A 143,891-nucleotide genomic window follows, 5' to 3' on the forward strand; every position below is an offset into this window, starting at 1 on the left:
GTCCTAAAGCATGAGAATCACGAGAGCTCTTAGGGGTGATAAAGTACCACTGAGGTATGGAAACCTCCATGTACTGTTGGAGATCCCAGCTCTGGCCATTGCCTTCTGTGGCACAGACACCTTCCAAGGAGGAATTTATCACTGTTTATTCCCAAGGCACAGCGAGGGTGAGGTTTCCAGCGATGTTTTTATTGCTCAGCTAACAGTGTTAACCTCTTCAGTGAGGATGTGCACCCATCTAGCAGTTGTCATTGACTGAAATTAGCTTTGCTCTTCAGGATTTGTCAAGTTGCAATTGTACTAAATGCTTTACTGGCTGCAAAGTGACAGTCCTGACACAGCTAATGCCATGACCCTTTGGCCTCAAAGCAGTTTGAGCAGACCCCTCGGTCCCTTCCTCTCATCAGGATTTGCATCTCCCGAGATGTATGTCACTACCTTTTTTTTTTTTTTTTAGCAGAATACTTCTTTTTCACATGTTCTGAGAATTTCAGGCTGTGCATGGATCACGTTTTCAAAATCTCTTTCATATTTACAGGGATCAGAAGCCCTTTTTTATATCTACACTTGTTTACTTCACCCAGCACCAGAATTGGGAGTGGGGAACACAGGACAGGGTATTTCACGTCTCACTATAAAATCAGGTGAAACAGGGCACAAATAATTTGCAGGGCTGCAGCAAGGACAGGGACAGAAGTCTTCTCATGCTGTTCTGTAGAGGAGAAAGAGCCCAATGAGGGCTGGACTGAGGGCTGAAAGGGCAAGAGGCCAGTAGGTCCAGAAAATATTCAGTAGAACCAGATCTCCTGGTCCTTCCTGTACAGGAACCTTGTGCCATCACACAGGATGGTGCTCAGCGCTTGGAGAAGCTGCCAGAAAAAAATCCCACTAATTTTAGTTCAGAAGGTGTTGAATCCTATTCCTAAATCCATGGCAATGAAAACTGCTGGAAGATCCCAGCCCAGATGCCCAGAAAAGAGGTGCTGTTTTCTCCTGTGATGGCAGCCCTTCTCCAAGTGGCACCTCTGGGATGTGACACTGCTGAAGCTCACCTGGCTGATGAGCATTTGTGATCAATTAAACCCCCACTGCCCTCCTGTTTTCCCTACAAATGTCCCATTAGGATCCAAGCAACAGCCACAGTCAGGAATGCAAAGACAATTATGCACTGGAATTTAAACAAACCATTAATTACCAAGATGCTCTGGCAGATGATGGCTCCAACAATGCTTATTACAAGAACCTCCATCAAGTTATCTGCTCTTTCATGTGTGGCAGAGGTAACGATCTCCACTGAGATGGGAAAAATAATTAAAACCATACAACAAGATGTTTTATTAATGACACGCACATCTCCATTGCTCTGAGAAAATTGGGCAATCTGTTCCTACACCACAGCTCTCCTTCAAGGGTTTGTATTTAACATGACTTTAATAATGGCTGGTTAGAGTGCTATCTAGCTCCCTTGGGTTGGCTTAAAGGAGGAGAGGACAAGGGGAGGATTTATTTATGAACGGCACCCACTGAAGAGCAGATCTATGGCACAAAGTGGAATAGAAAAAAGCCTTGCAAAGAGGGTCCCTGCTTAACTCACTGGCTTTTAAAGAAGGGGTTCAGCAATGCAGTAACAAAACACAAAGTGCTTGAAAAAAACATCTTTAGGAAATGTACTTCTTAAAACAAAAAGAACCCACCTTGGTTTCCCTCTACAAATCTAGATCTGATCTCAGCTGATCTGGTATCAAAGGCTTGCACTGGGAGCAGGAGCAGATCCATCAGGGGGTTTGCAAGGTTTGGTGAACCTGAGTTCAGTGATGGGCCCGCAGAGCACAGCCCTGGGACATGAAACTCCCTTCCACTGCCCTTCATAGAAAGCACGAGGTTAACGTGTCTGAAAATTGAAGCCCTCTCTTGATGTCTGACCAAACCCCCAACAGGACAAGCTTTTCCAGCCTGCCCTGTCAGCTCACCCCAGTCTGCCTGAGGACTGCACACAGGAGCATCCGCTCCTCCTGCCCTCGGGCTGGCACCACCGGCCGGCAGAGCCACCAAGGACATGACTCACCACGGTGCCGAGCACCTTCCCTCTTCCCACTGAGCTCTAATTTACTTAATCACCACAGATTAAAGCGTGTCTAATTAAGGACAGGCGTTAGATGTGATGGGGAGCCGGCTCTTTTCCTGTTCACACACTATGGGGCTGGGCAAGCCCAGTGTCCCTCACCTGGTTTCAGGCTTTCAAACGGAAATGTTTTGTTCCTTTCCCAATGGAAGTTCAAAGTGGACATTTCACCTAAAAGCAGAGGGTGTAGAAGAACCTATAAAAAATAATTTAGATCCCAAAAATATTTCAGAGGAAACTTTTTTCTCTGTCACAGGTATTTACGTGCATGGGCTGGGTTCTAGCAGGGATGTAGAAGCTTGGACTGGGCTGAGAAAAGAATAAAATATTGCTATGAGGGGTACAGAAGGGAGCTCACTGGCCACAGGCTCACTGCCCAGTATAACCACAGCTCTGCATGGAGACAAGAAAGGACCAGGACCTTCTCTACAGCAGCTGCTTTGCTCTGCTAACCTGATCTTTAGTGCAGGCACAGCCTCAAGGGTTGCGGCACTGAAATCAGTCCTGCCTCTTCCACATACTGCTGGGTAGCCTTGAGTGAGTCACTCAGCCTCACTCAGATGCACACTGCATGGCTAGGGAGGCATGGATACTCCTTTTTACTCCATGGATACTCCATCATTTGGTGGCATCCATTGGCTATGAGGTGTGGAGACATTTCTGACATTGGAATAAATAATAATAGCAGTATCTGGCTTTTCTAAGATACTTAGCACAAGCAGATCTTGAAGTGCCTTCTAAAAGGTGTACAATTTCATTATTCTTGGTTGGTAAATGGGGCCTTAGCCCTGGCAGGAGTGTCTAGAAGCTGCCACAGAGCCTTTCATTCATGTTGTCTTTGAAATTCAGTCAGCAGCTGAGTTGCCTCACAGGATCACCCACCAGTGGTTCCTGACTCTCATTCATCAGGGCACAGTCAAAGACATCTCCCTGACCTCCAACAGAGCCATGTGCCTGCTTAGGTTACAAACAGGCTTCAGAAGGCATCTGCTGGGCTGCTTCACTGCAGAAGCTCAAGTTTCGCTTCCCAAAATGACGAAACACTTGTTTGACACTTGTTTGGTTGGATGGAGCCATGAAGTTACTCAACCCTGCCAAGGTTTTGCTGTGAGAAAAGACCAAATAGTTGAAGACTAGGGCTTTTCTTTGATATTTAAATAATTCCAACAGAAGAAGCACTTGCCTAATGCTGAGATGAACCGGGGGGTGCCCAGGAGTGTGAAGCACAGTGAGCACCACAGCTGCCCACACGACACTGTCATCGTGTGGCCAACGCCGCGTTGAAGACCTGCAGAGGGTCTCCCGTTGTAATAGGTCACAACATGAGGTGCCAAGGGCTTCCCACGTGTCTTGCAGCTCCCTCCCAGTGCAGGTGGGGTCTGTAGAAGGCAGAACAACCAGCATTGTCATCTTTCTTGTTAGAGAAGAGATGGCTGCAAGGTCAGTCTGGGAGAGAGGGTGCTGCGAGCGCCGTCTGTGCTGCCAACACAGTGATGCCGAGGGAGAGAGGAGCAGTCTGTCAGCCAGGGAGAACATGAGTCCAAGGCCAAAAGAATGGGTATCTGCCCAAGAAAAGCAGGAACTCTCTCCCCCTGCACGCTCACAGCCCCCAACAGCTGGGGATGTGGACGATGCAGACACCTGGTGCCAGCAGTGCCCTGATCTGTGCACAGGGAACCACACACAGGGGTCACCATGGGTGCAGTGGGGACATTTGGGGTCACCACGGGTGCAGTGGGGACATTCAGACTTCCCCAAAGCCCATCATCCCATCTGTGCCATGGAGAAGCCCTGGATCTGTGGGTGCCTCACTGGGATGTCAGGTGCTGCTGAACCCGCATCCTTTCAGAGCAGGGAAGGGAACAGCAGGGAGCACACATCTGCATGTGACCTGAGTGACATGAGGCTGCAGGCACAAATTACACACTTTACAAGTGACATCTGCTGTCACGGGGGGAGGTTAGAAGGAGGCTGTTTAAAATTCAACTAAACTCTGCCCAGAAACAGGGCAGTACATTGTCTCCTTTTCTTTTTCACCCTCCGGGGTAACGCTGTGATGTTTCTAGCAAGGAAGTCCCTCTCTTTCTAACAGATTTCACAGTGGGTTTTGCCCAGAGGGTGGGATTCACATATTCCATGGGAATGTCTGGCTGCTTCACAAGCTGCAGGCCAGAATCTCTGTCAGTAAGTACCACAGGAGTTGATTTACGCCATCAGAGGTCTGGTTTAGACCAGGAAGAGCTACAAAACGCAGGAGATGCTCAGTAGCATCCTACAGCCCCACTGTGCAGATGGAGAAACTGAGGCACAGCAACTCCATGTTCTACCAGCAGAACTTACAGCAGAATCAAGACCTCTGCAGTGCAATCCTGCCCTTTGAGAACGTCCTTTTCTTTTCTCTAGACATGGAGAAAAAGAACTGAACATTGTTTCTGAACTCACAGCTCCAATCCATCTTCCAGATAACTCACGACATGAAAGTAAAATGAATTGTTGCTCTCCTTCTCTCCATGTTCTCAGCAAATCCTAACAGCATTACTGTGACTACATGCATTGGATATTCTCTCTCCAGTTTTCTGGTCTCTCTGACTCTCTTTGGACGCACACACCTTGATATGCTGTTAAACTCTCCCACCCACGAGCTGCTTGCACGTAGCTTTGCTCTGATTTGTCATAGATGGCTGTACCATTATGATGCTATTAAGTCAGTTATCTCATAACACAGAATTACTTAATAATTTGCTCCATTTGTCCTCATTGATGGAAACAATGTGCTCAACCATATCTTATCTCAGTTCTCAAGGATTTTAAGCAATCTGTCAAAGCCTTGAGCAGCTCCAGCTCTTCATTTTATCAGTGGGAAGATCAGAATATGTGACTCAGAGCAGTGCTGAAGGATCCTTCAATGTGCAGAAGAGAAGCAGGACATAAACTGAGCCGGGCAAATTCAGATGAGACAATTACCAGTAACAGGGAATATCTATCAAAGGAATTGATGTACTGTCTACATCCTGAAGACACAATTCTTCTGATTAATGCCTGTATCCACAGGGAAAAGCCAACACTGACTCTTGTCTTGCTGTGCACATTTAGACCCAGGAGAGATCTAGTCTATGTGCCCAGGAGAACCAAGGGTTAACTCTTATCTTTCTAGAGGAGACTTCTAAGACTGGGCAGATGAATTGTGTCCTTGGAGTGCACATTTCCTACCACCTATGGTAAAAGGAGTTGGCAGTGGCCACGTTAGATATAACTATATTGTAAATGTCTAGTCAGGAGAGATGAACTCCAATTTTGGTGCTCAGCTCTGTTTCCAAACTGAGTGCCCAGTGCTCTTTGGATGTGTTGGGTATCTGCACACATATCTGCTGGCTGACGTGATGAAAGACCTATGGGGACTTCATCTCTCAGGAATTTGATGTCATCCAGACTTGGGCCTCCTTTGAGTCCTTTGTCATGTCTGCCACTGCAGATGCCAGAGGTATCCATGGTATGTGCTGTCTGGGACAGGCTGGAGCATTTCACCAATTAAAAGATGCCAGTTCTCAGAGAGCTCCTAATGCAGCCAACAGCGCTGTTCTTCTGGCCAAAGGAATCACTCCCTGGGGTCATGGGCAGGATCAACAGGCACCCATTGCTCATTGGACACCATCCTGCAGAGGCTGTGATTCAGCTGTGTCTCCATCTCTGAACTCTACCCTTCATATCATGCAGGGAGCTCAGCTCTGCTGACAACACATTGCTACCTCACACCCCCGGAGGGTCTTGAGGGTATCTTGCCCAGCTTTCAGCAGCTGCTCCAAGAGCTGCTCCAGAGCCTGTAGGCCTGCATCATTTCCTGCCAGATTTGTGTGGATGCCACAGATTCTCACAGCATCCCAAAAAAACCCCCATACACCTCCATTTAGACAAGTGAACAGTGCCCTGTATGTTTTCCAGGAACACACGCATTACTCAAGAACGCATTGCTGGATACATTGCACAAATACAGGGGTGAGTTTTTGTGGTGTGTGTACACAAATGCTCGGGCTCAAAGACTTTGTTTCTGGCCATAAAATTTCTAAATGATCCCTACCTATCGGCCAGGATGTTTGCTTTGCTCAGTTCATTACTGTAGGCAAGACACTTTTCCTGCACTTTATCACAGGATCTCGAAGGGTAAACGATTTCTATGAATACCAATGTTTATTCTATCAACGGGAACACTCAGTGCAGTTAAAATACAGTCAAACAAGATGCACTAGGACAGAAAACCACAAGCTGTGTTTCATGCGTGGCCATAAACAAGCTCAGCTTATCAGAAAAACAGGTCCAAATGTGTCAGGAGCCAGAGAAAGCTCTTGATTACCCAGCATCAAGCCCGTGGCCAATGTGACTGTTGGCCTCTTTTCACAGGAGCAAGTTATAATCCATGTTGGCATGTGTGAAATAAGGAATTGGCGGCACTCATTAAGAAAGAAAAGAAACGGAAAACCATGAAAAGGAAAGTAGCTTTACCAGTATTTCCAGTGGTGAATCATTGGCATTCAGGGCTGTGGCCTGGTTAGGGCGAGAAGGCTTCTCATTTGGGTGCCCAACACTGACAAATCCTGCTAGGGAAAAATGCTACCCCTCTTCCCCTGGAAGCAGAGAGGCAGGAGGGTTAGAGCTCTGCTGCTGCTGCAAGGGATTCCTTTTCTCCACTCTCCCCAGGAAAGCCATCCCCCTTCTCAAGCTCCCCACTCCACCCTGCCCAGATCTCAGCACTCTGCTCCCAGCCCCATGGGCTGTCTTCAGCCCTGTCCACAAAGGCTGCTCTTAAAATGTTCAACCCCTCCTTTCTCAGCAGAGAGGGAAAATAGCAGTTCCTTGAAAACAAGTGGCAATATTCTCAGAGACAGCAGGGAAAGATCAAGAAGGCTTTAATGTTTTCACCATCTTCCTGAGTCTGAGCTCTTACTGGTGTAGACTGGAAGCAAACTTGGTCCCTGTCACCAACAGTGCTTTCCCTATAAAAATAAGAGTTTCCAACGGAACAAGTTTTCCCTAATTGTTCCTGGCAGGCGTTTCACCGTCAGCTTCTCTGTGGGCAAACCTGCTACTGGTCCCTCCACTAAAACCACAGCAAACGAGGTCTGGAGAACAAAACTCGAGATGACAGGGAGAGCTTAAATAAAAAGGAAGGAAGAACAAAACCTACAGCAGGCACATAATCAAGTGAACCAAAGGGCTTGTCCAAGCTACCAACAGCTGGGTGACAAATCTGCCCGTCTGGGATGCAAGAGCAGAGAAAGTGGCTCAGCAAACCACGCAGGGCCTGAAAGTCAGCAACCTACAATGAGTCACTGGGGCCAGGATGTGAATTTTGGGTGTCTGGGAGTGAAGAGGACAACCCAGTGCTGCCTGGAGCACTGAGTTCTCCAGGGAGATGCCTGTCTCCCAGCTGGTCCAGCACTAGAGGGTAACAGTGAGTCAGGCAGTTGGGCCAGTTGTTGGGCTAGGTCGTGTTGATGGTAATGGAAGGGTTGGAAGTGGTGATTCCAGGGAGGTCAGAGCAGGCAGGAGCAAATGAAGGGTGTTGCACTCCCCTCTCTGCACTTGCTATAGGGCACTTGTGGGGCTGGGCTGCCCCAAGGACAGAGCAGTGGGGGTGCTGGAGGGGGTCTCTGTGCACTGGTGGGAGAAGAAATGAGGTGACATCAGAAACGGGCTGCTGAGCATTGAGAGAGCGCAGGGCTGTGGGGGGGAAGCCCAGGAAAGGGGATAAGGAGCCTGGTGGAAGGTGCTTTCTGCCCTTGCAGGATGATTTTGAGCCAAGGGCCAACTCACTGCTCTGCTTCTGCACTCAGAGCAGGATATGCACCTGCTGAACCCCTCTCAAAGCCCTGGTTGCTCATCTTTAGCAGCTAACGTGCTTTTGAACACATAACACAACCAAAGCCCAGCGTAAGGTGTAAATTTACACAGCTTGCTGATGCTTCAGTTCAGGACCTCATCTTCTGGACATGGACAAGCAGAGCCCTGGCAGCCACCTGAGCTGCCTTTGATGGCAGGAGCCAGACCTGTGCCTGTGTCTGTTGGCATTGAGCTTGGGACCTCATGTGTATGCAGAGCATCGAGCAGAGCAGCTCTTCTTAAACAGTGCCTGTATTCCCAGAGGGGCTGTGCCCAGTCACACATCACTTGGTAAAGTTGTAGTGAATTATTTTTCCTTTAAAGCTTCAATATTTTTTGAATCTTTAATCAAAACTGTAAAGCCTAAGAGCAGGTTCTCTAGCAATTGAAGTTAGGTGTCTAGTGGTTAGATAGGACCAGCAGTCAGGACTCCTGGGTCCCATTTTCAAACTTCCCACTGACTCTTTGAGTGACCTTGAAGAAGTCAATTAATTTCTGTGTCATTTTCCAGACAGGTAAAAATGAGGAAATAATTCTTCCCCAGTTCACTGGGGGATTTTGAGTGTTAATTGTTTGCAGGGCACTTTTCTCTCCCCAGATGAGAAGTAAAGGAAAGGCTGCAGGAAGGCTGAAGCTTGGCATGGCAGGACATGAACACTTCAGGATCATGCTGATGTGCTCAGAGGGCACATCTGCCCTTGCTGCAAGGAGGGGGAATCGCTTGACCCTACATCCCTGCACATATGGATAGAAACCTTCCAGCACTGCACCTGGGGTCCAGCTCTCCCCACCGGCTGCCCCAAGGCTGCCCTGCCCCAGCCTCTCAGCAGCTCTGGAGGCTGATGTCTCCTTGCAGTGCTGTTATGGAGGCAGAGGCAGTGAGAAGGAACCAGCTGTCTCCATCCAGAGCCTCTCACACGTGTCCATCTCTCATCCCCCCAGGCTCCCAGCCTTGGCACGTTTGCTGATCCTCACCAATAACATGCTGATACCTCACCAACGGGGATGCATCACCAGCTGGCAGGCTCTCAGCAACCAACCACAGCTATGAATTCCCATCTGGGCTATCAGCTGCTTTGTAGAGCCTACCAAAAAAATCCTTTGGGGACTTGGCTTTGTTCTAAAATGGAATATTTTCACATCTAGAATGAGGTGATCCTTTTTCTGGGGTGCTCTGTTGAGGCCAGAGGAGCTGTGTCAGGCCACACCAGGCTGCCCTGGGGTGGGAATGACTCCTGCAGGGAAGGATCTCTGAGTTTATGAATGCGGAAATTTATTTTTGCCTTGAAGGGAGGCTTGTCACTGCCCTGTCTGCAGAGCTGATCGCTGCACAGGTTTCCCCAGGCAGGAGAGAGGATGAGGAGCTGCCACCCGGGAACCCCATCCAAATTAACCTACTTACCAGGCTGCTCTGCTGGCTGCTCCAGGAGAAGGCTGTTTGTTTGCTTTAGGCCATTTCTGTGCAAGCAGTAACCAGAGATGAGCAAAATTCGGAAAATTTCCGCTCCCATGGGAAATTTCAGCCTTTCAGAGGTGGTTTGCATCTCAAATCAGGCCAGTTCAGCAAAATGAAATTCTGGTTCAACTCACTTGGAGCAGTCAGATTCTCCCTGGTGAAAAAGTGCAATCTGGAGAAAGAAGGGAGCGGAGAAATGGGGGAGATTTTCTTTTACTTACAGGAAGCTTCCCTTTATGAAAAATTGTATTTTTTCACTTGTTCCAGTCCCAAACTGCTCCAGAACTAATGCCAGGAATTCCCTCATCTATTTATACTGTTTTGCTGTCTGGGTCTTATTGTACCTGGCATTTCCTGTGACATATGACTGTGTTGCAAATAATACCAGGAACATTTACCTTGTGGAAGTATCGTGGAGGGGAGGCATCCAAGGGCCCTTTGTCAGCCTGCTGTCAAAAACCTGCAGGGATCATCCCAGGCCCCCCAGCGCTGCCAGCAAGGGTCCAAAGCCCTGTGGATTTTAGAGCAGCTGCAACAGTGTGGGCTTGTTTTGGGAGGGGATAAATGCTTTTTCTGGTGAAAGAAAGCAGCAACACTGTGAATTTCTGTCAGTTTTGCCAAGTGAATTCATTTAGAGTTAAAAAACATAAGTTGCATGAGATGGATTTCACTATGAAATGTGTCTTTGTTCAGAGATTTCCTTTCTCTCTGTTTTTCTTCTTAACATGAAAAATCCTTAAAGAGTGAACTGAAATGTTTTCTCTGGGATAGAGTGAAACTTTTTTATTAGATCAGGAACAATATAGACGTGTGTAATTATCTTTCAGCATCTCCAGCAAACCAAAACATCTCTTACTCACCTCATTGTAATTGAAAGCGTCGTGGGACACCCTGTTAAAACTGAAGCTGCTTGCAATTGGCTTGAATCCAAACAAATAACTCTTAACTGAAACTCTTGTTTTTACAAAAGGAGCCATGAAAACATTACCATGATGAAGATCTGTCAGAGCTTACTTTGGGGGACAACTGCCAAGTGGTGGTTCTGTATCTAATCTCATCAGCATTGCTGTAGTTACAAGCAAAATCAGGTCCATGGATTGCTGTTTTCTTGGTATTAAGTTAATGTCAGTGAGACAGACCAGATCTGGGATGGAGTTTGGCTGATTGCATGTAAATGTCTAAATTTGAGTTCCCTTCACAGTCACAGAAATCTAGTTATGACAGCCCGTGGTGTCTAGGGAACAGCTCACTAAAGTAGGTGTCTAAAACAGTTTGGCTAAACCCCACCTTGAACAAACTTATGTCAGTGCTGCAAAATCAGCCCAGTTCTGATGGAGACAGAGGGTGTAGATGTGCAGGAAGGAAGACAGGTGCCTAAATACAGGTATTTCAAGTCCTTTGGGATGCCCTGGTGTATCTCACCTGGCTTCTGGTTACCTCTAGAAGGACATGGGTCTCACACAGGTCCCATCTCCTACCTGCCAGCCTCATGTCCCTGCTGACATGGGACATCCAAAGCAGCACTTGGTCACTGATTCATTCCCCTGAAGTTGCATGAGGTGAAAATCATTCTCAGAGTCCCCAGGTCAGCAGGACCTGGAAATACACCATTTGGGAGCACTCCTGATGGGCCCATATTTCCAAAGATGGATCATGGAGCAGCAGCCTGCAGTGTGACAGCCCTGCCCAGAATTCCAGGAGGTTGCCCAGCTGAGCAAGTCAGTCTCTTGTTACCTTACGTAAGGCACACGGCGAGAGGAGGAATTGCTGTGGAGACTGCATGGGGCTTTCTTGGAAAGCGCCTCCATTAACTTCCAACCTTTTGTCACCTCCTGCAGAATCGCTTCCATGATTTTCCTGCTGACAAGTCACACCTCTTGCTTTGTGGGGGGCAGGGCCATGCCAAACTGCCCCCAGTCCTTGCAGAGGCAGAGCTTGCTTGCATCACACTAGGAAGCAGGAGATTTACACCAGTGGGATTGCACAATCATTCCAGATAAGGGGAATGTAACATGTCAGCAGTGTCCATGTCTTTATCTCTGTAGGAAAGACATACAGGAACACTCAGATCTCTGTGGCATTGACAGAAAAAATATCCTTTCCCTGCATTTCATCTGAACATGAGCAGTGAAGAGTGAGCAGCACTGTTTGACCAACAGCCCCAATGCTGCTTATCTGCTGCTAAACCAGAGCTGGCACTGCTTTAAATCATGCATTTCCCCTTCCCTGTCATTTATAATCAATGGAGATAGTTTATGTTTATGCAGCTTCTTTCATCCTAAGGATCCCACAGTGTGTTATGAGGCATGATCCAGATGCTGCCCTTCTGTTCTCTAAGTACATTCACTCATGAAGACATCACAGAATCATGAATAGGTTTGGGTTGGAAGGGATCTTAAAGACGATTTCATTCCAATCCCCTGCCATGGGCAGGGACGCCTTCCACTATCCCAGGTTGCTCAGAGCCCCATCCAACCTGGCCTTGGACAATTCCAGGGATGGGGCAGCCACAGCTTCTCTGGGCACCCTGTGCCAGGGCGTCCCCACCCTCACAGGGATGAATTTCTTCCTAATACCTCATCTAAACTTGACCTCTGCCAGTTTAGGCTTTTTCCCTCTTGTCCTAACACTTACATGTCCTTCTCAAAGTCCCTCTTACAGGGTACCTTTAGGGACTGTGGAAATCCATCTGGGCTTTCTGCCCTGGTGGCTTCTTTGTTCATGGATGTACTGGTCAGTGGTGGTGTCCCAAGCAATGATGGAAAGAAGCACAACCATGCCATTTACATTCCTCTGTTAAAAATGCATCCTAGAAGATGGTTGGAAAGACAGATATGCCCCAGGGCAAGAAACCTGTGAAAGCATGACTTCTGCAAAGGGCCATACGTACAGACCTTTTAGGGACTAAGTTCACATCATATCTTCAAGAGAGGGCAAATCCATCTCCAAAGGTGACTTGTAGAAGGGCAAGTAGACGGAACAGAGGTTTGATTCTAAAATCCTGAGATCCAGTGAAAATTAGACTGTGAATCTGAAGCTCCCTAACCAAATGTGAATACCTCAGCTGTAGATGTCTGTCTCAGAGCTTATTTGCTAGACCCCACTTGAGTCCAGGAAGACAACTGGGGGTTTTTAGGGCATAACCCAATAGGGCATGTGTTGCAAATATCTACTTTAGGATGAGGTACATTGTTGGACTGTAAAGGGAGTCCAGGATGACTATTCAGAAGGAAATGTCCACGTTGCAGATGTCTGAAGTTAGGAGAGATGAATCTTACCTTGCAGCAGCACCTGTGAGCCCAAAACTAAACAAGGGATCTAACCAGACAACAGGAGTCCTTCTTTCATCTGGGCCGACACCTTTGTGTTCTCTGTCCCACACCTTTCAGAGAAATGGAGAAGAGGTGGCAAACAGCACTGGGCTCTTTGTGCCTTTGGATCCAGGTGAAAAGGCAGTGAAACAGGCCTTGCCAGAAAATCCTCTAAAAGTAGCCAAAAGCTTGCTTAGTTTAATTACCAAGGACAGAAGGTGGTATAGAAATCAGCAAGGGCAGAACCAGGGCTTCACACCTAGAAATAACAACCTTGATATTTAGTCCACTGAAATAAACAGAGTGGGCTGGAGATGGGATGAGAAACAATAATCTTTAAAACACAACCCATTTTAATGTTTCTTTGGAGATCATAATGAGAACTGTGGAATTACAGGATGAGATGAAAGTTTCCTATTTAGCAAATTAAAGAGAGGTTTTGAGGCTTTCCAACAGCTTCACTCAGCTTCAAAATAGAGTGGACCAAAACTAAGCATCACCCAGACTAACCACAGTTCTGCTCAGAAGAACAGATCCAAGAATATTCTCTCTGAGCACCTGAGTCACAGTTGATGGGAGTCTTTCCACTGACTTCCCTGGGTTTTGGACACATACAGAGTTTTTTCCCCTTAGACAGGAGATCTTAGACCCCTGCCTAAAGCTGCTAATAGAGGCAGTGTTTGCCTGTCTGCATTCCAGAGCTAATGCACATTCCAGCCCGTGCAGAGGACTTTGCCTCCCCTCCGATGCACAAGGTCACCTCACCTTTGATCCTCTTCGTTGGTGTCAGGCTATCTGAGGAGGGCTGTGGAATGACTCAGCAGCTCACCGCCCGCTCTGCTTCTCCCTTTAACCAGATTTTTTGCTTCAGTGGAGCTGTTCCCAGCCTGGCTGAAGCTCACATGCCAGATCTTGAAGCGAGCGAGAGCGCAATTATCCAGCAGGTGTAAAGCCAGCTAACGCCAGCACAGCACGGCTCGGGCGTGCGTCAGGCACGATGAGGTGGCAAAACATCGCTGGCGTTGCCACGGGGATAACAACATAGGAGCAGAGCATCAGGTAACAACAAACTGTCACATGCCAGCAGGGCATCCACCTTCACCTGCTCCACCTCAGCAGGAGGAAGGGACAGTGAGTTGGGAACACTGGGGACGTTTGGGAGAAGTTTGATGAGTCCTATTTGTGCTGCTAAACCCCAGCAGTGACTGGTGCTCCTGAGCTCACAAGACATGTTGCAGAAACTTAAGATGGTCAAAAGCCACAAGATAAGTGACCAATGGAATGACAAATTGAGGGTAAGGCTTAAGAAGCAGCACATAGACCAGGTTTGTCAACTGCTTCCTAGGTGCCCAGTGCCCTTTGTGGGAAGGGGTCTGGCCATCTGTTCTAGAATCACAGAATGGTTTGGGTTGGAAGGGACCTTAAAGATCATCTCATCACACCTGTGAGAAATGAGACAACTCTTAAAAAGATTAATTTATTGAAAACAGAAAAATTGAAAAATTACAGAAATCAAAAAAATATAAAAATTTGGGATCCTATGGCTCAGTAGATGGTATGCCCCAGGAGCGCAGGGATATGAGATCTTCTGGCTGAGACAGCACTAGACCTCAGGTAGAGAAAAAAAACTTGCAGTGCTGGGTTGACTTTAAAAAATTACTAAAAGCCCCTTAAAAGGGGTAAGGCTTTTAATGCCCAGCACTGACGTCTCCCACAGAAAATCTGGAGAGAGCAAGAGGGGAAGAGAGAAGAGAGCCCACCTCTTTGCTTCGTTCCTTTTATAGTTTTTGCTCCGCCCCCCCCCCCCCAGTCCGCCCACAGCCCGCCCACAGCCCGCCCCTTCGGTCCAAGGCGATTGGTGCTTTCCCTTTGATGGATCATCTCTGTCCACCAATGGCTCATCGTTGTCAAGGGGGGGGTGGTATCAGTTAGAGATAAGGGAATACAATACCTTCATTAAAATTCAGGTATTCAGGTTGCCATGGAACTTGCCTGCAGAGTAATGGCTCTGTAGCTAAAAATAGCTGCTGGCTATTAAGACTGGGTGGGGGGTTTGGCCTTGGAATCAAAATGCAAGTGAAACACCTACAAAAAGTATTAAAATACATCCAACACACCTCAAAACACTTGTAAAAGTATACAGTAAACACAGGAAAGGTAACTCTTATGGTGTACCAGTGGTTTGTAGCTTGAAAAGGGGCAAGTTTGTGATTTTTAACTGGGAAAATTTTAACTGGGAAGGGTGCAACTCTATTAATAAACTTTAAACAAATGGAAACACTGATAATGGAACTGGATTTTTGTACCTGGGCTGATGGGTTAATTGTAACATTCAATTTAAAAATAATTAACTCAAAATTAATTACTTAAAGCACTTAATATGCAAAGACCAAGCACAAATAGGGATTTCATGTATGACAACACCCCCCCTGCCATGGGCAGGGACAACTTCCATTAGTCCAGATTGCTCATAGCCCCATCCAACCTGGCCTTGGACACTTCCTGGGATGGGGAATTCCCTTCTCTGTGCCAGTACCTCACCACCCTCACAGGGAAGAATTTCTTCCTAACATCTTATTTAAATCTCTCCCGGTTTAGTTTAAAACAGGCATGGGTCAACACACAACTTGACAGCCCTAGGTGGTCCATGAGAGAGACTTTAGTAGGAATCTTGCCTGGAATGCTGCCTAGTTTTGCTTCACTGCATTTCACTGGCACTTCCACAATCACAACCACTCACAAAGTCCCACTGGTCACTGCCCCACATCCCACCACATCACACAGCCCAATTCAAAGCCCTTTAGGACCTGGCTCTGATGACACCACAAGTGCCCCCAACACACCTGCTGCTGAAATTCTCCCTGAATCTCAGCCAACATTTATGTACAGTAATTAGTACTGTTTGGAACCCTTGAGAAAAGCATGGATAAATACTAAGAAACTACTTAATGCCCCAAAGCCTAAAACATCTTGGCTTTAGCTAGTTTATGCTGTATCATAGTATCCAACTTGCGGTGCAGGGCACAAAAATAGCTTCCAATGATATTATCACTTTGTTCTAATGGGCTAAATTCAGCCCTGAGGGGCTGTAGAAATTAATGGGGTTTGGCCCAACATGAAGTTAATAAGGATGGTCTATTTCAAGCCCATAAGGTACCACATTCTGCCACTACAGATTGACTGGGAATAACTCACCTCTTCAGAGACACTGCATTCACTTGCAGCCCTGGATGTGTTTGCTCTAAATAGAGGCAGCAAAAACAGACATCAAAAACAAAAACATTTCTTTCAGACTCCAAATGCCTCTGGCTCTGATTTTGATCTTGCAGGCAGTAGAAGCTCAAGTGAGTGGAAAGGTTTATTTCTCATTTGTGTCAGTAAAAATGAAATGGGCCCACTATGTTTAACACTGCTTTGGGATGCAGAATGTTTAAGACAGTATCTAACAACTTAGAAATTGTTAATCTTCGTTCAACAAGGCTAACCTGTACTTCTTCCAATCTCTTCCTATGGATGATCTCTTTGCATCTTTTGATTTCTGTAGCCACTTACTTTCTAACTTCCCTGTCCATACAGCCAGATTCACCTTGCCTTCTCAGGAACTTCAGAATCAAACTCATGCAGCATCAGATTTCCAGTTCTGCAAGACCCTATCCTCATCTCTACAAAGCTTGCTCATTTAGCTGGACCAATATGTGTTCACCTGTCAGAAGGGGTGCATACGCATGTTTTCTTGGAGTCTGCACTGCTGCTCCCTCCTTCTGCATCTCAGCCTTAACCCCCAGCTTGAACTTGACCTTTAAGCCTTTGCAGCTGTTTGTTTGTTTTGAAACAGGGTACAACCACAGAGGCCCAAAATATACCCTCAATTCCTGCATCCCGACTCTCCATCGTGCCTTGTACTTTCCACAAACACTCTAAAAAAAGCAGAATGCTCCAGAAAGTACTAAACTTCAGCTTAAGTGGTGTCAGATCTTCCAAACAGTCTTGTAATTTTTAACGTGGATGAAATCTCCCATCTTCCCTGTCCCTTTTACAACTTACCCTGGCTGTACTAAGCTGAAGAGGAAACTAAGGAAGGATCTCCCCTGAATGTCTGTTTTGGCTTCCTCTTGGAGTGGACTAAATTTGACATTTATGGGACATTTTATGGTTTAGAAGCCAGTTACCACAGTCCAGCTGTGTCCATACTATCAAAGGGTGACTCCATCCAAACTGCCTATGGGGAAAGATCCCTCGTCCATGTCAACTTCAAAGCACCAACTGGAGACTGTTTGGGACAGCTCTAGGTAGCCTGGGCCAAAAATTGTGCCGGGGATAATTCTAACCATAGAAGGCAAATTCTAGGGGCTCCAAACTGTTTCACTGTTGTAGATGTATACTTTAAAACCTTCCCATCAGTATAAAAAAAACCAAACCAAACTGTATCTTTTTTTTTTTCCTGGATTACTTACTTTATCTTATGAGGTGTTCTCCTTTCCCCAGAAAGAAAGAGAAGTGTTTCCTGCTGAGGAAAGCTGTGCTGAAGAGGAGCACATCCACCTCTTTCTGTTGGGATAAGCTCCTGATTTCATTCCTATGGCTCATAAACTTAACTCCCCAAACTTGTTGACTTTCAGCAAGGCGGACGAGGGTGGGACTTGGGACTGTGAGTATGGGCTTACATAGACTATAGCTCTGGAGATGAGGACTTTCCAAGGAGGAGAAAGAACTCAGTGCCCAGCTCCCTCCCAACCCAAAGGCTCTGCCTGGTTCTTCCCTGATACAGACAGCACCTCCCAACACCCCTCCACGTTCCAGCAAAGATGAATGGGGTGATAACCAATTTATTATGTTTGGTCTTTTACCACAACCAAACACAGTCCATTAATTACTTGGATCACAGAAAATAAAGAGCTGATTTGAGATTCTCATCTACTTAGTCATTTGTTAACTTCTGATAAAACTGAGCTTTGTCTTCTTATCTCTCTTTGCCAAACAGAGAGGCCAAGGCCAGCAAGTGAACCTCATCTTTCACACTACCCTCCTGATTCAATCAGTCACATATTGTAGTTGATCATTACATTTTCTCGATACTTGCCCTCTATTCTAGGATGTAAAAAATGTTGGGTGCACTAACCAGGGAAGGAGGAGGAAATACAAAGCTCCACTGACATCACATCTTTTTTATCAATTTATTTGGTGTAAAACTGGCGGTAATTTCACAATTTATTTGGTCCCTAATCAGATGGAATAGCTTGTCTCTCTGGAATGAAAACAGTCTTTACCCTCAATATACATCCATTATGCCTCATTCCCCAGGGACCATTCTAATACAAAAGTTTCTCAAAGAACAAACTTCACCATGTTGTCTTTCACCGTTATGATTTCTGAATCCTCAAAGCTAGTCTTTCTTCAGGGAGTTCTGACACCACTTACTCCATCTCACAATTCATGTTTAAGGCCTAGCCCTTACTCATGGATGCTCTGTGTTTCTTGGGAACTCCCTCTCAAATACAAACATCATCAGGTCCATTTTTCTGGCTAATGCATCTGCTCACATCTGTCAGGCCTCTCATTTGGATGATACTGGGACTTTCTTGGGAGCCAGATGACATCTCTAGCCTACACTCTTTAAAGTCATAATTTTTAATTTGTCACTATATCTAAGGGAAAATGAAAACTTGGAAAATTTTGAAAATTGACTTTAGGAACTTCATCATCAGTTCTGAAAATCTCAACTCTGGGCTGATGTCCCTGTGCTGGAAAGACCTGAGTTCATTTGGTAGCAGTGATAAAATTTTGCTCTCATTTCGAACAGCATAATTTTGCAGCAGATTTAATTATTCCCTGCAAACATTTCCTCTGGCAAAGGGTAAATTTACATGTATGTAACAGATCATGACCTTTCTTCCCCCTACCCCAAAGCTTTGGCACCACGTGTGTTTATGGCATTGTGCACACAGCAAGCAATCACCCTGCAAGACAGGAAGGCAACTCCAGAGAGTGAGTTGTTGCCAACAGCAAAGAACTGGTTGGTTAAAAGGGTGGTTAATGTTCTGAAATACTGAGTGGCTAACAACACGTCAAGTGGCTGTTGAGAGAATGCTCATATTTACTCAGAGGTCAATTATTCACTCATAAATTTATTGGTTTAATTTCCTTATAGTCTATTTCCTCTATTACATATTCATAATCATCTTCTCATAAGTTCTCCTCCTACAGCTACTAATTATTCTCTATGTTCGCCACACACCCTTTTGTGCCATATAGATGGGGAATATTAATTTCTGTATAGCAGATATTTTTTTTTTTAATTAAAGCAATGTTCTTTAGAAATAAATGCAACAACCATCAATTAAATTCAACAAATAAGGAAAAGTAATTATACAAAAATGCCAATCAAGATGCTGAGATGAAATTCAAATGACATCAATCACACTTCTGCTGTTCCAAAATGCTGATTTAATCAATGTGAAGTCCACAGGGCTTCAGTAAGGGAACCATTCTCACACATTACTTTTTATTTCTCTGGAAGACGCAGTTACCAGCTCTGTACCTGGGGTAATCTACTCTGGGAAAAGGAGTGCAAAAAGTCTGCTCCATGCTCTGGGTGTCTGAGAAATCAACACAGATCACATCTCAGACTCTGCACGGTATCTTCACTCCTCCCTGTGAACAAGAGCACGTACAAATAACTGAAGTATTTGAAATATTTCACCAAAAATAAGGGCTCACAATCTTTGGGGACTCAGGACTATTTACTTCTATGGGAGACAATCAAGTGTCACTCCTTTTTCAATGAGGATCTTCCAAGATGCACAAGCCTTTTAAGGTCTGCAAGGGAGTGTTTCTGCATAAACACTCCCCTGTTAAGTTTAACCAAAGTAGTCAAGAGGGAAGAACATGGTCACTAAGAAACTAGAACTAGATTAAGAAAAGTAGTCTGGTGGGTCTTAAAAAATTCAAGGGAACAAGGTAAAAAATTTGCAAGTCTGTAACTGGTTATCGTCAAATACTTATTTAATACAGCTACATGTAACATAGACTGAGCAGTTACACATGGTCATTCATACTGTAGTTACACTGAACAACAACAAAACCATAATGTGCTTCTTGCCAGTTGTGTTTGGCCCCAAGCTAGAAAAACTTCTGCAGTAGAGCAGCCTCTTGGTCCAGAGGCTGGATTGTGTCCTGGAGCTATCTCATGGATCTGTTTTCCAGAATCGCGGCCAGACGCACACAACTCCCACTAAAGTAATTGATTGCTCTGTGAGCTTAAGACTTCAATATCCCGGGATCTGTAGATTACAGCCCAACGTGCTGCATCGTAATATATGGCAAATTGCACTGAAGTCCGTTGGCACTGGCTAAGTAAAGACCAAAGAGATGGATATCAGAGTCCAGGAAGAGGCACGAGGGATATGTTAGAAGCCAGTAGCCAGCTGTGCAGAGTTTAACGTGTCTACGATATTTCTGTGAGAGCTGCAAGCAGAAAATCCCATCCCATTATCTCCAGAGAGGGAAGAGGGATCGTGAAGAGAGAAGGGTGAATTATTAAAGGATAGGCCAAGTATGACTGAGAGCTTATTAAAAAGGGAGGAGGATGGGTAAGCAGAGAAACAGCTTGCTAGGCTGGTTCTATTAAAATCTAAGGCCGGATCCTCTGTGTAAATTAGCATAGCTCCATTGACTCGGGTCGACTGGTTGACTTCTCCGGCTTTATGGCAGTTTACCAGCTGACATTTTAGCCCATTAACTTGAAGCATTGCATGTTTTCCTGGGAGCTTGGTCTTTGTTCTGTCCCCCACTCTTTTTTTTTTCTGCCAGAACTGACAAAATCCTTCAGCTGAAACATCTGAGGAACGACATCTCATCAAAGATGGACGTTTCCATGGAAATATCTGTTTCGGATGAAATTTTTTGAGTCTTTCACAGATAAAATATAAATAACTGGTTGGACAAGTTTTCAATAAATCAAAATAGAAACTTTGCTGGAGAAGCTGAAATGTTGTTTGGGTTGCATTTTTCCTCTGTTTTCTCAAATAAAGAACATACAATGCCTGAAGAACAGAAATGGCCAAATTAAAAATTTGCTGAAAACTTCTAAGAGGAGATGAAACCCTGTTTTGGGTTATTCCCCCACAGATGCCTGCATTTATACCCCTGAGGGCAAAGAGAGATGATGAAGAGCTGACGGCAGTGAATGCGAGGCAGAGGAGGGAGAGGCAGAGATAAGCACTCCTGGTTTTTCTCTGGATGAGAGCCTTTTCTTTTTTCTCGCTCTTTTCCCTGCTCCTTCTCTTCCCACTCCTTGCAGCTAGTGCATCAAAATGTAATCTGGTGGAAAAAAAAAAACAGAGCAAGCTCTGCCTCCCCTGCACCAGACGTTGCTGATAGAGAGAACCTCTGACATGGATCCAGAGGGTTTTTCTTCCTCATTTTGAACCCTGATTCACCCACACGAAAGGGCCGACATTTAATCATATGGGGAAATACATTCCAGGGGTGAAACTGCTGTGGCTGTTTCCCAAAATATGATCCCAAGGAAGAAGAACTGGTTATGGAAGATTATGCCCTGAAAACCATTTTTAAAATGAATATGTAAAATGAAGAGCTCTGTTCAAACACATACAGTCTGACCACAATGGAAGTTGGTAACTTCATCCCTGAGAGTCTCATGGGGAGTTTCATCCCAAGAATATTAGAAGAGTAGGAATGCATCAAGGATCCTCCACATCTGCTGGTAATCCCATACTCCAAAACAGCACTGGGGAACCACTCCAGGGGGTCTCACCTGATACGTGCAGTGACAACCAAGGTTCTGACTTAAAATGCCAAGAGATTATCAGAGATACAAGACCAGTTGAGTATTTCCATGACTTTACCTTACATCAACTGCCCACAAAGCTCTCCATCACTGAAATCATAGAGTCATAGAATCATAGAATATTTCGAGTGGGAAAGGATCTTAAAGATCATCTCATTCCAGCCCCCTGCCATGGGCAGGGACACCTTCCACTAGACCAGGTTGCTCTAAGTCCTGTCCAACCTGGTCTCAAATATTTCCTGGGAAGGAGAGTCCACAACTTCCCTGGCCAACCTGTGCCAGGGCCTCACCACCCTCACAGGGAAGATTTTCTTCCTAATATTTAATCTAAACCTGTTCTCTTTTAATTTAAAACCACTTCCTCTTGCCCCATCACTATCTGCCCATGTAAAAAATGTTCCAACTTATTCAGTCCCTGGTTCTGGAAATGAAGTACCAGCTTCTTTGGCATAATTCAGAATACCAAAAAAATTAAGAAGCCTCCTACGACTGGGGAAGAGAATTTGAGCTACCAGCTGCTTTGAACATTTGTAGAGGAATACTTGGGGACTGGGTTGCAAACACACTGCTATATTCCACTCTCCAGCAGCCTGAAGTATGTTTGGCAATATACAGGAGAGAACTTCTGTTGGTGTGAAACACCAACCAGAACAGGGCCTAATCCCACACATGGATGAATATGGTCATGCCATTTTACTGCTGTGCGTGAGGTCCCATAAAGAATATGTTGCTTGACTTACTTTTCTCACATAAAGAATAAAAGGTATGTTTAAGTCAGTGCTTAGCTTTAGGCAGTGCTTAGCTGCTGACCAGCGTGGAAATCCCATCTGGAGAAGACATGCAGATTCATCATCACTGCCAAAGTGGTTTTCTACAGCAAGTGCTAATGCAAAATGAGACAAGAACTACTTACTTCAGTGCAGGCAAACTTCAGCTTTTTCTGTGAGCTTGTTGGGTGAGGTCAGCCAGATTAAAAGAAAAAAAAAGTTTGCTAAACTCTAAATGCAATTAAAACTAAAGAGGGTGCACTGGGGGTAGGTGTTATTCAGAGTGTTTGAGGGGGTGCCAGAATCTGGATCTGAATAGTTTTGATTAACAAACCTGGGTCTGAATTGCTAGAGAACTGTTCATTTCGTTAAGCCATTATTCATGGCCTGTGACTGGTCATAAGTAATGTTCTGCATCCTGATGAGAGGATTGAAGCTTACGCTGGCATGATGAATGCCTGACAGCAGATAATGAATAGTGTACTTCCCTCACAATTCACAAATGCTCCGGGGTTTCTGAATTGTAAACTACCAGGCCAACTCACTGAACAACTACATTGAAATAACATTCCCAAAAGCAGCAGGATTTCAACTCTTTCTCTATGGGGTAGAGTCTAATTTCCTTAAATCAAAGCAGTACAGGTCAAGCAGGTGTCCTAGAGCTGCTTGTTGGTTTTGTCTCAGACCCAGGCACTCTGCAAATACAACCCAACCCCTGAGCCACAAATCCTTCCTCAGGGAGAGAGCTGGGGGTTCCCTGCCGGGTCAAAACCCAACTCTCCCAAAAAGTACCATCCCTCCATGACTCCACCAGTTCCACTTGTAGCTGGAGCTGTTTAAATACTCGCAAACAACAACCCACATGGTCACATAAATAGCAGTCAACGGAAGCCCAAGTAATTCATTTATCAGTATATTGGCCAGTGGACTGTCTTAATTATTTAACTATTCTGGTAAAAGCTAATGCATAAAGAACTTTAACAGTGTGTGGATCTTGCACAGGGCCTTCAGCCAAGGGGAAAATTCAGGCTGTTCAAAGTCTTCCCTGCATGCAAATGGGATAGAGATTGTTCCTGCTGCATGGAGCTGTGGGATGACTGGCCAGGGGCAAAGCATTACAAGGGATGCTTAGACCAACACACTGCCACGCTCTTTCCAGCTTTATCAGTGTCTCTAAACACCAGTATGACTTGTACCCACTCATAAATATATCCCCAAACGAACAAAACACAAGTGTGCAAGGAAAATATTTTGTTTACTGACCCAAGAGAAAGTGAAATGTAGGATAGCTGTCCAGTGAAGCCTGGAGAAAATCAGCTGGGAGCATCAAAATGCAGGTGCTGCAGCTGAACACTTGACAGACAACCACGTGTAGAGCACTTTACCCACAGAGGATGAGGAAAAAATTGTTTGGCTTGAGATATTTGCACTTCACAGGCTGATCTCTCAACCAAGCTGAAGAAGCAATTAATTGAATTAACAGGGTATAGCAGCCTCTGGAGCACTCAGCACTCTGCTGCTGTGGCAGGCCTGCTGCCCAGACGTTTTCACCTGAGAGCACTGCACCTCTTTGCTTCCACTCCAGCCACGTCTTTGCTTCCACTCCAGCCACGTCTTTGCTGTGCATGACAGCCATGGCACTCATTAAGCTGGTGGCTTGGGACAGGCTTTAGGTTGGGAATGGCTTCTGTGAGAATCTCAGTTCAGCGGGATCCTGCTGGGATGGCGAACCCAAAAATAAACAAGCGGAGGCTTCCCACTGACCCACTGACCCAGCATCGGTGACGTTTTCACACTTGGCACCTTTTTAACAAACAACTGCTCTGTGGTTGCTTGAGGTGATCGTGCACGCTCCATGAGCTCTTTGTGTCTGCTCACAGCGCTGAGCTCCCGCATCCCACTGATCCACCCCGGGCTTCTCTTCCTCATGGGTGGGGGATAGGACCAGGAATTACGGACATTGCCTATCTTCCAGGAGTAGTACACGACTTATCCCACCACAGCCCTTCCCGTGCCTTTACCAGGTTGATTTTCAAGCTCTTAAAGGGTAGATTCAACCTCAGACAGGAGAGGGAGCAGCCTGGGTAGCCCAAATCCTGCCAGAAATTGCCTATGTAATTGCAGTTGAATTACTCTTTCTATGCTTCAGTTTTCCGCAGGAAATTATATTTCCTTTGACACTTAAAACTCTAGATCTTTATGCTGTGGGTCACTTCCTACTACTTCTTGTACAGAACCCAGCACAATGAGACTAGTTTTGACAAGATTGCTGAATTATCTTGATCTCACAATCAAATATTTTTATTAAGCTCAATTTCATCCTGGTTGTCATACATAAGTGCTTCTTCCTGATGCTTAGACACTTCTGCTACTCGTAGATATTTATCAGGGAACATTTTTCATGGCCTTTTTACTGGAATACAAATTCTACAGTGAAAAGTGTAGGATATTACTCCAAACTATTGGTGGGTGGCCAGTGCCTCTGGCTTTGGGAATCACCAGAAACCTGTCAAGCAGCAGTACCTGTGTTGCTTTACATATTCAGGAAAACAAAGTTATATGGAGCTCTTGGTGTATCCGGAACTGGACTCCTTTTTATTACATAGGCAGCAAAAGAGACAACTGGAGAAGACAAAAATACTATTCCCAAGCACAGACACAGAACTCCTTTAAATCATCTCTGCTTTTCCATGATCTAAAGCTCCTTTTCCCAACAAAGGTCACCAGGTTTCTTTACAGCTCTCCAGCAACCAGGTTCTGAACACCACCCCACATTTGAAATTCTGAGGGGAAAGGCACTAGGATTGAAATGTCAAGAGTTGCTAGGAGCTTTTCTTCAAGGATTTCCTATCTCCTACTCTTTCTGTGGTCCACTTTCCTTTCCTCTGCTTTACCATTTCCTCCATCTACACTTTCCCATCAGAGCTTGCATGCAGAATTCACAGATGCCTTTCATAAACTTGTCCTCCTTCCTTCACTCAAACCTCCCCACTTTGATTTCTCCACTTCCAGCCACACAGACCACACCACATCACAAAATATGCTCTTTCAAATTCCTGACACTCTCAGGTTCCACTAGCAGCCACATGAACAAAATTTCAATCAGACAAATGGTCGAGTGGAAGCATCACAGCTCCAAAGGCTTCAAAGAACGCTTGTGGTTTCCATGCCAGCATTTTTTGTGGTAGTCACTCACTGCTAGTAGGGTCTAGTATCAGCCTTAACCAACCAAGCCACTTCACTTTCCACAGCCAGCCCATAATTAAAAAAGGCCAATAGACTCTCGATGATGATGCAATGATGTGTTCTCAGGTGCTTCTCTAGGCACAAGGCCAAAAGCTAAGTTACCATTTATGCAATTTGAAATGAAAGGCACAGAATTAGGCAGTGACTAGAATTTCTCATTGCAATTCTTAATCGTTTTGACTTTATTTTTCCAACAGTCAGCAGGTTTTTCCTGTGAGGAGTCCTTTAAAAAATAAATTAGATGGCTACTTACCATGACTATCAGTTGACTCAGATGACAGGAGACATTGCACTTACAAGACCTTTCGTGTTCCTCACTCCTCCTTTTCTGTTTCTCAATTAGGCAAGATTCTACTGCCTTCATTCATACTATTGCTTTATTCCGTAGCTCACACTAATGATTTCAGCAGTGACTCCTGCAATAAATTACCTCTCCCGTGTGCCAAGATGACCTGAAGTCCTTGCCGAGGGCTGTTTCAGGCCTTTGTCATGACTTTCTTATCCCGTTTCATCCTCCACAAAGCCAGGACTTTCTCACAGCTCATCAGCTGGTTCCCCCAGAATTGGTATACAAATACCTTCCCATGTTTACTGTGCCTCATGGGAAACCACAACTGTGTCACTAACATGGCATGTATCAACCATTGCTCTTATTAACTCAGCAACCCCATCATGTACCTATCAGTAAGAAGGTGTTTGTTGTCCTGTTTTATATGTGAGAATGGTCAATGCCTCACTGATTCAGGTGTTACACCAACATTTCCCACATTTGGGGAATAAAACACACATTTCTAAGAATGAGTATCAACATTTGAAATAAGAAATCTGAACATTTAGAAGTATTTTTTTAAATATGAACCTCTAAGAGTTACAAAAACATCATGGACCTGTCCTATTTCCCTCCAGTCAAAGTCCAGCCAATCCCTTTTAAGTGCTGTGAAATCCTCACTGGAGCTGGGCACAAGGTAGAGCTTAGTTATGGAGCCTCTTGCAGATCAGCTGGAATCTTTGTAAGTATAAATCATAGAGCAAAATCAATTGCTTCCGAATCATGTCTCAGAAAGAATTACCAACAGCATGCACGAAGTCAAATCCCCAAAAGACAGGGAATGCCAGAGTTAAGATGATCATGACCTAGTCTGGAAAGGACAAGCTGCTGCACTTGATGCTACGTAGCCTCAGGGGAATGTGCAGTAACTGGTTACCCCAGTGCCCTATAAAATCTACTCTCAGGCTTTCCATGGTTGCTATTAATAGGAGTTATAAACAGCCACGGAACCATAACACGAGATTAGCTGTTGTTATATGTGTTTCACAGATAAACTCTCTGACAACCAGTGAAACTGAAATGGAAACCAAGCCTCTACAGCCGAATTGGCAGGAATGCTGCAGCAGGATACTGGAGAACAGTGCTCACAATGGGTAACCAGATAAGGGCAAAGCCAGCTTTTATCCTGTTCCACGCTTGTGCTCAAGTGAAGCAGCAGAACAATCAAAAGTGAAGCCTGGCTACTGTTGACATGTTCCACCTCTCATCTCTCAACAACATCAAAAGGTTGTAGAATCATGGAATGGTTTGGGCTGGAAGAGACCTTTAATAATCACCTAGTCCAACCCACCTGCCATGGGCAGGGACATCTTCAACCAGATCAGGTTGCTCAGAGCCCCATCCAACCTGACCTTGAATGTTTCCAGGGATGGGGCATCCACCACCTCTCTGTACCATGGATATTGTCTAAGGCTGAGGATAAAGATGCAGTTGCACCACTTGAAGTTGCTGTTGCCTCCTAAATGGTTGGGGTTTGGCTCCGTGCTATTGCTTCTGGAGTTTGAAAGACTCACAGGAAGCCCTGATCTGCTCTGAGACAAATTAATTGGGTAAAAGAATTTAACCTGTTGCCTTCTGTCTCCTGGCTTTGACTGAGAGGGAGATTTGTTACAAATGTCTCCACCAGCTGATTTGTGGTGGCAGCTCCTCTCCAGCTCTAGGAGGTTGAGGAGCACCTTAGGGCAGCAGTGGACTCTTTAAACTTGACCAGATGAAGATGCAACAAACACATGAATGGGAGACTTCATCAGCCTTTAACAAGTCTGGAATACGATTTGGTTGCTTGCTGAAATAAAAAAAAAAAAAAAAAAAAGAGCAGGCTGCCTTGCAAAGGTGTAGCATTTGCAGTTAGGTAGAACTGGATACGTCACTTGTAGGTCACCTGGTGATGAGCCCTCAGAGCCTTCCAGCCATGGGTCAGCAGCTGCATTCAACCCAGAACCAAAATTACAGCCAGGCATTGTAATTGTATGTTTGCTTTCCTCTGGGTCGAACACTTTTCAGGCATCGTTTCTTCTGTGTGTGTCTGACATCTTCCACGATCAGCCTTCATCTTAGTTGGGCTCCTTAATCAAAGTTTCTGGATTAGGAGTGTACAGAAATTTTGTATTAAACATAAATCGTTAACGTTAGTTAAAAACCCATTCACCTTGTCTTCAGCACTAATTCAGCCCAAGGTAAGGACCTACATTTTCTATCCTGTGCACAGTAAAAATCCCAGGAGAATAAGAAACCCACAAGAACTCATAATTTGCAATGCTACTTTTCCCCCAAAATAGCTTTATTGGGGAGCAAGAAGGGAGACAATTTCTGTTACAGTACTTGAAAGCCAGTTTCATGACTCTTTCTCAGATTGACAGTAATACCGATTCCACCCAAACAACTCAGCCTGAAACAGACAACTCATAATGTTAAAGTTCAGGACAGTTACAGTTGACTGAAAAAGGGACTCAGAATGGAAATTGTCGTACAACTGCTACGTTATGACTTCTGCCAGATCTGGAGATAAAACTAAAAGCAGCCATTTTCTTCAGATTGATTTGCTTCTCTCTTATGTGGAATGACAATAATAACATCTAAATGATAGCACTGCTTGGAGCTCTCTCATTTTTTTTCCAGAGGAATAAATACATTGTATTCAAAGCCACAAAATCCTTGGAATTCACAGCACTCAGTGAAACCAAAAGTGATCAAACAAGCACTAGTTTAATAAATTCTGATATGCACATATGTTCCAACAGGGAGTACGTTGTGTTTTACTTGGGTAAAAGCAGAGTCCCAGCACACTTAATGCTCAACTGTTTTCTCATCAGAATCTCTTCTGTCATACCAAATAGGTCACTGTGTGGAAATCACAGCCACATTTTAAGTAGATTGAGTTAACTTTATGAATGCGTCATAAAATGGGAACTTCATAACTTCCTATTGCCACTGTTTTACAGTCGCAATTTACCATTCTAATGGCACTATTTAGGAAACAATGACTGAACTACAATGAGATAATTAAGGAATAATGTCCATTACTTCAAAGTATACAAAGCAGTAAACAGCTGCCAAAAGTGATTAATAGCCGAGGTGAAGTTAAGACATTTAATCAATCTAATTAACCATTTATTGCAAGAATATAGCTGCTTACACTAACTATGAGACATTTATCTTATTGATACAAACTGCAGTATTTTCCTTTCTTTAGGATGTAGCATCACGAGACCTTGATTGTTCTCCCATTAAAGTCAAGGATAAAACTCCCATTGTGGGCCCAGGGTCAAGACTTCACAGAGCTGATACCAGTGAAAATAAATGCTTCCTTTTAATGTAGAACAGTTCTGATAAAAACATTTCCCCCCCCCCCCACCCCCCGCTATTATAAAACATCTTGTGGCATTGAGAGAGGGACACATTTTAGTAGCAAGGACAAATGTCAGAAGTCATGATGAAAACCTGGATCTCCTATTAGCTGGTGCTGCAATTCCCTGCTAAGTATTGTTTAGTCTGTACCTCCACCTCTGATCTGTGACAGAGAGGTGAAACCATTTCCTCGTTCCATGGGATTATTTAGGATTTAGCTCATGTAGCATACAAAGAAACTGTAGAAGATACTGTACACACTTCGGAGTGTTCCTAAAGTAAAACCAAAAAGGATACAACACGGATTGCTCTTGATTCTGTAACATCTGTGTAATAACTGGCCCAGGAAGGAGAGTGCTGGGGGTGGGAGAGGCTGATCCCATGCCCAGGGGAAGGGACCTGTTTCCGAGGTTACAGCAGCACTGCCAGGCCAAGAACGGCTCTGCTTCTTCAGCTTCCGTCTGCTTCCCTCTACTCTGCAAGAGCGTGGGCTTTCCACAGCTCCTCAGTATCCTGCTTTTTTGCTCTCCACCTTAGGCTGGAGGGGTGATGGAGCTGCATGGCAGCAGCAAAGGGACAAGTGCAGGGAGAGACAGCCCCTCCTGGCACACCCTCTCACCCTACTTCCCCCTTATATATCGCCACAAACAGCAGTTCCCCCTCTAAACTGAAGCAAATGCCAAATTCCTGACTAAGATGAACACACAGCGAGCTGCTTGACTGGAGTTTAACGACATGAGTTGCAGAAACAATCTTACCAGCATTAAAATCATACATACCACATTGGCTCGAGGTGAACATTGCATTTGTCAAGCCTTGCAAAACATGCTTTTCATCAGACAAGATGTTTCTGTCTCCTCATCCCTGCATAGGAAAGAGGCATTGGAACACATGTTCTCCCACCACACATTACAATTTCCCTTTCCCTACAAAGAAGTGGAAGACGTTCTTAGCGCTGGATGACTCCTAAACTTGCTCTGAAGCAATTCTTTTGTCCTAATGGTAGCAGGAAGCTTCTTTGGTTTTACCCAAATATAAATATTGATACAGAAACTCATACCAGATAATAACAGAGGTATGAATTTATTGTTTCAGCAAAAGCTCCTATGCAAATTAACCCTCAGATAATTAAAAATGCCTCCAGTGCCTGGGCGGGTAAAAGATCAAGCACTTGCTCGGTTACAACATAACCAGTGCTGTGATAAAGCTGCATAATAGCTCAGGAGCAGCAGCTCCCAGCCTTCCCAGGCAGCAGGGCTAATTCCACCAGCCAACATGTACCAACTCCTGCTCATCTGCGCCCGATCCAGCCTGCGAGGGACTGTTTGTAACTGCAAGACTCTTGTCTGGAGAAGCCAAAGCCAAGGCGCAGGTTGGAACTTGCACAGTTGGATGCAATGCAAGCAGTGGCATCGCGCTCACTCCCCGTGCAAGTGTTTGTCATAAGAGTAGGATGGGAAAACCTAAAATACAAGTCCCAGAAACCTGCAATACAGGTATCTCTGCCTGTACTGCTCTTTAGGGAGTGTTAGTTTTGGAGACGGAAAGCACAGGTAGATTTGGAATGACTTTTTCTACATTGAAAAAAACGCAGTGATTTGAAGACTCACAGCAAAATGTTTAAATCTCTTGAGTGCAGGAATGAAACAAGACCCTGAGCTTTTAAGTAATTTTCTCCAGAAACTGGATGTGGCACTGCTGCAGAGCAGAGATTCCTTGAGGCTGGGCCCATAGCCTTTTTTATGGCAAGGAAGAGCTGCAACAAAAACAGCTGCTTAAATTGCTGGAATTAAACACAATGGTCATTTCTGCAACCCGACTTGGCAGCTGAAATGAATCACAGAGTCCCAGAATGGCTGGGGTTGGAAGGGACCTTAAAGATCATGTAGTGCAAGCCCCCTGCCATAGGCAGAGACACCTTCCACTATCCCAGGTTACTCCAAGCGCCATCCAACCTGACCTTGGACACTTCCAGGGATGGGGAGTCAGTGCCATGGTTTTGTTACTGTTAAGTAAAACTGTTCATAGATACATTTCTAAACATTTTTTTTAAATGTAAATGGTCAGTAGGTTCCTCTTTCAGTGCAAAAAGAAGATAGTTGCAACCAATATTACTAAAATTCGTTTTGCCTGGGTCTATGCCAGCTACAGAAGGATTTTCCCCATTTATTTAATTAAATTTAAAATTATATCTATCCTGGTGTAGCAAGGTTACAATAAAGGCTTGAATATACATTAGATTTTTTCTAGGAGACAAAAGAGGTTACAATTCCTCATTTACGTTAATTACACCACCATGCTTTCGTAAAGGTTTTCTCTTGGTTTTACACTCTGGCAGCCCCACATAAGAGCCATTATTTGGGGTGGGTTTCCCCACATACTTTCCCCACTATCAGGTCCAAGGCCCTGGCTAATGGCAGGTACCAAGGAGGGTGGGAGCAGGACAGGTACACCACAGTTTATGTCCTCATGCACCACCAAACAGCAGTGCTGGGAATTCCTGGAGAGCCAGACATGCCTTTTAGGAAAAACACAGAGGGCATTTGCTGTGAGAGAAGCAGCCAAACCTGCCACAGGTACCTTCTCAGGACAAGAGGGACATGGAGCTCCAGGAGTGGGTCCAGCAGAGGCTACAAGAAAGATTAAGGGACTGGAGCATCTCTCTTACAAGGAGAAGCTGCGGAAGCTGGGGCTGTTCACCCTTCAGAGGAGACATTGAGAGGGGAGATCACCAAGGTCTGTCCCTGTCTGCAGGGAGGGCTCAGAGCACAGACCAGGCCCTGCTCTGTGGGGTCCAGGAGGAACGGGCAGGAACTGATCCCAGGAAGCTGGACCTGAACGTGAGGAAGAACTTCTTCCCTGTGTACTGACTGAGCCCTGAAGAGATTGCCCAGAGAGGGTGTGGAGTCTCCCTCCCTGGGAATATTCCAGAACCATCCAGACACAATCCTGTGCCGTGTTCTCTGGGATGGCCCTGCTGGGGTCCTCCCCTGCTGGAGCAGGGACATGGGACCAGATGACCCACTGTGGTCCCTTCCAACCTGAGTGATTCTGTGATTTGAGCTACACACTCCCTTCTGAAAAAAGACACAGTCACCTGTAAAAATACTTCACATGTCTTCGAATCAGATGGTTTATACCTGTTCATGAACCATTAATATTCAGGTCCAGAGAAAGTCAACAGAGCTGGGAATGGGTCTGGAGCAGCCGGAGAGGCTGAGGGAGCTGGGGAAGGGGCTCAGCCTGGAGCAAAGGAGGCTCAGGGGGGACCTTGTGGCTCTGCACAACTCCCTGACAGGAGGGGGCAGCCGGGGGGGTCGGGCTCTGCTCCCAGGGAACAGGGACAGGAGAGAGGGAACGGCCTCAGGCTGGGCCAGGGGAGGGTCAGGTTGGACGTTAGGAAGAATTCTTTCACAGAAAAGTTGATTAGACATTAGAGATTAGAAATAGGATGCTCCAGTGAGGTGGTGGAATCGCTGGAGATGTTTAAGGAAAGCCCGCATGTGGCACTCAGTGGCTGACATGGTGGCGCTGGGCCATAGGTTGAACTCACTGATCCCAGAGCCCGTTTCCCACCTAAACAATTCCGACTCCGTGATTTATTTTTTCCCGCGCAGCCCGAGGCGGGAAATGGCGGCCGGGCCCGCCCCACGCCCTCACGGCTCCGCCGACCCCGCCCTCCGCGTTAAGCACCGCCCCCGCCCCGCCCCCGCCGCGCCCCCGTTGTGTTGTGCGCGCTGCCCGCGGCCCCGCCCCGCCCCGCCCCGGCCCCGCCCCGTTGTTTACCGCGCACCGCCGGGCGCTGCCGCTCCCGCCCCTCGCTCCGGACCCGGCGCGGGGCGGGCCGGGCGCGCTCACGGGCTCGGGGCGCGGCGGCGGCGGCGGAGGCGGCGGCGGCGGCGGCGGGCGGGTTGTGGCGCAGCGCGGGGAGCGGCTCGGCCCCTTTCCCCTCCCTTCCTCCCCTCGCGCCGCGCTTCCCTCCTCGCCCGCGACCCGGGAACGGGGGGAGGAGGAGGAGGAGGAGGAGGAGGTGGAGGGGGCGGCCCGGCGTCGCTCCGCCGAGCGCTGCCCGCGGGAGGAAGGGGGGCGCGGGGATGAGATAAGCGCGGGGGCGGGCGGCAGGGGGGGGTATGTAGGGGCGGCTCAGGTGGATGCGGGGGGCGGCGTGAGGCCGCGGGGGGAGGCGCGGAGCGGAGGGACGGGGGCTCTTCCCCCGCCTCGGGAGGCGGCGGGGGCTCGGGGGGAAGCGCTCGGCGGGCTTCCCGGAAGGGTGAATTGGATTAATTCTCTTTTTTTTAAGGGGGGGGGGGGTTGCGCTCCTTTCCCCCCCTCCGCCGTGCAGAATTGGCGCCGGCAAGAGGCCTCGGTGGCATCGCGTTTGGCGTCCTTCCCTCCCCCTTCCCTTCGGTTTCGCTCCTGGAGGAGTTGGTTGTTGAGGTTTTGGTTGTTTTAGTTTTTTTTTTAATAGTTTTTATTTTTTTTTTCAAATACAAACCTGAGTCTTGATTTTTTTTAAACAAACAAACCAACCCGCTCCCCCCAGCACCCCCCAACCCCCCCGCACACAAGCCTGCCTCTGAGAGGGAAATAGCCAGGTGGAATCTCACTCTGTTTCCATGGACAACCCGTCCATTATCACCCAGGTGACTAACCCCAAAGAGGAGGAGATCCTGTCCTGCACTCAGGATAAAGGTGAGCTGCTTTCTCTCTTTCCTTATGATTTTTTTTCCCCCCTCTATTTAAAAATGCACATAGTAACAACTCGCATTCTTCAGTGACCGTATAATCCTCTCTAGGCTGCTGGGAAGAGAGGAGAGCTTGTTGGGTTTGGGCTGGTTTTTTGTTGTTTTTTTTTTCTTTTTTTTGTGGGATGAAGGTATTTGCATGAAGGTCTTTGAAACGGCTTGGTGGATACAGCTGAGAGCTTGTTAAAAGTGTTTAAATACCGAATTTCATCGGTCATTTAAATAAAATATTCTTGTTCCCCGAGGTTCGGGGAGGTAACTTTATAAGGTGGTCACTGTGCAGTTAGTGCCCTGCTCCAGGGAAGGGATACCTGTGCTGGGTGTGTTGGAAGGTTTTGAAATACCTGCTGTAAAGATTTTAAATTCTTTCCCCCTCTCCTTTTTTTTTTTTTTTTTTTTTTTTTAAAGAAAACAATTTCCAGATTTCTTTCCCATATTCCTCCCTGCCTCACATTTCAGAATCCGTGCAGCTTTCAGGTTTGTTGGAGATTATTTGTGCTTCTCAGAAAGAGACACGGGCTACTTGTAGAAGCGGGCTCTATTTACTCCCTAGATAAATAGTTGTTGCTTGCGTAAGGCATCACACTTGGATTGGGTTTTGCTCCCAAATGAGATGAATCCAGCCTGGCCGAAGGAGCTGCTTCCCTTCAAAAGTCTGGATGTTGACAAGTGCCCTTAACCTTGTTTGCTTTCCGAAGCTTTGAGCAGTCTTGGGGTCTGTAAGTGGCCGTGTCCTTGTGTCTGGTGGTGAACAGGAGGGTTCAGGTTCTGGGGGCTTGTTCACAGGTTTGGGAAGTTATTTGGATGTCAGTTTTATGCTTTGTTACGGGCAGTGCAGGTAAATAGGGAGGAAGGGACAGAAATTAGAAATAAAGAGTTATGTCCATGTTCCCTGGTAGGTACGGTCACACCTCTGAGTGGTCGTCTAAAAATGGTGGATTGATAGATCTTGCCCTGAAATTGATGGGTTTAGTGCACAAATAGCTTCCATTTTCGTGTGGCTCATCTTGGAAATAGTGAGGGGTCCCAGATTGTTGGAGAAGTTGCTCCCAGTTACTTTTGACTGTAAGGCCATACGTGAAATCTTGGTCTTCCCACTTCACCAGTGCTGACTGCGGAAGTATGGAGGTAGATTTACAAAAAAAAAAAAAAAGGCCGTCAGGTTTGGGGGGTGTTTGAACAAAAATTATTTATTTTCAGCATAGGAGTGTTCATGTAACTCTTCAATTCCTTTTGCTTGTGAGGTGTTACTTCCACCATGAGGCCTGGTTTGGCTCAAAAGATTTCTGATGCTTTCCTCTGTTTTGGCAGTGTGGAACGTGGGGTATCTACAGTGAACAAGGTGCTGTGCTCTGCCTACTGTGTCGCCCTAAGACCTGGCTTGGGGTAGACATATGTGATACTGTGCTCAGATGTTGTGGTTTTAATGGCCTATGTTATTGTATGTAATGGAAGGGCTTCGTTAATATCTGTAGCAGCTGGTTGAAATTTTAGTGTAAAAAAGCCAGTTGAGACAAGCAGGGGAAGATTTGACAGCTTGGAATAAGAGTAGGCATCCACATCAAACAAGTGGCTTCGGAGTCCTGGGCAGAGCGAGCGAAAATATGCATCTAACTTGCATAACTCTGCAGTAACTTGCATAATGTGCATTGTGTTCTTGCTATTGGTTTGTCTTTGGCAGAAAATCATGATGGTCTTCGTTGCAGAGAAGGAGCTTTTCAGGCTTCGTGTTGTGTTAGCAGGGCTGGGCTGGGGGAGAGGGGAAGGAGGGGAGCTGGTGTTGGAGATGAGGAAACTCCAGCGTCATCTTCAAACAGGAGGTGAATTCTCTTTTTTTTTGGGTTTTTGGGTGGTTTTATTTTTTTTAATGTGGTTACAGTGCATGCAATGGATTGACTATGAGCTCTGTGGTGAGACTTTCAAATCACTCCGGAGCAACTTTTGCAGCAGGAGAAGTGCGGGTCTGTCTGTCCTGGGCTCTGGAAGGAGAGTGCTGCTTGCTCCAACCTCTTCCACTACAGGTTTTCCCGGTGCTCGAGGTACGGAGCTTGTGGAAACCCGTTGCTCTACCTGCCTCCCTGGCGTGGCTGCACATCGCGTCACCCAATTTTCTGTCAGATTTCTGAGCGGTTTTAGCAGAGCTTTTAGGTCCAGTGAGCTGTGAGAGAGAGAGCCCAGAGCGGAGATAGGGAATCCAGATACGGCTCCTAGCAGGAGGCTGCTGCTAAGTGAGTCCTTGCTGCTAATTCAGGTTGAGCTGAGTGTATTGGTACAAAATGGCTCACAAATATGTTAAGGCAAAATGAATTAACTCTTTGTTTCATGAAATCCAGAATCAGCTGAGTCTGAATTCTGGAATTTTGTGATACGGTGAAATACAGCTGTGTGGTGTGAGCCAAGGCTGTCCAGTTTAATGAAAAGCTGGTTTTTTTCCTCCCAGTTTGGCTGCAGATATAAATTCCAGGGTACTAAGGGGCGTGTGGGGGCTTTGGGAAACAGGGTTTTCTTAGGGTTTTTGAGACCTTGTGTTGGTGTTTCTTGTGGAAAAAAATGAATTTATTTTCCTGTTGTTAAGCTGGAGAGAGGCAGTTCCACAGTAACTGAGCAGCTGCTAAATAATGCATGTGTATACCTTCAAGGTTTTGATTTTTCCCCAGGATTTCTTTTAAGCTTTTAATCAGATGTGAGACCAGCATTTAGCTTGATTTATTTTTTTAAAATGTATTTATGTTTTAAAAGGAATTCAATGTGCAGTACAGGCTTATGCCAAATTTCTTCTGTGCGAGGGAGCGAGGTTGGCAAGAAACAGAGCTGGTTCTGTGGTCCTGGGGCAGTTATGTTTTTAGGTAAATACTGTGCTTTACAAATAAAAGTGCTCAAGCATTTTCTTGCTAGTCCAGGTGTATTAAAAAATACCTTTTGAGATAAGTGAAGCTGTGGCAACTTGTTAAGGGGGAGCTTGTAAACACTAAGAGGGATTTGTTAACGTTTATTTTTTAACAAATGGCAAAAAATTTCGAAGGTGGAAAAAAACAGGTCTTGGTATGTGAACCATTCCCTAGTATGTTGCCACATGGTGGTGCACTGGATTTAGTTGTCTGTCAAAATGAAAGCCGAGCATGAAAGGTTTGCTACAATCGTATTTTATTATTGTTATTATTATTATTGTAATGTTCTCAAATGCCTGTGGTGTTCGTGCTGCTGGAGGATTTTGGCCCGTATCTATGTTGTTAAATTAGTTCTGGGAAATAGAAACTTAGGTTCTCCCAACTGGAAGTGATACGTAGGTGCCTGGAAATACTTTGAACACTAAATTCACAGAGAATTCAATTCCTTGTTAGTTTTTTAAGTAACAAAAATAATAGTTCTTTGCAGAAATATTTTATGTTGCGGTCATCTGGCACTTCTGGAAGTCGGGAACATTAACAAACTTGAAACTAAAAGAAAGAGACCTACGTATGGGAAAAGAGGTTTGTTTTGTCAGGGGTCAATTTGAACAACTACAAAAAAATACAAACACAAAGTATGAAGAACAACTGGAAGTCCGGATCTCTATAAATTAAATTTTTTTTTTAATGGTTATTAATTCTTATTGCTCAGAGACCCCTAATGTAAAATCAGTGTGGTTAAATGTACAGAAAACTGAGCAGTGCTGACAGAGCTCCTCTGAGTGTCACGTTGAGAGCATGGTCATGGATGGGCAACAGGCATTCAGTCCAAAGAAGTGAATTTGCCTTTTTTACCTGCCTGCATTAATTTGATCCTCATAAATGATGCAAATTCTTGGCTGTTTCCATGTGCTAAGTTAAATAGGAGTGAAAAATAGCCCAGTCCTTCAGGTACCTGCTTCAGGCTGTGATGTTTTGTTTTCTCTCTTCAGATACATCTTTCCTGACTTCTGTAAAATTTGCCTGTCAGCTGAGTGTCTATTTTCAGTTATTTAGAGTAACAGAATGTTTTTGTGTCCCTACAGATGTGAATTGTCTTCTGCAGTAATTATATGAAAGGGGTTCACACTGCAACCTGAACCATTAGGTTTTTTTCAGTCACAGTGTGAATCCCTGTGGATGTTTTCACAAACTTTTTTGCCTTCTTTTCTTTCAAATAGAGTTGGAAAAACCAGCAATGAGACCAATACTCATTATAATTTTAAGTAAAGAGTTCTGAAGATCTCAAGTTAAGAGCCAAAATAAGTGTCTTTAATTGTGTCTTCAACAGAAAAACTATTTTTAATATAGCTGAAAATACTTTGAATGTGCATTTTTGCCATTACATCACCAGGATTCAGAGTACTCAAACACTTGAACATATGTTAATGATCCTGAGACATTGTCTCAACAGATTTATAGTATTGACTTCAGAATTTTAACACTAAAGTAGCATTTAAAGGGGGGAAAAAAAAAAAGTGGAAACCACTCTAGCAGTCCAGTGGAATGTGAATTGCTTGCAGAGGGTAAAATTTTAAATCATTAACTAATGACATAGTTGGTATATGAAACCAGAAGCCATACAGTAGGTTTTGTGTTCCAGGAAGACTGTAGTAACCTGTAGTAACCCAAGATTTGATTTAGGGTTGCAGTTAACAGGCAGAAGTGCAGTAATGGGAATGATAATTTGCCTGAATATCAAATATTCAGTCACTGTCTGTAACCTGCAGTGTGATCGTTTCTTCACAGTGCTTGTTGTCACCTCAAATTCATACTGGTTTCAATTCAGTGATTAGTTAAAGTGTTCAGAAGTTTAACATGCCTTTAAAAAAAAAAATCCAACCCAACAAAGTTGACCTACATTTTGTTAATTCAGTATTCAGAAATGCAAATGGCATTTTCTGACATAATCAGTAAAATGTGGCGTGATCGATGCCACGCTTCAGCTTTCAGAGTTTAAGCTGAACATTCCAAATAAGCCTCTGGATAACGGGTCCATTTTTGTTTCTTTAAAGGGATAAAAACTGAAATGCTGAGAAGGCAAAAGGCCAAGAGAAATGAAACTCCCTGACTTGGTCGCTGTTGTGAAGGACGTTCCTATTGCCCTCAGAGATAGGTTTGACTGTGGGAGGCTCATTTTCCCATCATGGAACGCTTAATTTATGAGTTTGACTGTCATGTAGAAGTTACCATTCTGACATGAAAATGGTTGCAAATTAGATCTGTCCCACAATTTTTATATATATGTCAGTTCCTAGATACTCCTTCTGTAAGCATGTGTACTTCTGTTTTCTGCTGAGTTTTGAGATGTTGGCAATGACCACCATGGTTGGGACTCAGTATTACATTTTCAATTAAAAATCCAGTTTCAGGCAATCCTGTATATGGAAATGATAACTTGGGGGGTGAACTTGTCCGTTACTCAAGCCCAGCCAACAGAGAATTTTGGATGCATTACTTTGAATTGTATTTGAAGTGTTTCTGTCCACAAGAGTTAACACTTTCTTTAAAAAAAAAAGGAACGGGAAAAGCAAAGACAGGTCTAATTATCTACGTTCTTCCTTAGGTTTTGCCCACTGTGTGAATCAGAAGGGGAAAATGTGCCTCATCCCTCTTTCTCCTCCCTGCCTGGGAGATATATCTTGCTGGGAGTGCAGTGAGGAATGTGGATATATGTAGGACCAGGAAGGAGCTGAGAGCTGCCAAAATGCTCCAGCCTGTTTGGGGGACAGAGCAGAGTATGAAATCCTGGCTCATGAGGGCTGGGTACCCCAGGCAGAGGCTGGTGGTGGGACTGGGAATAGTTTTGGTGTCTGTGATGGGTTCCCAACCTGCCCTGACCACTCCTGGGCAGTGGGTGCTCCCATGATGAAGTCTGAGGGTCTCTGCCCACCCATTTGGGGGGTTTTGTGTGTTCCCTTATCCCAGCTCAAAATTATTTCCAGAAAGGGGTGGAATCTTCCAAGCTGAAACAAGAGAAGGGCTGATAGAACTACAACGGGCCAAGCGTGTTTAGATGTTTAAAGATCACATCTGGATTGCTGGTAGGGATTGTAAACCATCCCATGCCTCTCAGCAGTGGAAACCTGGCTGGAAAATCTCCCAGAAACATTTAACAACATCTCCTAAGTCTCCATGAGTCGGTTCTAGTGGATGTTCCTGATCTAAGCTGTATTTCTAGTGCTCATCTCAACAGGGTGACATCTCACTGGGTTTAAATTCTCTGCTGAACTCCCAGAGCTGCAGGCAGGCACAGAGGAAAGGATCCTTTTGTGCTTTAATGTCATCACAGACACTTTCAAGAGTTTCACATTGGCAGTGTTAATCTTCTATAAATTCTGCTTTTGCTGGAGTTTGAGGGGAGCTTGCTTTATTTTTACTTGGAGAGGTTGAGGCGTAAAACAGACATGGATGGGATGATTATGGAAAGCATAAGTAGCATCTAAATAGATCTGAGTGAAAATAAGTTCCACGTGATCTGCTGTGGTGTACTTTTGGCCTTTTTTTGTATTTCTGGAATGTTTGCTGTAAGACAAGAAAAAAAAAAAAATCCAGGAGTCCTATACGGTCCAGTTCTTCCAGTGCCAGCTGCTACTGTGTAACGCAGATATTAGCAGTAAAAATATCAACTTCAACCAAATGAGCAGAGAAAGTCCTGTTCTAAAGCTTGTAGGCTTTATTCAGGCTGTTATCAAAATGATCACTTGCAAAGTGCCACTTCTTGTTTTCTTTGTACAAGATAATAAAGTATGATTTGTAAAAAGAAGAACCCAATTATTACAAGTGATTGGCTGCACTAGAAATGAGAATTCTATTATCTAGAAAATTTATTGCGAGTTAAAGCTGAATAAATACATGATAGACTTGGATTCTAAGGGTGTCAGGGGGTTTGAAATGAGATTTTTTTTCTTTATTTATTTTTTTCAATAAACTATTACTCTATTCTGAATGTTTATTAATATATTTAAAGCCTGACAGATGGGAGAATAAGACACTGCAGGGCCTGTTTTGTACAGAGGAGCAGCCCCAAATAATGGATGCCTGGTCTGTCAAAATCTAATGTGTATGTAACTTTTAAAATGTTTCTAAAATTTCAGGACAGGTTTGTAGGAAGCAAATATTTCATGAACCTCAGCCTGCAGTTACAGTTTGCATATTGATGGTGCTGTTTAAAGTCGAGTCCTCTCTGCTGGATAACTGGCCAGTTGTTTGCTGCCACTGTTGCAAACCTTATTTTCCTGGTAGCAAGTGAAGTATTGATTTTTATTCACTGCCATGCTCTCCCCCACCCCGGCAGCTCTGTGCTTCCTGACTTGTCCTCCAGGATTCCCAGCAGAATTGGCAGTAAAACTAATCTTGCTGTTTCCTGGCCTGCTGTAATCAGCAGTAAAATTTGAAACTTTCTTGTTTATTTGATGATATGCAAAGGTTGGCCATCCCCTTGGAGTATGGAACACCTCCCCTGGCCTCTGGGAGCCAGAGGGTGGGATGTGCTTCCAGCTCCTCAGGATGAGCTCCTGCCTTTGAGAACGCTTTGGGGTAGATAAATCAGTTTCAGTCCTCATAATCATCATAAAGAATTTCTGCCACAAAGGTGCTGTTACAGTGGACACGTGCAGAAGAGTCCAGGTGTGTTTTTTTTGAAGCCATGCTAGCAAAGAATTTTTTTAAAAGATACAAATTTTCTACCAAGTCATTCTGAGCATGCATTTAACAATTGGCAGACAGTGCTGCTTTATTTCTGTCCACAAAAGCTGTCTTGTGTTTTCATGCCTCAATATTTACGTACTTGCATTCATTACCCACGAGTGCACGTACACGTGGTTACCAGGGATCTAATTAGAGGAAAGCTTTCGTAGGGTCAAAGAATAGTTAGGGTTGGAAGGGACCTTAAAGATCATCTTGTTCCAACACCTTCCACTAGACCAGGCTGCTCCAAACCCTCTCCAACGTGGCCTTGGACAATTCCAGTGATGGGGCAGCTGCAGCTTCTCTGGGCAGCCTGTGCCAGGGCCTCCCCACCCTCACAGGGAAGAATTTCTTCCTAATACCCCATCTAATCCTGCCCTCTGTCAGTTTGAAGCCATTCCCCCTTGTCCTGTCTGAAGTCCCTGTCCACCTCTCTTGGAGCCCCTTCAGGCACTGGAAGTGGCTCTAGGGTCTCCCTAAAGCCTTCTCCTCCAGGTGAACACCCCCAGCCCTTTGTCTCCATACCAGAGGTTCTCCAGCTCTCAGAGAATTTTTGTGGTCTCCTGGTGTTGCTGCAGCAGGTCCACCTTGGTAAAGCCTAGAATGGTGGGTGTAGATTTTGAAGCTCGTTTGCAGTGTGAGGTTTGCTTGAACTGTGAAGTTGGCAATTTTTCCTAGTAATAGTCAGGTACAGGCATTCTGCAGGGGAGAGGTCAATAGTGGCACATTCCTAGAAAATATTTAATCATTTATATACTTCCTTCAGCCAAGCACAAAGAAAGGTCTAACATTTACCACCTGGAGAGAAAGGTACAATTATGAAGTATCTCATTAAACTTTCACAAAACCCTTAACATTTTTTTAAAATGGGCTTATGGTACTTCTTTCAACTAAAACTGGTTAAAGATACACATGAACAATTTGATGAAGGCAGTGTAAAGTGAAGCATTTCAGGGAAAACACCTCCATGTATTTCACAGGGATTTTTGGAATTAATCTTTGACCTTTTGGGTTTTTTTTAATTCTCTTGCTTGCCTTGTTTTGCTTGCTTGCCTTTTTATCTTCCATCAGAAGTTCTGGACTGCAACAGCTGCTTCTGTTCTGATGCTGTTGAAGCTCAAGGGGCTGAGGTGTTTGATGGCTGTGTCCGGGGATAATTCTGGTGTGTCACTGCTGGGTTAATGCTTGGACTCTATCTTAGAGATCTTTTCCAAGCTTTATGATACTCTGAGAAGCTGTAGTGCATGTTTGGGGCTCAGGTGGTGCAGTGAGGAGGAGCCCTGGACAATATTATATGGACAGATTGTCTCCTGGCAAGGTGGCCAGAGTGGTGTAGGAGCTGTCTTGTAAGGTGAGATGTTCTTTGTGTTGAAATTTAGGAGGATAAAGGTCTTTTATCACCTCCAAGGAATGTTGTGCTATATTTAAAGGGAGGAGATGCATGAAAAATAACCAAAATAATAGAATGAGTGCTTCAGGGCTCTTCCCAGGGTACAGCATGGCTTCAGAGTGAAAGGCAGACTATCCCATTTGAGTTAAAGGAAGTGTTTGCTCCTGCATCATACAGGTGCATAACCTGTGAAGAAATGGTTTCCAGAATTGTTTATCTGGAAATTCCTGAACAGGATGAACTGGCAGCAATTTGCATTTTTTATAACTGATGCATTATATACTGAAAAACAGTATCATAAAGGTACTGATTGTGTTCAGCATATAGAATCAGTCATAGAATGGTTTGCATTGTAAGGGACATTAAAGATCATCCAGTTCCAACCCTCTGCCATGGGCAGGGACACCTTCCACTAGATCATGCTGCTCCAAGCCCTATCCAGCCTGGCCTTGAACACTTCCAGGGATGGGGCAGTAGAGGAAGGAAGGGTAAAATTTCATTTCATAGTGACCAACTGAGCATGTCAAGTGTTTGTGCTTGTATTTTTCCTGAACTCACCGACAGGTTTCCTGTGCTGGCTTATGGGTGCTGGAAGATGATTACCTTTGCCAAGTCATTTGTTGGCCAGCTGCCAGTTCTCATTACTTTTTATGATGTGAAGTTGATTCTGTTGAGAATCTGCAAGTTGAAAGTGATTTTGAGAGTTTTGGAAGTGGAGAGGGGGGAAGGTTACGTTAGTTGGGGAATTAAGAAAAGAAAAGGAAAAGAGTACTGAATGCAATCTGCAGAGCAATTCATTTGCTAATTACGCATTGACATAAATTGGAAAGCCCCAGAAGGAGGGGGTTTACAGCATAACTGGAAAACAATTTGCATCTGTGTAGAGGTCTGTGCTTATCCACAAAGGAATGAGATTTTAACTGGATTTGTTTAATCGGGTTTATCGTGAGTGCATAGTTGTGGCCTTCCTTTTTCCTCACGTTGCAAAATCGCCTGTCTTTCTGGAAGATTCCCTCTTGTGTTGAGATTAAATATGTCAGAGAGGAATGTATGGAGAAGTTTAATGGAGACTGAAAGTGAAACCTAAGGAAAACCAGGAAATGTCCTTCTGAATTTTAGAGTGGATTGAATACGTGAATGTTTCTGGCTCCAGATTACCGTGATAAAACTGTCAGCTTAATGCAAACTCTGCCCTGAAATTCAAATGCCTTTTTTTTTTTTTTCCCTGCCCTATAAGAAATCTGAAACTCCAGCAAATTCTTGCTGTCTCTACTGAGAAGGTTTCTAACAACTAATTGTACACACTAATTACATGCTAACTAGCATTGCTACAGAGAGCGTTCAGTGTTAGTATTATGATAGTTTGGGGGTTTTTTCCTATAAATCTTTCAGAGTTGTTGGTGCCCAACATGTTCCCCTACAGTTGCCTCCATTTTCCCTTTGGTAAACATGTCATGATGGGAAAAAGACAAAAATTCAAACAAAACTAGAAATCAAACTTGACAGTTTTGAAATAGGAATCTGTTCAGGTCTCATGCCTGTATTTACTTGTGCTGTTGCTGCTGCACATCATTATAAATTACCTGTTTAGCATCGTTCTGGCAGGCAAGGGAGCTCTGAGAGCAGAATGTTTTTAAAAATGTCGCTTGTGGCAGTGATGGATTCTTTTCAGTACCTTTAAATCAATCAGTTGTTTATCTTAAACGTAAGTGCTAAATACCGTTACTATCTCATGATACAAAACTGTGATCATATTATAAGGAGAGAAATGAGCTTTCAGACCAAACCTGTCCCAGATGCAGGAAACAACTTCAGTAGATTCCTAAGGACCAGATGTCCCTGGATCCCTCAGTCAGGTGCCATTTCCGCAGGATGCAGAATAGCATTTGGTAACAAAAAAGAAGACATCAGAAGGAGGTTTTGCTTTATAATTTTTCAAAGTGTCCTTTCAGGAAAAGTCCTAAATAGAGTGAAACTGCCATTTCTTTTTGTGTAATATGCTGGATTAAGCCCTGAAGTGCAAAACTTTATGTTGACCTTGTGCTGTTATGTTTCTGTTGAAACACAGTTTCCACAGTGGTGAATTCCTGATGCCCCAGATAGTTCTGGTTCTTCCCCTCATCACCCAAAAATATTTGTTTCACTGAACTCTCCTCAAATAACACTTGGAGTCTTCTTAAATTGTAAATCTAAAAATACTGCTTGGAGCTTTGCAACATAAAAAAATAATTGCCTGAGCTCCTAAATCCAAGAAAACAAAAAACCAACACACACACTCCCCAGGAATAAAATCAAGCAAGCCAAAATGAAGCAAACAAAAAATTCCCAGTAATATTAGCAGGGATATAAACTGTGAGCATGAAACTACTCCTGGAAATCTCAAAGGTGACCTTGTGGTGGTGACCAGGACGACACAGCAGTACAATTTTTAGCAAGGTGACCTGGCACTCAGCCTGTACAAACCACTCTCCAGCCCCTTTGGGAAGGGGGATGCTGGTGTACAAGGGTGTGCATTTGTTTGAGTAATGTTTGTACTAAAACATAGAAGCAACCCTGGTTTTATTTTGGAAATGCCTTCAGTGGGCACTAAGAAACAGATAAGAGTAAAATAAGTCTGGGCTGACTCATTGCAGAATGTGCTGAGATAATCCTGAATTCCTCTTAAAGTTAATATCTGTTTAGTTTAGGCTCTGTTTATTCTTGTGCTGTGGATAAGGGGGTGTTGGAATTCAATTGAAATAATTTTAGAAATTCCTAGGTAAAAAATCATTATTTTTTCAACAAACAGAAATGCCCATAGTAATTAGCAAAAAACCTTGATTTTTTTTCTGTTGCTGATGGTGAAAGGTTGCAATAAAATGTTTGTACTGGCTACTTTAAGTAGCAGTTGAAGTCAGGTGGGAAAACAAAACTCCGTGGTGCTGTTTTTAAATTGTTTTCCAGTAATTGTCAGCCCAATCCATGCTGCTCTTTAAAAAAAAACCAAAAAAACAAACAAAAAAAAAACATACTCTGCAATTTTTGTTGTGAAGATGATTTCTTAAGTCCCACTGTAGGTGGTCTTTGTATGAAAGCCTTCAAGTAACAAATGGCTTTATCTTCTCTTCTGCTAATAAGGTCAGTAAAGGTTTCTCTTTTGGATAATAATAACAACAGCCTTTCAAAGGCGTGAGAATCCCGAGTGGAAAACAGGTTCACAGTTATTGCCTTTTTAATAGCTGCTCAGGTGATTGGCAGCTGCTGCTGCTGCTAGGAAGTGTTTTACAGGAATAAACTGGTTTTCTTGCTTTAATTAGGACCATATGTGTACAGCAACTGTGATTGTCTAGGAAGCTGCATCCTGTATTTTCAGTTAAGTAGCTGATAAAATTATGCAGTTGTGGAAATGACTACCAAGTCCAGTGGGGAGGTGTCTTTGCAAACTGCTTTGGTTTTGCTTTCTATTTAGTCATTCAAGGCAATCAAACATTGATTGAGGTTTGATGGTCTTGTGCTGTAATAAAACAAACTCTGAATATTTTCCTAAGGTGATAAAGTAACTGTTTGGACCCCATATCCAAAAACACAATTAAAAAATCCACCAAATTTCAAGTTTTCTAACCAACAAAATACCTGTAAATTGTTTTCTTGGCAAAGTCTGCATGGATTAACTTCTCTGTAATCAGCTGTGTTGTATGCATGGTAAATAATAGCAAAAAATAGATTGAACAAGAGGAATAAATATGAACGTGTTAAATTCTTGATTTGTGTTCTAGTGAAAGGGAGCATCTAGTGTTTGCTAGAGAAGTCCATTTTTAATTCTTCTAGAAACAATTAAAACTTGTCAAGTGAAGGGAGTGCTTGGATGCTGGACCTAAGGATATTTCTTTGGCAATGTTTGGGTGAAACTGACCACTCACACCCTTCCCTCTGGAAAACATCCCATCTATTTATGTCACTTCCCAGAGGTTAAATGCAGCCCTTGGAACAGGCACAGGAATGCCTTTTGGTCCAAGTGGCCGAATATGTCACTTTTCTTGATTACTGGGGTGACCACATGTCATTATTCCTGCCCTGTGTGGAGCCAGGAGGTGCCAGGAGATGTCCCAGGGCACTCCCTGCCCATCGCTATCTCCCCTCCCTGCTGGCTGGGGTTTTTTTTGTTGCTTTGTTTTGGGCTTTTTCTGTGTTTATTCACCAACACCAGTGCGTATCCCTTTCAGTTTTTTTGAGGAGAAGCTGAGCCAGATGTTCTGTTGTCCCTCAGCTGTGGATGTGTGACTGAAAGAGGCAGTATCCTGCTCATCTCTGATCCTCTTAATTTGGCAATAATTGTCTTCCTAACAAAGCTTTCTGTCATCATTGATATTTTCAGTTCAGTCATTTGCCGTCCTAGTGGGGCCCTAAATAATGCTATACTAACATACCTAGTGGGACTTTCAGTCAAGTGTGTGAGGTGTTGCTGGAACCATTTCCATGTCTGAAAAAATGAAATATTGCTGTGCCTGTTCCTTACCCAAGCGCTCAGGAACAGGAAAACTTCCCTTCATTCGATTGATAAAGTTTGAGGTGAGGGCGTCTTCCATTTTGTTCCATGAGTTTGAATAGCTTTCAGTTTGGGGTTTGGTGGGGGTTTTTTTGATAAAATAATAGTTGATAGCAAAAACTTAAGCGTGGCTTTGTCCTGTGTGCATGTAAATAAAGTGGGTTTATCTTAAAAGTTGGTGGAGGGAACACAGGTGCTGTAGGATGCAGTTGATTGCAATGTTGAAGTTGTCTGCTTTAGGATGCCATGAATCTTGGGGGACTCCATTAACAGCGAAGAAGCCTGTACAAATTTTCACTGACTTCTGTGCAAAGATAAGTTAAATGGAGTTCAAAATCCTAATTTGACAGCTTTGTCACCAGCTTTGTCACGCTGTGTGTCAGCACTGGGGTTTGGCTCCATTGCAGTGTAACCAGGGATACGGACTTGCAGAGTGCCACCATTTAGCTCCTCTTCACAGGAGAAGGAGAAGAAGAGGGGAAAATTTGGCAGAAGAAATTCAGTGGTTGGTGGTGGTGTTCTGCTTCTCTAAGTTTAGCAGCCTTGGGGGTGGTTGTTAAAATGGGCTTTCAGATTTTGAAACCCTGTGTTGGGAGCAGCGTTAGGTAACGTGGAGCTTCAGCGTGCTGGAGGTCCATCAGTGCTGCCAAAGCCCCAACACCTGGGTGAATTTAATCAGTAATTCAGTAAAAATGGAAGAGATTTAAAAGCTCTCCCCATTGCAGGCAAGAATGGTCGTTTGCTCAGGGATAAGCTCGAGGCAGAGTATTTAAACTGCGGTTTGTGGAAGTTTCATGTCACACTGAAGTCCCGTCGCTCTACTCCATAGAAGCAAACCTGATCTCAGCATCAGCAGGGGCTCGTTGTTTTGCCACTGTAAAGAAACTTCTTGTGTCTGTTACGCAGCCAGTAGAACAATATAGAGGGTTATGGAAAGGCTGCATTATTCCAGGGGCCTTTTGGATGGTTTTCACAGTTTCTATAGGATGTTAGCAAATCGCCCATTGCAAAAAGCTGTAAGTGAATTCGATAAAATATCACCTCTCCTAATTCTTTCTCTGATGGATTTTGTCAGCTGCCTTCCTGAGTGAGTACCACCAACATTTTTTTATGTTTATTCTTCAGCATCTCCAGGAAATCTTAATTGCCTGTTTCTGAATTAATTTTTTTTTTCTTTGCAAGATCAGGATCCTTTGCACGATTATTCAGGAAAAGTCTTTGTAAGAAATTTTTCATTTCCTGCTCTTTCTCCCCTGCATCGAAGGGAAATCAATGCTCAGTTCTGGAAAGGGAGGGGGATTCATCTGGGATAATGACTTAACACTGGCTGCAGAGGGAAATGGGGTGCTGTTGTGAAGTGAGGGAAGAGATCACATGAACACTGAGTGGTTTTAGTGGATTCTGACTGGATTTATCTTCTATACATTTTGATAGTCTAGGGAACTGCTAAGGAAAAAAAAAGTCCAGAGTCTGCATCTTGCTAGAATAACTCTGTACTTCTCTTTTAACATATTCAGGAAGCATAAATTTGCAGCACTCACAGTAAAAGGAAATTTTCATAGCTGTTCAGAACTAAGACCTTATATTGTATGTAATGCATTTCATTGGACTTACGCTTTCCATGATTTGGGTCTTGACTTCAAGGTGCTCCTGCCAGTGAAGGGAAAGGAATGGAGAAGCCTTGGCAGAGCTGTTCCCATGGCTTCTGTCTCCCTCATACCCATCCTTCTCCTCTTGTGAACTTAGAGCTGTGGTGTTTTGGAATCTTGTCTCATCCTGCAGGTATTTGTGCCTTGGCCCCTCTACAGGACTTTGTGTGAGCTTAGCTCTGGTTCAAGGCGAGGCATTAACACGGATTTTTGGGTTGGGAGAGGGTTGAATTTGCAACCAGCTTTAAACTTCTGCCCTGAAATTCTCCCTTAGGATGAGATTAAATCATTCTGCAGACTCAGCTGTGAGCTCAGTGGTGTGATTTTAGTGGGGCTGGTCTGTGGCACTAAGGATAAAATTTAGCTCACTGCTGGAGCTTGGCAGGGTAAGATTCACGATCAAAGTTTGCAATTTAGGAAATATTTACGGGGCATTATCAGTTAGTGAAACTCTAACACTGTTCACCCTTTTTCTGTGATCAGTAATTAGCAAGGTGGTATTTTATTTCCACTGGTAGACTGAGATTACTTGCTCTACCTCTACTGTTAATGTCCCAGGAAGTAATGTAAGGGAATGAGGATGCCTGAATAGTTAGGATCTGGGGAAAGAAGATAGGCCACTATTTCTACAGTAAATAGAAAATTGAGAAAAAGGAGAGCAAGGTAGCTAACAGAAAACTGGAGGAAAGATGGAGCAAAGCTTTTAAGGAGTTCAGCGTGATGTAAATGTCAGTATAAAAAACAAATCACCTTTCAGGTGTCACACAAGCCCTTTTTAGGGTTTCTTCCTTGACAGTGTAGGTTTTCAAGATAAAAATACTAAGCTTTAATTTTCTGCTGCAGAAAAGAATTTAAAAGAAAAGGCTTATTGTTCATACAAGACTGGCAGACTAATGTTAGAAAGGTTGGGTTTTTTTTTTTTAAAGCAGGGGAGTTTTTAACCCATTAATGTTATTTCAGCCGTTGTAAATACTCATGTATAATTCTTTAAGTAACTGAGGGTTAGTTTGTGCTCCTGTATACACATGGAACGACTATAGGTAAATACCTGTTGCCTACCTTTGGGTTTGTTACTGTGAAAGGAGGTTCCAGGCTCATGGCATTGTCCAGGAATTCAGGTTGGAAGGGACTTCTGGAGGTCAAAGCAGGGCTGAGTCAAGTTTTGAGTATCTCCAAGGATGGAGATTTCACAAGCAGTCTGAGACTCTGTTCTAATATTAAGAAGGAATGTATCTTGCTGCAACTTGGATCCGTTGCCTCTTCTACTGCTCCTGTGTCTGTTCCACCAAGAATCTCAGTCCATGTTCTCTGTAACCTCCTCAGCAGCTGTATCTGCTTAAAATGTTAACCTAGATGTGCAAAGGAGTAATAAAATGCATGTTTGTCCAGTGTTTCCCTCTTACTCAGGCAGTTGTGTTTACTTAAATATAATTCATCTGCAAAGATCCTTCTCTTCCATGATGTTTGTGGTGATTTTCAGTTCAAAGCCAGTGCTTTGTTTTGTCCTCACTCTTGCCTTGGCTGTATTTGTTTTCTGAAGATACTGTGGCTATGGATTCCTCCTTAAAAAATAATAATAATAATAATTTTGTCATGCTGTTATCTACTGCTCTAACCCGTTTTTTGGTTTAACATAATCACCTGTTGGAAGTACCTACCCTATTGTGCATGCACAGCTTTTAATGTTTTCTACAGTAAGTAAAAATCCCACTTTCAACTATGTCATGTGAGTCAAAACCCTCTCAGAATTTTTCATTTGAAAGGGATGTTCCTCTTTTCCAGCACTCAAAGATTTAATGTGCTGGTTCTTGGGACACTGTACCCAAGTTACTGGGTGTTTCAGAAAAATATGTACTGTTCAACTGGGAACCTTTTTTATTTGCCCAATGACATATCCAGAAAAATGATTTGTACAAGGGTAAAGACAAAGGCACCTTCCACTATCCCAGGTTGCTCCAAGCCCTCTCCAGCCTGGCCTTGGACACTTCCAAGGATGGGGCAGCCACTCTGGTCAACCTGTGCCAGGGCCTCACCACCCTCACAAGGAAGAATTTTTTCCTAATATCCCATCTAACCCTGCCCTCTCTGTCTGAAGCCATTCCCTGTGTCCTGTCACTCCAGGCCCTTGTCCCAAGTCCCTCTCCACCTCTCTTGGAGCCCGTTTTGGCTCTGAAAGTGGCTCTAAGGTCTTCGCAGACCCTTCTTTCCTCCAGGCTGAGCAACCTCCACAAAAGCCTTCATGTCCTCATCACTTTGAGGCCATCCTGCAGAATACCTAGAGATGCTTAGCAATGGTTGTAGACAAACTGGGTTTTTTCGGGTATGTATTTGTGTGAAGGTTATAGTGGTAGCAGCTGACATTTTCAAAGATTGAAAGGGAAATCACGAGGTGTTGATGTTATTATTGTTAAATTCTGTGTGGTTTTCAGTCCTTGACAGATTTGTGCTCCATGTAGTGTTCCTGCTCCTGAGTAGTTTGCTATTGTTAAATGGTGTATATTCATCCTCAGTCTTGAATTCAGCTGAAGTCTGGATTCAAAATTTAGATGAGATTCTTTACCTCTGAAATGCTGCTTTCTCTGCTTTAAAATTCAGCAGTTCTTAATATCCTGCAGCAATTTTGCGTGGCACTTTGATATATTCTCTGTAAAGCACACAGAATCTGAGTCTTTATAATTTCAGTAAGAATGAGAATGGCTCTTAAGTAATGTAGAATGAATGTGAGGAAGCTTTGGCAAAAGTGTTCCTGCTCTACAGAAAATTAGAGCGAGGACTTTAATGGCACGAGGTGATTACAGCCTCCTCCAGAAATGAGATGATGATCCATAAACAGCTCAGTGTTCCTGAGCAAGAAGCTTAAATGATGGGTTGCTTCTAAATAAATTGACATCTGTCAACTTCTTACATTTTTTTAATGTGGTGGTTGTTTTTTTTTTCCTAAGTGTATAACGATTTAAAATAGAATTTGAGGTTATACTGTAAGGTGGTGTCTGTGGGGCTTCATGTAGAGAAGGTTGGGTTTTGAGGGAATGGCAGCATAGAAGACCTTGGTGCTTTGGGTTTGGGGGCATTTTCAACCCTTCTTCCCTTCTGTCTGTTTTTGTTTGCTGTGCCATTCGCATCTTCCTTCTGAGGTTACAGAAAATAACTGTTAAGACTAAGTAGGGAATTTTTTTATGGCTTTAGTTCCAGGTACTCCTACTATTTCTTTTTTCTTTTTCTTTTGTTTTTTTCTAGCTGTTGTGGGTAGGATAATTTTCCTGCTGCTTGACTTTCCTAGGGCATGTAGGACAACAGTATTTTAGGTACAGCTTTTCACCCTAACTTCTCATTTTACCACAGGACCTGCAGATGTAAAATAACTTAGAGCTTCATACAGCCTGCTGTTCACACAGCCTTAAGAAGAATGTATATACTTCAGTATTTTATTATTATTATCTTAGCATTTCATCAGAATGCCATGAGTGTTATTTTTCGATGCAGAAGATTCAGAAAAATTATGGGCTCGATATCCCAGTAGAAAATCTGTACCTCATTTAAAAAATCCTTGTGAATCCTGTCTTCAAAGAAAAAAAAAAAAATTCCCTTTGTATCTCCCAATAAAATTCTGACATCTCCTTTCTTTAGCTTCAGCTTTACATTTTGCAGTGCCCTTTGTTTTATTGCTGTAATACCAGCTAGCCTGTAAGAAGCCAACTCCAAACTGCATCATGATGGCAGGTTGCTTATATTCTTTTAATTCTCTCTGATAAAACAATTTGAGTTAATTACTGCTTGGATTTCTCACATTATTTGGGCAAACAGCTCTATTACACTCAATAGCACATTTTGTGATTGTTTATTTGTTTGAGGAGAGTATTAGTGTTTTCCTTCAGTGTTTTGCTTTAAGATTAACATATCATTAAGCTGCATAATAAGACACAGTCTTTATTCTCGTGCAGTGAAATGGCAGGGGAAGGCAGGGCATAGTCTTGCAGTTTAGTCAAGAAAAGTAAGGAAAAAAAACCCAAAAAAAATCTCTGAAAGTGCATTAGTCAGTGAATCTGGGCTCTGTTACGGGACAGCAAGGCCCAAATTGAAGCGTCTACAGTAAAACTTGTGTTTGTGGAGGTGGATTATTTGTTCATTTTTGCCAAATGTTTCAAAACATGGACTTTTAGTACCAAATTAATCCATGTAGCCAGGTTTTGCATAATTTGGGGAGCAGTATTTTCTGATCTATCAGCACTATTTGATATATTTTATCATTTATTGTGCTCTGTGTCTCTGGTATGGATTAATCGAGGTCTCTAATAACTGCACTTCGGGAGATCACCAGTTAAAACAGTCTTCGCTTTTGGAGGCAAGAAGTTAATCTTTGATGGTGTGTTTTTGACATGTTGCTGGAAATCATTCTGTGCACTCGCTCTGCTGCTATTTCCAGCATTGTTGTGGGGCTCTTTTCAGCAAAACTGCCGTCAATGAGAGCCTCATGAAGCAAAAAAACCCAGCAGCTGATCCATGTGTGTTGTATCCATGGAGTTAAGCACTTCACTTAAGTGGAACAGAGAATTGCGTATAAAAACCATTCTTTTTAATGGGATGCTGCACCTCAAATTCTGTGCTCAGTTTTGGGACCCTTGATACAAGAAAGAGGGGCTGGAGCGTGTTCGGGGAAGGAAATGGAGCTTGGGAAGGTTCTGGAGCACCAGGAGCAGCTGGGGGGGCTCAACCTGGAGAAAAGGAGGCTTGGGGGGCGGGGACCTTCTACCTCTCCATGACTACCTGAAAGGAGGGCGTAGCAGGGTGGGGGTCAACCTGTTCTCCCAGGGATCAAGTGACAGAACCAAAAGAAATGGCCTCAAGTTGCACCGTGGAAGGTTTAAATTGGATATTAGGAAAAACTTTTTCACCAAAGGATTATCAGGCACTGGAGCAGGCTGCCCAGGGCCGTGGTGGAGTCACCACCCTGGAGGGATTTAAAAGATGTGCAGATGTGGCCCTTGGGGCAGGGTTTAGTGGTGGCCTGGGCAGTGCTGGGTTAATGGTTGGTCTGGATGATCTTGGAGGTCTTTTCCAACCTAAAGGATTCAGTGGTTCAATGTTTCTGTGCTGTCACAACCTGCTGCAGCCTCATCTGTTCCTTCATGTGTTAGGCTCTCTTTATAACCTAAGTTTAAATAGGAGTTGTGTTAGGCAGAAGAAAGACAAACTTAAACCACACAACCTTTCTTTTTTTCTTTGTGCTCCATAGGACTTTGCCTTTAAAATGTGAACAGATGGTGGTTGTTCCTCTTCTGGCTTCTCATGAGTGGTACATTGTCTTTGGTTCCTATATTGACTAGTACCAGAAAATGTAGGACACTGGGCTGTCTACTAACAATGCTCCACTTAAAGTTCAATGAGTAAAAGCATTTGGAAGTCCTGTGCTCTGAAGTGTTTCAGAAAAGCTGCTTCAAAAGTTCTTGAAACACGTGGGGTTCTTTTCTCGGCATGGAGCCTTGTGGTGCAGTCCTGGTAGTTGTCCATCCTGGTCTGCCACTGATAGTTGGTGGCTTTTCCTTTCCTAAAACAAGTGGTGTGTTTGGAGTGCAATTAATATTTATTTTTACACTGCTGCCCACAAAAAACTGTTCTTAATGTGCGCCTACTTCCTCCTTAAGCAAGGTTACAGCCTTACTGTTTAAAAAAGGGATCATCAGGCTGGATGATTACAAAGTCTGGCCTCTTACCATCATCTTCACAAGTGCCACTGGTTTTCCTTAGGATTCATCCTTTTCTTCTCACTCTTTGTGACTTCATGACCCACCTGTAGAGACAGATGTGCCAAACAGGCTGTTAATTGTCATGGTTGCTTTAGCTGGAGTCTATAATAAGACATCTCATGATGAAAAGGTGGTTGCTCATGTTGAAAACCTGATAGATGAACATGTCACCAGTGACACAGAACATGACAAATGTGCCTCCAGTCATTTCATTTGTCACTACAAATGTGATTCTCTTTATCTGCTTGGCATGAATATATATGCAGAACAGATTTGAGCATTCCTGTGTCAAGTGATAGTGTAGATGGAGTGTGGTGGTAGAAACATTTGTTGTTACAAGAGCCTCTTTTAAGTTTGGGGATGTCCTCTGGCAGCTCTGCTCTGTGGTGACAGTGGTTGTTGCTTGAAACATGATGGGAACCCATTGGTGTCCCTCTGAGTTGTCATCATTGGCCTGGAACATCGTGTTTCTTCTTTTTCTTGCACTCCTTGAATTCTGCAGGTCTAAATTTTTCGGTGTTACGAACAGTTGAACATAACAGTGATGTTCAGAAATAGTGTGTTTAAAAAAAAATCAGCCTGGAACAACCACAGTATAACTTTTATCTGTTCTTCTGAGGGTGTTTCATATTGATCAAAGTGTTGTGATCCTTTTGTATCCTACCTGTAAGGAAAAGTGTAAGTGTTGTACAGATCTGTGTATTTTACCAATGCACCACGCTGTCCTCAAAAGTTCATTTAGAAACACTACAAAATTGCCCAAAGGTTGGTTGGTTGTTGTTTTTATTCCTCTTTCACAGGCATTTAAGTTAAGAATTAATTTAAAAAAATGCTTAAACAGGCAAAAAAAGCATTAAAAAAAACACCCACCAAACAAAAATAGTTGGATTTGATGTGGTTAATCCCAGAAGGGGAGCCTTGGTCCCAGTGACAGCTTTCTTAAAAGCAGCTGGGCAGAACTGGCTGTAGTCAGGCCCATGCTGGATCAAAGGGGAAATGTGCCCTGTCAAGAGGTGCTTTTGTGGGGACCTGAACTGAATTCCACATCACTTTTGTGTGCTACTCTGCCTCTCTGGCAATTCTTAAACTCTGAAGAATACAACCTAAAGTTGTCTTGGTAGGAAAGTAAGAGCCATTCCCTAAGGATTAATATGCCCCTCTCAAAATGACTGTCATATTTCATCTGGACATGGAAGATTTGTTACAGCACTTGTGTTTTTAAATATCTGAGTTCTGCATTGGTGAGGAAGGATCAGTGTGAGCCACAAGCTGTGGCAGATATGGTAAAAGCTGTGGTTGTGAAAGGAGGGGGTCTGCCACGGGCAGGAGAAGGCAGGGTCTGTCACAAGAGGGGATTTCGGTGTGTACAGAGTCCTTCACCCGTGCCAGATGACACCTCTTTAATCACAGACTCACAGAATGGTTTGGGTTGGAAAGGATCTTGAAGACCCTCCAGTCCCACCCCCTGCCATGGGCAGGGACACCTTCCACTATCCCAGGCTGCTCCAAGCCCCATCCAACCTGGCCTTGGACACTTCCAGGGATCCAGGGGCAGCCTGAGCTGCTCTGGGCACCCTGTGCCAGGGCCTCCCCACCCTCACAGGGAAGAGTTTTTTCTTTGTATCTGTTCAGGCCTGGCTCTCTATCAGTTTAAAGCCATCCCCTCTTGTTCTGTCACTCCAGGCCCTTGTCCCAAGTCCCTCTCCAGCTCTCCTGGAGCCCCTTTAGGCTCTAAGGTCTCCCTGGAGCCTTTTCTTCTCCAGGTGAACACCCCCAGCTCTCCCAGCCTGGCTCCAGAGCAGAGGGGCTCCAGCCCTTGGAGCATCTTTGTGGCCTCTTCTGGACTCACTCCAACAGGTCCTTGCCCTTCTCATGTTGTGGCTGTTTAAGCCACTTGAGAACTTTGGAGATGCTGGCAGAGATGGTCCATGGTCTGTATTCAGACTCATGCACGTGTTGAAGGGTGGACTAAGATGTGCTTGGCATGGAGAGGAGCAGTGCTGATGATCCAGAGCACATCAGTAATACTTGCATTTGCTGTTTGAAGGCCGCTGCCCTGTGCTGTGGGTCACCATAACAATGTACCCTAATTCTGTCCTTGCTCACCTTCAGGATCGTGTTCTTGTTGAGTTGTGGGGCACCCAGCAGCCCTGTGAAGGGTCTCTGACACTGTAATTAATATTTGAGTTTCATTTATGGGATTATCAAGAAAGGAAGATTGAGTTGAAATGTTAGCAATAACAAAACCAGACTGTAAAATAAATGGTAGCACCAGGGAGCTGCTGCAGTGGGCAAGTTTCATTAAAGCTCCTGTGTCCCAGCAGAACAGGTTGGAAAATGAGTGCTGCTGGTGGTGTCAGCACAGTCACATTGCAGTGGAGAGTCTTCCTTGGAAAACCTTACAAACCCTGGCTGTGCTTCCACTCAAGTACCTGCCCACAGCATGTGCCCTGTGTCGGTGAGTGCTGCAGAGATTCAAACCACAGAAGGTGCTGGTGAAGTGATTTTTGGTTTTTGCAATAGACACTTGGGGGAGGAGTACAGCAGGGCACAGCACATCCTTCTCGTGTTCCAACAGGATTTGATGCAGGAAAGGCAGCTGAGGGAGATCCCTAAAGGCATCACAGGTAAGGAGGCCCCACAGCTGCAAAAGCGGAAGGTGGCTCAGAAAGGGTGGCTGAAGTGGTGACATTTATCAGAGGTTCAGAGAGAGAGAAAGAGCTAAATCATTAAAGTCAGAGAGCTGCAGGGTGGCAAACTTCAGTAAGCACTGAGAAGTTGGAGACATGACTCAGTTCCTTCAGATGCAAGCCTGAAAGAAAAAGAGGATTTAAGATGATGTAGCAGTTTAACAGAATTTTTTATTGTGGAGACGGGCACAGGCTGTCCCAGTTCAAATGAAGCATAGAAAATACAGTAGTTCACTAACTTGATAAGTTTTTCCAGCACAAGAGGAAGGAAGGAAGCCTGCAAAAAGTCTGCCCTAGTTTCCAATAGGGATGGTTTGAGCGAGAGTATTTTTGCTTCCCTGATATTTTTGGATGCTGTTTTTAATTTTTTCTTAATTAATTTTTAATGTTCTCTGTCTTGTGCTTGCCAGAACATGCACCTGGCAGTGTCTGTGGGGAAGGCAAAGTATTGGGAAAGTATTGTAGTAATGAAAGGAAGACAAAGGATTTGGTTTGGTGCTCAGGAAAGCAGGAAAGGGAAGTCACCAACTTCTGACACTGAAATATTGTATTAAATTGGGGGGAGGGAAGCTGGTATCAGTCTTTGGCTAAGACTTTAATTGGGAGCAGATGGCAAATTAAATCACTGGATGCCTAGTGGCTGGTGTGAAACTGTACAACTTCAGAACTGTGAGCTGTTACCTTTGACACCTTGGGAAGAGTAAATAAGCTTCTAAAAAAAAACCCGTAAGAACTAAAATAGTGCTTAGGCTGCCTTATTCATAATTTCCAATTTCAGTTTTCAGAAAGGAACACAGAAACTTGAGAAATATTGCAAGAAGCCAAGAAAGCCAATCATACCCAGCAGATTTTTCTTTTCAAAAATAAACCGTGTCACAGGGACTGAACTTATTTCTGTAACTTGGTAACATGGGGAGGGAAAGCGAGTAGATTGCCACGAGCTGAAAAGAAGCTTTTTAAGAACAAACTAGAAAAATGCTGGTCTGCATATAAGCTGCTGTGAAATGGATGCAGAAATCTTTGCTGATACATCAGTAGTCCAGGGCTTTCAGAGGGATGTGGCAGGTGGAACAGTGCGGTGGAGTGTCCAGGTCTGGCACTGGTCAGTCACTGATGACCTGGGCGATGCAGTGGAGGAGACTCTGAATCTGCAGGTACTGAAACAGGAGCCATGCTGGGTGTTTCCACTAAAAATAGAAAGGGACTGGATGAGCCAAACGTAAATCCTGTGTTTTTCATATTACTTAATCAGACTATTTCCAGTTTTTGTGGCATAAATCAGTGCAAAAACAGAAGATGACTGGTAGTGTTGCTAGACCTTAGAAAATCCTGAGGTATTTGTAGTAGTCGGATCTGACACATAGCAGTAAGAAAAAAAAGAGATATATGTCTGTTTACACATTCCAACGTGACAGCTGATTTGTAGCAATGGTGAAGTTGTCCTGCTGTACCCTGTTTTGGAAAGACTTCTCTGAGCTGCTGTGTAAGGCTTTGTCCTCTGGATTTGCTGTTGAGAGCTTTCCAAGGAGATGGGAGAAAGCCGAGTAGAAAAGCTGACCTGCAATAAAAGGCTGAACAAATTGAGAATTTCTTCTTTTTATCCTGGGGAGGGGTATCCTGACTTTTATTTATTTATTTATCTGCCCCTGGTTTCTGTGACTGATGTGATTACAGCATTTCAGCAGTGAGTTTGCCAACAGAAATCACAGTGGTGCTGATATTGGAATAGAGGTTTTCATAGAGAAAAGATGTATTGGTGTGGTTAGCTCTACACATAGTTAATCCAGGTACAGTCACTTCTCTTCCTTTCTTCCCACCTCTTGTTGCTATTCCATTATTAACCATGACATCTGTAGCTGAACACAAAGAGTGAGGGCTTAAAAGCATCAGGTTCATACCTACCACTGGAAGCACCTTGAATCAGCAGTTCAGACAACCTGAAATAAATCACTTCAGCTGGTGCTTTAAGCAGGGCCTCTTCTTCCCTCTCTTTTCAGAGAGCACCTTTTCTCTTAGTCATATTAAATGCTTTTTGCAGAATATCTCGATTTTTAGGGAGGGTGCTTTAAGCCCCCCTTGATTTGTGGTGCCCTTTGCACATCCCCTGGTATTTCCACAAGTAGCTGCTGTTCCTCAGCCAAGCACAGGCATTAGGAGAGGCATCAGCTCCTTTGGATGAGGCTCTTGATACAACAGGTAGCAGCAATTTGCTGCTGTACATCTTAAATGTTGTAAAATTATTCAGTGTAAATCCTGTAGAAGTTGTGGTGGAGTTGGCTGCTGATCCCAGTCAGCAGTTGAAGGAACGGTGAGTCTGGGATCCAGGCAATCCTGCCCCTCCAAAGTGCCATGGATGCATTTAAGCAAATTGCAGATATCTTTATGTGTGGTGTAGGAGTTTTACTCACAGTCAGTAACTGAGGAAGTGCCAGAATAATTGGAAAGGATGACAGGAAGGGTTTTTTACTCTATTTTAGGCCATGAGGTTCAGGAAGAAGGAATTGAGGAAGCTGCTGGGAGGGGACGCACATACACAAATAAAATTACAAAACACTATGTTTCAATATATGATGCTTGGTTAGTTGGGTTTTTTCCCCTGGAACGTACTGGGGTGAGCCTGGCAATGTTGCAATGGCCAAGAGACGGGAAAAGAAGGTTCACCCTTTTGGGTTGAGACGGAAACAAACTGTTCTGAGGATGGAAGGGGCTGATGGTGCAGTCCAGGGGCTGGCATGGAGCAAGCAGGCAGAGAAACTCAACAGCTTTCAGAGAAAAAGGAGATGAATTAGAGTTGCAGATGACTCCTTCCTTGATCTGATGCTCTGGGTTCCCAGGCTGCTGTGGCCGAGCTCAATCTTCTTTCAACCACATCTTCCCCATCTTCCTCCCCATCTCCCACAAATGCTGTTGCTGCTGCTTCCCCAACCCCACAGGAGTGAAAGTGCCTGATGCGTAACACTGAAACCTGTGAATAAAGATCTCTGGACATTCCAGATTTTCTGGCCATAGTGGTGTTGCAAAGTTTGTTTGTACCTTTTAGATTTGGACTATCTACTCTCTGTCTTGATGAATAACGTTCAGTGTGTTTGTTCAGCTGCAGGAATTTGTTAATCTTCCCTTCAGTTTGCTCCCAGAAAAAAAAAAAAAAAAGAAAAAAAGATAAATAATCTCACCCTGGAGAAGTTTAGCAAAGATTGGATTGTGAGAGCTTTCCATGCCGTTTTTTTTTTTTTCTTTTTCTTTTCTGGGAGAGTACATTTGTAGTGGTAGCTGGAAGAGCAGAGAACTGAATGTGCAGGATTAAGCTTGAGGCCCCAGCTTCCTGTATAAGGGGAGAGGAGCTCACGAAGCCGCGGCAGCAGCCAAAAGGAAAAGGGTAATGGACAAACATAGGCTGTGTGGATCAGGGCGCTGCCTGCCAGCTGCTCCTGGGGGGACTTCCTGCTCTGGGACACAGGGGATGTTGGGGACAGTCACTGTCAGTGCAAAGCTGAGCACAGGAGCTGGCTGAGGGAGCTCCTCCTGGGTTTAGCAGCTCAGAAGGCAATAGGGGGTTGTTTCTGAGAGGGTTTAGGTACAAGAGCTCATGGATTTTGTATTGAAGACTACAGCAGAGAGGTAGGAAAACAGAAGTTCCTGGGAAAAAAATAACGCCAGGAATTCACTGGTCTTTAGTGGAAGAGCCACAGGTTTGTAGGAGCTTTTTCATGGACGCCGCAAAGCCAAGCAACTTCAGTGCTGATTCCAAACCTTGCTGGGACATCACTTCCCTTTGAAAGCTGGGTTAGAAATGAGCTGTAAACCCTGTCACAAACACGCTTCCACAATCTGTGATCTGGGAACAGATCAACAAACTGTGTTTGTAGATAGTTCTCTGCAGACCAGGCACAGGAGAGTCTCTGATTCCTGTGTCTTGCACCTTAAATCTGCTTTTCTTTGGGAAATGTGAAGAGCTTCCTAGAAGTTGAACCCAGAGTGAAATCTTTGAATGCCAATAGTTTAATGATAATTTTTAAAACTGTAATAAATTAAGTAAAGAAGAAAACTCTTGTTTCCTACTGTTTTGCTGTAATAATGAGCAGAGTACCCCAACTCACGTGGAACACGGTACCTTAAAGAGAAATTAGAAGCTATTTTGAAGGAGTGATTGGGGTGATGGCTGAAACCTGTAGTTGCAGCCATACATTCGAGTCCCCAACATTTCCTCCAGTCACCTTAATAAAAATAACTCTTTTGCCATTTTTCCTCTCCCATGTGGGTCTTCCTTCCACCAGGCAATGCATGGAAATCTTAGAATCATTTAGGCTGGAAAAAACCTTTAAGACCATCAAATCCAGCCATTAGTCCCTCTCTGTGCTGGAGCTGCACCGGGGATCCAGCCCTGAGCGGTGAAGGCAGTGTCTATGCTGGTTATATTTGTCCTTTATGCTGCAGATCATAGCATGTGTGCTCCTTTCTCAGAGGACACCTTGTCCAGTTCCTCAAAGAGTCATGAACTTGCTGCTGGCTTCCTGGAGAAGACGCTTGAAGCCTCCAGGGAGCTGAGCCCCAGCGGTGCCGCCTCCCAACGCGCCAGACGCAAACACTTAAAAATACTTCTCCCATAGCAGCACAATTGGACTCTTGCTGTCTGATTCCTGAAACATCTGGGTTTGTGCTCCACAGTTTGTTTATTTTTGTACAAGACTGAGAAGGGATCAGGAGCCTGAGGCCGTGGCAGAGCCCTCAGCCTGCGGAGTCAAGGCTTGAACAAGTGGCACGGGATTGATGCGGCTGCTGTTCTTAGAAGGACTCTCCTCTTCCTAGAAGTTTTCATCCTTACACCAGGCACTGATTTCCCTCCCTTTCCTCCCTTGCATCATTTTTGCAGCTGTTTTTTCTTGTGGGTTTGGGTTTTATTTACATCTGCTGTTAGTAACGTAGACTGTATATGCCTCCTTGAAATTGGGATTCTCCTCCGTGTAAAAAAACCTGGGTTTTGTGAATGGCTGAAAAAAATCTGTTCCACTTCAGATTACAACACTGAGTTATGGAACAAAATGTCTTACACTCCTTATTGTGGATACGGTAAGGGATTATCTTTTTTTAATGACAGTTACAAAGCTTTACAGAATTGTTTCAGAATTGGTCTGATAAATGGTGAAATATTTTGTTGCAGCTTAATTACAGAGAACAGGAGCTTATGGTTTACCCTTATTTAAACGTGCACATGAATCTTTTCGAAGTAATAGGGCAAATATAGTACTGTTTCTGGAGGCTTAAAAAGAAGATTTGTGCGCTAATATTAAATTTTTAATGTATTATTCATGAGGAAAGCCAAGCTGAAAGCTTTTTTTTCCTCCCCTCAGTGGAAATGAGCTTGAAGAATACATTATCTGTATAGAAAAAAAATGTAAAGGATTCTTGCTCTTGCTAATAGCAATGTGGTGCATGCAAGTACTATTGGAATTTCCTCAGGAAAAACAGAATTTGGTCGAAAATAAGCTGATACAATCATTGAATAATTCATACAACATTACTGGAGTTCAATTCCTAAAATAAGTTAGGGTAATTCCAGTTAGAATGTGCTTTTTAGAATGATGGAGTGATTGTTTATTGAAGTTGCTTTGAACTCCGTGTCTAAGAATTATTGCCTCTGATTTGGTTACAGGGCTGGGCTGTGTATTTTTGTTACTCGTGCCACTTTCAAGCTGTCTTTTGCAGATGTGTGCATGTGCACACCATGTATTCCTGGAGATCTCTATGTACTTTTGGGTTGTTAAGGCAGGAAGAATGTGTGTGAGCTTTGGAATTTGGAGAAACTATATAGTATTATGTAATACAATGCATCTTTTCAGTATGGAATATTTTATACCTTGTGCAGACTGATGTTTGTAATTATATTTCCTGCTGTGGTATAACTATAAACAAGATGTATAAGCCAAGTGACATCATTTTTAGTGTTCTTTTTCCTTTGTACTTTCTCATTCCTAGATCATGCTTGGTTTAGTTGCCTGAGATGACTCCAGGAAAAAAAAAAAACAAGTTGCATGTTTAAGCAGCTCCAGAGATACATTTTTCCATTGCCTTACTACAGTCTTACAGAACAATTAGTTTATGAATAAGAAAAGTATCAGTAATTATTAATATACAAACACCACACTTATATCTTGTGGAAGGCATAACTTAAATTGTTACTCATATGCTAAGACCTCATCTAGCAGGATTTCCTAGATATGGTTAATGTCATTTCTACACATTGGATAAAGCAGCAATATTTGCTCCCTGTGATAAGGGAATAAAGTTAGGATGTAACAAGCTAAGTGCTCCTCTAGAACCTACTATTAAATTATATGAGCACCTCTCAATGTTTAATATATATTCAGCCCCAAGGTCCTACTGAAAGGCTGTGTGTGTGCCTTACCGAAGAATAAAACTGAAGCAGAAAATGTTCGGCAGTTGGTTTTTACACAGGGTTTAAAAAATTATTCTTATGGACAAGGAACTGTTGCACAAAAATTTTGAAGCTGCTTCTCCAAAAAAATGGAAATTTGGAGCAGAGCAGAAAAGTGGATCGGGTTCTCTTTAGACTTGAACTGGTTTTCATGGGTGGGGCTGACCTTTTTTCCCTGTGTTTTGCAGGACGTACATCCTATTAAGAAGTACAATGCAGTGTTGTCTTTTGTCACTTGATCCAGAGTTTGGGAAACCTCAATTCCATGTCCCCAGCTGTCATTTGGAACAGTTAATACCTTCTGGCATTACTTGGAACTTTTGTATTGTCTTTCCTTTTGATGAGACTGTCCAAAACTTGGGGTTGCAAGAGAAAATACCTATTTGACATGTACTTGGAGTCACATTCCTTAGTATTTGCTGTGAAACTTCCAGTGGCATAAATCACAAACTGGTAGAGGAGTTGGTACCATAAACAGAAGAACAAGAGGAATGTCTCAGATTTGTAGAACTTGCTATAAATGTTATATTTAGTGTTTTCCATAAATAAGATAACCTTTGGGATTGAAGAGAAGACGTAAGGTAGTGGTGGGAAGCCTAAAACCTGTGGCCAGAGAGCAGGTACAAACATCCCAGGAGTGTTGTAATCACCTTGTGGTGTTATCAGGTGGTGGTGGAAGCGTGTTTTGACATGTGGCTTGTCACAGGTATTTGGAAATTGTGCTCATCCTTCATTAAAGGAAGGGCTGAAACAGCCTCTTCAATGCTTGGGCTCAGCTGTACGACTGCACCAGCTGATTAAATAAGGCCTTTGAACAATTGAATTTCCTAAAATGAGAGAGGAAAAAACCCAAAGTTTTGTGGATAATGTGTTTGCTTAAGTGCTCAGTGGCCAGGGCATCCTCTGCCTGAGAAAACTTTCCACTTTCACCTCTGGGCGAAAGGAGGAAGGAAGAGTGTTTAAAAAAAAAACTGCTGTGAAAGCCCATCCAGAAGCTTTGCCGTGTTTGTGTAAGCTCTTCCCCTTGGGAATTGTGTTGGGTCTTTCAGTGGTCTTTCAGCTGGTACACAAAATACTTGGAGCAAATAACCTTCCATTAAATGTTCTGCCGTCAGAACTTTCTGTATGGTGGCATTTTTCTTGCAGCACCTCATGGAGACCTCACAGGTTTCCCCAGGAATCCTGGAAGCTGGGGTACACCTGAGAGGGGCAGGAGACTGTGTTTGGTGTCCAGAGTTCCCAGTTCAGCCTTGCTGAGGAACCTCATGTTAAGCCCTAGTGCCATGTTTGCTTTTGTTATGAACAACATTTTCCATTTGCGTTTTGGTTATGCAGATCAGTGGTGTGGAGTGGTCAGGAAATAGTAGCATTGGGCACAGAAGCAGAAGGATTAAATGAAGGGGTTATTTTGCAGCATTTTTGGGATAAGCAACTTTTGCTGGACTGTTCCTGGTCTTGGCCAATTCCAGTGACTTACAGGAAGGACCGAAACAGTGGTGTGGGGGATGGTGATCTTTCCCTTGACTGTAAATGTTTGCAATATAAACAGCTGAGCTGTTCATCAGGGGTTCCCAGGGGAGAGAAGAAAAACAATATTGGCATATTTAGGGTGGGTTCTAGTGTAGACAAATCAGATGCATTGTGCCCTACAAGTGCTTATCAGCTTGGCTTTGTGAGCTCTGCTGTGGTCAGCTGGGCTGGTGGCCAAGCTGCCAGGACATTCTGTGAGGAGAATACAGAAACTACTTACTTGGGAGCTGTAATGATGTAGTTAAAACAAGAAAATAAAGCCATTTCTTTAAAATGTCAAGACCCATTGCTACTCAGAGACTTCCCCCCACCAGCTGGCCAGGTCTTGGCAGGAGTTTTTTGGCAGTGAGTGTCTCAAACACACTGGACCTTACTTTGTTTATTTTGTAGGGCTGGAATTCCTTGTGTGTGGGGGGACCCGTGGGAGGGGACTCAGGCCTTGATTTCTGCACACATGTCACTGGAGTACAGTTCTTCAGCAGAAAGAATGTCTCTGCTGCATTGCAAGACTTACATCCAGATTTCTACTCTTGATATTTGTTGAATTTTGGTCTGGGAAAATCCTGTTGGGTTGTGGATTTCACAGAATCCCAGAATGGTTTGGGCTAGAAGGGACGTTAAAGATCATCCAGTTCTACCTCCCATGCCGTGGGCTGGGGCACCTTTCACGAGATCAGGTTGCTCCAAGCCCCGTCCAACACTTCCAGGGCCTTGGGCACTTCCAGGGCCTTGGACACTTCCAGGGAGGAGGCATTCACTGCTTCCTTGGGCAACCTGTGCCAGTGTCTCCCTTGTCTCTTTTTCTGTCACCAGGAGAAATAAGATCTAAGACAGGCCCTAATGAAGCCAATAATGCAGCTATTTGTCCTCGTTTTGGTTATGTAGGAGCGGGAGAGGTGCCAGATATTTATCTTGCTTTGCAGCAGGCGTGCCAGTGCATACAGAGCTTTCCTGCTGCAGCTCTGTAGAGCTTTGGGAGATCAATTCAAATGCAGAGTCTGTTTAGATTTGAGTAATTCATTGAATGTGCTGGGGCTGGGCAGAAGGAGCCAAGTGGGTTCTGCCCAAACTGATAGCACTCAGCCAGCAGCCAGAAAAAAGCCTTTCAGATTGCTTGTGCTGTGGTATGGTACAGAACATAATATCATTATTTGTGCCAAAAGGGATTTTTAAAGCTGTCAGGATAAACAACACAGCCAGCTGTGCAGGTGTGACCATCTTAGGCGCTGCTTTTCTCAGTGCAGGTTTGCTGTGCACAGCTGGGGGGGTCCCGGAGGCGCACAGAGGGTTTTCAGTTAGAAATTGTTGGTTTTGTGCCCCTCTTCCCCTCAGTGTGAGTTAAAACCCACATGGCAGGGGGTTGTTGTGTGAACACCTGCATGTGGGGTCAGTGCAGACACCTGAACTGCAGAGGGGCAGAGGCTGAGGTGGTGAGAGCAGCACGGGGAGCGGGAAGTAGTTGAAGAGGAGCAATGCTGGGTGTGGACGCTGGCTGGGGCTCCCTCAGCTTGGAGCTTGTTATTGCTGAGAGAGGAGAAGGGGCAAAAACTCGGGATGGCTGTCTAAGTTCTTGAGTATATATGTAAGTATAGACTTAATATGATTTAGCATTTATGGGTCCTTATGCCTGGGGTTTCCCATCTGAGCTAAGTGCAGTAAATGTGCTGGATCCATCATCTGCTCAGGCCTCCTGCCTGAGCTCATCTGCTGCTTCTCTGCCCTGAGCCAAAGTGGGACCTCTGCTATTAAAAGTGCTGGTGGTAAGGCAAGACTTCTGCCTCCTGAAGAGATGAAAAGTGCTCTGCAAGACCTGGCTTCTTTTACCTCTGAGAACCACAGGACTGTAAAATCTCTTGCCCCATCCCCAGAAGTGTCCAAGGCCAGGTTGGGGAAGGGGCTTGGAGCAGCCTGGAATAGTGGAAGGTGTCCCTGGCGATGGCAGGGAGTGGAGTAAGTTGATCTTTAAAGGCCACTTCCAACCCAAACCATTCTAGGCTTCTATGATCTGTGCAATGTAAATGGTGAAAATCTGGCTCTTTTATGCCAAGAAAGAAAAGGATGCAAAGCAGTGGGGATAGTATTGCATCATTATGTACTGAGTACACAGCTCACCCTTGCCTCTGCATCAGTGCTGGAGGAAAACAGCAGGGGTTTTTTTGCCAGATTGGGCAGAGACCAGCTGATCTGAAGTGTTCTGCATAAACAGCCTGGGCAGGAATGTAGGCTAAGAGAGGCTGGGGCTTGGGCAAGATGCAAAATGAGAATAATTTCTCTTTCCTCATGCCTGGGTTCTCTCTTAAAATTAGCACAAAGGCACATGCTGAAGAGTAAGCTAGGGAAGAGTTTCAGCTTTGTTAATGGGCTCAGATGCAATTTTTTTTACCTCTTTTTAGTCTACCTTTGACAAGGTCAGTATGTGGCCTTTGGGGATAGCAGGAGTGGGGTCTGTAGAATGAATCCACATAGTTACAATTACCATCATTTTTGCTCCAGTAAGCAGCAAAAAATTACTGGTTTTGTTGGGGTTTTTTTCCCTCTAATATAATTAAGGAAACAGTTTATTTTTAATGCTTCTAAACTTGTAGTCCTGAAGACACTGGTTATTTAATATCCTCAGTTATACAGCACTCAGTTATTCATGCTTTCTCATGACTGTGAAGTAGCAAGTGGGCTGCTCTCAGTGTTACAGGATTGTCAGGAGTTGAAGCATGGGCATTCAATCTTGTGCATTCCTTTAGTACAAAGTTTAGGATATTTCAAATAGGTCAGAAGTGCTCGACATTGTGGGTATTTGGAGAGGCAATTAAACATGTCTGCAGCTGTTCCAACCTGCAGCTGAATTGTCAGCTTGGTCGAGGCATCTGAGTGCTTGTTTAAGACACCAAAATGCTTTTTAAAAATTCCCCTCCTGTTAATAAGAATAATAAAAAAATAATGTTTCTTATTAGCTGAATTTCTCAACAGGCAATAAACTGTGGCTTTGTTTTAGGAAGGAACTGCTGGAAGTTCATCAAGTTTCACTGCTTTTATTTTTTGTCAAAACTGTAGACACTTTATCGTACAAAGCTTGCAGTTTCCTGTATCTTTTGTTTCATTCTTAATCTAGTTTTAGCTTTCTGATTATCGTATTTCCAGGTGGGAATGTGCGTCTTTTAATGGTCTGGGAATGTTTAATGGATAAAATACTCATGACTCCGGAGTAAAAGGTCAGAAGAGACAGGATTGAATATTTTCTCGCTTATTTCTTGGGATCAGTTGAAAACACAGTTAATATTAAAAAAAAAAAGAAGGAGTTTGAAAAGTGAAGGAGAGATGCAGCACCAGGGCAATGCGAGATATATTAGCAAATTATTAATGAGACTTTGCAACGTGCTTCTGTGGGGGTTTTTTCCTTACTTCTTTACTTAGTGTGTAACAATAGATGCTCTGTTACAGCTTCAATTTTTTGTCAGAGATACCTGGCAGAGCTGCTGTTTTGCAGGTGACACTTCAATTGAACTGAAAACCCACAGTGGTTGATACTGTAATTACTTTAGATCTAAAATAGTTACAGAAGATGTGTAGGTTTTACTGAAAACGTAAATTGATCAAAATTCCCTCCAGCTTAACTGGTGAGGGTGGATTCAGCAGATAGAAAAAGAAAGCAGCAAATAAAATTGCATTTTTCTCTCTGTGATAGGCACTTGTATAACATATCTATAAATATTGTAATTATTTTTAAAAAAGAATTTATGAAGAGTAATCCAACATTGGATAAAATCTGCTGCATGAAAGCTAAAGCTGGAGAAGAAATTACCTTGGCAACAGTTTGTCCACGTGAGATTCTGTCCCAGCAGATTCACTCCAGTGTAACCCAGACCTCTTCTTGAGAAATCCCTGCAACAAATAAGTTTATAATCAAAATCTGATGTTTTTATTTTGCTCCCAGAAGGGCTGGATTCAAGTAACCTGCTAAGTGATACTTGTCGTATGATGCCTGTAAATTGATTTTAAGAGCATTTTTAGTTAGAAACAGCTGTTCCTTTTAGATTCTATTAATGACTGAAGCGCAGATAATGCAGTGATTCAGAGAAAGTTTCCTCTTCCAGATGAGTGGGATTTCTCTTTATTTCTTTGTATCTGGGTTTCATAATACAGAGAAATTTGAGGAGGGGCAGGGAGGAATGGAGCAGAACAGCAGTCACACCAAATAAATCTACATCTCTGTTAAAGCCAGTGTCTTTTTGAAGCTAAGCCACCTCTCTTCTTCTTCCAAAGAAGCAAGGTAAATATTTCATAAATGGTCACACGTTGTTCCCTGCTCCATTAAGAATCTCTTCCAGAACTTGCATGGTGTAAATGGCTTTGGTTCTGTAGAACGTGTTACCAGAAGCAGCTTGATTTCAGATGTGTATTTTCTCACAGGGTGAATGTTTCATGAGACCTGCACTCAATATGCACAAAATACCAACGGGTTGGTAGAAATAAATGGGGTTTAGAAAGAGAAATCAAAGGAACTGCAGAAAAGGTGTCCCAGTTTGATTTTTTGCTATTAGGGATGTATCTTTTGGGGAGCAAACTTTGGATGAGTGAAATTCTCTGGCAGGAATTAGACTTGTAGCCTGTCCCAGAAATATCCCCAGGGAGTGAATGAAAAATTCATAAGGCAAAATGGAGAAACAAAACTTTTTCTTTGCAGAGGAGCACCCTTTAACATATTTTTGCAAGATGAATTTGTTAGAGAAGAGCTGTTCCTAGGAAAGAGAGAAGAAAGCTTGCAAAAATAGACTAATGCTTTGGATTTGATGTCTTGCTGAAGTATTTGCTGCAAAAAGTACCCTAGAGAATGTTGCTGTCTCTATGGGAACATCTTTGGGCTATATTTAGGAAAATTAAATTAAGCTTATTCTCCTCAGATGAGCAAGGTTTTGATAAGGCTTTGGTTGGAGGTGTAGTGGTATTTTTGGGGGGAAAAAGTAGAGGAATTTCTTCCACCTTTGGGTTTGGTGAACCACTTGTCTTACACTTTTCAAGTCAAAAAAAAGAACTAAAACTGTCACTTATATTTAAGGCAATCTCTATGTGGCAGGACACAGGAAGAAGCTCAGCTTAATTTCACAACCCCAGGCTATGAATTTGGTCATTGGGGGGAAAGAAAACCCTATAAAATACTTATAAAGATCAGTTTATTAAACTGAACAGATTTGATAAGGAAATGAGCTGATTATAGATACAATGCCCAGCAGTATTCTTTAGGTTTGGATCTCTCCTTGTCTTGAAAAATCAATGATTGGGTAAAAGCTGTGTGGCAGGTGGGTAACTTGGTGTTTTACACAGTGTGTGGTGCCTGTGGAGCACAGAAAAAGAGGTTTTTTTACAGCTCTTCACTAACTTCATACTAATTTCATGGCATAAATTCTTCAGGCAAACACGGTCTGGGGCTACAGAGGCCGTGTGTGCGTGTCCGTGCCACGTGCGAGTGTCCATCCATCTGTCCCTTCATACCCTGTGAAATAAGAAAACACTCTCCCAAAGGGCTTTTCTTTAGCTTGTTTATCCCTGTTTCTTGTTCAATCAGCGTTGGTTCCAAGACTTCTTTTAGCATTATTATTACTATTATTATGCCAGCTGTGAGTTAAATTAATGTGTGGGGGTAGCAGTTACTGCCTGGGTTGTGTGACGGCTCCAGGTGCCACCCGTTGCTCGCCTGTTCCTGCTTTTTCCCTGTGTTTGAGCTGCTTGGGATGGAGCAAGTTGTTCTTCCCTGCCTTTCCCACCATGTCCCACGCAGGCAGAACCCGGAGCAGAGCGGATGCTGTACATTTTTCTGCTCTATAAACACGTGCTTGTTTACATTTGCTTCCCTGCTGTTCCGACTCAGATCCTCTCCCGATGCCAGAGGGGATCAGCCCTCACTGACAAACACGGAGATCCAGCCATTTTGACCCCGTGTGCTGCTCCTGTTCCCATTTGTTTGTTTCTCCTCTGTCTTCCTTACCAAGTATTTGACAAATTATGGTTGAATATTTTCCAGAATTTTTTTTTCAACGAGGCCAACCTTGGAGTGATTCGAAATTGAGTTAGTCAACGAAGATGAGATACACAAACATCTGATCTGGTTACTGTGTGTTACTGATGGTGGAAAACAAACTTAAGTGCTGAGTAAAATGGGAATAAAACAATCCCTTTTATTGTAAGCTGCTACTAATATTTGGCAAACCCTTCTCATGCAAAACCCTCTGCCGTGGGTGCAGCAGCTTATGGAACCTCAGCGCTGCAGATTTTGCAGCTTTAAACTCCCAGGTCTTTGCTGATCCAGCTTCACCAAACCGTGATGTTGCACCAACATTGCAAATACATCAAATTCTCTTTATCAGCAGAAAAGGCTGGGTTGGATTCACAGGCTACATCTGCTGGTGAACTTTGTGCAGTGTATTTTTTTTCTCTCTCTCTCTCTTTTACTAGAAGAAAGGTTTGTTTGTTGGCGGCTGCTCGGGGCGGGACAGGAATGTAATGCATGCACAGACTGCGCAGTATTTCCTGTTCAACTGCCGCTCCAAACCTCGGCGCTGGGAAAATATCCAGATCCAGCAGCTCCAGCCTTGCTCAAACAGCAAAGAAGTGCTGCAGAGTCCAAAATGCTTTGTTTTTCACAGAAAATGCCATTTTTTAAAGTGAGCCGTCATGGTGTGCCGGTGCCGTGAATGTATCAGTCTGTGGCTGTTGCTCTGTAATATTTATAGATTATTGCACTGAGACAAAACACTTGAAGCACAAAACACTACGGGGACAGAGAGATGGCTCCATAATGCCACTGTAGAAAGTTCTGTTTATTTTGTATCATAATACATCTCCGTAGCATTGCTTGCATACTTCAGTTAGCTTGGTTTACCACCCAGTTACAAACCATGGCAATCTTGTGGCACTGCAGCTACTTTCTCATTATTTGCTGTATTTTATTTTGCCCTTAAACTGGTTGGAAGCATTGCTTTTGCATTGCATGAATTTCACTCCAGGAGTGAAAGATTTCAAGGCAAAAAGCTTGGAGTTGAATCAGTTTGGCCAGGTAGCACTGAACTCCAGTGCTGCAAACCCGCCCTTGAGGGTAGTGTCAAAGTGAGATGAGGGCGTTACTTCTTTTCACTTTTTGTCTTTTTTTTTTTTTTTTTCTTAAATGGTTCTGGTCCTGTGTACCAATGTTTCAGACTATCAGCTGATGGAAGGGTGTTTGTGGGGTGTGGCTGCTTACTTATTTACTTATTTTATTTAATCATTTATGTATTTTTTTAAGCGGATGCGTATTTTGAGCATGTGCATTCCCAGACTCCTCTGGAACCTATGAAGTGCTATCACTCTTCTTAAAAAAATAGGCAAAAATACTAGGAAAAGATTTGACTGTGAACTGTGTATGTTTGCATGCATGCATTAGAAAATTTGGTATATTCTTGTAGCACCTTTTTTTGTGTGTTCGGTAGTTATTCAGCCCTGTGTGAAAAGGAGGTGAGTGTGCACAGGTAATCCTTGAAGACTGGGGCACATCCATCCTGGATGCTCCAAGGAGAACACAGGCAAGGCTGTCCAGCTATTTACATAAAAGCCAAAGGTACAGCAGCTCCCTGGCTCATCTTGCTGGGGGAGTTACTGGAGGCGAGCATCTCCTAACTTCTCTTTTGTATTCCCATCCATCTTCTGTCCCAGTGGCTGTTCCAGTGGCAAGCAATACAGGCACAAAAATGAAAGTGCTGCTTGTTAATTAGTTCCTTCCTGGATTACAGGAGCCCTACTTTTCAGTCCTTTGGAGATACAGATCTACATGTGCTGCTTCTCAGAATTGGAAGTGGTCTCAGTGTAGCCCTGTCAGCTTGTCAGGCACTGGAGCAGGGGAGGAGGCGGCCAAAATCTGCGCTGTTTAATTTGAGCTTGAAGATATTTTGCTCAGAACATGGTTCAGCAGGTTAATTGGGTTCTTAAATCAGTATTTAACTTTTCAGCTTCACTCTGAAATGCGGATGCCCCAGAAGCCGTGGATCTGCCTTCAGTCTTCGGGCTGAGTAAATGCCAGAGTTGGGCTCTGACAGATGCATGTATGTTTACATGATCTTGCCTAGTAGCAGCTCTCCTCACTTGTGGAATACTGTAGAAGATGTTTAAATCATGGCTTACATGAGAAGCTGACACATATGTGAAGGTTGTACCATCATATCTATGTGTCCAGCCAAACCGCAGCACGCAGGCTGAAGTGTAGCAACAGCTTTAAGGGTTTGGAATTTGCCTTGAGATCCATCAGGTTCTTGTCCTGTTCTGAGCCTTTTCATGGCTTCTTATCCCTCCTTGTCGTTTAAGAGGCTTTTGTGTGCAGTTGGTGTTTTTAACATTTACTGGCTACATTTCATGAAGCGTCACAGCCCGTACAGAGACAGCAGTGCTGAGTTCTCAGTCGTGTCTTTTGAAAGTGACTTCAGAATTTCACCACCTTTGATCCTTAAAATATGAGCATGCAAAACCAAGAGCAGGTATTTAATCCACCCAGATTTGAGGCCTGTAATAAATAATTTATGTAGGGCAAAATAAGGGGGGGTTTTTAGCTTTAAGCTACTGCAACAGGAACATTTCCAAAGCTTTCTTTGGTTAGGTAGAGGTCTCTTTACTTTGTACAGCTTTAGCTGAATGGATGGATGAATTAGCATCCATCCTGATGATTTTTGTCCTAGGTACTGTGTGAAATTTTATTTTTGAGGACTTTTGGAGGTACAGAAATGAAACTGTAGTGTTTTGATACCCACTAGAAAACTTGTCTTAGAATGGGATAAGCTGTTCTTCTGTCATCATTTCATTTAACGTTCAGGCGCAACTCATGAGCTTGTTTTCCAAAACATCATGGAATGATTTACTAAGAGTAGTGTTCAGTTTTTTCCTAAAATTCCCTAAAAGCTCCTAAATCATATTGATGTTTTTTTCAGATCAAAGTGCACTGACCTAAAGAAATTATCTCAAAAATAAAAATAAGCTACTTGGTTATTTTTCCCTCATGTCCCCACCTGCCTTACATATTCAAGCTTTTTTTCTTGCTCATAACTTCCATCCAGAGCAAACTACTAATGGAATGCCTGGGAAACAGGTTGGTGGAGAAGGAGAGTCAAATGCTTTGGAAAGATTTTTATTTCACTAAACTAGTCTGGGATCCTTCCCTTCAAAGTAATAATTTCAGTGGAAAACCCAAAACCTTACTTTTATTTAATTGTGTTGCTGGGGGAAGAAGAGTTGCCAGTTTCAGTTGAAATTAAGGTAATTCTGGGATATAATATGCTGAATTTAAGCAGAGCAATTTGCTTGGGCTATACATGTTTTGAAGGTTAAACCAGTTGTGGGTGGTTGTTTCAGGTATTGTGACAGTGCTTTTATTGCTATATTTTCTGCAGAGTTTACATGAGAGGTGAAACCTTTCAATGATAAACTGCAAATGGCATTTTAAAACCAAAGGTACGAGAGCACCACATGCAGATTTGGCACTAAGGGTTGTAAAACAATTTCTGTCCTGGTTAGTACATCACAAAAAGAGGAGCTGTATCAGCAAGTTGATGGTTTTCTCCTTAACTGTTTCCATCTTGAGGCGTGTGGGATATAAAATTTCATTTTTCTGAGAAGATCAGATACAGCCTTTTACGAAGTTGGAGAAATTAGACATTTCTAATCATGTATAGATTTTAAAACTGCTTCCTTTGAAGAAAGGCTTTGTTAAATATCACTTAATTCTGACTCGCCTCTTTCCGTCCTGTGTTACAAACTAACTTGTGGTGAGAGCTCCCCATATCCAGATGTTCATTTTATTCATTTAGTGAGCTCATCTGTAAGCGAGGAAGTCTCTTCATTATCCAGTTTCATATTATTTGGGAGAACTGGATATTGCATTCATTTAATTAGGAAAAATTCAGCGGTAATTAGCTTGTTCCTGGCTGCAGAGGAATGGGCTTGGAGCCTTCCAGTCATCCCGAGGTGGCTTCCTGCAGCAGCGAGGGGTTTGTGGTACTGTGGCTGCACAAGAATCTGCTTTTGTAATTTCACATCTCTACAGCGAGATCTGATGGGGAAAGCCCTCAACTAAACTTTTTTAGAGTACAATACATGAGGGAAAAAGCTTTTTTTTTTTTTTTTACTGTGTAACTTGTGCTGTTGCTGGAACTGTCCTGGTGGGAGAGCAGCACAACCCTTCTGCCTTCCAGAAGAAGCTTTGTGTGAAAGGAGCTTGGAGAAGATGCTGTAGATTACTTCTATTAGCACCTCTTGTATTAATTTCTGCTATAACATTTGTGTTATTGTCCTGTGTGTGTTAATACTTGGTGTTTGTCGTGGACTTTTTCTCCCTGTTCTCTTGTAAACCACCCAGTACAGCTCCATACCTCCCATTTAAGCTTATGTTGACTGCAGGAATTTATTTTAAAACTTGGCCTTTATCTTTCCTTGAGCCCCTCCCCAGTGCTGTGGGTTTGTTAGGACTTGCCAGAAGATTTCCATAAGCACGGTTCTGGGACTGTCTTTGGATTCCAGACAATTCAGGGATTAACATACCCTCAAACAATGGGTGGCACACGGGTCATGGGCAGTGAGGCTTTTCCTTAGAAATGGCATCTGGAAATTACAGGAGAGACCCTAAACTGGGGCCAGTCTGCACCAGAGTTACTTCCCTTCTAGACAGAAACCACTGTGCTCCTGTTTCTGACCCTGGCTGCAAATAACATCTTACAAATTCAGGTAATTTGACAAAAGTGCTTCACTGAAGGCTCTTACAGACCTCCAGGAGATCCGTGGCAAAGCAGTGGGGGAACTGTGCACTCTGCTCTTCAGTGCAGCCTTAAACCATATGGAAAAGGAAATAAAGTGATCAAAATTAGTGAAGGAAAAGGTTATTTGTTAGTGCATGTAAATAGATGGGTGCGTATATATGTGCATCTGTATATAGATTTAAAACCTAACTGTGAAAAGTTGTAGGAAGGCAGCATGACTTTGAATGACTGGCCCTTAAAATAGCAGATGGAATTAAATGTAGATACATGTGACATTTTCTGCATGGGAAGATACAAGAATTCCTCATTTATATTTGCAGCAATGCCTGAAATCCCTACTAATGAAGAGATCTTGGTGGTGCAATCAGATCTGAAAAATCACATTAGCCCAATGCACACTTGTTGCAAACCTCAAGTAAGATATTAGGAATTATTAGAAAAGCAAGAGAACAAAGCATTGCGTGGGTGTATAAATTCATGTTGGGATTTCTTCCTTTCATCCTGGATGTTGTGTGTGCTTCCAGTCCCTCTCTTCCTGCTTCAAAAATACAAATTAGGGACTGCAGGAAGGTAAGAAACAAGGATGCTCAGAGTTCTGAAGCAGCTGAGCTCTTGTCTGAGCCATGGACCTTCCTGCTACACGATACTTTGGGCTCTAAAAGTTGGTGTAGGTTCAGAAAGTGGGGCAAAGCCATGAAAGAGGAATTTGTGGAGGATTATTGCGCACACATTTGGTGTGTTCAGGTGGGGAGGTCCTTGAACTGCACTTGGAGGGAACCTGGGGTGGTGGGAGGGAAAGCATCTCTCCAGGCTCACCCTGATCCTTTCTTCAACCCTCCTGCAGGCACCTGCTGCTCTCAGTTTTCTCTGCTTTCACAGAGAACGTATTTTCATCTTGTGGAGTTGTTCTGCCTGGGCTTTTTTGGGACATGGTGTTGAGGTGTTCCATGTGCAGGGTTTGAGATGTAAAATGTCACTGAAAGTGTCCTCAGCATTCAGTGTGGTGGGGTAATGATGGCTTATTGTGTCTGGGGAGGGTGTAGGAAATCAGCTCCAGGAACTGAGGTTGTAACTTCCAAAAGGTGGAGGAGAGGAAGGAAAATGTTCCTTAAATTCCATGTGCTGGATGTCACAGTTTTGATAACTCACTTTACCCTTACAGTATCATTACTGCCTGGTCTCACCTATGAGCTTTTAAGAAATGCCGGATTTTGTCCTCAGCAGTTCTTTCTCTTTAAATTTTGCTGCCATCCAGAGTACCTAAATTTGTGTTAGTGATTAAACATCAGTGCTTCTTTGCACCTTTATAGTTGTTCTATTGGCGCTGTCACTGCTTCAAGGAAAGCAAATCCAGCAAACAGTGCACGGATTGCAGGTGGTTCAGGGTAACTAAGGAAGGAGAAACTATTTTCCATGATGCACAGCACTGTCAGATTGCTGAACATGAGCTAACGGGTGCAAATATTTTCTATATATGCAGTATTTGTATTTTAATGTAGCACAGCACATAAAGCCACCTGAGAACTTCTGTTCCTTACTGCATCCAAAATTATCATGTATTAAGTCACTGTAAAGCCTCTATAATAGCTTTATAAAATCCCTTTAAAACAACATCTAAATTAGTAGAAAGACCTGTTTGAAACAGCACTGTGTTATGAATGGCAGAATTGTCAAGACTAAAAACCAAGATCAAAATCCAGTGAAAGATTATTTTTCCTAGTAAAATGTTTCAGTAAGTGAAAGGGAGTGGCCAGATTTCTAGTGTATGCTTGGATCCAAGTGTTCTTAGAAGGTTTGGACCAATCAGTATTTTTTGTCTAGAGATTTTTGAACATTTATTTAGAAAATTTACTGTCTCTTTCTATAGTAAGTAGAGAAGATACAAGTATTAGTTCTGAAATGGTTTTGGTGTTCCATTGATCTCTTGTGCTGAGGCTGCGAGGAATTTAAACAGCTTGCTGTAATTGATACCTGCATTCAAATGAGATAATTTGCCCTCATATTTTTAAGTAGAGGCTGAAATCAAACCAGAAGTTACTAGGAAGGTTTCTGTGGCAGTAGTTGTAGGCAGCAGGACACGCAACATTGTTCCTCCCATTCTAATTTCAGCATATTTCAATTTTTAATGTCGGAAAGGAGTTCTCCTTGCCAGGGTTATATTGCAACTAACTTGCTTGTGTTTGCAATACCATTTTTTCTGAGTCCTTTGAAAATGTCCTTCCCAACTGCCCAGGTATCCTTTGGGGATTTCTAAAACTATGTTGTTGCAAATAGAGTATGACATTTTGAGAATGAGTCTTTTACTGTAACTTGTAGCACTGGTGGCCAGAGTTCTGCATGTGTTTTCTGTTTAACTGGAGTATTGATAAGTGGTGTTGGATTGGTTTCAGTTTACAGATGTCTTTCAAAGTAATGAAATACTTCCTTGAGCACACAAATCTCTGCACAGTTCTGACTTTATCCTGCTGAGTACTTTTTAAATTGGTGTAAGTCTATAAAACCCGTTTAGTTTTTGATATTGGTACACTTTGCTCGTAGTAGCAATTAATAACTGAACCTGGGCAGTGATTACTGCCTTAAAGTGGAAAAGTATTTTGGCAAATATGGAAATCATAGAATCCTAAAATAATTTAGGTTGGAAGGGACCTTAAATATCATCCAGTTCCAACCCCCTGCCATGGGCAGGGACACCTTCCACTATCCCAGGTTGTTCTGAGCCCCATCCAGCCTGGCCTTGGACACTTCCAGGGAAGAGGCATTCCCTGCTTTTCCATCTTTTTTGTCAAAGCACACGTGGGGACCTGCACACCTTCAGAGCAAGATGGAATCCCCTCAGGTCTTCCAGGGACATCTGTTCCATTCCACGCACAACCCTTCTTCCACTAAAATTTTCTTTATATATTAATAATTGTGTTGCTTGTACTTCTGTAGCCGATCTCCTTGATTGCACTGTCAGGAGGAAGGTGGATGTGTGTGGAAGTTCCCTAATAATCTGTGAGGGGAAGAAAGATGGGGAATCAAATTTTGATGTCTGTGATGGGACTTATTAAGAATTTCACTTACCTGTAGCTTTGGAATGAGGAAGTGTTTGGTTTCCTATCCAACATAGGAAACAAATAGTTCTAAATAAGCATTATCTAGAAGCATGACAATGGATCATTAAAATAGTTAGTGAACAAATCAAGTATTACTTAAAACATTCTAAACCTTTTCTCCAGCTCTTTTGTTTTATTCTTTTTTATTTTAATGTGTGTTCAAGAGTTTTTTTCTTCGGGAAATCCCTGGATGTCTTTCATGCATTTCTTTTCTCTAAACTATTGCTTTTAACTACAGTTTTCATTCTTTAGAAATGCTACGCTTGCTTTCATTCAGCTGTATGTAATTTTTTACCATTTTAGGGTTATTTTTATCCTGGTAGACCAATAAGTTAAGTTGAAAATCAAGGCCAGGGCTCTTGTTTCTTTAGTACCACACTTGTTCCTGTAGCCTCTATGCCGTGTCTTTGGTCCTCCAGCAATGCTGTCAAACAGTAACAAGAGGAAACTCAGAAACATCTCAGAGCTTTTCCTGACCCTTGCAGGACTTTCACACGTTCCACACGTGATTGTGTAGCTGTGTAGAAGCTCTACAGTAGGAATTTAGTGCGTCTCTGGTGTTTAGATCTCTTTGCTTCCTCAGTCCAGACACATATTTTAGCAGCGAGGTATTTAGTGTAATTACAGTATTCACCTTGGATGTTACTTGGAAAATTCTCTGTGTTGTCTCAGTGTGATTATGCAGTTCCAGGTTGTCGCTGTATGAGTCTGACAAGGGAGAAAATGAGTGGAAACAGAAGAAAAGGGGTCTCAATATGCTGGGAAATCTATGTAATCTTAACACTTGATAAAGATTTCCAAGTATAACAACCATACATCTTCAGTTGTTGTGGTCTGGAAAACCAGGTCTGTACCACATGAATTTATTTTTCTGCTGTGTGTTTTTTTTCTTTCCCCAGTGTCCCAATGTAATATCAGCTTGAAGAAGCAGAGGAGTCGAAGTATCTTTAGCACCTTATTCTGCTGCTTTCGTGACTACAATGTTGAGCCACCATCTACCAACAGCACCAGTGCTCTGCCTCCTTTGGTGGAGGAGAATGGAGGACTTCAGAAGGTCAGGATTTTGTCTTGTTTTGCTGTCATGTGGGTCTTTTGTAAGTGAGGCTTAATTCTGCTTCCAAAGTTCTGTCCTAACAGGTTTCCCTCATGGGGAGCAGCTGTGAGTTACAGAAAGAATTACTGGTTTGATGGTGGATTGCTAATACTGTCTATTCATCTGTAATACAAAACTAATAGTTCTTTTATGGGTGTTGGCACTGTACATTTTATAAGCAGCCAACGTTTAAAACCTGATTAAGACATTTAAAAAAAATGGAGACTTCCCATAAAATTTCAGCTGCTGAGTTGTCTCCAGCTTTGGTTCCCTTTCCTGATTACAGGAAGGTTAAAATGTGTTCCACTGGAGCATAGTGGAGCCTTCTGGATTTCACTTTAAATGGTTTTTAGTGACATAAAAACAAATCAAAAGAACTGCTATTATTTGGACCTTTTTTCCTAAGCAGTCCACTTCTATTTAGTACATGCTGAGTCCAGACATAGCAGCTTTTGGCCATTTTTCCAGGTTATTAAGTTTCATTTAATGAGTCAAATGAATGGATAGAGATTTTAGATACAAATACAAATAGAATACAAACATTACAACAAAATTAGTATGTTCTTTATAAATCTGGTAACACTGAGAGCATTTGTGTTAAGACTTGAAGAAGTTCAGTTCAATATTGCAAACATAGGAATGCCAAGTTTTCCATACAGTTTCCAGGCCTTTGAGATGGCAAATACACGTGAATCCATGGTGGGAATAATAGCAGAAATGGAGATTTCTCTGTGGGTTTTTTACCCTTCTGCTTTTCACACAGTTTTTGATGTCTGATGCAGTTGATTCCTTACTTCCCTTGTCCAGTCCGTTTTATTCTGGTTTGAATTTTGCTGGTTGTGTTTGAATTCTGAAAAGCTCAGGAAAAAGAGCAAGGAGCTGTTTGGTGGGAGAGAGGGAAGGGGAGCAGATGAAAGTGATGGAGATTTTGAGTATGTGTGGAGGTAAAGTCTGAACTGTAACAGTTCCTGCTGAAACTGCTCACGCAGAGGTAAAATGCACTGAAAATCCTGCCAAGAGGAGGGATTGTACATGTATTTTTAGACTTCTTCTGCTAGCCAAGGTACATTTCGAGTGAAATGAGGGAAATCTAGCCTGGATGTGCTGAAGGGAAAGCTGAGTAGTGTGTAGCATGTATGCACACATTCATCAGAGGGAAAAAAAGGGATGGGAAGCTACCAAAATTTCCTTTCCACTATGCTGGGGAATGGAAAGGAGGCAGGAGTGAGACTGCTGGCAAGACTACATCTGGGAGAAAATGGGAGTTCAGCAGAAACTAAACCATGAAACCGGGTTTGTTTATTCTGTAGAAAAATGTGAGTTAAAATGGTCTGGAGTCAGTAGTTTCCAGATTGCATTTTGCAAAACAATTATCTTCTAAATATATCTTATGCCTTGAGAGGTTGCATGTGTGTCCACACAAGTTTTCATCCTCACTCTGTGCTGCCTCAGTGAGCAGTTCTGAAGTTGTGCAATACTTTTACACATGACCAGGACACAAATCACAGCATTCCTAAAATTACCAGATCAAAACTTAGGAGACTAGAAAAATTCAAAGAATATGTTGAAGAGACTTTAATTAAAGAGTGTTTCCTTCAGTTGAATGAAATGCACTCAGACATTCATATCTTTTTAGAAGAAATCAATATAGCTAAACTTCTAAGTGGTTCTTGAGGTCAAATAAGTCTATGACATTGCTATTTTAAATGCAGTGTTAAAGATTAATAAGCTCTACATGTGTTTGTACTGTTTTTATTTTGAGTGCTAACACAGTGTAAGTAGGAAACTCTTTTAAAGAAATAAAAAGAGCATTGAAGACTTGAATATGTTTGAATATTGTTACACTGTCAGGCTGGTGATTTTTACCAGGAGAGCTGTTTCAGAGCTGTGCAGGCTGCTTGAATTTGGTGGAGTTAACACTGAGCATCTTGTCTAGATTCAGAAATAAGTAAGGTGGGGGAAGCAACAGTGGGCCTTAGATTCTAAATTGGTGAAATGAAATGTCCAGGAATGACAAAATTGCCTCTCAGGAAAGAAAAGAAAACCTGACAACCCACTGCTTAAATTCCTCTGCTGTTTCATTAAAGCTCTTTTTTGCATTAGTTTCACTGCCAGGTTGGAATTGTTTAAGTTCTGTTAAGCTGCTGCTCAAATGGTCACTTAGTCAAATCTGCTCTCTCTTTTATGTGTTATTAATTATTTATCACATCACAGTTTACTTCTGGCCAGGCCCAGTCAGTTCATGTGTTGTGACCCTTTCCTTGAAAAATGGACAAGGAAAATTGCACAATAATGTCAAGCAGTTACCACTAGGAATGAGTATAAAATGGCTTGGATGTACTTTCCTTATGTCTTTGCTGTTCAGTGGAGTTGGGACATGAAAACTGGTGATAAAGACTTCAGAGGAGGGAAAGGAATGGGGAAAGCCTCTGCTGGTTTCACTGGAATTCACTGTTCTGTGTTGCTTCTGGCATATTCTGAAGCTGATGTGATAAGCCAACTTTCTTTGAATTAGGAATCTTGATTTTTGTAAATGCTGACCTGTTCAAAAGGAGGGAAAGTGGGGGAGACTGTTTTATAAAGTGATTGTAAACACAGGACTGAAATTTTGTTCAGAGTAATTGTGTGATACAATTTTTATTGTTGTTATTATATGGCTCTAGTAGAAAAAAAATGAAATTGGTGCTTCAGATTAATCAGTGCTTCATGATGTGACTTGATGGTGCTTGACCATCGAGTGTTCTGTCACTTCTTCATGGGATTGGCAGAAACACCAAACTGAGCATGGTTTTGATTAAACAGTTCTTTTCAGTGCTGAATTCTGTTCTGTAAGTGGGGGGGAGTGGTGGGGGGGAAATCCCAAAAACTTCTTTAAAATATTGAGTTCACTTTTAAACCTTCTACTCACAGAGCAGCTGCTTGTCCAAGTGTGACTCTTAATACTGGTAATGAATGGTCCATTCTGTCTCTTAAAGTTTCAATACAACATTTTTTTCAATAATAACTTGTATTTACTGAAACTGTGGCATATTTGTTTTCCTTCAAATGCAGCAGCTATTCAGCACAGCACGAAGTTGCATTTTAAGATGTGATACCTCTGACAATGGGTATATCAGCCTGCCTGCAGCTCGGATGCTGAGCCAGATGTGTCACTGGGAGTACACAATGTTCAGCCTTATGAACTCCTTGGTAATTTTTTCCTGCCTCCTCAGCAGCAGGCAGCTCCCCAGCACTTTCCAGCCACTGTTCTTTTTTGGTTAGAGTATTGGGAGAGGGAATTGTGTTTTGCTTTCTTCAGGATAAAATTCAAATCTCCATTTTCATCCTTCACTTAGCAACTTGGCTCAATTTGTGTATTTTCTGGATGTAAGGTTTTTCTTCTGGGTAAGTTTGTTACCTGACTTCTGAGGTGTTTGTGGATACAGACTTCATTCATTCAGACTTGCAGGGGGTGTCCAGATAGAGGAAGGTGAGAAAAGCTGGATGCAAGCTCTTTTTTCCCTTTGCTTTCAGTCGTGGTGTGGGTGAGGGAGCCCTCACAAGTCTGTGGGCACTTTGCCATTTCACTCCCAACCCACTTCCACTGGAGTCATCCTTGCTTTTGTTTCGTAGCAAGATCCAGATCAGGCAGATGGCTCCTGGTAATAGGATGAAGCATGAATGAGGAAAGGGATTTTTATACTTGCTGAGTTAGAGGAGAAGCTCTTGATCCACACTCAGTAGGGAAGAACACAGAATTAGGAGGAGGTTTTTTTCTGGGGGCAGCAGCTGCTCCCTCTGCTTTCCCTGTCACTGAATTTCCACCTCACTCCAAAAGTTAGGGCTCCTCCTCCCCACTGCCCCATGCCATCATCTCCCAGGTGATGCTGGAAAGCTGTGTAGATGCCCTGTGGTCGTGTCTCTGACACTCCTGTCTGTTTCAGGGATCTCTATTTACAACACAGTACAGGAAAAAGGATCTTCTCTCTGTCCCACATGAATGTGGTCCTGCAAAATGAGAAAAAGCTTGTAGTGAGCACATTCTTGAGGTCAAAGTAGCATCTGCGTCATGCTGGAGACCTCAAGGAGCAGCAGGAGCGTGGGCTCTTTGATGAGGGCACCATTAATGACAGGCTTTCTGAGCAGACATGGAAATCACTCTCCAATGTGGAGGAAGATAATTGAGATTAATGTAAATCATTGTACTTTTTCTCCTGCTTAGCCTTCACTGATCAGAGCAAAAAAATTCCAGATATTTGGTTCTGTTGGTCATACCTGTGGTATGGAAGGTCTGTTTAGAGAACAAAATCCCATCTCCATAGTTATGTTTGTTCTCTCTTTGCTCACTCATTCTGACCTTCTTTGCCTCCCAAAAAGTCCTCTGTGTTACAAGACAGAGTTTGAGGGTTTGCCAAGTCACTGAAGTGTTAAATAATAACTGTACTCCTGTTTTTGAAGAACCTGTCATGGTCTAGAGGAAGCTTTGTGCTAAAGAAACTAATAGGATAAATCTGTTACTTTGGTCAGCTTCTTCTCTAAAGTGAAATTGCTCCTTACCTTTGAATACAGACTGTTCTGAAAAAAAAGCAAAATAGTGTGGCCTGTCACTTGGTGCTCCTTGAGCCCACACATGACCATAGAGAGCATTAGTGAGCAACACAGTGCTGGAAATTGTTGTGTTCCAAACTAAAAATTATGTAGCTAAAGGAAAAGATAGGATTTATCATTCCATCTGTATGTAGTGTGGAAAAAATAAAACTCATGAAGAAAAAACACCCTGATTTCAATGGCTGGGGACAAACCAGTTCCTGGGTTGTCTTAGGGATACAATAGGGAAATTTTGGCATTCTAGGAACAGCTTTGTTCTGTTACCAACATCAGGAGCTCGTGGAAAGCCTTCAACAAATGCGGTCATCTGTCATCTCTTTCAAACGATGCTGTTATGACCCATTTCCCTTCCTGTTCCAAGGCATTAGGAAATGAGGCAGGACACTTGTAAGAAGTTTCCCAGAGCAGGCTTGTTTTTAAAAAGCATTTGCCTGTTCATGTACAGTTTTGCTTTCCCAGCAGACTCTTGCAGTTCTCTTTCTGCTTGTTTGTCCTGTTCTCATCACTCTCACTGCTGTTTTCATTTTTGCATAGGTATTTCCAGGGTTCCTCTTGAGAAATTTGCTTATTTCCCAATTTTTTTTTAACTTAAGAAATTCTGTGAGAAAAATTAAGCAAACAGTAATGCAAGTCCTTTAGAAACTTTGGGTTTGGGTTCCCATGGAAGACAGTTCCACTAACAGGACATTAATGTACTGAATTAAATTTTTTTCTATTCTTACTGCTATTACTCTGAGAAAAATTTGGATTCTTACCAGCTTGTGTGCGTGTGTATTTTTCTAGAAATCAGGTACTTTTTACCAGTGCCAAGTTTTTGATAGTTCATGATAGTTGCTGCTCTCTAGTTGCTCCTTCAGCTTCTTAGGATTTTGGGCAAACTTCAGTAAAAATTTCTGCTGAGCAGCATTAAAAAAGAGCACTTTAAAAATAGTACTGAATTACTTCTTTTTGTCAGTGATGTGTCAACACTGGTAGACTTGAAAACAAATAAGCAGGAGGCTTCTTCAGCTGGAAGAGACTGTTCTAGTGTCGAAAACAGCCCTTTCAAATAGTTCCTCTGCTGGAGATCAGAGCCTGTGTTGTCCAAATATTAAATAATAAAATGATCCACCCAAGCAACATCTATGCTAGAAGGATCAGCTTCCTTTTTTATGTACTGTGCCCACCAGAAAACAAAGTTGGTTTTGAAGGGTTAGAAAGATGAGAAAACAGAGTTCCAGCTTCAAAAATCTCTTACAAATTTGAGTGCCCCTGTGGCCAAGCTTTGTCCATTTTGGAGCTGTCCTTGTTTCTGGATGCCTGAGGATGAGAAGGAAAGGTCAAGTTGGGCAAGACTTTGCTGCCTTCTTCCAAGTGCAGTGCAAAAGTGAGACCATGGGAACAGCACTGGTACTGCTGGATGAGGAAAGTGGGATTCCTTGGATTAGTTTATCATCATCATGTCCTTCTCAGACTTTTTTGCTGTTGCCTAAGTGAAAATGCTGTTTTTTCAAGTCAGTTGTCTCAAATGAAGTTGAGTTCAAGGAGTGGGGTTCTGCCCTGCTGTCAGGGTCTGGCTCAGCCTCTTGTTGCTGCAGTGAAAATTGACAAATATACCCATTAGTAGATCTTAAAGCTGAAAAAGTTCCAGTAAATGCAGGTACTTTCTTATTGCCATCTCTTATTAATCATAGCATGGGTTTTATCAGTCCAGTCTCCTAAAAATCATAAATGCCAGTGTACTAACAGATCATTTCAGCAACTAAAATGCAAAGTCCTGGTTTTATTTTTTTTTACCCTGGTTTCTTGAATACTTTGAACTTTTGGTTTAAAATGTTTGAGTGCTACATTTACTGCTCCAGACCTTTGTTCTACCCTTTAAAAGCCATTACCCTTACAGTGATTTTTTTTTTTTTCTTTTTCCCCAGGGTGACCAGATGCAGGTCATGCCTATACCAAGTGTATGTATTTTTATCCCTTTTTCTTTTAATAATTTTCATTACTTTTGCTTTGATTCATTTTATGTTGCAGTCTAACAGGTCTGTTTTGTGTTGCATGTTAACAAAAGGATTTTATGTTCTGTCTGTAATGTTGTATCCCCAGAGGTGAGCTGAACTGCATGTGTCCTACAGAGACTGAAAGAAGAGTTTGGGTTTTATCTGTGTTCCATCTGCATTTTTATCATTTTGAAAACACGTGAAGTAGTCTGAAAGTTGAAGTTATTTTAATAGAGGCAAAAGGTGACTCATCATCACTTTGTGAGACACAGTTACAAAAACCTTTTCCTCTCATTTCCCGCTATATTCCAGTTGAAAAGAAGAGTTGGAAACAGCATAATTTATTTGAAATAAGTCACATTAAGAAAACAGAGCACACTGACTATTGCTCATTACTGCACTTGTTTGAGATGATGCTCTTGGTGTCAGCTGCTGCTTTATGGGCCTTAATATTTCTGTTTATCTTCCCTGGATTAAACTTGGAATGCTGTTTGGCATCTGAATTATTTTTCAAAGCTAAATAAAAGGAAGAAAAAAACCAAGTCCTTCAAACCGAAGCTTTTAATTTAATTAGTTTTCACCTTTTTTGGTCAAAAAGCGGCTCTTTTTTTTTTACAAGGATGAAGGCTTAGGCTTTGTAAAGCTGAAAATGTCTTTTTTTTTTTTTTTTTTTTTTTTGAGCTCCTTTGCTGTTTACAATACTTCATCATTGCAGAGTTTCCCAGAAAATAGCAGTGCTGATGTGTGGAGATAATGACCCAGCCCTCTTGTTTGAGATACTTGGTAGCCTTTAAAGACCTGGATATTCCCCAAGATACCATTCTTTTCCTTCTTTCCCTTCCTTCTCACGTAGCCCAGCATTACAAAACCTCCTGTAAGAAGCACCCTGTCTGTGCTGCAGAGCAACAGTGCCAGGAGATGACTGTGACTGTGCAGATCTTCCCTCTTCCAACAGTTTTCTTGGATTTGAGAACTGTTGGAAATTCCTCTTCATTGCTTACCTGTTATTTCTGATATGGCTCATGCATGGTGTGTATGCAGACAGGCATGGACATGCATGTGATTTGTATTTCTGCAAGTCTAGGAATAGAAAACCTCAGGTTTAAATCAGAAAATACTGATTTCCAAACTACTTTTCTTTTTTACATACCTGCCAAATTCTGTTAGGTGACTGTAGTTGCTCCACCAGGAATTATTTGAACATGAAACGTGTTCTGGCTGTGCTCTGACCTGGAATAAAAATCTTTCCCAAGAGTGACTGTAGGTACTAACAGAATAAGAATTCAAACAGAACAAAATTTTGGAAGGATAAATGAGTACAGCTTTGACAGGTACAGAAATGAAATGAGATGCTTTGTTAGAACACTGTCTTTGCAATGTTAAAGCAGCGCTCTGTTAGATTTGGGCAATGATAGGAAAATGAATTATTCCAGAAGGGATATCTTTTTTTTTCCTCCATCAAAATTTTTTTTTTTTTATTTTAAGCTCAGCTGTAATTTTGCAGACATATATTCCCACCACTAACAAGGCAGTAAAATTAACTTATCTCTGCAGTCATGACGTAGAGTTCTGAGTGAGCAGGTGACTTTGAACACTCCTTCCCCTTCTCCAGTGCCATCTGATGCTTCTCCTTGCAGCAGGACACGGGAGTGTTGTCAGGCAACCATCGCCCTCAGGCACTGGTGTGACATTTATTCTCCAGTATCAAAGTGCTGCTGGCTCTCAGGAACCAGCCAGCAGCACTGTGTAATCATCTAAATAAAGGCACAAGGGAGCTGCACGTGGGGAAAGTGCTAGGAAAGGCAATGCAGCGTTATGTTAGGAAAAACTCCTAAAATTAAAGTGTTGCTCTGCTGGTCTTAGGAGGGGTGTTGGTCCTGAGTGCTGGAACCCAAAGGTTTGCTCCAAGACAGTTCTAATTGTGTGTTTCAGTCCCATTAAGGCAGAAATTCTTGATGCTGTGCTACCTAGGGATGAGAACTGGGCTGTGCGAACTGCGTGTCTTGTACAAACCAGGAGAAAAATCTTCTAAAACAGACACAGAGTGAGCTTGGTCACAATTAAGTGGACATGTACTTCTTACAGGGCTCATTGCAAATGTCATCACTTCAAGTGTTTAGAGAATTTCTGAGTGACTCTCAAAAAGAGCTCTGCCCACTCCCCACCTTCAAATTGAAGCCTCCAGTCAAAATACGAGAATTTCTGGGGCTTAATTGTGCTTTTTATTGTGTATTAAACCTGGCAGTGTGCTGAGGTCACCTGTTTGAAAGCTTCCATTGCTTTATGTGCGTCGTGCATTGCTTTTATTTGCATTCATGTGTGGAGTTCAGTGAAATGGATCTTCTGCTCAGTCAGATTTGTCCTGTATTAATTGCACTGAATTTAAAAGCTTGACTTAATGTGAATTTTTGCTTGGTTATTGATAAAGATGACTGCTAAACAGAAAACATTCCAGCTTCAACTTAAGTTCTTCAGGAAATAGAAATAGCATTAGCTTGGGGTTTTTTACAATATGAATTTTATCCTGTATCTCATTTTTGAAACTGTTTCCAGATAAGGCATAGATTAAACAGCAGCATAATTGATTATTTTCCTAATACTGCAAAATTACTTATTTTTAGGGCTGAAATAAACACAAAATTTTTTAAAAAGGCAAACCCAAAACATTTCCAGCTGACACATTTCGATAGACCTGATTAAAAATCTATTAAATGTAGCTCAGCATACCTGTGCTTTCATGGATTTTTCTCAGCTTTGTTTGGAAAGGAGTATGGTAGAGAAATAGAACCATACAATGGTTTGGGTTGGAAGGAACTTTAAAAGATCATCTCGTTCCAACCCCCAAATCAAAGTAGACCCATAGCAGCTTCACTGTTTTATATTCTTTTGAATGAAGAGGTAGATGGAAATACAAGGCCACACTCGTGCACCATCTTTAATGAGATGTTGTTAAACTTCTCTTAAACAACTCTTAAATGAGTTGGAGTGTCCATTTCTTTTGTTCAGCTGAAAATTCCACTGTTAACGAGTGGTATCAAAATTACCCCTCAGAATCCCTGCAGAAGTTAAGTCTCAGCACAGGGATATTGGAGGGGTTTTTTTTCACTTGTCCTCACCTACCTGAGATAATTCCTTGTTAGAACTGTTTCTGGAAGAAATTTTGGGAACTGCCTGTTCCACAAGAGGAGCTGGCATCTTCTGGCAGCTGTGTTCTAAGCAGGAATCATTTATCCTCTGTAAGAGTATTTCTGCACATAGCTGCTGGGAGAAGCTGTTAGCCCTGCAGAGTGCAGCCCAAAGTGTGAACTGAGGAGGACACGAACAGTAAATTAATGTGCTGCACTTAGGCTTGACAGCATTGCCAGTACAGAGAGGGAAGAAAAAGGGCTTATTAATTCTGATACTTGTCTCTGTGGGAATACGGGCCTACAGGGAGGAGAGCTGATGATTGTTCTATACAGTGAATTTCTGCGAGATTTGTGTTGACCAGCTGTTTATGCTTCAACCAAAAGTCCTGTTCTCTTGCCGCCACCATCCCCTTTTTTTTTTTTTTTTTTTCTTAGGGAATATACTATTTCCACGGGACTGAAGCAGTGCAGCAGTCGTTTCACTACAAGGTCTGTTGAGCTGGTCAGCCACGAGACCTGGCTGGAATGCATAAATCCCAAACAGTGACTAGTTTAACTTGTATACAATTTGTGTCTTGTTGGAATTGAAGACCAAGCCAGTGAGATACCACGTGTTATTTTTCTGCTGAGTTCTGTGGAAGTCTGCAGCCTTTCGGGGAGTGTTGCATAGTAAATATGAGTTGCTGTTAGCCACAATTAAATATTCTTAATTATCTCAGATGTCTTTTAAGCTGATATGTGTAAAAATAAAAATAAATTATCAACGTTCCAGAACTGTTCACTCTTAACTGTGATGGAAATCTGGTATTTAGAACTCTTCTTGGGTGTGTCTCTATTAGTGAGAAAATTAAAACACAATGTTGAGTAATGCTTGTTTTGGCCTAAAAGCTTTGCTACCCTTGACAGGTGGAAATTGCTTTAGATCAGAAAGCTTGAACAGCAAAACAAATGGGCTGATACTTTGCATACAAATCCTTTCAAGTTCCTAAAAACCTCAAAACTGCCACCCTTGCTCCCAAGTCCTACACCAGCTATTTAGCAGCCTCACAACTTGTAGTAGTGACTTCAGCTTCAGAATAATTTCCGTATCCCTGTTATATTGTCAGAGGGTGAATGTTTTCATAGTTGAGAGCAACAGAATTGCAGTTTGTGAAATGGAAAATTTATTTCTTCTGATCTTCAGACATGTGAACTTAAGGAAACAAGATCAGGTTGAACTCAAGATGCCAAAGCTTGTTAGGAGAGTTGGTTGTGCCCTTGTTGGATCAAGTTAGGTCAGTAATTGCACATGATCTCCTAAAACAAAACTGAAAAGGGAGAGAAACTCTAGCCATAACCAGCACCTCGGTGTAGCTACCACAGGTGAATTGTGCCTGTCCCAGCCACTTCTTTTGAAAGCAGAGGTGCAGGTGGGTGGAAAAAAAACAGTCACAGTTTGCCTCACCGTGCAGTCAGGGAATTTGGGTTCTCAGATTCTCAGAGATGAAAGTTCTTGTATTTTGTAGTCGTTGGTGTGTGTCCATCCTTTTCTTGATGACAAATGCAGCAGTTTCCAGCTAAAAAACTAAAGGTATCTGTGGTAAGACAGTGCTCATATTTTCCATATGCATATTTTTATATGGAAGAATTATCTGTTTCCATATATTTTTCCATAGATACAGATATTTTCAGTTTGATAAAGGAATTCACATAGCAGAAGGAATTTCTGGCTTTGAACTGCTTGTGCAGATTAATGTAGTCAAAAATTCAAAGGAGATAAGAGTTTTGAGTACAACAATAAACTGAACTTTTTTTTTTTTTTAAAAAAAGTATGTTTAAGGTTTTTTTGGGATGTTCCTACCTTTTTTCGTCTTCAAAGACAAGAACTATTGGAACATGGGTTCTGAAGATTATTGTCTTTAAATAGGTTGGATTTTTCTTTCAGTAAGCTTTTAATTTATTTAGGTTGCAAGTTTGGATCCTTCTTAATATGAAAAACTGAGGTGGGGTGCTAAATACCTTTTAGGCTTTGAATAGGAGGGAGAAACTGAAATTCTTTAGGTCTCGTCCTAGCTGCCAGCGTGGAGAGGTGGAACTGAAGCAGTTGTGGGACTGTCCATAACCTAGACAGGTGCTGTATAAATTTCAGCCTGGTTAGGTGGCTGTGGTGGATGGAGCCTTTGCAGGCACTAGGCAGAAGCTGTTTTAATTTGAAGATCGTTGTCAGATGTGTGCTGAGAGGAAATGCACTGAGATAAGTGGTTTGTAGGCAGGGCAGCTTCCAGTTTGGCTGCTGAGGGAACTGTTGTCGATGTTAATTGTAGGGAACTAAATCAATTTCATTGAACACTCCTAAAAATCCCCCGAGAACTCCTGCTTTAGCTAAAAACACTTAAATTAAGTCCAGAATCTGATTTCTTAGGTGCTTCATTTAAACAATGGCTAATTAGGCATCATTGGCTGGTATCTATCAAGGTGACACTTGAATTCAGCCGGTGGTTGATAATCTGCCCTGGCTGCTGGAGGGTGTCCAGAGGTGCCTGCCTCACCTGTGTCACCCCCTGCCTGCACAGGGGTGGCCTCAGATCTCTGCAAGCACTTCTACAAAGGGCCACTGAAAAGAAGAAACCTTTGACAGATGATGAATCTTTACCAGAGCAACAGTGAACAGATAAAAAGATAGGAAAAGAATGGAGTTGGAGTTGTGTATCCAAGTGTAAATTAATTTCATTTCCTCTCAGTCTCTGGCTTCTCCCTATTCATACTTTACTATAAATCTAATCCTTTTCCTTCATCAAAAAAAACCCTCTCTGAGTGGCAGCAGTGTTTCAGCACCAAATGGAAGAGTTCTCTCCCATTTCTGTGATTTCAGAAAGTATCCAGTACCAAAATCTAAAGTAACTTATTTTTATTGCAAACTGGGACGCTGAAGTGGGAAATGACATGAAGAATATGGGGCTGTCTGCATTGCTCTCAGGAGAATTGTCAGTTCATGGGATTGGTGCCATTTTTAGTAAGGGCAGTGCTGTAGAAGAGCCCTGTTCAGGTTCTTCACTGCAGTTTTAATACCTTGACTGGGAGCATAATTCACACAGAAGTGGATCACCACCCTCATAAGTGGTAAAAATAAGAGTGAAGACATGTCCAGGAAGATTAAATCAGGAATGTTGTCTTCCATCAGGATGGATTGCTCCATTTCAGCATTTTTCATGGCAAACAGAAATAATGATTTGTGCAAATGTCCATCAGCCTGATACGGTTGGAAATGGCATTGACTGGAAGTAGGATAACAACAGCAACCAAAACCAGGCATTGGGAGAAGAGCCACTGGAAAAAGATGTTGTATCAAATATCCTGGTTTTCTGCTTTTTTTTAGCTGGTGGTGGTCTTTTACCATTTTAATTTCTATTGCTTTGGAGGTCATTCTAAACAAGCCTCTCATTTGGAAAATAATTTTAAAAAGAAAAGTCTTTGTATGGGTATTGCAGTTGCATGAGCCATTAATATCCATACATGTCCTTGGGATGTGCCCAGAAAAGCATTTGATTTCAAGTCACGTATGCCAGCTCCCAGTAATTACTGGAATAGTAATGTTGACAGAAGGGTGCCCCTTCCATAGAGGTTTTACTTTTTTTTGTTGTCTTCCTCTTTTCTTTTCATTTATAGCCACCAGCTAAATACCTCCTGCCAGAACTGACAGCATCAGACTATGGGAAGAAGTGTGTGGTCATTGATTTAGATGAAACTTTAGTGCACAGTTCATTTAAGGTAAGTAAATTCAAAAGGGATCTCTTGCAGCTTGAATCTGTCAGTGAATGCTGGAGGAACTGTTAAGCCTCTTAACACTTGAACTCCTCTCACAGCCTCTGCCTGGGAGTCCTCATTGCCTCTCCTATGATTATTCATCCTAATTTAGCTCTCCGGGGAGTAACTCCAGAGATTGCTGGTTTTATTTTGGTTTTTTGAGAAAATCACACTGACTGCAGCAAGGCCTGGAATAGTTACTGACTTCATGGCTTTAAATATTCCAGCAAGGACCTGTGTTTTGAACAGGTACAAAATTTGTTGCTTTGAAGTTAGGGGTTTGTTTTTGCAGTTTAAAGGATGCCAATAGGTAGCGTAGGAGAATGGAGAATCAGCACAGCTTTATGCTAGGTTACATGTGCCTTAAACCAGGAGATTTTGGGCACCAGTGGTGGCTCTTCTCTCTTGCTGGAAGATGTTGTTTTCCTCAGGTCAGCCTTCTGTCCTGATCACAGTGAGTGTTTTGAAGTGTTTAGTTTTCAGAGCAGGGAGGCAAATACCATTTAGTTGTTGCTGATGAGTCAGTCACCTTCAAGGGGCAACTTCTATAACCCTTCAGAGTTCAGCATGGGGTGAAGGTACTGGTGGTTTTCCTGTTGTTTAAGTAGGGCTGAAATTAGGAGGCTTCAGAAATACAAAGTCTAAATTGGCTCAGGGTACTGATAGCACTTCTGATTAGTACATCTAATACTGATAAAGTGTCTGCTGGTTTTATACATTGATTGGAGAATTTATAAGAATTAATAATGTTACCTTACTGCTACCAAACAAGATTAGCCACCCTTACAGTCTTCTGGGTGCTTGCACTCCATTTTCCCTGCAAGCATCAACTCCACTTCTTATCCTTCACTTCTTAGTTGCCAGTATTTAAAATGCAAACTTGTAATTCATGTTGTGGTTAGAATTTGGCAGCAGCCTCTCTTTGTTGACTTAAAGAAAACCTTATATGGAGATACTAGAACAAATATTCCTGTGCCTCAAACTGAAATGAAGAATTTTTTTCTCTGTCTTTATTGTGCCTGATGTTATAGAAAATTTATGATGGTGTGCAGGAACCTCTCAGCCTCAGTGCCAGATTTGTCTTCTGTACCCAGGCTGAGCTTGTCCTAGAGAACTTTTCAGGGAGATAAAAACCACAGCTGAATTGGGAAGTGAGAAGCCTTGCCTTCCTGTTTAAACAAGAGTCAAGAATAGGAAGGGAAAGCTGAATTTAAAAATCTAATTGTGTATAATAAAAATGAAGCATTACACTTAGTGTTACCTGAAAGGTAAAAACACAAGTTTGTTTTCTGAGTGTTGTGGGTAATTTTGTACTGTGATTTTTTCCTGGTTTTTGAAACAAAATGAGATTCGGTTTAGGTGGTTATTAATTTTTTTTTTTGATCATTTTAAAGAACTGCATGTTTAGTGGTTGGCACAGTTGTAAATCTCTCTTGTAGGACTGAGGTTTTGCAGAGTGTTTCTTAGCAGGCTCCTTTTAATCCTCCCATTCATTCAAATGATATTTAATGGGTATTTAAATGATGTTGAGTAGATATTTAAGAAAGACCAAAAGATTTTTCTGCTTGATGATGAGCACTGAATAATGTTTTGTGTGAGGGAAAGAAAACTGGTTCTTTTCTGTGTGAGGTCAGTAAAGTTGGGCAGATGTTGGAATTTCTGCAGTATTTGAGTCTTAGGGCTACAATGTTGTTATTTCAGTATGAAACCCTGTGACTGGGGGTGTGTAAGAGAAAACCAAGTGCTGGAGGAAATGAATTTAGTTCTTTAGTGGCTGGCACTGTCCAGTGGTGCTCTTTGGGTTTTGTTTCATGAAGGGAAATTCTTCAGGTGAATTAAGACCATGAATTGACATCAAATAAAATGGTACATTCCAGCAGAGCAGGGGCTTGAACACCTTTGTGCACCCTGCTCTGCCTGGGCAGTCAAGTTACTTCTGTAGTTTTTCAGTTTGTAGGGGTTTGGGGGTATTTTGGGGGTTCTTCTTCCATTAAAACATGTCTTCTCTAACCAGGCAGGTCCCCACTTAAAAGCTGGAAAAGCATACATAAATTTGAGAGTTTTAGTACAAAAGGCTTTATTTAAAACACTTGATATTTTAGAATTCGTAATTCTGTTATGAAATAGGCTTCGTATTTCAAATGCAGATTACATGTTTTTTTGACACAACCAGAGAGGCAGAATATTTAAAGTGCTCTTTATGAAAGCAGCAACATCTGAAGGAGGGTAATTCTCATCTTTTTATGCCCCTGCATATTTGTGAAGCTTTAAGGAGGTACTAGTCTTTCATTCTAGGTGCATATTAAAGGAATAAAGTTTGGGGTTCTTTGGCAAGAGTAAAAAGGGAATAGATAGACAGGATAGTTATCATTCCCATCATAAAACAATCATAGAAGCAAAAAATAATTATTAAATCAAGGAGATGTAAACATGGTTTTGTATAAAAAGTATTAAACCACATGCAAGCCTGGAATGCAGTCCTATTCAAAACTGGCAGTGAAACACTTCTAGAACATTTAAAATGCTGAAAGTTTTTGGTTTGGTTTTTTTTTTATTAAATAGAAACGGTTCTGACTGAGCTGAGGATTTTCAGTGGAAATGCATTGCCTTCTTCCAGGCTCTGTCTCTGTGGTTCCCACTGGAGGCACAGATGTGCTTCACATGCACAGCCCCACAAACCTTTAGCCAGCAAATTGCTGCAGACTTTTCTCCTCTTTTCCCTCCCTGAGGAGACCAGAACCCCAGTCCGTGCTCCTTTTCTATCACCAGTGCCAACAAGAAAGCAACATAACACGTGAAGTGTAAGTGGGGGAAGCAAATTTGTAGTTGGGAGTAGTTTGGTCAGTGTTACAAAGTCTGAGGGTGAGTTTTATTTGTTAGGAAAAACCAAAGTTGCTCACACAGAATGTGGTTTTCTCTGGCATCTGATTGAAGTTGCTTCTGTTAGGATTAAATTCTGTAAAAGCTGTAGTTTTATCAGTGGATTTCAAAGCCTCAGCAGCTTGCAGTGACCTATTCTGCTGCTGCTGCTGCTGCTGCTGCTGCTGCTGCTGCTGCTGCTGCAGAGTATTTCTCTTGCTGAAGGGAGTCATGCATATATAAATGCTTCAAGTGTGTGCAAGCCTCTTCAAAGTCTGCAGGGAGCTGGAGAACTGGTGGCTGAGGCTTCTTGACAATTCATTTGGGTTTCTTTTTAAGGTGAAGCATCAGAACTTTTGTGTACCTGTTCTGTGGCTGTTAGAGCTGCAGTGTGTCTTTATCTGAGGAGCTTCATGCAGGGAACAGATGGGAGCCTCCCCTCTGTCTTTCTCCAAAGCAGGACAGGGAAATTGCTCAGTGTCACATAGGAAAAATCTAGATTGATCTGTGTGTATTTGAGGAATCCTTCAGATCACACCAGCGCCGGGGTCATCAAGAGGATGGAATTCTCCATCACCAGCTGCTCTGGAGGTCTGGTTGCCAGTCCTGGTTGGTCAGGATGAGAGGATTCCATGTAGCCTCTCCTGTGCCCTCAGATCCAGCACTTGGCAGGTGTCAGATCAAACCATCTTCCTTATTTTCTTCGCTCCTGAGAGAGGGTGTTTCCCACCACAGAAATTCTTGTGGTCATTTTGCTCTGCTGGCAGGAGGGTTGTTTGACAGTGGAATTAGAATCTGGTTTCTCCAGGGAGTGGGATCAAAGTGATGCTAGCAGGTTAATACTGCAGGATCCTCTTTGCCCACCATTTTTTCACAGAGCACCTGTTTAGATTCACCAGTCTGTGATCTGCTTCTTGGTCTCTTTACCTCAGCTGCTCCTCTGCTTTCTTGGCACTTCTTTGCCCCCCTTGAATGGGTTTAAAGTCTGTTTCCAGTCCCGCAGACACTTCAGGGGCATCTTCTTGGTGGTTCCTGAGATCAGCCTGTTGACTGATTCAGAAAACCAGGTGGGAAAGTCTGTATGAATCTCACAGAGCTGAATGAAGATGTTTTCCAGCCTTAGCTTGGTAATACCAGTTACAGACTGGGCTCTTATCCATGAAAGATAGTGGCTGTTAATTAGTCATGTTAAAACTCCATTTGGCAGCTCTGCCTCGGCCATTTCCAGGCTGCAGATGAGGGAATGAGCTCCAAGCTCCAGCCAGGCATGTTTACATGGCTTTTTTTTTTAGAGTGGACAGAGTGCATGAGCTGTACCTAAGTTTGGTGTCCACTTGAACCAGTAAACATTGGCAGCAGCCTGTTCCCAACTACCACTGCTGTGTAGCCAAGATTAGATTAGGTACTCCTGAACTGTCTACAGTTCACATTCCTGCTTTCCAAAGCAATTCTACTTGACCAACAGTTTTTCACAGTAAGTCTTGAGAATTGAGTTGTGTTTGACAGGTTGGAGAAATGGATTCAAGGGCTTGGGCAGAGTGTGCCTGCTCTTCCCTTTGGAATTCACATGAAATTTTACATGATTAGGTTGATTGGTATTGGCATCTTTAGAATCCTTTAGCTGTACAACCTAAGTCTTGTTGCAGTGCTGATTCAAGTACAACCAGTAGGTATTACTTTTACCACTGTCTTTATTTTTAATTAATCACTAATGGATGATCCTGAGCAGAATATCTGGAGTACACAGCTGATTTTCTTGGTGGTCATGTATCCACAAAGAATGGATGGGAAAGAATTGATCCAAAGAGGTGTTTTCCTGATGAACACACTCAGTGGTAGTGGGGGTTATTCAAGCAGTATCACATTTTGTATTAAGCTTAAAAATAGGAGAGAAGAGGGAAATGCAGTGTCTGGAATTACAACTGTGAGCTTCTGACTTGTGTAAGAGCACACACAGAGTGGATCTGTGTAGTCAGTAATGATTATTAACTTGTTCCTCAGAAGTAGGTACTCTTCCCTTTTATGCCCCTGAAATTTTCCCTCTAATGATCTTATTTTTAATGCTGATTATTTCCTTGTCATTCTTTCTAGCCAATTAGCAATGCTGATTTCATCGTTCCTGTTGAAATTGATGGAACCATACATCAGGTAAGTGCTGGTTTTTCCTTCAGCATTGTGTCCTGGGTGTCCCAGAACGTTCCCTTCCTCCATTTGCTGCTTTATATCCAATAATTTCTCCTTTTGCAAAGCATGGAGGCTGTGTATTGTGGACTGCAGGCAGGCATCCCTGTGTGATCAGGTGGAATATCTCTTTCAGGACTTCAATACTTGACTCTTTCTCAATTTTAAAATGTTTTCAAACAGGAAATGATGTAAGGATGGGGTTTCAAACATTGCTGGGCCCAGAAAAAAGCTGCTTGAACACTGCATTTCTCATTCCTTCCAAGACAAACAGGTTATGAGTTGGCTCCAATGTATGTTGGTAGCTCACATGCCAAAGCTCATTTATGTTTTATAAAAGTATAAAGGAAAAATAGACAGTTCTTCAGTTCTTGTGCTAGTCTATGTTTAATTTCTGTCCCTTTTATTCCTGTAAGTAATTCAAGTTCCTCTTGAATTGATAGGCGTTTTTCGATACTTGAGCATATTTGAAAGGTCGGGACAAAATCATGAGATGAATTTTTATGTCTTTAAGAACTTCACTTAAGGCTCTAAGAAATGGTTTTGAGTAAAGGCAAAATGCCTATAATTTGAAAATCAGTCCATTCCATGTATCTTAGCTTGTCTTTAATCAGTAGACATTTCTGAAGGGTTGAATAAATAAATTACAGTGCTGTAACTTCCCCTCTTCAGGCAGGCATTGAAGTTCTTGCTGGAGATGAGTTAAACAGGTTAATGTGAAGCTGGGCCTTTCTGATACATGAACCTTGCAAATTGTGTGAAACATCTTCTGTTGGGTGTTGGATGTTACAGTTACTGAGGAGCAAATCCCCCCTAGATGTGATTTAACAGAGATTTTAAATACTTTAAATTTTGAAACGTTATTTATGGATGATTTTTATGGATTATTTTTACTTGGACAAGGAGGTTTGTATTTTAATCTTGTGCTAATTGGTGGATCATAAAGTTAGTTCATAATTTTGTCTGATTTCCTATGATAGAAACTATCCATGTATTTGTCACTCTTAAAATGATTCCTGAATATCAGTCAGTGGACTGAAATGTGCTTTAAAGTAATAGTTGTTTTGACAGTTTTTACCATGTGCCTGTTTTATGTAGAAAAATTCAATATCTAGGGTACTTCCACCTGTAATGTTCACCAGAGCTGATGCTTAAAACATTTAAGTGATGTTTTGGGAGATTTGTGATTTTCAGTACTGATTTGATGTGGGCTTCAGTTGTGTTTGGTGCTGTAGAACAGACAAATTCTCTCTCCTAAAACTTGGCAGAATGCTTCTGAAAATGAGTTTTTGAATGGCTGAAGAGTTGTGATCACTTAGCTTGTCAAGATGACATATTTACATTTTGAAACAAATCCCAGTAAAAGGCTATTTGGGCTTTACAGTCAAACATTTCAAAAGCCTGTTGCTTTTCCATTCCTTGGTGCAAACTCAGATTCTTCACCAAAAATGATGCAGCTTGGCACCTGGAGATGATTCCTTGTGGGGGGAAAAGAGAAAACAGCAACAAAAAAAACCCCTCCAAGCAAGCAAAAACCTCATGACTGAGTCCAAAGGGAGCAGATTTGTGCATCTCCTTCTCCTCTGACAGAGGTGGCCAAGTGAAATTGGTCTCTGTGCTTTGCTGGAGACTCCCTGCATAATTTTCAAGGAAATTGCTTCACTCTTTGTATTTCAAGCTCTTAACCTCTACAACAGGTAAATAGCTTGGTCTCATTTGGAAGGTAAAAATGAAGGTAGTTGTGAGAAATCTGGGATTCTTGAAATAAAGGTAATTTGTGTGGCACACAGAACAGGCAAAGCCTGTGTGTGTAATGTCTCTGTGATATTGCTGACATTCAGGAATCTTTTTTTTTTCATTTATTTTACACAGTGATAAAGGGCAAAAATGGATATTCTGGCTGAGTCTGATGTGCATTAACACAGGCTGGAGAGCTTTGACAACCTGTTCCCACTTCAAACCTGTAATTCTGTAGTCACTTAGAGCATAATGAACTGATATGAGCAATTTCTGTCATTTATCAGGATTTGTCATCTGTATAATGCGTGTCCATTTTCTTAAGCAGTTTATATACTCCAAGATTAATCACTGACATTGAGAAATATTTCCACCTGTGGAGAATATCCCAGGAGATGGGAAATGTTGTGGAACCATTCTGTCCATAGTGCATATCCCTGCTTCACCAGTGAGCCTGGTACCTTGTCCGGCAGGAGATTGACAGATTTTTATTGTCCTTGAACTCTGCCTTAGGCAGAACCCCAGTGGAAACAAACTGAGCAACACCATTTCAGAGGTGCCCATTCAAAGGGAGACTTGAAATTGTATGAGATTGTTCAGATCTCACATCCCAGAAAGTACAAGTTGTGGCAAATTGAATTGCTGTACTCCTGAAGTACAGTTTTGAGATTGACTTACCTAACATGTTTTTGTCATGGTAAATGTGGTGTTGGGTTTTTTTGCTGTTCAACAGAGGTCTTATAAAAATAATGTATTTTGTTTGGGGAATTTGTTTTCCCTTATATAATTTATAATCCAAAGGTCAGAGAGACTCTTGGGTATTTTTTTATAGGGAGGACAATTCATCATCTTAAAGGGTGCTTGGGTAAATGAGCTTACCTAGATTAAAAACCAGCTTTTCTTAACATCCCTTTTCCCTCTCCCATCTTTCTTTCTCCGGCCTAAATTACCTTATCTTTCGAAAGGATTTGTCATTTTATTTTAAGAAGGAAATAAGTCAAGTGTGGAGGAACCTCCCTTCCTTTCTGCTGTGGGTATTGGGATGCCTGCAGAGGCTGTGCCCATCCCAGGGCAGCTGAAGTTCCAGGGAAGAATCCCACACTTTGTTCTGGGTGTGATGGCCCAGATACAAAAGGAGGGTTCTGGTGCACGCTGACCCTTCTGGCCACTTCTCTCATTCCCCTCTGGTTCTCTGGGTGAAAGGAGATCAGAGCTGATCTCCTGCTCCACCAAAGAAAGTACAAGGGAGAAGCTCTGGGAAATCCAGTGGAATGTGGTGGAACTGAGAGGAAGCTCAGTGAGGGTGAAAGTGGTGGCTGGAGGGAGATGTTCAACCTGTTGGGTACCTTGATTTAACTTCTGCAGGAGCACATCCTCTCCCTTGGACCCTGCTTCCCACTGACCATGTGCAGAGTGAGCACAGCCCCCAGACCAGAAGCTGTGCATCAAATACAGCTTTAATCCCCAGCAAGTGAAGGTCTTTAGGGAATGCTTGTCCTTAATCTTTCATCCAAATTAAATTCCAGTGGCTTTGTGCCTTGCTCTTGATGTCCAAGAGTAAAGAGGGCAGCCAGCAAGAGTCTGATTTGGTGTTATTTTGAATTTAATTTTTAACTATAATTTGTTTATTGAGTAAAACTAACTTTTAAGTGTTTGGGGTGAGGGGGGAGTTAATTCAATTAATTGCTTATTTTTAACTGTTGAAAGCTGAAGGAACATTTGGCATGTATGCTTTGAACATAATATGCAATTTTTTTTTTAATGGGGGTAAAATGCTGTTCAAATAATAAACTTCCTTCCTATAAAGCTCAGAATCCATGGATTTTCTTGCAGAAGGCTGTGGCCTGGTTCAAGTAATCCAGGATAGGCTGTGTCCATTCTAACTGGCCTATTCTTGGTTACTTGCACTGGGACACGACCACAACTGTGTGAACCAGGACCATGAGGCTCCAGGACACGTGGGATTTTCTGCTCACTGCTCGGAAGAGGCACCCACCCCACAAAAGAGGAGATTACAGGAGTTGGACTTGTCATGGCAGATTTTTTTTGGTCATTACTTGCAGATTTCCTCATTGTCAAGCTGATTTTGAAAGGCCATTCTTTGTGTCCTGTTAAATTGATGGAAAATGAGCTGGGTTTGTCTTTGGGTTTCACAAATACTGAGTCTCTGTAGGCTGAGGCTGCTTTGAGATATAGAAAATTCATGTGGAAGTACGAAATGCTCGAAAACAATTAAAGATAATTGCTTGTGTTCTGCCATTAGCAGCTGTAAGAATCCTGTGGAAACATGCCTAGTGCCTGATTTGTGCTTAAAATGTTGAGAAGGGTTCACTTTAAATAATAATAATGAAAAAAGACTATATTCCTCCAAATTCTTGCTGTGATAGGGAAAAAATTAGTGAGCATACAATAATAAAAAAAAAATGATTTTTTTTTTAATGCCCTGAAGACAGTGTATAAATCTCAGAAAAATGCCAGGAGCCAGTTAGTCTAGAGATTTCAACTGAAGACATCAGGCAGTGGAGGAAAAAGCCAAGCCACAAATAACCATGCAGCATTGAGATTCAAGTCCAGCCACTAACAAAGTAAAGGGGAAAAAATTCCAAATGAGAAGGAAGAGGAGAAAAGAGCTGTACTGTCAGCTGAAGAAAGCTTTTATGCGAAGTAAACCAAAGAGATTTTGTAGCCCAGGATGCCAGTACATTTTGGAGCTGCTTCCAGGGTCTGAGTAGGACTTCCCAAAGAAAACTTCAAGGAGAATAACTATCCAGAGTATTAAGATAGGTTGTTCTGCCAAAAAAAAAAAAAAAAAAAAATCAGTGTTGTTAAAAAAAAGGCAAAGGAATTGGGGCTTTTTACAGAGGGAAACAATTAAGGGAAAAATTTGGTGAGACTTCATCTTAAGAAATGACATTTATTATTAATTAGGCATTTAACATGAGAAGCAAATCTGTTGGCCAGATCCCAGCAGGGAAGGATTAAAGGCAAAGCAGCAAGAGAAACTCAAGTAGAGGAGGCTGTGACTGCTCTGTGGTGGATCAGGAGCCCTAAAACTGCAGAAGGGAGACCATCCAACTAAAAGTGCTGTGTATTCACAGCTAATCCTCAATTAGGTGCAGAATTAGGAGACCTAAAAGCAGCCAAAAGAGCCATTTATTGCAAAGACTGGCAAATGCAGCCCAAGCTGTGGCTCAGAGCTCTGGGGCTGCAGCTCTGGGGTTAATTTACTGTGTGCTTCTGATGGAGGAGGTGGGTTATGTTGCAAGCAGCAAAGTTCAGATCCTTGGCAGGGAGTTTGTAATTACATTCCAAGTGGAAATACTTCACTGACACGGGCAGAGATAGGGATGGAGAGCAAAGAGGAGACTTCTGCTGCTGTGGCTGGAAGCACTGGGCTTTAAAAGGGAAATTAATATTAAATTCCAGCACTTACTCTCCAAGAATGTTGTTAAGACTCTGGGGTGCCCCTTTTGTGCCCTCAAAAATCAGTGTAGGAATAAAACCTAAGGCTGAAGAATCAAGAACTTAATTGTTAACTTGGATCCTGCTGTCTTTCACATCTGGGAAGTTGGATACTCTCTGGATACCCAACTGGAGAGGGACTGCAGCTGTCTGTCTTTAAAAAAATTCAAAGATAGAATTTGGAGAGGAAACACTACAGCCCAACATTGTGTAGAAAGAATTAAATGAAAAATTAATTGCATTGTTACAGGAGAGGAAATTACTTGGTTTGTGCCTGGTGAAATACAGGAAACATTGCTGTAATTATCTGGAAAGAGAGTGGTGTTGAAGTACATCTGTTAACTGTCTTTAATCCATAAAATGTCACAATTCTTTGATGGCTTAGGTGCTGCTGTGGTTATTTAAAAAAAAGAAATCTGGGTTATAAATTGTTATCTGTATCTAAGTTTGAATGTAATGCTTATGAGGCCAGAAATCGTCTAGATAAATTTCACAGAAATAACTTAAAAGAGATAAAGACTTCATGGTATGATCTGTATGCTGCATAAAGGGGGAAATTAACATTTCTGCTTTAGTCATTAAGGTACAGCTCCATCATATGTGTTTTAAAAAAATTTTTGCTTTCCAATTTAGGTTTTCAATTTCAATTACACAGCTTCTTTTTTTCTTCTTTTGCTGAAGGCTTTAATTGTTACACTTGAGTTCAAGCTGCTGTTTCCATATTTCTCTCCTTCAGGCTTTTTCTCTGGGTACCTTGATTTTTTTTTTTTTTTTTTTTTTACTTCTTATTAATATGAATCTAGTAAAATACATACAATTAATCTAGTTTAACATATCAAAGAATGAAATTCCTGAAATAGCATCAGTCTTGAAGTTTCTCCTGAATTCAGCTCTGTGCCAGAGTTCTCCACTTGAAATTTCCAGTATTAGGGATTATTTGCCAAACAAAAGAAGATAAAATGCTGCCAATGTTTTCTCTCAAACTTTTAATCTAACTGCAAACAAGACAGATAAATACTTTTCAAGCAGACTCCCCTCTTCAGCTTCCCAGTCTATTGTGAGCTGCTTCCAAGCTTTCTGAGCAGTAGTTTCCTTATTTTGGTATCTTCTGTGAACACAAAATCGTTGTGTGTGCTCTGAAAAGAGGAGCAAGGAGGTTTTAATATCTGCTAATCAGGTTGTTGACAGTAGGCTGCCAAGCCAGGGCAGAAAGGCAGCAGAGCAGTGCTGAAGGCAGGATGCTGAAGAGGAGAGAGATCCTGGGAATTTGCCATCTTTTGGCAAAGTCCTCTTTAGAAGATGCTGTGGACTTTGTCAGCAAGTTGCAGAACCAGCATTTTTAGGCATTCTGCATGGTGTTGTGAAGATTTTCGGTGAGAAAAGCTCTCTGCAGAGCTGGAGGGCTTGATCACTCTCCATAGAAAGTTATGGTGCTTAGCACCTGGGGTTTCAGAAATGAAAGGATCAGCCACAAAACAAAAACAGGTTCCTATTGTGTGATTCCTGCCGTCACAGAGGCTTCATCAGATTTATTCCTTCTGTGGAGCTCTTGAGCACTGAAGGCACCAGCACCAGAATGGGTTTGGTGGGGAGAGCCACATCCTCACTTCTGAGAAGCCTTCCTGTCTGCCTTTGTCTTTAATGAGATTTTTCAAGGAGCACCACTCCAGATGATGCTCGGTGTTTGCAGTTGCATAATCAGCAGGGTCTTGGCAGCCCATGCATGCCAATCTCTCATTATTGGGTCTCTACTTCTATCTTGTGTACTTTCTTTTTTCCCCAGCATTTCATTTGAATTGCTTCCCTGTTGACTTTGCTTCAAGTGCTGGAATTGCTGGAGTGGTTTGGGTTTTTTTTTTTACCTTTTCTTGAGCACCATCTGACCTAAATGCCATTATCATTCCAGGTTTATGTATTGAAACGACCACACGTAGACGAATTTCTTCAGAGGATGGGAGAGCTCTTTGAATGTGTACTCTTCACAGCCAGTCTAGCCAAGGTTTGTTCGTCCCTTCATCTCTTTAACCCTTTTTGTGCTAGTCAGTGGACTTTTGGTTGGGTTTTCTATGGATAATTATTTCCACAGTTGGTACTATCTTAATTTTTCCCCTTCTTTTCTGCTTCTTTGTCTGACAGTGTGTACTTTGTCTGCTAGTGTGTGGGTAAGTGTTTCCATGGTAACACCATCACATATGGGCTTGTCTCATAATGTAGCCTCCATGCATTGCTCATGATGCCAATATGAAAGGCTCACAAGTTACCATGGTTATAGTGAGAAATTAGAACAAATAGCGTGCGAGTGAAGCAGCACATTAAAGCTGGGCATGAAATAAAACACCAAATCAAACCCCGTCTACACCATCAACCAGTGACTCAGAAACTCACTGGAAATTGGGAGCCACGGTTCTTGCTCTGTCAAGGTGCAATTGCTATCTGGAGTTAGAAAATGAGGCCTTTTTGCAAAGCTTGAAACATCACCAGGAATATTTTGTGCCCTCTGGTCCTGCAGTAGCAGTAGTGGCTCGTAGGTAGTTTCGGTGGTAGATGTTGCAGTAGTAGACTGAGCTGGAATTCTTCACTTCCTTCAGTGTATTGTATTTGTGGTGTCTTGTTTGTGAGATGATGTTGGTTATTTCTAAATAGTGCTCTAGCAGGGCAAGCTTTTGCTCCAGCCTAGTGTAGAGATGGTGGAAGGGGATAGGACCCTGATATTCTATAAAGCCTTTTTCCCTGCATTCTCTTTACCACATAACTGCTCAGTCATGTTGAAAAAATCTGAATACTGCCCAATGTCATGCTGAAGTTAGGTGCCTTATTTCATATCCAAAAGATGATTGGCTTCAACATCAGTTTTTTTTCTTGGTTTAAAATACAGGAAAATGGTAACTCCTGTTGTGCAGCAATAAGGTGTAACTACCATCTTCAAGTATGTGGTTATTCATGTTGGAGTTTATTTGGATACTTTTTCTTGGTCAGTTTATATAAATTGTTGGATTCTAAGCTGTGCCTCACTAAAAGTATCATCTTATGTATAAAATGGGAATTTCCTTGGTATTGTTCATGGGTATTTTTCCTAACAGCATCTTTTATGACCCAATTATGCAATTTGGTAATCTTAAGAGTCTTGCTGACCCAGTTGCTCCGAGGGCATGATTTGGCAGAGCCACATCAGGCTCAGATGTGTTCGCTGCAGTTTATCTTCAGAGGCACATGGAAACAAATCAGCTGGGGAAATGCTTCATATTGATTTTGTATTAGCATTGGCTGGTTTTATGGTAATGGTAGGTGAGATCTCTGGATCCATCAACCTCTAGAAAACTCTCAGGGTAACTCTTGAGTTGGCCCTGACAATAAAACCTGATCAATAAATCACAGAAAACATTTAGCGTGCGAGTTAGCCTTCTCTAGAAAGATAACTGTCCTACCTTTGCTTTATCTATTAATCACTTCAGGTTTGCAGGCAAGTGAGTTAATTAACAAGGAGCAGGGAAGAAAATGGAGAAAAAGGGCATTTTATCTGAAATTATTTCGTGTCCCTTCTTTGGCTCTGTGAATTAGCCTTATGTGCACGTTGCTAACTTGCTGCTTCTGACTTCTATTTTTAAGTATGCAGACCCAGTAGCCGACTTACTGGATCGCTGGGGTGTGTTCAGGGCAAGGCTCTTTAGAGAATCCTGTGTTTTCCACCGAGGAAATTACGTGAAGGATCTGAGTCGACTGGGCCGTGAGCTGAGTAAAGTTATTATAGTTGATAATTCTCCTGCATCTTACATCTTCCATCCTGAAAATGCAGTAAGTATTCGAAGTAACTTGAGTGTAACTTCATCTCTCTGGCCCTTGCCCAGATTCTGTGATTCAGAAAATAGACTTTGCAGAGCACTGGCTGGTGTCAGATTCTGTGTTTTCTTAGGCTGCAGGTAGGTTCTGGGGCTCACTGCCAAATGGTGAAGGGTGTGGGTAAACTGATCTTGACAGCGTGTCACAGCCATGACTGCTCGTGTGCTCTGAGCTTTAGCTGTTGGCTTGAGGTCCAGCAGTTTTGAGAAATACCAAGTGGTGTGGAACCTGAAAAACCAACTTAGCTCTAAGAATCAAAGCTGCCCTGCAACAGGGATTTTGTTCTTTGGAGTGGTGGTTACAGAAAGAATGGTTTGGCTTGAATTTCTTTAGGTACTCCCATCTTTTTTCATTGTGTGAATAATATTTTATTAGGCAAGATAATTAATGCTTTACTGGTTGCTACTGAGATCTGCATTTATGGGTAAGGAAAAGGAAAAAAAAAAAAATACAGACCCTGTTGTGTTGTTGTGCTCCTCCCTCAGTTATTTTTGTTTTAACTCCATAATTAGAACTGTTAGTGAATTAGTTCATCAAGGTTTAGGAATAAGGGTAAAGGGCAGGCTGCAGTTCTGTAGGGGACAATAATGAGGGCAATGTGCATTTTCAGTGTGTTTGTATTGGCTCCAGAAGCTCTGATGGAGAGGTCTGGGGTGCTCCATCCATGGCTGCAGCCAGTACAGCTGCTCACATCTGCTTTAGCTGCCAGGGCAGAAGCTGGAACTCCTCAGATCTACTGACTTTTAGACAACCAGGCTGTGCACTGTTTTCTTCAGTGTTTTTAGGCTGTCTTCCTTGTGGACTGTTAAAATCAGTGTAGGAAATCTTTTATTAAGAACACTGCTTTGCTTGGTCTCCAGAATCACTTTTTTTTTGTAACATGAGCTATTTATCTTCCAGCAGTCAGCTTTCACGTTCAGATCCTAATATTGTGATGCCCCAAGTGATGTGGTGAAAACATTTTTCTGGTTGGTGCCACACGTGGTTTAAAGCTGCCATTTGTAATAACCAGGACCTGTAGCTCTAATTTATGTTCATGGTTAAAATTAAAAACCTGATCCAAGATCATCACTTCATATCTTGGAAATCAGTGCCAAGGAAATAATGAGCCGTAGAAGTTTGGGAGATGAAATTAAGGGCCTTGTCAGAGTGGTTTAATCATGTATAGAAAAATGCTGCTGGCTGAGTGATACTCGAGTCTCTGCAGAAACCAAAGCTTGTAACGAGATCCAAGATAGTCTTGGAAAGACCTCAGTGTACTCCCATAATGAAGATAACACAGAACACCTTCCCCAAATCCAGCCCACATATTTAAGAAGGGTTATTACATGTGTTTTTTTCTGAACCCACTCTCTAGATGTAACATTTTAACCTGAGCACTGTTCTGCCCTTGCTGGTAAACATTTCCTCCAAACCCCATGCCAGAAGGGGTTGTTGCTTCCTGCCTGTGCCTGGTGACTCACTCTGATAATTCTTAGAGGGGGGAAAAAAAAAAAAAGATTTGCATGTAAATAAAGTGTCAGTGCAGCTTCATAAGCTGTGTCTTCCTTCCAGTCTGTTCTGGATACCCGGGAGGCAGAGCAAGGAGAGCTGCCCAGTGTGGGGTCATGTGGGTCACCTCAACATGCAGCTGGAGGTCAGCTGTCCTGGTTGGGCTTGGGGTTGAACCTGCTGCTCCACCTGAATGGTAATGAGTAGCTAATTGCCTTGATGATGATGATGATGGTGATTACAGAACACCTACACAGACAAAAGTCATGTGTCTTTTACATCATGAAACCCTCTCAGTGTTTGTTGGTTGCTTTGTTTCAGGTGCCTGTGCAGTCCTGGTTTGATGACATGACAGACACAGAGCTGCTAGATCTTATTCCTTTCTTTGAAGGACTAAGCAAAGAGGAAGAAGTTTACAGTATGCTTCATAAACTCTGCAACAGGTAGCCCTTAACTCTGACTGACTCCTGCTCCTAGATTGCAGTTGCTAGAGGCTGTCTCCATCTCTTTCAGCTCTTTCAAATGTAAGCTTTGGGGAGGTCACCCCTGTCAGAAGTGCTACTCTTGATCTTCCTGTTACATTGGACACGAAGGACAATCATGAGTGATGCTATTAAGCCTTCAGAAGCCTGACTCCTAAGGTCATGTGTTCAGACTACTTTTTTAAAGGAAAAAAAAAAAAAAAAAAGAAGCTATTTTAAATGGGACTCTTTTAATTAATTTCATAAATGGACATCTTTTACTGGATCAGCTTTTCTTAAAACATGCCAAAAAAAGAAGCTTGTATTTCAGCAGTTGAATTTCTCTCCCTTTCTTCCCCTCCCACTATGCAGACAATTTTACCCCCCTGCTTAGAGCAGTTGACCTGACTCTGAATTTTTTCTTACAGAATGAAGTGCCTTTTTGAATGTTATTTTAAGATAAAAATTCATTTTTGTATAAGACGTATTTCCAGACATCTTTTAGTCTTGTATTGTCTAAATGCTTTAAAAGGAAAAAGGAAAAAAATTTTATAGAGCACTGTAATATATAACAAAGGAAAAAGTTGAAACCAAGATGCTGGGTTCCTGTCTCCACAATGACATTAAGTTGTATTACACTTTGTCATGCTCAGAAGGTTCAGGCGTTTGTGGGAGGGGTGAATTGGGGTCATTAACGTGGTTGTTTCACTGATGAGGATTTTGGGCACAGTTTTAAAACATATCTGCAGTTGTTTGAGTATTTAGGGAGTGATGGAGTTGAGAAAATGAGGTGGCTGAGAGACCTAAAGCACCTTTAATTCCAGACAGATGAAGTTCTGCTGTCTCTGCTTGCGCACAACTGCCATGCCTCTTCTTTTTTGGAAAACCATTATCTTGGGAGAACGGCGAGGAGATCTATGTATTAGTTTAAGATTCTTTTCTCAAAACAACCCCATCTGGGTAAGCTGGATCTGTATTGAGCTGTTTGGAGTACTTTTTTCTTTTAATTGCTGCTACTGTATACTCACCAAATGGAGTTGACCATCGGCTGTTATACTGTTTTTGCCACTGTGCCTGTGCTATGAGACATTTTCTGTAAGCTGCAAACTTGGGCAATAAATAAAATGCAGGCTTCATAACCCACCCCCATGGATTAATCCACTGGTATTTGATATACCAGAGAACCCAGTTAAAGGTGACCTGTAAAGGAGATTTTTTTTTTTCCAATTAAGGTGAAGCCTTCTCTTTTCTTTGATACATGAAAATGCAGAAAGTATTTTGCCCACACCTTTGTTTTGTATTTTTTTTTTCCCCAAGGTGTAAGGTGCAGATTAGGAGCTGTATCAAGTCTTGCTGGAAGGGCAGAAGTTACTAGCCTAGACTAAAATCAGTCCTCTGGCTTTGGAGTTGACTTAGAGTCATCTCTGAATCTGAGAGCCTGCTTAACATCTTCAGTGGCATTCACCCTTTTGGATGAATAATTTTTAAATATTTCATGCCTTTGAAGAACAAGGCACACCTTTTTTCAACCCCCCATTTCCAGTGTCACCTTCCAGTTACTGTCCACAGCAGAAATCTGCAAACATAAAAGGTGCAGCTGCGTTTGGCTGTCATCAGAGAAGACTAAATGGACTATTTGGTGCTTCTAATTAGCCTTGTGCTAAATTCTGAATTGTAATCCCCCTTTGCCTTTTCTCTTTTTCTCAAAAAGTCCTGATGACTTGGGAAAAAAACCAAATTCCTTTGCAATGGACTTGGCTTGTGACCCTTGTCTCAAAAACCTTGGTGAAGCAGCTTAACAAATCCACCAGAGAAGGGCAGGCCAGTCTACACAGGCAGCGAGTGGGTTGTCGTGGGTGCAGTATCAGACTGAGCCCCCTGCAGTGCAGCTGTGCTCCAGCTGTGCTCCAGCTGTGGCTGGGCCCAGGGGTGCTGGAGGCAGTCCCGTCACACCCGTGAGTCTGTACGGCATCACCCTTTTGTTTCTTAACCAGCTGGCATCACCTTAGTACTGTATAAATCTGTGCCACAGCAAAAAGACAAACTGTCGAGTTCAGAATTTAAAAACTTCAAAAAAAAAAAAAGCCTACTTTGTTTAAAAATATAAAGAGGAAAAAAAACAAAAAAAAAAGGACGTATGGATTCTGGTTAGTCCATTAATGTTTACTTTCAGTTTAAGATGGTTTAATTTTGTATTTGACTCCAGAGTAATGAAACTGTAAGCTGCCAAAAAAAAAAAAAAAAAGAGTTGTTCTGTGAGCAGTATTTACAACTGTGCCTGTGGCTCCTGGGCCCCAGGTGCAGTTTGCAGGGAAGTATTCAGGTTGTAGTTAGTCGTGCAGGTATGAGAGGAATGGCTGAAGAAATTCAAAGACTTTTTCTCGTTAGCATTAGACCAAACAATCAGACAATGAATAATCCACGAGACAGGGCCGTGTGACAGTTGTGACCTGTTGGATGTGAGACAAACCATGTCACCCGTTTGCATCTCTGGAAGCAGCGATTTCATGAACCAGTTGCCTTAAGTCTGTGAATGAATGTTGATTCTATTATTAAAGTGTCTTGTATTGTTTTCAAATCCACATAGAATGGGCAACTGAACTTCTGCACCAGCCTCTGGAGGAACGGTTCTCATGATGTTCTGTACAACCACGCTTGTACTGTATTATTTTGGCTCTTAAAATCCTCAAATTAAAAAAAAAAAAAAAAAAAAATTACTGTAACTTAGTACAGCGTTAAAATGACACTTGGTGACAATACAAAGACAAAAATCTTACCACAGCTTTGATCTCTGCTAGTTTTAAGAGTTTTTTCTGTAAGTTCTGATCAATTCTATCTTTTTTAACCCACCCAACTCATATGGAAATAAAACTCAGAGTGCTCTGCAATCAGGTTTGGACTCCCCCTGGGTATCCAGATTTGGCCAAAGGGATCAAACTGTCACAGTTGTTTATTTTGACACTACCATCATACTTGAAATTTCAAGTGTTGAGTTTGCGTGGATATACATACGCTGTGTATTTAGAGTTTCTAGATTCTAACAAAGCAATAGAGTTCTGTCCATAAAGTCAGAGAACGAGTGGAATGTTTGTAAAATTTGCAATACGGGTATTTGATTGTATTTTAAATACAAGATTAAAAAAAAAAATTCAAATAGGAAAAAATAAAAACAAACCTTGTTTCCTAAATCTCCTGCATATTTTGAAGTGCAGTTAGTGCATGCAGGTCACTAGGGCTGTTACAAACCCTGGGTTTCAGTTCTATTTCTGGCTATTACAGAAATATTAAAAAGTCTTTTCCCAGTTGGTCATTCTAAAGAGAAGCTGCCTGGCCCGAAGTTCTGTTGTCCTTTTTATGTTGGGTTAAAAAACGGTTTTTTGCCTGTATAGGTATTTTTTAAATTAAGCTGTAAGGCAGAATGCCTTAGACCCTTGAAATCCAACTGAAGTGTTAACAATGAAATTGCCATTTGTAACCTTAGGGCTGTGCGCTGAATCCTTGTTCACCACCAGGAAGCGTGGCAGGCTTGGGATGGGGAGATGGTAGCAAATGTACAATATTGCTGTGTTCATTTAGGTAGCTTTGGAAGAATAATTTGTCTCTTTGTTTCGCCCTTTTGATCTTTATTAAAACAGCAGAAGTTTTACGTGGAAGAAACTCAACACCTGGAGACGTTTTGGTTGTCAAGTGTACACAATCACTTTTCTTACAGCATGATTTTGATTAGACTGGTTGGGGACAATAAAGTATCTAAATGACACTGGTGTGTGCTGATGTTGCAGCTTTTGAAATTTCAGTGTTAAAAAAAAAACAAAAAACAAAAACAAGAAAAAGAATCTGTAGCTCTGTGACTTCCGAAGGCGTAACCCTCTGTTGGACAGATTGTTTTCAACCTAATAAACCACAGTTCCGCGCAGCCCTATTTGTAAAACAAAGACAAGTTTGTGCCTCTGATTCCAAGGTGCTGTGATGTTTTTTGCCTTTTTGGGGCGAGGAGGGGCAGGTGAGACTGGCGTGGGGCAATCGCTTCAAAATCTCTGGGCTAACTATGCAAAACCAGCTGTCAGTTTTCTGTTTCACATGATGTTGTAAAATCCCAGCTGACTCTCTCTTATTTCTTGTTAAAGATCTATTGGGAACTCCTTAACAGAGGAGTAAGCAATGGAAATGTTTCTTTCTTTCTTTTTTTCCTTTTTTTTTTTTTTCCTTATGATGGAGCTGTTTACACTTTGATGCAATGAACAATCCAGCAATACTTGAGAAACACTACAGATACCATGAGTGTTTGCAGGAGAGAGAAGTGTTGTCAATCAGGTATTGAATGGTTTCTTTACTGTCACAAATAAAAAATTTTAACAATATAGTTACTTGTGCATGTAATACTTCTCTGGGAAAAAGCATTTCTGCACTTCTCCTTCAGTAATAGGCGCTGCCCTAATTCAGCAGGGACTTCACTCCTGCTAATGCACATCCATGTTGGAGGATAAAATCACTCATCTCTGTCCCACCCTCCTCCCCCTCTCCTCGTTCTCAGTCATGTGTAGGACTCCAGTGGCTGCCCTGGCACCTGCTTGTGCAAACAGAGCTGATGAACTACTGATGAACTCTGCTAAATAAATCGGTGGCGACTCTTGCAGATGTTCCAGCTATTTAGATCTCTTGGATGAGATCATACAATAATTTGTTCAAGTCTCAAAGCTGTGTGACTTCTTTTGAAGGGCTTACTTCAGCTACTTGAATAGCTGTTCTTAACATCACTGCCATATCCACATGAATATCTGAATAAAACACTTTATTTGGTTGGAAAAATCTATTTTGGGACTCTTTATCGGACACAGTAAGACTTAGAGCCTTCCTTTCTAGGAAGAGGCACATATTATTGATGCTTTATGAGCAGAAAACCTCAGGCCTGTTGGAATAAGCAGCTGGCTCAAGATAGCACATTAGATGCAATTAAAAATATTTTTTAGTTAGTTCTATGATCATTTGGAATGCCCTGGACTGCCTTTACTTTGTACTGGTGGGTCAGGTTCTTGATTTTTTAGATTTTTTTTTAGGTTTGGTTTGGTTTTGGTTTCGTTTTTAATTTTACCAATCTCCTTAACTGCTGCTTAGGATAAAGATTCCTTTCTTTCTTTTTTCACTTGGCAAAAAAAGTGTTTCAAAATTCATAAAACAGCTCATTTATAGTGGTGAGAAAGATCCTGTTGTTCTGTCCCGACAGAAACCGAGTGTCTGCAGGACTGAATACACAATAGTCTATACACCTATAGGCTTTTCAGTGGTTTTCCCCCCCCTTTCTGTTGTCTTTTGACTCAAAAGGAAAGCCAGCTGCCCTGAAATTGCCTGCAGGATGGGATAAGGCTGTTCCAGGTGGGATGCAGCCTCCAGCGGTTTTCCTGGCAAGCGACCTTCACCACCCAGACTCCCCAGCAGCCCAGCCACGCTGGCAGGAGCCCAGGCAAAGTTCTGCTGGACTCCTCTGGTTCTGCTGGAGCTGCTGGAGGAGAAATGGTCTGTGGGTAACCCATTGGTTTGGACAGATTGGCAGACTCAGCCTTGGGAAGCTCCCAGGAGTTTTGTTGGGAAGGAGCTGTGCTGGGAACGGGGTGTCCGTGGTTGAAGGGGCATTTCCGAGGCACGGCACGCACAGGGATCAGTGGTGTGTCTGTAGGGTGGGTTGCTTAGGGTAGGTAAGTGCCTCTGCAGTGCACCCCAATATCAAAAGATGAGGTTTGGTCGTGGCTAAAATTAGATCTGAGTTTGGGAGGTGGTGGCTGTGTCTGTGTCCCCTCGTGGTGCCTCCCACTGCTCTCCCCGAACCGGTGTTGCTCAGTTTGGCACCCACCTTTTTTGACTTAATGACGTGGACACACCTGATGGGATGGACATGGCAGGAGAATGGACCCAGGAGCACAGCACAGCTGGCACTGTCAGCCTCATCAGCTCAGGGTGAACTCCAGCAAGGACAAGGCTGCTGCTGCTCAAAGGCAAACACGGGAGTCACCGCTCAGCCAGAGATGTGTCACCCCCTGGGAGAACCTCTGTCCCTCCAGATAATGAGGGGTGATCCTTTTGTCCCTACAAACGTGGTGTCACCACCTCTGAATTCCCAGTCTTTCAAATAAATGTTGCACTCGAAAGCTTGAGAGGTTGTTGGGGGAGTTGCTGGCTTGACAGTGGGTTGTTTTCTTTGATTTTAATGAGCTTTTGTGATGAAAACCAAATTTCTTTACAGTGTAACCTTGTAAATTTTTTTTTCTCATGCTTTGATTCAGTTTGACAATAAACTATCTGTGTTATTTTTTTCATTCTCTTCATGTCTGATAATGCAAATAGTTTAGGCCTGTTCCCAGAAATCCCCCTTTCCCTGTCCACATTCCGTTCTCCATTGGGGAAACATTGGGAGGGGGAGGCAAAGACTTCACAGGATCAGGCCGGGAAGTTCTCATTCCATTCTTTGGAGGTGCTGGGCTTTAACAGAGATGAAAGCCCTGACTGCTGAGCACCAAGGCCTTCTCCTCTGGCAGCGTATTTGGCAGAAATGTTCAGCTCCTTTATGGTTAACCTGCTGAGGTTTGGATAAATCCATCTGGCTGCTTTCCAAAGCCACTGAAGCCTGTAAGATGGAGCTGGAAAAAGCTGGATTGTGGGAGGGGAGAAGGGGGCAGGGGGAAACGTGATGGTGGCTGGTGGGGTTTCTGTACAAGCCCCTTTCAGTCCCTGCATGCAGCAGCCCTCATACTGAAAGCAGTTGGGTGCCTCCTCACCTGCCTATCCCGGGCTTTTAGGGATAAACGGGGCTGAGAGGGGATCAGTGTCACTGCCTTTCTGCCAGGCTGCGGTGTCACCTCTGTAACTCGTGGCAGTGCCTGTTGTGAGTGGTGATGTTGAGCGGCTGACCTGGCACAGCTCTTGGGTCAGCGTCAGCAGCCAAACATTGATCCCTCGAGGGAAGGAGAAGCTGGGGGAGCCGCCTTTGCTGGGGCTGGATTGGTTCGAGGTGCCCGTGTGAAGCAGTCCCTCACCTGGCACATCTCGAGTTAGGTCTGCATGGAAGGATGAGCCTGCAGAAGGTGGTTGCAAGTAAAGCATTTGCTGGAAAACAACCCCACAGAAAGATGAAAGTCTGGCATTTTTATGTGTGTTTTTAATAGGAAAATCGTTTTATAAATACTTTTGGGATTTTTTTTTTTTTTCCTAATCTCTACCTAATCCCCTGGTTAATACCTGCTGTACCCTCAGAGATTGAGAGCCAGAGGTTTGTGCAAAATTTATCTGTGGGGTTTTTTGTGCACCTGAAATGGGCCATTTTTTTCATTTACAAGCAAATACATCTAGAAGAAGAGGGAAGATTTTTGTCAAGACCTGAACCCATTTAATCACAGAATTACAGAATAATTTTTGTTGGGAAAGAGTCACAGCTGAGAGGGACCAGGTGCTGTGTAGGAGTCAGGCTGAGGCTGGGCACAGGTCCTGCCCTTGGCTCTGTATCACAGGGCTGGAGCTCTGTGACCCTTAACTTTCCTTCTGATTTTCTCCTCTAAATAGTGACTGGAGCCTTGGTCTCACTGGAATCCTCTGTAACACATCTGAGTAACTCAGAGCAGGTTCACATGAGTCGTCACCCACTGGTGTGATCCCTGATCTGCTCGATGGATCTTGGAATAACAACCAGAGGGTTCAGGCAAATACTTGGGATGACGATGCTTGGAAAACAGCTGGAGTGTTGCATCCCAAAAAGGAGGATGAGGGGGGAAGGTCTGGAGGGCCTTCGTGGCTCTGGATTGTGGTGGTCCGAGCCGTGGCATGGTCTGGCAGTGGGAGCATTTGGCTTTGATGTATCTGTGATGGAAGTCTTGGGGAAAAAAGAGGGTTTTAAGGGCTTGGTCCATGCAGGGCCCGGTCACACCACGAGATGGTGCAGCCGGGCAGCGCTGCCGTTTAAAGGCGCCGTAGAGGAAATTTAGAAGCCATTATCTCAAGTAAAAGCATCACCACCGCTTTGAATGTCTGAGTCCCCTGCCACGATTGTGCTCCACAGGCCCACGGATGACGCCTTCCATCAGGTATAAATTTCTCTTGGTATTTCACAAGCAATTTCTTCGTTTGCCCAATGAATGCTGGGTTTCCTTTGAGAAAGGAGCCGGTGGCTCCACACCTGAATGCAGGATAAGCGTTCATGATCATTGTAGTCACTGATTATCTTTTCTTCCATGAAAATGCAGAAATATATGATCAGCGCAGGAAAACTAGAGACGGAAATCAGCATTTCTCAAATAGTTGAGTTCTAAATTATGTCCTTAAACCTCCCCTAGCGTGCTAAATCTTTTTTTCCTCCAAAAGATTTGCTGTTCAACTTTTTCTTTCTTTTTTTTTTTTTTAAAGCAACATCATTTTAAATCGGGATTTGGCTGAAGTACATGGGAAGAACTATGGACAAATGTTCAATCTCCAGGAGGGGGAGGGAAAAAAAGAAGAAATAAAAGTGGTGCCAAGCTGGCAGGTGTGTGACAAGGCACATTCCCTGTGCCAGTTCCGCTCCCTGCCCGTGTCTAGCATGCAGGGGCAAGGGGACAGGGAGGGGTGGCCAGGCTGGACCAAAAGGGTTGGACCTTTCCAGGGAATGGACCCCACACCTGCAGGGCTGCCTATCCCTGTTAGTGACTGCAGCATCTTCTTTCACATTCCCAACACCCTCGTGGGATTTTTGGGGAGAACGGGGGGTTTTCCATGCCATCAGCCCCCCCTGCAGCCCATCTCCTTGGCTTTCTGCTCTCCTGGCAGGCTCCTTCCCACCTGGAAGTGCCTGCCCTGTGAGGAAAGTCAGGAGGAGTTAGGTTCCTGCGTCCTGGAGATGAGAAGGCTCAGGGGGCCCCTCATCACAGCACCCCAGTGCTGAAAAGGGGCTGCAAAGAGGATGGAGGGTCTCTCCTCACACACAGCCATGGAGAAGACAACAGGCAATGGCTACAAGTTGCCCCAGAAGAGGTTTTATCTTGACACAAATTTTTACAGTGAGAATCATGGGAACAACTTCCCCAGGGTTGTTGTGGAGTCCCCATGGCTGGAGGACTTCAAGGTGTGACAGGAGGGTGATGGAAAACCTCATCCATGCTCCCTTTCCGTGAGAGGCTGGATCAGATGATCTTTCAAGATCTCTTTCAGCCTGGGCTGTCCTTTGAGTCTGTGATTCCCGTGGGTCATCCTCCACCTCCTGGCTGGCTGCCCCAGGACTGGGGTGACCCTGGTGAAGCAGGAGTGCTCTGCAGCTGAGGAGGAGCCATCCAACCTTGGACGTTTCATTCTGGTCCCCACTCTTTTGCCTCTCTTTTAATTCATGAGGGCAAGACTGCCTTTAAAGTTAAATCCCATCTGGGATCCCAGTTCCTGGCTTTTCTGGGAGACGGCTTTGCCCATCACAGGCAGCTCCAGCCACGTGGGGCTCTGGGGGTGTTGGAGCTGAGGGGAAGCTGCTGCAAGTAACTCCTGCATCTCTGTTAGCAAACAAAGACATTCTCAGCTGCAAAAATAAGATTGTCTGCAAATCCGTGTTCCCCATGGGATGCAGGATGAAGGTGTAACTTGATGACTGTAACCCAGCCAATATGGAAAATTTAAATTAAAAGGAGAGAAATTCCTTGACAGGCATCTCCCAACCTTTACAGTGCGCCAGGGAAAAGGTCAGGCTCCAGTTAATGATGTTAAATGTGGGTCTGATCTCTCCAAGATCCAGTTTCTCCTCGAGTTGTTTCAGTTCCTTGGATGCTGTTGGGGCACAGGCACTTCTCACCTTCACTCTGTGAAAAGGAAGGAAATTATCTACACCTCATTGTCCAAGGGGTAAAACCATTCCACAAATAATATATTTACTTATATATCCTGTAAAGGTTGTGACCTCATCTCACTTGATTTCACATCACTCTTGTTCTCCTGAAAATCTTTGGGAGCTGGGGGATAAATGTTTTTTATCTGCCTGCAATGAGTCAGCTACAGGCAGCGAAGGGAACCAGATTTTCTGGCTGTTTTAGGTTTTCTAAATTTCAACTTTACAGAAAAAATCCAGTTCTTCTTTTAACTTTTTCTTAACCAGGTTGTCAGCTGTGACACTTTGTTGTGATGTTTTTTAAAATAATGAATTTGATGTGCTTGCTGACAGGCTGGATCTCACAGGCACTGGGTTTGTATGCTGTCACCCATTTTTAGGGATCTCACCACCAAAATAGGTATCAGCTCCATCCTGGAGACAGTCAGAAATGTTGAAGCAGAGCCACTAATCAGTCATAATGGTGGGTTCTTTTCCCTTTTGAGCTTTAGAGCAGGCACCTCCTGAGAACTCGTGTGTGATTATCAGTGAAGTGGAAACTGGATCATTAAGAACCTCTGCAAATAAAGAGAGTGGCAGCTCATCCTTCTGCAAGACAAGCACATCCTGGGCTGCATCACAGGAATTGGCACCAGCATGTCGAGGGAGGTGATTCCCTCTCTGCTCTGCCCTCGTGAGACCCCTCCTGCAGTGCTGGGTGCAGCTCTGGGGCTTCCAGCACAACAAGGATGGGACGTGGAGCTGCTGGAGAGACTCCAGAGGAGGCCATGGAGACATACCAAGGGCTGGAGCCAGGCTGGGAGAACTGGGGGTGTTCACCTGGGCAAGAGAAGGCTCCAGGGAGATCTCAGAGCCCCTTCCATGGACCTAAAGGGGCTCCAGGAGAGCTGGAGAGGGACTTGGGACAAGGGATGGAGGGACAGGACACAGGGAATGGCTTCCCACTGAAAGAGAGAAGATTTGGATTAGATATTAGGAATAAATTCTTCCCTATGAGGGTGGGGAGGCCCTGGCACAGGGTGCCCACAGAAGCTGTGGCTGCCCCTGCATCCCTGGAAGTGTCCAAGGCCAGGTTGGATGGGGCTTGGAGCAGCCTGGGATAGTGAAAGGTGTCCCTGCCCCTGGCAGGGGTGGCACTGGATGAGTTTTAATGTCCCTTCCAACCCAAACCATTCTGGGATTCTAAGAGATCCCACCTGCCATGGCTCTGCTGAGAATGACAGCAATTAGAGATGGGTGAAGGTGCTCCGAGTTGCTTTTTTAAATGCCAATATTATATCAAAACAAACATAAAACATCATCAATTCCTACAGACTTTCTTCTCCCTTCTCCTGCTCTATGGCAACTCTGGAACAATGAAAAAAAAGTCATTTTTTCAGCAGCATTTTCAAAGTTCAGAACAATTCTGTGATTATTATTTTATTTCCTTTTTTTTTTTTCCTTAAATGAGCAGCAACTACAGCTTTACTGCTTTTATCAGCTAACAGCCTTGAGGGTGTTACAGAAAAGCTGCACTGCTGTAATGAAAGAAACAGAGATGGGAAAACTAAGGCTGCTACAGTACCAGTGAGCTCTGTGTGGCCTCAGTTTTAGCTTGCAGGTAGCCTAAACCACTATTCAAGGAAGGGAAGGGGAGAGGCTGAATTCTAAATGGTCCCAGTCCAGGTCTGTAAATTGTGTGAAGGCACAGCCCTGTTTTCCTGAATGTCTGTTCACAGCTTGTCCTGGTGCTTTATTTAAAATTGCACAGTGCAAGGTGGGAGGGGAGAACGACTGTGTCAGGCTGAGGTAGGAGGGAGGATAGGAAGCACAAGCTGTCAGGTACTGGAGCTGCCCTCAGATCTGCAGCCGAGGCAGCAGCTTCAAAGCACTTCATCAAACCTCAGCTGTCTTAGTTGGAAAACACACAGGAGTGGGGAAAATAACAGGTGCCTGTTTGCTGGGAAAAGTGGTGGTGGGAGAAACCTCTCTCATCTCAGGTCAGCACAAGGTGGGAATGGTCAAAGAGTCATTCATAGAATCACAGAATGGTTTGGGCTGGAAGGGACCTTAAAGACCATCCAGTTCCAATGGCCTACCATGGGCAGGGACACCTCCCACCAGGCAGGTTGAGGTCAGGTTTCCCTTGCTGTTACCTGCTCCAGGTGATGTCTGTCACCATCAGAGATTTTTTAAGGCAGCTTCGCTCATCCTTCAGCTCCCCCAGCCTGACCAGAAGTGCTGCTTACAGAAAATCTGGGGGAAAAAAAAATGCTTTAGTCACGCCCAGAGCCCCCTGGAAAGAACTAAACCCTCCTGTCTCAAGCTCAGCTACTTAAGCTCAGTGGGCTTGGAGGAGCTTTCCAAGCATCATTTCTCAAAGCAGTTTCCCCAGGGAAAGCTCTTTCCTGCGAGGATTTGGTTGCTGCCTTGCGTGAAATGAACGGTGGTGCTGGAGGGAGAGGAAAGCAGGGCCCTGTGCTGAACACTGCTGCTGGAAGCTCTGTGCAAAATCACCTTGTCGTCAGTGGATCTGTGGATACAGCCACACCTGGCTGATGCTCCCCCAGCTGAACCTGGGAAGGGTGTCGGGTCTCTGAAGCCATGGAGGAACAATCTGCAGTTCAAACTTCATGAGGAGCAGAGGAGAGCTTTCCCTGGGGATGACTGAAAGCAGAGAGGTGAGCAGGGAGATCTCCTTGAGTGACAAATCCATTCGGATCAAACATATGAATAGAGAGCAGGGAGATAAAAAGAGGTGATAATGAAGTGGGAGTCGGTCTCTTCGACCATGTAACAAGCCATAGGACAAGAGGAAATGTCCCCAGGTTGTGCCAGGGGAGTTTAATTTGGATATTAGGGAATATTTCTTCACTGAAAGGATGATCAGGCATTGGAACAGGCTGCCCAGGGCAGTGGTGGGGTCAGCATCCCTGGAAGTGTTCAAAAAACACGTGGATGTGGGGGCAGGGTTTAGTGGTGGGCTTGGCAGTGCTGGGTTAAAGGTTGGGCTCATGGATGTCAGAGGGTTTTTCCAAATTTAAAGATTGGAAGATCCTGTGCAATGGTCTGGATCACTTGTGCCATGCTTCAGAAGGAAAAACAACCACAAGTTTAAAAAAACCAAACCATTGCCAAAAAAATCTCCATCTCATTCGAGGAATATATTTTCCAAAAGGGAGTTACATAAAAACTGGGAAATAAGTGCTGCTGCTCTGCTGGATGCCAGAGAGGCTTGGATCAGAGCTGTGATCAGTGCCAGTGGGCCCTGGGGCAGAAATCAGAGATAAAGCGGGCTAGGAGTGCCACGGAACGGAGAGTGTGGAAAGCACAGTGGGAGGAAAACATCACACAGAGAGGCTCTTCTCTCCTCTGGTGTCTGCCCATGGCAGGGGGCTGGAACTAGACAATCTTCAAGGTCCCTTCCAACCCAAACCACTCCAGGATTCTAGAAGAGGGAGAAAGTTGTTACCAGGATAAATGCCTGGCTTTCAGCAGGATGTCTGATTTATGTCACATCAAAAAGAGGGATTCATTTTCAACACAAAAACGAGATTTCAGCAATGTGTAAGGACAACCATACAGCTACATCCTTGCTACAAGGACACATGCTGCACCTGGAGTGGATGACTGCTGTAGATCCCTTCCAACGTAAATCTTCTCTCTTCTCTTCTCTTCTCTTCTCTTCTCTTCTCTTCTCTTCTCTTCTCTTCTCTTCTCTTCTCTTCTCTTCTCTTCTCTTCTCTTCTCTTCTCTCTTCTCTTCTCTTCTCTTCTCTCTTCTCTTCTCTTCTCTTCTCTTCTCTTCTCTTCTCTTCTCTTCTCTTCTCTTCTCTCTTCTCTTCTCTTCTCTTCTCTTCTCTTCTCTTCTCTTCTCTTCTCTTCTCTTCTCTTCTCTTCCTTCTCTTCTCTTCTCTTCTCTTCTCTTCTCTTCTCTTCTCTTCTCTTCTCTTCTTTCTCTTCTCCCCTCCCCTCCCCTCCCCTCCCCTCCCCTCCCCTCCCCTCCCCTCCCCCTCCCCTCCCCTCCCCTCCCCTCCCCTCCCTTCCCCTCATTCTTTTCTCTCCTCTCCTCTCCTCTCCTCTCCTCTCCTCTCCTCTCCTCTCCTCTCCTCTCCTCTCCTCTCCTCTCCTCTCCTCTCCTCTCCTCTCCTCTCCTCTCCTCTCCTCTCCTCTCCTCTCCTCTCCTCTCCTCTCCTCTCCTCTCCTCTCCTCTCCTCTCCTCTCCTCTCCTCTCCTCTTCTTTTCACTTTGCTTCCACCTCTCCCCACCTCTTCCCACTTCTCCTCTCTCCAGTATGAATTCCAAAGCAGGATAGCTGTAGGACCTGTGAGCTCCTTCCATAGTGAACATATTGAACAGCACACCCATCCACTGACCTCCAGCAGCACACGACTCTCCAGACTCCAAATGTGGCTGCACAGCAGCTGTGTGTCCTCTTCAGAGTCCTTCACACTTCCTATTTCCCTTGTCTAGGTGGGGACACCCCTGATCTAGACAAACACATGCCCTGTCACTGTCACTGTGCTGCAGGTGAGGCTTCCGGCCATCCCTGGGACATCTGCAGCCAGGGTTTTCTGGCACAAGTAAATCTGGACTTGTCTTCAAAAGCAAATGTTGTGGAAGCTCCCAGCACCAAGGCAAGACTTAGCTGCTTCTGCTCTGCTTTCAGGGAGTGTGAGGTGCAAAGCACCCCAGTGGAGAACATTAGAGACTTTGGGAAGTGTAATCCAGCTGGGAAGGCTGATTTAGGAGAGAAAAAAGGGGATGTAAGGAAGTAACTTCAAGCCTGGGTCACTGGAGATTTGAAGTGGTTTGGATTTTGGCTGAAATGGCTGAGAGCCATGGGGGTTTATTGAATAATCACCACTTTCTGTGTAAAGTGCAAAAATGTTCCTGAGGAACCTCTGATTTTTCAGTTGCTCAGACCAAACACTTCCTGCGTGTAAAGTGTGGTCCTTCAGAAACGTCAGGTCCTGTGCTCCCCGGGCAGGTTATCCGAGCAGTGATCCCTGTGTCCCCTGCAGGTCCCCAGTGCCTGTGTCCCCTGCAGTCCCTTGAGGGAGCAAAGGCTGCAGCTGCCAGGACCAGCAGGGATGTGCAAACACACGCAGTGCTCGGTGCTAACTGCTCTCCTTCGCTTCCCTCAACTGCCTGAAGCTTGGAAACCAGTCCAGCCTGTTCCAGCCTCCTCCCTCGACTGGTTCCTGGCCTTCAGTGCATAAGAGATGGGCTCTTTCCTTGTGGGACTGGAAAATGATTCATCCACCAGCACAGGAATGCAACCCTGGAGGCATCGTTTGCAGGCCTCTCCCAAAATCCTCTTCTGGAGCTGGATTTCTGTTCGGAAGGAATGTGGTCTGGAAAAGTCCTCCCCAGTAGATCTTTGAGAAAAGAGGAGTGGAGTCCCAGCCTCATTCCAATCCTCAGCCTCATCCAGATCCTTGCTGAGGAGAGAAAACATCCTAAACCCAAAAGTGGGTGCAGCAGATCTGCCTCAAGGGCCAGGACTCCTGCTCAGGTGTGAGTGCCCTGCCCTTCCCTCCTCCCTGGGCTGGTGAGCCTCAGTGCCACCCTCCTCTTCCTCCTCCTCCTCCTCCTCCTCCTCCTCCCTGTTTGCAAAGGGAGTGATGCCTCTGTCTGCAGGCGAGGCAGAAGCCGAGCAGACACATGGGAGTGCCAGTGCACATTGATGCCACCACGTGTGTGGTGATGTCACCGGGGCCGTCACCGCTGTCCCCAGGCGGTTTTGGTGAGCAGGGACATTGCCTGGTGTGTTGTGTTTGTTGTGTTGTGCGGGTGCCTACGGATCGAGCCGGTGTCCATCTGCTCCGCTGGGTAATGTGCTTAACCCAAATCAGCCAAGCCCTGGGCGGAAAGGGAGGCAAGTTCTGCAACTTCTGATGCTTTCCCCTCGTGCCAAAAATAGGTGAGATAACACTGCCCTTTGCAGGATGAGCTCTTTGTGTGAGTGCTGCTGTTCAGAAGAGCCTGGAAAAGTAGGAAGGAGACACAAGAATCCAGCCAATTCCTGTTGGGGCGTGCCACAGGGATGCCCCAAGAACAACCTCTCGCTTGTATTAGAAGGAGTCCAGTCCCACAGGGAAGTAACGTGAGCTTCTCGTTTGGTGTTCAAACACAGTAACCAGAACTTCCTGGGAAAAGGCTCTCAGCTCAGCTGAGCTCTGAGCCAGTGCTGGGCAGTGTTCTCATGGAATAACCCCCAAAAGGTTCCTGGGAAGCACTGGGTGTATCAGCCTTGTGGCAATGAAAATCAGAGGGTTCCAGGCACCAGCGCTGCTCCTCACCAGCCTGTCATGCACAGATTGGGGGTGGCTGGGGGACAGGACACCATTCCTTGCTGGCACCCAAGACTGGGGCTGGCTTTTTAACTCCATGTGCAGCACAGTGTGGCCCAGAGGGGACAGGGGATACAGGAGTTGGGGGTTCACTGGCTTGGACTCTATGGAGATCATTTCTGATAAGGCAGCTGAAATCTTCAGCCTGTGATGGTGATGTTACCTAAAAACTTGGATTCTTCACTGTAATAACACAAATCAGACTTGCACTTTATCTTGGGGGTATGGTTTGGTGGTGAACATGGCACTGCTGGGTTAATGTTGGACTTGACGATCCTCGAAGACTTTTCCAGCCTTAACTATTCTATCTCCCATGTTTGAGAAGTTCTGTGGGTCCCAGTTAATCCAGCTCGCTCCAGCCCACCCAATTTGTGATCCTTGAGCAAGAAGGAGGTGGAGATGGTGCTCAGAAGTCCATGGGCCACCAGGGAGGTGTGTACAGCACCCAGTGGAGCGCCTGGTGTTCATCCCTCACCTGAATCGAGGCTGTGATGAGGATCATCACCGCTCTGTATTTGCAGCAGTGGTGGCAAAGCTCCTCCCAGCAGCCTGAGGTGACCAACATCTGATGTGGGGGCAATGGGCCGAGGAAGGACATCAGGCACAGGCAGTGCCTGCGCCCTTTGGGGACTGCGGAAAGCAGGGAGGGCTGACGTGCAGGAGGGTGGAACTTTCCCAGCCTTTAGGGTGGTAGATTTTTGTTGCTCCTTCCTGGTTGGCACAGGCAGGGCTGCATTCCTGCAGACAATAGCTCCACCTGGGCAGCCCCAGCCCTGGCTGCCTGCTGTCCCCCTGGCCATGCAGGCACAACCTCGGCTCTGCCTGCAGGTTCCGGGTCTCAGGAGCTTGCAGGGGTTGTCCTCGCACTCCTGCACCTCCTCAGAGTGGAATTCATGAGCTCTGTTTAGCAGATGTGAACAAGAGGAGTGATGAACTCAGCTCAGCTGTCAGACCGCCTGTCCTGGGGATATCTTTGCTCTGTTTTGGGGAACAAACTTGAAAGTCCCTAAGAAAAATCTGGATTCTCTCCCAGGGCACAGTTCCCACCTGACGCAGGAGAAGGATATCCCTACACCCTCCATGTCTCAGACTGGCAGCTGCTGTGATCCTAACAATTTCATGGGAGAGGCTGGTGAGCACTGGCAAGCACAGGGATTCAGGATTTCACCCCCCACCCCATCCCTGAGCACAGGGTGACTTTCTGCACTCACACGTGCAGCCTGGTCACTGAAATGAGATGGGTTAAAAATTAAGTTTGCAAGGGAGGATGGAGTTATTTTGTGGGCACCAGGGTATGGTCACCAACACGAGCAACCAGGTTTCCCACAGTTGTGAAAACCTTTGGTCTGCCTGAGTGCTAAGAAAGGAAATAAACAGTGAGGGTGAGAGCTCTGGACACCTTCACCAGTAAAGCCAGCATGTTCCATAGCTACCTCAGCATCCAGTGATCCTCACCCACAGTAAAACCACTGGGATTAAAACCCAGATGGATTACTGAGTGCTAAAGGACCAGCCTTGAACCCTGCAGGGGAGAAACCCAGGCCACCTCTCCTGCAGGGTGGGGGTGAGCTATGGGGAAACTGAGTCAAGTTTTTGGTTCCTGCCCGGACATCCCATGTAATCTTGTCCAAAAGGCATAAATAACCTCTGTTTGCCTCAGCTCCCATGTTAGAACAAGGTATTAATCCCTCAGCTTCCTTGCTCATGGTGTGATTCCCATGAAAGGACAGTTCCAAAGAACCTGGAGCTCAGGGGTTGTCACTGCCACAGCACAAGTGATTTCCTCCTCTACAGGATGCCATGGGATGACCTTTGTTAGGCTCACACACCCATTAACCAGCGCTGGGGCTGAGACTCCCCTGCCTGTGAAACCTCTCCTTTCTGCTGGATTCAGCTGATGCTGGAAATGGCAGAGGCTCTGCTTAATGACCCTGACCAGTGTGCTGGAATTTGCTGGGTTTCATAAGGTTTTCATTAGGGCTGCACAAGAGCCCCTGAGGTTTTGTGAAACTCTTAAACCATCCATACAGTGATATGCAGAACTGTTCTCTTTGCAGGGGTGTTTGTTTTTACTGAACCACTCTGCTTTTTTTCTTCCTCTCCTGACTATCTCCCTCTTCAAATGGTACACGTGGCTCTAAGGGAAACATCAGATCCATACTGTGGCTGAAAGGGCGGTCAGGCATTGGCACAGGCTGCCCAGGGAAGTGGTGGAATCACCATCCCTGGAAGTGTTCAAAACCACGTAGATGTGGGGATGTGGGTTAATGGTGGACCTGGCAGGGTGAATGGTTGGACTCAATGATCTGAGAGGTCTTTTTCAACCTAAATGATTCTGTGGCTGAGGGACAGGGTGGTGACAGATGATCAGGAGGAGGTTGGTTGCCATTACCAAGTTGCCAGGCTCATGCTTGGGTGATCTGGGTTTGGTTTTGCCTTTATTACCCAGTTCCTGCCACTGACCCTGGTTGGAAACCTCTGCGTGTATCCTGTGCTCCCTCCCTGCTATCACCCCTGTAAGAGCAAGCAATAACCCCTGCTACCTTCTTAAGACAGACACGAGACAGGAAAACATCTCAGCGCAAGGCTCCCACAATGCCTTGCCTGGGATTAAATCTGAATCAGGATTTAAGATCTCTAGAAGATTCAATAGCAGGAATCAGCAGCTGATAATCCAAATGGCCCAGCTGTTTGTGGCTTGTGTACAGCTGGGAAAAACACTCAGGAACGGGAACAGCACAGATTTGTCTTCCTGCACATTGTTCCCCCATGGTTACTCCGTGAAGCTGCCATGAAACTCACCCTGTTAGACTCCATCTCTTTCCCTAAAGGGTCAGCTCCTGCTAAGTCTTCACTGCCACTGAGCACTTCCCTAAATCTTCTTGGCATTCTAGAAAAGCAGGCTCATTTTCTGCAGCAGCAAACCTGAGTTTTCCTAGCACAAACCTCATCTATCCTCGCAGACAGCGAGTCAATAACCCAAAGAACATCTTGTGCCCGTCAGCATCAGGAGCAGGGTTTGACAGCAACAAGGGGGTGGTGGGTCTTGGCGATTTGGGTGCTTCTGGAAGTTTCCCCAGGTAAAACAACGGTCTGAACACGTCCAGATCTGGCCTGGGGCCCCTGTGCTGCATACCTCCTCTGGCTGGAAGGCAGCCAGGGCTGCCACGTCACGGTCCCACCTGGGCTATCCTGTTTTCTCAGTGCACCTGCTACTTCTTGGCAGTGGCGGGCTAGATTAAACAGGGAGAGGTGCAGAGGAGCCCACGCCCGCAGTGCACACAGGCAGGGGCAGCTGCCCCTCCTCTGCCACCTCCCCTGCACCCAGCAAGTTGCAGATTAACCTCCTGGAAACAGACAGCAGCTTTTTTGCTCCAAGACAAGATTTTTTCACCAGCAGAAGTCTGGAATAAGCCTCCTCCCTAAGGGCTGGGAGAATGTAATTCTCCCAAATGTAATTTTGCAAAACATGCTGTCATACATCCCTCTGCAAAACCTCCAGCTAGAGCTCACACAGACAGACCAAGGGACATGATAGAGCCATTCCATCAGTATTATTGCAGTTACATTCCCTGAGGTATTTCTCCTGGCTAGCAGAGACTTAGAGTTGTGCATGCCACCTTCATGGATGGATTATAGACATTTTGGGATGTAGAAGAGGGTTCAAGGCTGACCAGAAGCCCTGCCAGACCTTGCTGTCAATGCTGCAAGAAGCCATCACCTCTGTCTCTCTCCAGGGGGGTACTTTTGCCCATAAGCCTGAGAACACACGAGCCCCATATCCCCAGTCCATGGCCCAACATAAGTGGCTTAAAATGGGTTTTTCACTAACAGTGCCGAGCAATAAACTGGAGCAATGGCTACAGCTTTGATCAGCCTCAGGGTTGTAACCCCTGTGCCAGAGACTGCTCCTGTCTTAACCTGCTGCAAGCTGCTGGTTCTGGGAGGGTGAACTGCATCTCCAGAGCTCTTGCCAAAGCTACTCCTGCCCCAAACCAGCATTTACCCTCATGCCCTTGGCTTGCCAAGGCCATGCCTTTCTTCAGAACTGGAGACCATCCTGCCCCTGCCTCCACAGAGTCTGCAATTCCCAGGGCTCCATGCACAGCCATGCCCCAGAGCGGTGATGGGAGAGCTCCTCAGGAGGACTGAGGGTTCTCTGTGTGTGGAGGGAGCCATTGACTGACAGGAACTGACCAGAGGAGGATGCAACCACTGCCTATGGCTCAAGAGGTGTGTGACAGAGCACAGCCACACTCCTCACCTGAATGCCCAGGCACCTTCCCCTGTCCCAGGAGGTTCCCATCTGCTGCTGTTAACCATTAACCAGCATCCTGTTGCCTGTCAGGGGCAGCTCTGTGCTGCCCTGTCAGCTGCTGCCCACAGAGCTCTAGAGCAGAATCACAGACTCATTTGGGTTGGCAAAGACCTATAAGATCAAGTCCAACCTTAAATCCAGGTGTCAAGGCCACCACTAAACCCTGTCCCCAAGTGCCACATCTACATCTTTTAAAGCCTTCTGGGGATGGTGACTCTACCACTGCCCTGGGTAGCCTGTTGCAATGCTGAACAATCCTTGTGGGTGAAGAAATTTTTCCTAAGGTCCAAGCTAAGCCTCCTTTGGCACAACTTGGAGCCATTTCCTCTTTTCTTTTGTTTCCTGGGAGAGGAGACCAACCCCCACCTCCTGTCAGGGAGTTGTAGAGAGTGAGAAGGTCTCATCTGAGAGATGATCTTGCTGTCAGCACACAAGAATTTGTATTGCCTTCTCAGCTTTTCCCCCACACCCAGGAGCACAGCAGGTGAGGGAGCAGTAGGTTATAATCCAATCCTCCTCTATCAGGTCAGTAGTTACACCTGTAAGAGGCACTATGCAGATTTTCATTTGGACATCATGATTTTGTGGGGCAGAGAAGTGCCTGAGCGAGGCTGCGCGGGGGATGTGCAGTGAAATGTCACAGGCTTGGGCTGCAGGGCAGGGAAAGCTCTCCTGAGAGCTTCTCAGAAATTCATGCAGTGCTTTGGCTGTTACAGGCCAGGATCTTTAACCTCACACTGATGGGTCAAGCATTGGTGTTCTGAGCAGCTTGTGGGGTTTTTTTAACTCCTTCCGTTGCTTTTCCAAGGCAGGAGGCCCCTGCTGTGTTATCTCATCTGCAGGGTTTGGCCCTTCCCTCTTCCTCCTGGAGTTCCCTACCCAAAAGCAGGGTGGAAATACCTTTGGAACGTGTCATTTTGCAAACACATCCTTGGCAGAGCCTGTTTCCCCGTGCACAATGTCAACCTTGTCCACAGGCATGTGGGATGGTCCAGGCTGAGGCAGATGTTGGGCCATTCTGCTGCCAAACCCTGAGTTTGCAGTTCTGCACTCTTCCTCCCAGCAGCTCCTGATTTACCCCAGCATGGGCCTGTGACAATGGCTTCAGTGTCTTGGGCTTGCACTGGGACACTGAAAACAGCCTCATCTGCTGCCTGCATGCATGAAAAAAATATCAAACCACAAGGTCTCTGAGCTCTGGGAATACCAGGGCAAGGCTTAGGACCAGGATATGAGTGCATCAGGTTGTGCACATGGGAAGCACAGCTGGACAGGAACATCTCAGATCACGTTTCAGTTCTGAAACTCAGGCTATGCTGCTTTCCACCACCGCTGAGTTAAACTGCTTGGAAATAATGTTTTCTGCTCTATAACCCCATGGCATGACCAGAATTAGCAGGGAGCAAAAGTGCCTACAGCTCAGCACTAAATGAGCCCATGGTTTATGATGATCTTCTTTCCCCTTGGCATTGACTGTCCTAAACTGCTTTACACGTATTTCTGCAGAGCTGGGCTCCTTAAAAGCTCAACAGGATAATTTACTGCTTTTTCACTGTGGCACTAATGGAGAGGAGGAGAGGACAGGCAGCTCAGGCATCACCTGTGTCTGAGCCTGAAGTGCATTAGCAAAGCTGCGGGTATAGGAATGACAGGCTCCATCCCAGAGCTCAAATTCCTGTAGCCACAGCCATGGAAGTGGCTTGATTTACATCAGCACCAAAAAAGCACCCAGATATGCAACTATTAATTAAATCCTTAAGGCTGGGCATGACGAGTCCGTGTGGCAAAAGGGGAATGGGAGCACAACATGGTTTGGTGCTGATCCTCCGAGATTCCAGGTGTTTTCACCCCACCTTCCAATGCCTCCCACCAGATCTGCTGGTGTGTGACCCTCACTGCTGGGCCAGCAGTGGGCTTGGGGTGGGCTCCAAAGGTAAAAGCAGACCCTGTTTCCGGTCCCCATCCTCTGTGGATTGGAGGAAAAACAAAACATTGTTCCTCTGTCCCCTGCAACAGACGAAGACTCTCAGCAACTGATGCCTTTTCCTGGTCTTAAAATCAAGAATCAAACACAGTTAGAAAGGGAAAAGGGATTTTACCTTGGTATTTATTTTAAGGATCCTTAGGTGCACACGTCCAGGTCAAATGCATCGAGATGCACCCCGCAAAAATGCACCCCCCAAAAGATCTGGTATAACATTCTAGGTGTTACTAATTATCATATCTATCAAAGATTCCCCAATGAGAGGCTGAAGTGAGCCCCCAATCCCCAAGGAACCTTCCCCTGGATGGTTCTATCTTGGTTTACAGAATGTGTTCTGGAGAGGACCTTGGGGTCTGGGGCACACTGATCCCTAGCTACAAAGCTTCTAAAATGTTTAGTCTCAGCTTGACAAACAAGGCCAAAAATGTAGGCACAAAGCACTAAGAATACAGAAGTTGTAAAAAGGTATAACAGGGGTATGAAAGAAAAGGCAAAAAATCTTCATGACATCAGCACGGTGAAATGAAAAGAATGAAAAAGGAAAGGTGAAGGCTGTTATGGGTTTATGAGCTGTAGCCTGCAGACATGAAGAGAGAAATCACTTGCTAGGAGTTGGTTTTGCATCTTTAACCGTGAAACTCAGTTCTCTGCAGTGATCCTCTCAGAAATGGGCACACCCAGGCTGAACAAGCAGGTCCAGCCCACACCATGGTTTGCAGCTCTCTGCGGTTAGTGGCACACCGGTCTGTAGGCAACGTCACTGGTATTTTGGGCACCCTCCCCATTACAGGTCCCTGAGGTCTGAGTCGTCAGTGGATGAGACCTGTGGCAACTGTGGTTTAAACCTCTTCAGCCACCTGGTTTAGCTGGTGAGCTGATTCATATCTATTTTCAGACTGTGGGGGCTAATCTAGAAAATTAAGGAAGTGACAAGAGAAAAATGTATCCAAAGGGAAGGCCTTGGATGGTTCCCAGTCCTGAGAGGTTGTGTAGTCTCCATCCTTCGAGATGTGCAGAACACAGCTGGACACAGCCCTGGACCCCCAACAGCAGAGCTGGTGGCTGATGACAAGGTACCAAGTGGTGCCTTCTCCAGAGAGGGATGCTCCCTCCCTCAGCAGCGAGCAGCAGTACACACATGCCAGGCGGGAACACGTGGGAATGCCAGGAGATGGTTTATCCTCAGGTCATCCCCAGCCAGTGACATCGGGGCAGCCTTCAGTGGCTGCAATATTCCAGCCGTCCTTCACAGGTAATTTTTTGTCAGCAATAAGCTACAAGTGTCCGCAGACACCGCTTTCTGCCGCCGAAGGTGGCTCAGCAAACACTGCTGGGGCTGTCTGGTTTATCATTACTCTTCCCCTGGGAGGGCAGCCCAGTTAAACACTCCAATGCTCTGTTACATCTCCATTCCAGTCACTAATCCTGACAGCAAACCTCACCCCTGCTCCCCGTCGCCCTGGGCTGCCCCAACCCAGGGCTCCTGTGAGCACAGGGACACCCAGATCGGCCTTGCAGAGAGCAGAGGAGCAGGGGTCTTCCCCGAGCACTTTTCCCCTTGGAACAGCTTTGCCAAAATTCGGGACAGTCAGAGCCAGAGCCCGGAGCTGGACATCTTTGGCCCCAAGAATTAAGGCAGCGCTGAGCAGCACCGCACCTCGCTTTGTTCCACAGAGACGGAGAAAAGGGCGGAAAAAAAATCCCTCCTGTGCCCTTCTAAACCTGGACAAAACAGGTTTTCGATGAAAGCAGCTCTTAATCATTATTCAGTGAATTCAGAGCGGTGGATATTTGATGCAAACAGAGAGTTGGTTGAAACTCTCCCGTACCGGCTCCCTCTTTGTCCCTCCGTGAGCCTGGGAATGGGTGTGATCTCCGGGTAGGAGTGTCTCTGCGGTTAAGTAGAGGATTGAATTACCGAACAGTGCTGTTCCCGAGCTGACAAGGTGGCAGAACAGTGAACAGAAAGTGCCTTGAAACTCGGCGAAGAGGAGAGAAGGCGCTGGGCTTGGTGGAGAAGGGACACCTGCGAGGAGACCGCGCACTTTCCAGCAAGGTGAGCAGCCTCCCTGCACCCCTGCTAGTTTTAATAAGGCCTGAACTGTTTAATCACTGTTGTTCTGTGGAATAGTAAGAAACAAACAAAAAATTAATACGCTTCATACTTTTTAAAAAAACCCAATTTGTCCCGTGGTGCAAGCCAGGATGTGTCTACTGAAATGAGCCCACCCTGATTTACATCGTTTGGGGCTGGAACGAGCAGCTCTGAGTTTACCAAGAACCCGTCCGGGCTCATATCAGCTCCGAGGACACATCTTTTCCTTTAGCTCTCTGCACAGACTGGCTCTGATTTCGTGCAGCCGCCAATTAGCAGCGTTTTGTTTGGGCCCGGATTGTTTCATGCTTCGCTGCCGTGGGGATTTGCCGAGAGCTCGCCTGCCTTTGGGGCGCAGTTATGGGTCCAGGCAGCCACCAAAAGTCTTTGGAAGTTCTCATCGATGGGTTTTATTGTCATCCGACCGACAGATTGCTAATGGCCGAGCTGCTGGGCTGCTCTGCTCTGTAAATAGAATTTTTTCTCCTCCTGCTCGTTTGAGATGCGAGTTGCACTGAGGTAAAATTGAGTTGTAATGGAGTTGAGCTGCAGGCTCACTTGCCAGTATTTTTCTTAGGCGTGCCTATTAGGAGCATAAATATTTAACACAAAGGAGAGCTGATATGAATTAGCATCTGTGGGAGGTTCACGCTTATTCAAGGCTGCCCGAACGCAGATGTAAACAAGTGTTACAGCAGCTGAAGCAAACTGGCCCCGCCAGAGCAACACTTAGATGGTGAATCATCCAGGTGCTTTTTACACACCGCGGCTAAATGGGCTGATTAGAGCCTGCAAAGTAGAGATTAGACAATCGCAGGGCACCGGCTCTCCTCTTCCGCGGGGTTTTACCGCTCCCCAGGGATGCCAGCTGGAAGGCAATGCAAGGACGGGCAGATCAGAAAAAAAACCCTATAACCGTCTTCCCTCACCTTCCTCCTGGCAGAGCCAGGTGAGTCTCCCCTCCTCCTCCTCCTCCCTGCACAAACAGAATGCCTTTATCCTCCTCCAGCTCCTTTTCAATGGCAGACACAGAGGTCTCATGATGTTTTTTCCCAGGCAGGACTTTGAGGCAGCAGTTGCCAAGGTCTCCCAGCTGGGAGCAAAGGTTTTGTGCCATGGCTGCGAGCAGTGTCATCCTGATCTCCTGTCTTCTCCTGTATCTTGGGGCTCCAGGTTAGGCTGAGTCAATAAATCCCTGCTCTTGCATGGCCAGGGATGCTGAAGATGTCCACTGTGTCTCCTGGTCTTTTCCATGGAGCTGTGCAGGCTTTTCTGGACTTTGAGCATGGAAGTTGTTTTCGTTTCTGTTATGGACCACCCATCCTGCGGTGATCCATCCCCAGCTGAGGAAGAGGCTGGCTTAGACACCTGCCCCATGCTTGGGAAGGTGCTGGGGCTCTGCTCTGTGCTGGGCACATCCTGCTGGACTAAAAGCCTTCCCTCAGTTCCCACAGAGTTAAATACACCATGGCCCACTTGGAAGCAGAGCCCCGAAATGCCCAGCACAGCGGAGGGAGCTCAGGGCACAGCCAAAGCCGTGGTGCTGCCTTGGTGTTACCTGCCCCAGTAGCATTTCTGTCACCCCTGGGGAACACATGTGGCACCACTGACCCTCCTCAAGGTCCCCCCTTCATCACATTTTTGTGTCAGCTTTCTGAGAGTCGCTCTGGACTGACACAAGCCACAGGCTGGGCTTTCCATGTGTGAAATCTGCAGGAGGAAGGACTCCAGTGTGGCCACACCACACCCAAAATGTCTCTGCTCCAGCTCTTTGTTTATTCACATATATTCTTCAGCTTCTCTTGTCCCCTCAGAGGGACAGATCCTTCAGTCACAAGGGGAAACACTCTCCCATAACTCATTAAAACCGCTCCTCTCATGAGCTCTCTCTCCATATAATACAGCCCTGGAAATGGGCCTAATTATGGTTTATCCTGGATGATTATACATTTCCACTGTATTTCCACCCATTCTGGATGTGAAAGGAACGCAGAAAGGGGTGAATATTGTCACTTACAGTCTTTGGCATCTTTCAGGCTGAAAAGTCCAGGCATTGGATGATGTGCATCCAATTCAGTTGCCTTGATTTCCAAGGATCTCTGCTTGTAACATAAACCCTCTCATTTGTTATCTGTCTTTATCTGAGCCTCTTCAGGCTTATCTGAGGCAGTGCTGGGTACAAGAACAGTGGAACTTGTTATTACCTTATATCCACGTCAAAGATGTGGCACAGGGGGGACGTTAAATTGCATGGTTGGGCTCCATCCTGGGCAGTTCCTGTGGAAGGAGCTATTCAGAGGAGTCGACCTCTTCTACCTAAAAATGTCCTGTTGCCATGCCCTGGGATGAAAGGAGGGGTTTGTGCCTGGCCCTTTATTTAAAACTGCTCTTACAAAAACAGCTGCACAGGGTGGTGCTAGAAATCGTGTTCTTTTTTGGGTTAGAGAGACTATCTGGGTATCCATCTTTCCTTTGAGAGTGTGCTGGAGCCTGAATTACTGTCTGTTGTTGCTGTCCCACCCATCCCAGTCTTTCAGATGCCTGGTTCCCTTCCTGGTGCTCAGACAAAACTCCCATTGGCAGCTCCGGGTGAAAAAGGTTGTCCAGGATGAGTGGCTCTGTCTAAAGCTGTTTTTGCAGTGTTTTCAGGGATGTTTTATTTGTCTGCCTTCAAGGTGCTGCTCTCTCTGCCTTCATTTCTGTCCAGAGAAGCTGAGTGGCACCTCCAAAGTCCCAGGAGAACCAAGAGCAGCCTCAAAGCCCACTGGGGGTTGGAAGGGCTGGGTGACACAGTGACAAACACACCACGAGTGAACACAAGCCTGGAGAGTGACACTGCTTTGGGTGACTGCTACCAAGAACGTGTGTGGTGCTGGTGTTCCACTGAGAGGAGATCCTGGGAAGGGCTGGCTCTGCTTCCAAGACCTTAAAGCTCAGGAAAGGCAACTCACAGCCTGGCTCAGCACCCATCCCCGGGGAAGCTTGGGCTGGGTTACTTGGTCCCCTTTCGTTTTGACACAGGTCAGGTGTCCTTCATTAGAGTTGTGTCAGCCAACACTCACAAAGGGTGAGCTTCCCTTTGCTGCTTGAGAAACAAAACTTCCCCCTGAATAAACCTTTTACATCTCGCTGGGCCAGAGATGGAAGCGCAGAGTCACCCACAGAGCACCTGCTTTCATTTGCAATCCAAAATGGAAACCTGGTTTGGTTTTTTTGGTTTGGTTTGGTTTTTGTTTTTGTTTTTTTTTTTTTTTTGGCAGAAGTCCTGGGTTTCTGTTCCCAAGTTTGATGTCATGCTTGCAGGTCTGAACTGGGACAAAACTGAAACAGTCCCTTTTTCTTGGTAGTTAATGTTTACCTTGCCACTTTCCACTGGGAAGCCAGTGCTCTGGAACCAGTTCCCCAGCTGATCTGAGTGGAGGCAGAGCATCTCCCCTGCTCCATCACCACCAAAAAAAGGTCCTGAGGGCAAGGGCTTATTCAACTGCACTCATTAAACTGTGCACCAGGGAAAAGCTGCTCTTTGTCTTGCACACATACACATGTGTGAATTCTTACAATAAATATAAAACTATTACATGCAGCAGCAAAAATCCTAACTCTTAGACTTTTTTTTTTGAGAAGGATGTTTTGTGAGTGCCAGGTGGGCACTGGCACCTGGGTTTAATGAAGGTTTTATTTGTGGTATTTGTCTCAGTTCATGCTGGCAGAATCTTGGATGGGACTGAGCCCCCACACTCTGGGAGAGTTGGAGGGAAGTGTGGCAAGCTGGGCTCTCCACCCAGGGGTTTTCCTGTTAGGCCAAGGGAACAGCAAGTCTCTCCTGTCCAAGATTCACTGGATCTGCCCTGGAGCAAACACCAGGATGAGGGAATCACCGAGGGGGAGCCCTCCTCAGACTTGTGCAGCTGAAACTGAGACACCCAAGAGGACGTGGATAAATCCCAGCCTCTAACCCCCTCTCCTACCCTTCCTCCAGGCTCTGGATAGGAAGCTGTGGCCTTTTCCTCAGTTTCAGCTGGGAAAATGGTTTTGGTTGTTTTGTTTTGTTTTTGTTTTTTTTTTTAGTTTTTCTATTTCCTGTAAGCTTTTGAAGAGCAGGTGCTCCCCAGGGCTCAGGAAGGTCTTGCACAGGTGAACAAACACACTTTCCTACCTGATGTCTCATCTCTGATTTTACTTAACCTGCAGCCACGGGGTTAAATAATGCTCTGTTAAAATGCTGATGTGGGAGAGGATGGTAATTTTTTTCTTGGAGGTGGTGAGTAATTAGAAGGTAGTTAGAGAGAACCTGAACCACTTCCGTGGAAACCAGGAAGAGGAATTAAAATGGCTTTGCTCTCCTGTGTGCATCTCCTGCTCTCACTGTGGTGTGAAGCCCTGCCTCTGGATGCAGTGCTGGTCCCAAGCCAGGAATCTCTCCCTCTCACCAGGGGAGAAAGAACTGAAAGAAAGGAAAGATTTGTTCCAGGTGAATTGGCAAGCTGCCTGCTCACCTTTCCCTTGGGATGGCTCTGTGCTGTTCCTGACTCAAAAACCCCACGGAGAGGGGCCAGAGGTGCAGTGGATATCTCTGAAGTAGGTGTGCACCAAGCTGAAACTTAGTATTTGACAAAAATGCACCTGGCACCACACGAGGGCAATGCTGCTGCAGGGGGCTTGTGTGCAGAAGGTTCTTAACAGCTTCTTGTGTCCCTGTTTTTTTCTCAGGGACCTTCAGAGAGAGGTGGGTTTGCACAGCAAGAGTTTGTTCTCGGACACAGGGGCTGATCTCAGGGAGAAGCTCTTGCAGCTCAGCCTCTGCTGCTGCTTAGGAAAGCTTTGAGCCTTTTAGGGCTGCCCTCAGCCTGCCGAGATCCTTCCTGCCTGGAAGAGCCTCCTGCTTTCAAAGACATCCTGGGGAAGAAGGACTTTTCGGGAAAAAATTCAGCCAGGAGCTGCGTGGGTGCTCTGACCTTCTCTGCAGGACACCAAGGCAAGGCCTGCCAGCCCCACCTTCAGCCAAGTGGCTCTGCCTTTTCCAGAGCCAGCCACTGCTGAGCTCTGGGCTCCACATCCAGCGTGATGGATGTGGAAACTCAGACCGCATGACTTGGGAGCCATGGCTGAAGTTAAAGTTCTGATTTAATTGTCAGTGCATTGTTCCTACGCTGTGAGAAGTTTGCTGGGACAATGCAGCTCCACCGTTCCCAGGACAAGCATTCAGCTGGTAAAATTGTAGGAGGAGGACTCAGAAATAGCAGCAGTTTGGGGGAAAAATAATCTGCTGTTATAAATCAGTTTCCCAAGACGATCTGCTTAAAGATCAGGCTGCTGGAACGCCACCAGCAGTGAGATAAAGAGAGGGGTACAAGGGGATCGTGAGGAGAGGTGTGGAGAGATGAGCAGTATTTCCTGCATGGAGCGAGGTGTCGAGCTAGAATTTATGGCAGGTGGAAATGCAGCTGCAGGGACTGGTCAAAGTCAGAGGAGATAAATCACAAGATGCCTTCTCTTCCAAATCAGATGTCCTCTGAGGAATTCAAAGAGGCAGATGAGACACAGATTGAGGGCTGTTGCAACTGGGAAGGTGGTTATTTCCCAGGAACCTAGTATTTCCTTGTGCTCTTTGCTTTTATGTTAGGAACAGGGGAAGGATCAGTGCAAAGTCCATCCTCACAAGGAGCTGAAAGGTAAAGCTCACAGCCTCTGTGACTTTCTGGGAATGAGCAAGTATCAGCTGCTAAGACAGAGATGCCAGAAATGGCCGGGAGGAGAAGGCACAGGTTATAAGAAGTCACACTAAGCCAGGGGTCTGTTTCTTATAATGCCTGGGATGGTGGTTGGAGATGGGGTAAATTTCCAAGATTCAAGAGACAGAGCAACTGGGTCCAGGGAACACCAGTCAGCTTTTTCCAGACAGGGTAAAATGGTTATTGCTCTTTCAGAGCCTGAGAAAGCACTTGTCAGGTAAATCCAGGTTTCTGCATCCTTTGAACTCCCTGAACAGGGAATTCAAACCTCTCCTGGGCTGTAGAGCACTTACAGTTTGAGAGGCCATTATTAACATCAAACCATCTCTTCATCCCAGGCTCTTGTATCTTCACTCACATTAACCCTGAACAGACTCAGCATCCTCAGCATCCCAGCCCTTGAGCAAAGATCAGGAAACACCAGTCACCCGTGGTGTCAGGTAGCTCCTGGTGATCCCTGGCAGCCATTCATGGAAAGAGGGGAAAACCTGCCCATCTTAAACCAGTGGAGTCCCCTCTTATCTCCAGAGCCACTGACCCCGAGGAGATGAGCACAATCTTAGCTCATCCCATCCAGTGCCCCGTCTCAGGTTTTGATCCAGCACTACTTAAGTCTAAAAAAGCCCTCAAACCACTTCATGATCCATCCTGATGACTTTGTAGCATGGACAGGGGATCTTTTCTGACTGGTGGAGGTGGCTGAAGCACGAGGGCCAGTCCCTGCTTTTGCCTCACTGCCAAACCCATGGGAAGGAGCAGCTTGCTGGAAGTGCAGCACCTGGGCAGGGCTCATGGCCACAGAGCCCGAGGAGCTGAGCACAGCCCAGCCATTCACTCATCTCATTTCAAAGACATTAAGTAAAGCCAAGCCTGCCAGCTTCCCTAATAAGCTGTTCCAATGTTTAATTGCCCACCGTGATCAGAAATAGCATCTTATTTCAAGGCCTGCTTTACGTAATTTTAGCTGCCAGGCAACAGCTCTTTCCAAGAAGGCTGAAGTGCTCTCTGTGGTCGCCCAGGCGTGTCTGGGCAGAGCCCTGTCCTTGGCTTGCTGGCCACACTGGTCCTGAACCGGGACTTCACAGAACTTGGAGCAGGAGGATGAGCTGAGCTGTGCTTTTTCTTCTTTTCCCATCTCCACAATACATATCCCGTTCCCTGCCTCATCACCACACTCCAGCATGTCCAGCATGGCTTGGAGGAAGGTCTTACAGCTCTGAATGTGTGACAACATGAGAGAGAAGACAAGCCCCATTGCTGGCCCTCCCCACCTATGATTGTCCTGTATCATAAAAGCTGCTTTTTCTCCTGTTGCAACAGAGAAATAAAAGACAGCTTGCCCAGGTTGAGTGCTGTGCTTCTGGACAGTCACTGTTCCTGAGCTGTAGCTGATGGGCCACATGAGGAAACTCCAGGGCTGAATTTCATTCCTCTGGGCAAAACAAGAGTTAACCACTGTCCTCTGCAAACAAAAAAATGGCACCTACTTGGGCCCAGATGCCCAACTGTAGTGGAGACAATGAAAGCAATTCAACAGGCCCTGGTTTACCTCATCTAATGCCAGTCCAAGTATTCCCAATAATTAGGCCTTTCAGCCTGGAAAGGCTGGAGCCACAGCTGCTTCCTATTTTCCCAAAGCTGTACAGAGCATTAGTCATTTCACTGGGGTTTTTTTATTACCGTGACTACAGCCCAGCAAGTGCGCGCCAAAACCCAGACAAGCCAAACCAGCCTGAATTCAGAGTGTGCTTCAGGGGTTTGAAATGTTCCCCTGTCCCCCTTTTGAGTCCTCCTTTTCCCTCCCCACCCAAACAGCCCAAGACTGCCTGGAGAAATGTCCTGCTAGGTCTGGGTTCCCAACACGGACCGGGCTGACCCAAAGGAAGCAGTGATTGCTGGCACTTCCACCCCAGCTATTAATCATTAACCAGCCTTGGGAGTGACCTTGACACTTAATTAGTCATGTAGTCCTTCCTGACGGCAGAGCTTTTCCCCACGCTGTGCTGGTTGGAGAGGGGATGAGGGTTGGATTTAGCGGGCAGGAGTGTTGCTGTGATTTTGGCAGTGCATGGAGGGCAGCGGGTGTAAGGGAGACCCATCTGCCTTCACCCACTAACTTTGCTGCCTGGGTTGTGACAGGGAAAGCATTGATTTTAGCTCTGGAGGCTCCAGGTGCCCCTGGCTGACACATCCAGTCAAGGGGCAGCCACTGAAGTTCGGTTTTCAGGTTCTCTGCCCTCAGTCAAGAGCAGCACTTGTTCTTTGCAATGTAATTTATAGCACCTTAACCCGGTGGTGATGCCCAGCAGAGCAGCTCCAGGCCAGAAGCTGCCTTTGCCAGGCAGTGGCTGCCTCTCAGCCCACATTTACGGGATGAACTTCTCTTGTCTTCCCATGGAGAGACGAAGATTTCCCTGGAAATGGTGGCAGTAGGATAGGCTGGTCCTGGAGGTGAAAGCTGAAAAAATTACTTGCATGTTACTAATGTGGGGGCAGAGATGAGCTACAGCTGCTTCTCCCTTCACAGGTAAAGCTGTGTCTGTGCCCAAGGAAGCAAATCCATCCCCATAACCAGTGATTTTCCTCGGTGAATTCCTGCCCCAGAGGCCGTTGACTCACACTTTTTGCCAATTTGCATTTCACCTAATGCTGAGCAAAACTGGTTTGACTGAGATAAGGACTACCTCAGACATTGCTGTTGAAACCCCACAGTGAACCCCCCAAGACTCTTAACATCCCCTTTTTCTTTTCTTCTTTTTAACTTATAAAAGTTTCTGCCCTTCATGATTTCAGCACAGATGGGAAGATTTCACTCCATAAATACCGTATTTCATGTCTGGACAGGAGTTGAATTATGGGATTCTCTGATTAAAACTCCGCATTAAATCATTAATGAAATTAGCTGTCTGATTATATAAGTCATATTCCTATTATTTCTAGCTTGGCCACCAGCCGAAAGAAGCTGGAAAGACCAAAGAAACAGCCAACTTTGTGATTCACACTCCCCCAGCTAAATGACTTAGGAGGAAGGGAGGGACACCCTTTCTCAGAAAAGTGGGGGGGTCAGCACTAATTGTGAGGTTTCAGATGGAGAAAGGATCCCCAGGAGTGAAGGAGATCCAAGATCCTCATTTTTAGTCAAATAGGTTTGATTGGGAATGTGTGGAGCACTGCTGGCTCTCAGAGGGTTCTGCCCAACACGACTGCCTGTGGTCAGAGGAATCTCAGCATCCTTTGGGTTAATGTTTCTGGGAGAGGTTGGGATGCTGGGAGAAGCAGGGATCCAGCTGTGTCTCACAGCTGGCCAGCTGCTGGTTTCCTGAGCTGTTAGCAGGAGAGCAAGACGGCTGCTGCCTTCCACTGGGAGAAGTGTCAGTGGTGCTAAAAAACTTCACTGCCCTCAAATATAAATGTCTTTACTGGCTTTGTTTTCAGGTTCTTCCTGTTACGATGCTGGAAGGAAAAACCCCTAAATAAATTAAAAAGATGGTTGAGGGGAAGAGGCTTCACTCAGGTTTTTCTTTGATAGGGACCTTTTGAATGTGATATTAAAAGAAAGGAGGGGTCTT

General features: G+C 44.0%; 1 protein-coding gene across 3 annotated transcripts; it reads left to right on the forward strand.

Moving 5' to 3' along the window:
• The first annotated feature begins 33,462 nt into the window (after window positions 1-33,462).
• CTDSPL (CTD small phosphatase like) lies at window positions 33,463-114,396 on the forward strand. 3 transcript variants are annotated; one of them, XM_082288720.1, is made up of 9 exons: window positions 33,463-33,953; window positions 80,338-80,492; window positions 87,026-87,058; window positions 90,658-90,711; window positions 93,868-93,969; window positions 98,956-99,012; window positions 106,151-106,243; window positions 107,851-108,036; window positions 109,894-114,396. In XM_082288720.1, the coding sequence occupies exons 1-9, from the start codon at window positions 33,878-33,880 to the stop codon at window positions 110,017-110,019; spliced, it is 882 nt and encodes a 293-aa protein (XP_082144846.1). In that variant the 5' UTR covers window positions 33,463-33,877; the 3' UTR covers window positions 110,020-114,396. The 3 variants fall into 3 exon arrangements, with proteins under 3 accessions (XP_082144846.1, XP_082144847.1, XP_082144848.1); XM_082288721.1 differs by lacking the exon at window positions 90,658-90,711; XM_082288722.1 differs by lacking the exons at window positions 87,026-87,058; window positions 90,658-90,711.
• The last annotated feature ends 29,495 nt before the right edge of the window (window positions 114,397-143,891 follow it).

Source organism: Coloeus monedula, assembly GCF_965178545.1.
Source record: "Coloeus monedula genome assembly, chromosome: 1".
NCBI lineage: Eukaryota > Metazoa > Chordata > Aves > Passeriformes > Corvidae > Coloeus > Coloeus monedula.

Excerpts from the sequence above, each read along its gene's own strand:
- CTDSPL (XM_082288720.1), top strand. The coding sequence starts at position 33,878 with ATGGACAACCCGTCCATTATCACCCAGGTGACTAACCCCAAAGAGGAG. Across the intron at positions 80,493-87,025 it reads AGAATGGAGGACTTCAGAAG|GGTGACCAGATGCAGGTCAT; the intron begins GTCAGGATTTTG and ends CTTTTTCCCCAG. Across the intron at positions 106,244-107,850 it reads TCACAGCCAGTCTAGCCAAG|TATGCAGACCCAGTAGCCGA; the intron begins GTTTGTTCGTCC and ends TCTATTTTTAAG.